The sequence below is a fragment of the Mustela nivalis genome, assembly GCF_964662115.1.
Source record: "Mustela nivalis genome assembly, chromosome: 17".
In the NCBI taxonomy this organism is placed as follows: domain Eukaryota; kingdom Metazoa; phylum Chordata; class Mammalia; order Carnivora; family Mustelidae; genus Mustela; species Mustela nivalis.
Window position 1 is genome coordinate 4,438,197 of NC_139036.1, and position 129,344 is coordinate 4,567,540.

Below are 129,344 nucleotides of genomic sequence, written 5' to 3' on the forward strand. Positions count from 1 at the left end.
TCTGTAAACTAGCCGGGGTCTCCGGGCCGGGAAAGCAGCGGCTGCCGGAAGCGCCCGGGAGTCTCGGCCCGCTCCGCGCTGCCTCTCTGGGCTCCTCCTCCCGCAGCCTGCCCGGTCTCCCACCGCCTCCAACAATTTGCTCCGGGGGAGACCTCCCTCGGCCCCAGCCCCAGGACCTCCCTTCCAGGCCTTGGAGTGTGCTAGCAATTTAGGTTTTGAGGAGCGATGGGTCTGATGTCGTCTGTAATCAAAAGTCATATGGCTCCGCGCAGAAAGTTCTGGTTGTAACAAAAGGAGTAGCGGCTTGTGGCCCGTACGGGGATCGAACCCGCGACCTTGGCGTTATTAGCACCACGCTCTAACCAACTGAGCTAACCGGCCAGCTGCAAGACAAGACACCCTCAAATCTCTACAAATGTTATCAGTAAAGTATAGCTACTTTCCCATACACAAAGCTGCAATCCAAGGGCTTCCCAAATGCAAACTGCAACTGATCCCTAAAGGCCAGGGAAGAATGTGTCTCTAAGAGCTGTGACTCGGCTGTACCTCTCCAGCTAGCGAGAAGCCCCGGGGAAACAAACACACCACCAGCCAAACACATCATCACCCATAAATGCTCCTTCAACTCTTGATTCTGTGGGTTCGGTTCTGGAATTCCTGCTAGTCCGGGTGGGGGGGCGTGTATTGATCCCTTAACTGCCTCAGGCCTGGCCCAGGAGAAGCCCACAGTGCTGATTTGGGCTCCCCAGCACATGTGCCCTGGCTTCCACCCAGGCCCCCACTAGAGCTTGGTGCTTCCCCCCTCTTCCACACCCCAGGGCAGTGGGCTGGACTTGCTGGGGCCCAGCCCTGCTGACACCACCTGGCTATGTTGTCTACCCTGCCCTCCATGCCCCAATTTCCTCCCTTTAAGGCCTAATTCTTGGTATCACTGCCCGACCAGAAGCCCCTCTCCAAACTGAATCTGGCACCAGCAACAAACAGCAAAGTGATGGGCTGGATGCCAGGAGGTCAGGAGGCCTGGGACCCCGAGAGAGGCACAAGCAAGATACATCACCAGAGCTTTATTGCGGGCCAAGAGGCCTGCCACAAACACCCCCAAAGGCAGAACCCAGGTACTTAGGGCCCGTCCCGTTAGGGCCAATACCCTGACCCCAACTACAGAGGGACCATCAACAGCGCCGTCATCTGCCCATCTCAACAATTTCCAGGCAAGCTGGCAACAGAATGGGAAGGACATGTCACAGAAGGGTAGCAGTTTCTGAATTCCGGGACCTGGGGTCCTGGTGCCATCACAGACCAGGTAAGGGCACAATGGCGGGGAGGAGATGGGCTCAGGGCCTCAAGGCTTCCAGCAGGGCCCCATTGCCGTCCAGGTCAGCAGGACAAAGAAAAGGCTCCCAGAGAGCTGGCGTGCTTGGGCTCCTGGATAGAAAGGCAGGACAGTCGAATCTTGGGATTCACACGAGTCAGTAGAGTCTGTTCCCCGCACTGGAACCGCTGTAGCTGAGGTGGCTCTGAGATGGGACGAGAGGAAAGAGATGGCCTGGGCATGTGGTTTGTTTCCCCGACCCACCATTCTCTTCCCCAACTCCAGACAGCCCCCACCGTTCTCCCCGACTCCAGACCTCCTCCCATCGATCAATTGCACATCCACCTTCCTCCTGGGACCCCTCTAGTCACATACCCCCTCCCTCCCATACCTAACGGGATGACCGAGGAGGGTTTCCTCTCAAGCTCAAAAGAAAGCACAACAGGCCGGAGAACAGAGAAGCTGGTACACAGTGTCCGGAGGAAGAGGGTCAAGGGCTCATCCACCTTGGCGGAAGACTAGAAGAAGAAACTGAAGATTAATCAGAATTCTAATTTTTTTTTTCTTCCTAACTCAGATTCTTTTTTTTTTTTTTTCTTTTTAAAGAGATTTTATTTACTTATTTGACAGAGAGAGATCACAAGTAGGCAGAGAGAGAGAGGAGGAAGCAGGCTCCCTGCTGAGCAGAGAGCCCGATGCGGGGCTCGATCCCAGGACCCTGGGATCATGACCTGAGCCGAAGGCAGCGGCTTAACCCACTGAGCCACCCAGGCGCCCCCCTAACTCAGATTCTTAAACTCTCTACCAAACCGCTTAGGAATCTGGGTTTCACAGTCCCACCTCCCAGCCCCGTCTCACCTCAGGCTGGGCTCCAGGACCTGTAAATTGCAAGGCCACCTTCCCAGGCCCTCGGACAGACTCCAGGAGGGAGGTCCACTCACTGGGACACAGACCCAGTACTGTTGCCACATGATGATTCCTACAGGTCACCACGGCTTCGGCAGTCCCATCCTCCACCAGGAGCCTGGGGGAAGGAGGGGCCGCAGAGAAATAGAAACTTCCACGGCAGACCCAGGTGGCCAGATGGTTCCAACATGCCTCCTTCCCCACCACTTCCCAGTTTGACTCATTTGACTTTAACCCATTCACCCTCAAAGACTTACAAAGCCATTCCCACAAGCCAGGAACTATACCAACAACAGGCCAGCAGAGAGACCACATGACAGGGAAATAAAATGGCGCAGCAGGTGCCCACCTTGTGCTCTCACCTGATGCTGGCCTGGCTTATAGATGTCTGTGTGGGGCAAGTGGAGCCCTGACGAGTACACCTTCCCTGGGATAGAGACAGTAGTTGGAAAAACGCTCTGGGTCGCCTCACACCCGTCTGGCCCCCTGCACATTGCTCAGCCTGGGCCCTCCCATACCTGGGGACAGAGACTGGTACAGTGAGCACACACCCACAGGAGCTGAAGGCTGAAGACGGAAACGATATGGCAAGAGGCACTGGCCTGGAAGGGGGGACGGCCACCCTGCAGGAGTTCAGCCAGGAAGATGTGGGGCAGGGGAGCACTAGAGAGAGAGAGAGAAAGGAGTCAAGGATAGCCGACTGTCCTGAAAGCATGCGATGTCTGGCAGTACCGGGCAGGCACAGGGATGTGGATGGGTGTGGGTTCTGTGCTCTCCAGGAAGCCTCATGGCTTCGTTCTGAATCCCGACCTCTGACCATCCGTTATTCCTCAGGGGCCTAGAACATTACATCTTTCTGGGCAAAATAATGAACATCAGGCATTTTCACGTGGGGCAGAGAGAACACTTCCAACTCAACTTGTTCTCCTAGGAGTGGAGAACACCAGTTAAAATGGCAAAAATCCCAAAGCCGGGACCACATGTAGGATGTGGGTGTGAGGGGGATGCCTGGGTGGTTCAGTTGGTTGGACAACTGCTTTCGGCTCAGGTCATGATCCCGGAGTCCCAGGATCAAGTCCTGCATCGGGCTCCCACCTCCACGGGGAATCTGCTTCTCCCTCTGACCTTCTCCTCGGTCATGCTCTCTCCCACTGCCTCTTTCTCAAATAAATAAATAAAATCTTTTTAAAAAAAAAAAAAAAAAAAAAAAAAAAAGGATGTGGGTGTGAGGATGTGAAGTGTGGGGAGGAGGGCCCGGGCCACTGACCTGATTGCGGTCTCGGGGGGGAAACTCAGGACCTGAAGGTAAGTAGTCGGTCGGAAACAACAGTAAATATTGTGGGATCTTCAAGTGCAGGAGGCAGAGTGAAGAGGAGGAAAAAGAAGTCAATTTGAGGCAGGAGCTGTGGCCAGATCACAAGCTTAGACCCCCATCGCCACCTCCTCCCCCGGCAGGCTGTGCCCTGGGCTAAGCAGAGGGAAGAATTAGGGCACGAGCAGCCTGGAGCATCTCGTGAGGGCAGAGAGCACACATGAGAGGCGACACAGCGGCGAAGTCCTTTCAAAGAGGAGGTGTGAAAGCACAGTGGCGGGGTGGGGAAGAGAGCAGCAGAGAGAGGAAGCCAGCCAGCGTCCCGATTCTCACCTGGAAATCTTCTTCTCCAGCTGGCCAAAGTAGGCTCGGGCTCCCGGCAGGAGTCCTAGCGGGGGAGGCAAGTGTGGCTCTTTGATATAGATGTCTAAGTGTGGGCGGCATGGGCAGTCAGCATCCTCCACGGCCACGGTCAGCTTCACAGATGCTCTCGAGGTCCGAGTGCCCCCTGCAGAAGTCCAGGGCAAGGGTCAGGGGCATCTGCCAGGACCCCAGAGTCCCATCACTGAACTTCACACCTTCCCCCAAAGGAGGCATCATTACCAGGCTTTGCCCAGAAAGGGGCCGGAAATGGCTCACACAGGCTCCGTGACAAGATCTCAGCTGAGAAAGACACCAGGCAATCGGAGCTATAGGGTCACAGAAGCACAGTGATAACAGGCGTCAGAAAGCAGAGACTGGAGAGGGATCTAAGGGCAAAAAAAGGAGCTAAAGCATCTGCCAGAACGTCATCTATAACGTCCTAAAAAAAAGCCTTGCCCTGCATTGTCACGCCCTAAAGGACAAGGGCATGTGCCTGGGGGTGCAATCAGTTTAAGTGTCTGACCCTTGACTTTTGGCTCAGGTCGTGATCTCAGATCCTGATCGACCTGCAGTGGGCTCCAGGCTCAGCAGGGAGTCTGCTGGGGATTCTCTTCACCTCTGTCCACACCCGGCAAACCTCCCCCAGCCCCCCGCGTCATGGGCACATGCACACTCTCTCTCTCAAATAAGTAAAATAAATCTTAAGAAGGAAAAAAAAAGCAACAGGCCTTATAGGAAAAACAGAGCCGCAGCAGATCACTGAAAACCTATACCACACCATAAGCAGAGGCCTCACCCGGAGGCACAGGGGACATCACAGCTGCGGCCCAACACAGGTAGCTTTGTATGCTGGCGCTCATGCCCACACCTGCCCATCATGGGTCCTTGGAAACAATCCTTTCTACTAGAGACACGTTTTGTAAAAATCACACACACAGGGGCGCCAGGGCAGCTCAGTGGGTTAAGCCTCTGCCTTCAGCTCAGGTCATGATCCCAGAGTCCTGGGATGGAGTCCCGCATCGGGCTCTCTGCTCAGCAAGGAGCCTGCTTCTCCCTCTCTCTGCCTGCCTCTCTGCCTACTTGTGATATCTCTCTCTCTCTCTCTCTGTCAAATAAATAAACAAAATCTTAAAAAAAAAAAAAAGTAGTTAAAAATCACACGTGCAATCCAATAAGGTTTTTTTTTGTTTTGTTTTGTTTTTTAAAAAAACATAGGGGAAATCTGTGGCGTCTGAGCCTGCACTGGCAGCTGCCCTGAAAAAAAAGAACAGCCGTGCCTGCAGCCAGGAGCCAGCTGCTGCTTGCACTGAAAGGGAAGGCCCTTCTCTATAGATTCCAGCTTTGTCTTTTTTTTTTTTCTCTTTATACTTCCTTTCATTGCTATAGCTTTTCCTTCATTGTGAGAAACCCTGCTCATGATCTTTTCAGAACACTGAGCTGCTAGGGTAAAACTCCGGCATGAAACACAGCTTCCTGGTCACAGGGACGTCACTCCTCTAGGAATGAATCCCAACAAAGACAGAGGCGCCGCGGTGGGGAGCGGACTGCTCACCAAGCCCCATGCCGGCGGGACAGCGCAGCCGCAGAAGCTGGAGAAGCCGGCGGACATTTACTTGCCACTGAGCAGGTCGTCCATCGAGGTCTTAGGCAGGGCCCTGCTGGTGTCCAGCACAGCCGGGACGTCCTGGCCGCTCTCAAGCTCCAGAGTCCACGCCTCCTGCACCGTGAGGCAGGATGCATAGCCGGCCAGCTCCAGGGGACGCTGTGGGATGCAGGATGGCCCGCCCTCCTCAAACAGCAGCGGGGTCTGCGGAGAACAGAAGACAACCCTTCGAGCATGTCCTGCTCCAGGGGCAGGCTCACAGAACACGAAGACCTGATTTTGTTTTCTTCCTGGAGGACGGTGAGGGAAGTGCTTTACATTCAAACGGGCCTTCCATCTGCTCTAAATCTACCCTTCTTCTAGAACACTTAGACAGTAGCCAGGCACTGGCACTCCCTCTCCAGACCCCACGCCACAAAAGCCTTCTGGGGCAGGGTGTGTGAAGGACTGAGTGGGGCACTCACAGGAGGGCCTGGAGCCACGAGTCGGTACACATGACCTGGGTGCAAGAACTCGAACCAGCGGACGGAGGAGCCCCGGAAGATTAAGAGAACCTGGGAGGGAGGGAGGAAAGAGGGAGGCAGGTGCTGGGGGTCCCAGACAGGAGCTGGGGCACATGGCACCGGGGCCTTAGATCCCTGCAGTCCCGGTTTACCTTCTGATCCTTGTTCTCCTCTCCTTTGGGCTCGGGTGGGCCCCACGCAGTCCCCTCCTTCCTCTGGGTGCCCCCAAGCCAGCTCCCCAATACGTGGAAACTGAGGATGGGCTTGGGCACCTCTGGGTTAGCTTCTGGGGGGACACAGAAGTTCCTCTTCACGAGGGCCTCCTTGTGGGACAGCAAGAACAGTCGGCTCTGCTCTACGTGGGGGCCATCCGGGAGGGTGGGCTCTGCCTGAGGTGTGAGGGAGGTGGCCGAGTGCAGCAAAGGTCTGGGCACAGGCAGGATCAAGGCATCGGCCAGGAAGAACTGGATATAAACTCTGTTGGGAGAGACAAGGAGTAGGTTTCTTAGTGATACATGCCCTGGGCCCGATGGGCCCCCACACTCCACCGCCGGCACCAGGCCCTGCCCTTCCCCTCAGAGACTCAGATGCGGCCACGACCCACGGGAGCCAACCTGGCCTGCTGCTTCTGGATGAAGCCCGTCATGTTCAGCTCCTTACAGGAAGGGAAATTGCTTCTGACATTCCTCTCTATGACCAGCTGGAACTTCTCTGTCCGCACCAAGCAGCCTAGAGAGAGAGAATTCTGTTTTGACAAGAGGGATGGGCAATGAAGGAGACCGCCCTGCAGGTCTCACTACCTGTCCCAGGCCTGAGCTGCTCCCCTAACACAACATGAAGGCCCAGACCTGAACCCCACCTCAGCAGGATGATATCTCTAAGGGAGAAACCATCCCAGCCATGCGTCCAATCCTGCCCCTGGCCTCCTAGGCTGAAAGGCTCAGTGACATTCCTTTATAGGAACACTCCTGTCCATAGGGCTCAGCAAGCTCAAACCAAGAAATGTTGTGCTGGCGTGCCCGCCCGCAGCTACAGTGGGAGAAATGAAGGTTGGGAGTTGGCGTTCTGGCTGGAGAAACCCTCGCTCCTTTTCTCTGCCCATACCGGGGTCCCAGACTTGTCCCCAAACTTGCAAATCAACACAGGCTACTTCAGCATTTCAAGAAAATCCTAGCGGGTGCCTCCTCCTCAAACCTCAAACCTCCTGTTCCGAAACCCTCCCCGTCCGCCCCCTTCTCTCCACATCCCAACTCCAAACCTATGAACCGGGAATCAGTGACAGGCTGAGAGTGCTTGGCCAGGATGAGGCAGGGGAGAGAACCGGTTTTGTCCCGAAGTTGCAGACAGCCTTTATGAGATGAAGCCGCCAGGACCCCAATTAAAATCTGCAGGGAGACGAAGGACAAGGTATGGCTACCATGCGCCAGATGCTGTGTTAAACATTAGCTAAAGATACAGTCCCTGACCTGAAAGAACTTATGTTGGAGTGGGAAAGAGGGATATGAAAGGAAGAGCCATGCATTCGCACGTTTAGTGGCAGCGGAGAGAGCATACGAATTGAGCTTAGAACCAGGAGACCATACGGGACCTCACAGGGTACTGTAAGGACTCTGCGTTTTCTCTTACGTACTCTGGAAAGAACCAGAAAAGGATTTTTTAAAGCAAAACAGCTCTGTGAGCCCAGACCTTCCCTGTCTGCTGCAGGAAGAACAGGTGGGGCGAGAAGAGACGGGGTCGTCTAGTTAGAGGCTGTGCAGCCACAGGGACCAGGAAGGATGACGGTAGCGGCACTGAGGGCAGCCAAGAGAGGAGGCCTATGGGCCGCCTGCACCCGACCTACCTGGGCTGGGTGGGAGGTGGCAGGCAGCAGAGTGAGCCAGGACCAGGATACTCGCTGATTGAGCTGGCAGCTGGTCAGATAAGAAGACTCCGGGAGGGGCAGGAGGGTCTTGGGGTCAAAGGCGGCCCAGGCCCTGCACCGGCCCTCGTCTTTCAGGGTGGCCAGAGTAGGGAAAGAACAGGGTGTCTGCAGCCGCATGTACTGTGGGGGACGGAAGAGAAATCAGAGCCTGTGGCTGTGGGTCGCGCAGGGCACGAGCTCTGCCGCCCCTGCTTCCCACACATGCTCGCACCTTCTGCAGCGGACAGTGATGCGGCTCCTCGAGGATCTCCTTGTGCGCGTTCCGACGCATGCTGCCCGGTGGAGATAGGACATCCAGGACAGGAGCCAGGAGCTGCAGTCCCGGACTGGGGTTCCCCGGAGTGGAGTGCTGCAGAAGCTGGTGGTGTCTCAGCATGTGCGGACACAGCCTGGGCCAGGAAGGGAAGCGCTCACGTGTCCCAAAGGGGGACGCCTCTGGCAGGATCCTGTTTCCCCGGCCCCTGGCCCTGCCAGCCCTCGCCTGCCCAGACCCCCGTCCTCCTCACTTGCTGGCCAGCTCCTCCAGCGCCCTGGTGGCCCACAGGTACAGGGGGAGGCCCAGCTGGCGTTCCCATACCAGCTGCTCGAACAGGGAGGTCCCCTGGGCCTGGTAGAAAGACTGAGTCTCGGGCTTCTGACAAGAGAAGCCCCGCAGGAGAATGGCGCCGTGGAGGCAGGGGGCGAGCACTGGCCTTCTGGTCCCTCCGCCCACCGACTGCAGGAGGTGAACATCCTGGAGCTGGAGAAAAGCGGAAAAGGTGGAAAAAGCAGGGGTGAAGCCCTCGGCTCAATGATCGCTGGCAGGGTTCCCTGCAGCCTCCCACTGCCCGGCACTCGGAGAAACAGCATTTCTCCCAACGGGGCATTTCCTTCCAGCCTCCCAGTGCCATCCGCACAATGCACTCCCCCGTGGGAAGCCTTCATCTCCCACAAGCTCCACTCGGCTGTCCTGTGGGCCAGGAGGCTCCTGGCAGGTGAGGCGCCACGACCCATCAAGCTGCCCAAGACCGTCCGGGCCCCACACCTGAGACTCGGCTCCAGCCTCTCCTCCTCTGGGTGGAAGCCCTTCCGGAAAGGAGGTACTCCGGGAGCCCCAGCCTCTCCTCCTTCCTGACCTGAGCCCCCGTCCAAATCGTTGCTGGCACTAAGTATGCAACCCCCACCCTCCGACACACACCTATTCTTTTCCTATTTTTGCTGCGGGAGATCCCACCCTGTTGAGGCTGGTGTGTACCGGGCCACAAAGGTAGGAGAAGCTGCCAAGCGCCTTCGTGTCCCCAGCCCTGACACCTCACGTACCTCCAGGGAGACCCCCGGCCGCACCACCTTCCTCAGGCTGTGGAATTGCTGGTAGGCGAGGCAGAGCGCCAGCTGCCCGTCCACTTCATAGAGGCCGGCCGGCTGGCTCAGCACACCAGTGACCTTTCCCTGCGGAGAGGCCAAAGGTCCAGTTGGTCCCTCTTTCCTTCCTCTCTGGAGACCCGCACTTCCAGTTCCTCCTACCCTATCCACCCCCACCCCCAAACTCTCGGATCTCTCCTTTTTGCTCACCGAGTAGGATAAGAGCGTCGAGTGGCGGACAAGAGCTGGCTCCCCATCCCCGTCCTGGGAGCTGCTGGGCATGGGGGTTGGCGCGGGGTCAGCCTCCAAAAGGGGCCCATCCAGCTCTAGCTCCAGCTCTCGCACACATTCCGGTTTCAGCAGCAGCAGGTGGGAGGAGGGACTGGTGGTCCACACGCGGTAACAGTGTCCACGGATTCTGACTACTCGCAGCGCTGTCAGCACATAGGACCTACCAGGCCAAAGGGCTCGGTGCCACACCAGCTGGGTGGGGATCTGGCTCGTGTGGGGGCAGGCAACACGGCATATGAGACGGTGCCCGTGACACTGCCCCTCTGCCAGAGTCTCTCCCCATCGCGACCTGACCACAACAACCCGCTCCTCAGGAGTTCTGCCTGGCCTCTGCATGCGCTGTCTGACAAGTCATTCCTACCGTTCGGGATCGCCTCCCTCTCACATAAGATAACAAATACCCCCCAGTGCTTCTCTCTGGACTTAACCATCCCTACAACATCCTCCAAAATACAGAAACTTTCCACCCATGACGGCTGGCTTTCGCATTTCTCCATCCTACCGTGTAGCACGCAAATCACTCTCATCTATTAAACCAATACCTACGGGGTATGTAGAGTCGGGAAGGGGACAGACATGAAAGAAATACAACAGGCTGGTCCCTCTCTCCCAGCCTATCTCAGCCCACCGGGGGAACACAGACGCCAACTCACGTAGGGATGCGGAACCACGTATGACCAAGTAAACAAAACCACACACACTGGGCAAGGTTTCGGGGACAGACAGGTCAGGATGGGTGGGAACGAGCAGGTAGACCCAGTGGAGACTGGGGCCCACACAGGGTCCTGAATGGCGTCTGTGGTTGGCCCAAGTTGGGGGCGGGGGGACGATTCCAGCAGAAGCAGCAACATGAAAGTGCTCAGAACTCAGATGAGCAAGGCAGTGAGAACACCGGCTGGGATGGAGACGGGCCACAGGACAGAGACGGGAGAGCCGAGAGGAGGGGGACATCCCAGCAATGAGCTGCTGAAGACTTGATATTATAGGAAAACGAGAACCGTCAAAGTACGGAGACAAAACCAGCCGCAGACAGCAGAGTGTCATACGGACTGCAGAACGTGCTTATTGAGCGATTTCAGCACAAGGGGAAGTAGGACGGTTCCCAGACCTACCCTGTGGGACGTGCTCCTCCCGCAGGCCCCACACAGCACGCTGCCACTCGCAGGGGCTTCAAAGCCCACTGACCCAGGACACTCAAGCCTCATAGATCTCCACTTCTACCCCAGAACCAGGGGTGTCCTTGGCTGCCACCCCTCGTCACCAGTGCTAAGACCTGCCTGACGGTTTCTGCTTGTCTGACTCCAGGGGCCAGCAAACGCACAGCAGTGCTTCTGCTGGTCCCCCGCTGCCCTCTGCTCTCAGACACCATCTTGCCAGGACGGCAAGCATCACAGCCCCTCCTCCTGTATTCAGATGCCCCTTCCCTTCCTCTGTCCGAACGCCAGGATCTGCACGTGGACCCCGAGCCCTACCTGTCTGGCCCCCCTGCACCCCAGGGCCACTACAGCAGGTCGCCAGGGCTCTGTGTCCTCTACTCCTCTTTGAAGACAAGAGCCCTACCTGAGGAGGTCAGACCCATGTCACCCCGCGCCAAGCCCTCTCCGGCGGGGCCCTGGTAACTGCTCAGCAGCCTCTCATCCCCTGCTGCCTGGCATGGCAGTTACCCTGAACCAGGGTCCGGTCCTTCATTTCCAAGAGATGATGATCTCAGCTCCTCCATCACAGAAGACATCCCCTGGGCTCATCTAGGGTGACAGTATGTCTCCAGTATGTCTGCAGCAGCCTACAAACATAGCAAGATCACTTCTCCCCTGAGCCAACTCCACCCTGAGCAGCATTTCACTGGGCTCAAGGAGACATGGAAGGGTCTGATGCAAAGAAAATGCAGAAGCTCCTCTCTAGGCTGGGAGCAGAAATGAGACCAGAAACTGGGGTGGCTCCTAAGCATTTTCAGTTTTAGCGTTTCCAGTTCCTTTACCCACTCATCACTGTCACTCAAGCTTATGATGCAGACAGACACAAGAATTCTCCCAGAGCTAATAAATGTCAGAGATCCCTTTTTGATACGCATATGAGAGCCTTCTTCTCCCTTGTTTTGAATACTTCTGAAACGCTATTCAGATAATGATGAAAGTCATTAGACAACAGCGTAAAAATTAATGATTCTAAAATCGTACCAGTTAATGTAGGAAGAGTGAATATCAAAGTACCAAGTTTTTTAAAAAGTGCATACAGCCAAAAGAGAAAAAAAAGGGCTTGATGGTGCTGAACTGAATAATTTTCTCGGTCATCCTGCTAATGCAGAGGAAAAACAAGTGATTCCAACAGGTTTTACTCATCACCGACAATACGCAAATCGTCTACTCAGATGAAAGGCATGACAGGAAAATGCGTTCCCTCTTTCCTGCGTGGGGGAGTGACTCCCCCAGCAACAGCGCTGTCCCAAGCAACAGGGATCCCGCCCCCGAGCTGGCCTCCTTTCCAATGTGGCCCTGCTCTGACATTCATCTCTCCTGCTAAGAGTCCTGACAGCTCCTCCACATCTCCACGACCCAGCACTGACCCCCGTTCTCACCTGCACAACAATGGACACGTGGCTGCCAGCCAGGGAGCCGTCCCCAAGAGACAGGACAAAGTGAGCTTTCTTCTGACTCCTCACCAGAGCGCTCAATCGAACCAGCTTCCCAGCCAGGTTCGGCTGCACGCCTCTCAGCTTGCCCCTACAGAGGGAAGAAACACAAGAGGGAAAAGGCATTTTTATTTCCTTTTCCCCCACAAATGCTTTCCTTTCTGCTGTAAATAAGCCAGTGGTAATTTAAAATATCCCTAGCCCAAAGCTGTTATCCCAAAGACATCCTTCACACTCTTCCTGACCTCAGATAAGGCAAACTTCCTTTGAAGACTTGCACTCAACACTTGAAGAGGCCCCACCATTCCCTTGACTCTGGTGGGAACACCCCATCCTCCCCACTACTCTCTGGACCTTTCCCTCCCACCTGCCAGTTTTACCGCGCTCCGTCCTCCCTGAGACAGGGGAGGATTACCTGTGTCTGAGCAAGCGGGAAGCAGTCTCTGGGTAGAGAACAGGGAGAGGGGTGGGGGGCCCAGGACTGGTGGTCGAGGGGCACACTGGCACTGGAGCACTCAAGAGCTCCAAGTGTCCTTCCCCGGATGCATTCCACCTGGCAGGAGGGAGGTAACTCCAATTGGGGAACAGGAAGAGACGGCCCAACCAAGACAGGTCCAGATCTATGAGCTAGAAAAGACCAAGAGCAAGGGTTACCCCTGGCCCTAGCATCCCACCCACTCTCCTCCACCTTTCTTCCCTTAGAGACCGAACTGCCTCACTCCCTAGAGACCCTCCTTGTGAGGCTCGGAGACATCTGACCTCTGCCCTTCTACTCACCTCGCAGGTCAGGATACCAGTGTTATCTTTCACATAGACATCTCCTTTCCTGTACTCTTGTTCCAAGTCCCCCGAGAGGTCTGTGAGTGTCCCTAAGAGTAACAGCCGCTCCCGGGGCAGAGGAGTTCCATTTGGTCCAGCCCCTTGGGCCCAAGCCTGGTACGTACTACTGCTCCAGGACAGGTGGCTGCAGCACGGGAGGTTCTGGTGGGTCTTGAGGTCCTGTACTGAGACAAAGCTGCAGAGGGAAGGGAGCAGAGGTCCTACAAAGCTGCATCCAAGCCTAGGACACTACCCCCAACCCCAACGAGTTCCCCCAAAGCCCAAGGAAAGATCAACGGAAATCACAGACTAAGAGGGGAGTTGGACTGATGGGCAAGAACTTTGGGGCTAAGAGCCTAATCTGGGTCCAAGAACTGGGAGTACCTATGGAAGGGAGGAAGAAAATGCTGAGGAGACTCTGAACAAGATGGTGCCACAGAGAGGACCCAGAGAAACAAAAGCGTGTAGCAGGAGGCTGGGGGAATGAGCGTGGGGAGAACACTTGACCATACTCAGCATCCCTGATCTCGGCTCTCAGCTCCACAGAGAATCCCGATGGGCCGCTAGAGCATGTGCCAACGGCTTGACCTCAGTGGCCCCAGCCAGGCTTTCTTCCTAGTCTAGGATATCACAGAACTCGATCGGGGGGCAGGGGGGTGGGAAGCAGCCTGAGGTGGGAGTCCGAATCAAGAGCACCCAAATCTCCAAAGATGCTTGAGATCAGCCATTCCCCAGGCAAGCCTCCCAGCAGGGCTCTCCCTGCCAGTGGCGAGGCGCGACACGGAGAATGTGGTAACTGCGAATTTTCCAAAGCTGCAATAGATTCACATCTATGATTCCTTTACTCCGCACACACTTGCCTTCTCATGTCTTCGGAGCAGAAGGGTAAGGATAAAGGTACGAACTGTCACAACTTACCCTGCTCACTATGCCTGTGAACATCGCCCCCGTGAGAGCACTAACAGCTGGGAGCGCCGTCCCGGGTGGCCCACTCCCCGTCCACATCTGCTTCATGCTTTCCCCAGGGGCTTTGGACGATATAAAAGGCAAAGATGGAGACTAGCACGTGTTGAGTCCCGGCTACGCACACCTTATACTTGGTCTGTTCACGCTCAGTAACGCACTGAAGCTTTACCCAAAACCCCTGTGAACATCACCAATGAGGAAACGTCCAGAGGTCAGGTACATGGTGGTGTGGGTGGCAAAGCCGGGGGGGGGGGGGTCTCACTCAAAAGTCCATGTTCTTTCCCTGTGTTTCTCTACTTCTCTAAAGGCCCAGGACAAAGCCGCTGGAAAGAGCGTTTTCTTTCTCCTACGCACCTTCAGGACAGAAAATAAGGACATGGGTCACTTGTCCCAGATTCTTCAGGGGTCTAGGTCAGGAAACTGAAGCTGAGAACTTGGAATCCTTGCATTTGTCACTGATCTCCAACTTTCAACATGCAGCACACTACCCGGCACACAGCAGGCACTCCACGAGGAAGGGAAACACGGATGAATAAAATCTTTGGACCCATCAAATAACTCCTATTCTAGCCTCGCCCACCCTACTTTAAGCACTACTCACTTCAACACATTGTGCCATCTAGTTTACATTTATCTTGAAGAACAAGAAGTTTATTTAAAAAGATTCCTTTCAGGAACCTTTTCTAACAGTTTCTGACTTACCATTTTCCCACTGTTCTAGTAATGCCAAAATCTTGAGAGATCTGGACCTTTCTTTCTCGGATTAGACTGTGATCACAGAGGCCACTAAGCACATACTCAGGCACCCATGGGAGACAAACCCCGCTGCATGAGGCTTCACGGCAATCACAACCTTCTCGACCACAACTAATCTATAGGTAGCTCTCTGTCCCATGTGGCAGGACGGTTTTTTAACAAGATTTCACTGTGTCTACATAAACAACATATTTAATCCTGATAGGGATGTGGACAACCACTGAGGGAAATGGAGGAAAACCTGCAGCCAGTGAAGTAGAATGAGAAAAGCTACACAGGACAAAAAGACAAAGGCCCCCAGGTAAGTGTGTATGGAGAAATTACTTTGGGATTGAAATATCATTTACTATCCATCAAATAAACACAAAACCCACTTTTGTAACAAGGTAAATAGCAGATCTGGGAATGGTTCAGGACACAGATGCATAACGGCCCCGCGTGTCCTCTGGCACGTCTGCAGTTACAAGGGCACATGCGGACCCAATGAGCCCGCACCTCACTTCAGGACACCGGGTGCTGCCGGAGAAGAGGAGGGAACCACCAACCACATCAGGACAGACCACAGAGGAGACACCACTAAATCTGAAATGTTTTACTTCTAGTAAAAATGAATTGAAGCAAATACGGCAAATGGTAAGGTTTTTACAAGCTGAGCACTGAGTCTGGACTGCGCATTGGGTCAGCGCATGCACTGCTCAATTTAGAGGGCTTTCACGTTCGCAGTGAAGGCAGCAGTGAGTTGGCTGAGTCTGGTGCGGCAGCACTTTGAGTCACCATTGTTGTATAACAGCATCCACGGATGAGCAAAGTACCCAGAATTCTGAAAATGACGTTTTGGATAGTACAGAGTACAATGAAGCTCTCTTTTCAGCAAAGATCCTTTGCCTCTACTGACGGAGAAGGACTGCGGGGCCGAGTGAATGCTGCACAGCCACACGCAGTGTAAGTCCGGGGAAAAGCATCCCAAGCTCGCGAAGGGTTGGGAAATGCCTAATTCAACAAAGCTAAACAAACTTGTGCCTTTTTACTTTTCAGAAGATCAATGGTGACACAGAGACTCCCAGAATGCCAAGTGGCAGGTGGAATGAACGAACTAGAGCTCCCGACAGTAGGGAAGTCTCTACTTCCAGAAAGTCAGGAGGTGAGCCAGACTCTACAGGACTCGGCTCAGGGGTGGGCGCACGTACAATAAAAATACAAAGAAAAGGGGCTAATCCATTTCAATCTCGAGGAAACTACTCCGTGACTCAGCAAGGTCACTGCTAGGTAGGTATTTACCATAAGGGTGCAAAAATAGGGATTCAAAGGGGCACCTGCACCCCAATGTTTACAGCAGTATTATCAACATCAGCCAAACTGCAGAGAGAGAACAGATGCCCACTGACACATGAATGGATAAAGAAGAGGTGGTATATATATATGTGGTGTGTGTGTGTGTGTATGTGGAGGTGGTCATACATACATACACACACACACAGACACAGACACACACACAGGAATACTACTCATCCGTCAAGAAGAATCAAATCTTGCCATTTGCAATGATGTGGATAAAGCTATAGTGTATTAGCCTAAGTGAAATAAGTCAGAGGAAGACAAGTACCATATGATCTCACTCATATGTAGAATTTAAGAAAGAAAACAGATGAATGTAATGGAAGGAAGAAAACAGAGAGAGCCAAATAAACCGTAAGAGACTCTTAGCAATAGAGAACAGGGGCACCTGGGTGGCTCAGTGGGTTAAGCCTCTGGTTTTGGCTCAGGTCATGATCATTCCCGCATCGGGCTCTCTGCTCAGCAGGGAGCATGCTACCCCCTCTTTCTCTGTCTGCCTCTCTGACTACTTGTGATCTCTGTCAAATAAATAAAAAAAAACTTAAAAAAAAAATAGAGAACAAACTGAGGTGGGATGGAGGGGGAGGAGTGGGGGATGGGCTAGACGGGTGATGGGGATTAAGGAAGACACTTGCTATGATGAGCACTGGGTGTTGTATGAAAGTGATGAATCACTGAATTCTGCTCCTGAAACCAACATTGCACGGTGAGTTAACTAACTACAATGTAAATAAATAAATGGAAAGGAAAAATAAATAACTAAATAAAATTAAAATGTTAAGCCAAGGGGCGCCTGGGTGGCTCAGTGGGTTAAGCCTCTGCCTTCAGCTCAGGTCATGATCTCAGGGTCCTGGGATCGAGTCCTGCATTGGGCTCTCTGCTCCACAGGGAGCCTGCTTCTCTGCCTACTTGTGATCTCTGTCTGTCAAATAAATAAATGAAATCTTTAAGAAAAAAAAAAAAAAAAAAAAAAACTTAGGCCAAAACACTAAGTTTTAACTAACTAGAATTAAAATAACAACTTAAGGGTGCTTGGGTGGCTCAGTCGGTTAAGCAATGACTTTTTTTTTTTTTTTAAGATTTTGTTTATTTATTTGTCGGAGAGAGAGAGAGAGAGAGAGAGAGAGAGAGAAAACGCACACAAGTGGGGGAGCAGCAGGCAGAGGTTCGAGAACCAGGCTCCCTGCGGCAGGACTGGATTCCAGGACCCTGGGCCAAAGGCAGACGCTTAACTGACTGAATCACCCAGGTGTCTGAAGCACAGACTCTTGATTTTGGCTCAGGTCATGATCTCAGAGATCAAGCCCCAAACCTCCTGCAAGGCACAGAGACTGCTCAGGTTCTCTCCCCGTCTCCCTCTGCCCCTCTGCCCTCTCTCCCCCTCCCTAAGAAAAGATAATAATAATAAATAAAAATAAAAATTAAAAAAAATACACCCCACATCGGAAACAGTGGTTACTTCTATGAGGTCAACAGGTTCCTTTTCACAGGCATTTTGGAGCCTTGATATGTTAATGAGCCTGTGACTTTCCTAGAAAAGCTTGTAATATCATATCCAATGTGTCTCAAACGTATTTGGCCATACAATCCTTTTCTTACAGTACTTTATCAACACTGCCTTCCTCCAAAAAAAAAATTGCCTTCCTCCCCTTAGAACCTGGCCCCTCGTGCTTCTCATTTTCCCCTGGTTAACTCTAGGTCCTTCTTTAGTCCCAAAGTTAACCCCCTCCCAAACCCCTCATCGCCATACCTGTAGCTGAGGGGCAGGGGAAAGCCCTGGTTCTTTCCCTGGGACAACCAGGTGGTCTTCACACAGTCAATTACCAACTGAGTCAACTGCGCATCGGGCTCACTGCCAGCCGGACACAGGGTCTCCTGGATGAAGGTCCGGGCAGCCTCCAGCCAGCCTTGCTCCTGAGGAAAGGGAATCCAGTTAAAACATCTTCCTAACCACCCTGCCCGCCAGTGAAATTCCGGGAATAAAGTAATAGAAAAAGAAATCCGGAGGACAGATAAATAAACAGTACTGAAGTTTAAAACTTGGAAGAAACCTTAGAAGACTTAGCCCGGTCATTCTTTAGACCACTGTGGTCTTCCCTCTTTCTGTCATAAGTACCCCGTGAGGGGCGCCTGGGTGGCTCAGTCATTGAGCAGCTGCTTTCGGCTCAGGTCATGATCCCAGGGTCCTGGGATTGAGCCCCATGTCGGCTTCCCTGCTCCGCGGGGAGCCTGCTTCTCCCTCTCCCCCTGCTTGTATTCCCTCTCTCACTGTCTCTGTCAAATCGATAAATAAAATCTTAAAAAAACAAAAACAAAAAACAGTAAGTAACCCGTGATAACAAAGTACACCACGGGAGCAGTGCGGGTGCTCCTACACCTTCCTCTAGCAGACCCGTACCGGTACTCAACATGCCCAACTGGAATACATACTGCCCCGCAATTCCCTCTCTGTCCCGGGCGCCATGCTGCTCCTTTCCTGGAGCTCCCACAGCACCCTACACGCACTTCCATAGACAGCCAACGACCATCACATCCAGCACTGTCCTGTCCCATCTTACGTGGGGTGCGCTTCTAGAGCACCCCACGTAAGTGGAAACATCCTTTAAGTTGCTCGTACATAGGACACAATACTACATAGCAATGTGTACACGTAAGCATAAATATGCCAAATTATACACAGTATGTGAAATGACACAGGTAGAGAACAGTCTCTAATCATTCCTTTCCATAGTCCTGTACACACATCTGAGTTCCCATGAGCTAAATCAACGTAAGATGCAATCCCACTGATGTGTTTTGTTCTGTCTTTAGCTGAGACGCAGAATTCCTAAGGAGGACATGAGCCACACTTATATACTGGTCACACATTCTGGACACATAGGCGCCTCGCGACACAGCTAGCTCTAGAGAAGGCAACCAGTTTGGCCTACTTCCAACGATAGACTGATTTATTTTAAAATTCTGACAGGGGCACTGGGGTGGCTCAGTTGGTTAAGCGGCGGACTCTTGGTTTTGGCTCAGGTCCTGATCTCAAGGTTCTGAGATTGAGTCCCCCGAGCCCCAAATAGGCTTCAGACTCTCCTTCCCTCCCCCCACCCCACCTCTGTGATGACAGGTATGCTCTCTCCCTCTCTCTCAAATAAATACATCTTTAAAAGAGATAACAAAATTCTGACACCTTTCAATAGTACTGAGGGGTAAGTCCTTCATCCTTCTTGATCTCCAGTGATAACGCTAAACCATTACAGCTCACTCCCTGTCCCTCCAATGCCCTTCTATTAGCCTTCTGCTCAGTCCTCCACATTTGCTCAATCTTTAGCATCTTTTTTTTTAATTTTTTTTATTTTTTATTTATTTTTTTTAAAAGATTTTATTTATTTATTTGACAGAGAGAGATCACAAGTAGGCAGAGAGGCAGAGAGAGAGAGAGAGAGAGAGAGAGAGGAGGAAGCAGGCACCCTGCTGAGCAGAGAGCCCGATGCGGGACCTGATCCCAGGACCCTGAGATCATGACCTGAGCCGAAGGCAGCGGTTTAACCCACTGAGCCACCCAGGCGCCCTTTTTTTTTTTTAAAGATTTTATTTATTTGGGGCAACTGGGTGGCTCAGTGGGTTAAGCTGTGCCTTCGGCTCAGGTCATGATCTCAGGGTCCTCGGATCAGGTCCCGCATCGGGCTCTCTGCTCAGCAGGGAGCCTGCTTCCCTCTCTCTCTCTGCCTGCCTCTCTGTCTACTTGTGATCTCTCTCTGTCAAATAAATAAAATCTTTTTTAAAAATCTTAAAAAAAAAAGATTTTATTTATTTATTTGACAGAGAGAGAGAGACACCACAAGTAGGCAGAGAGGCAGGCAGAGAGAGGGGGAAGCAGACTCCCCACTGAGCAGAGAGCCCGATGCAGGGGCTCGATCCAGGACTCTGAGATCATGACCTGAGCCCAGGACAGAGGCTTAAACCACTGAGCCACCCCAGGCGCCTCTCCATCTTTAGCATCTTAACAGACTTGTCTTCAGGTTCTCTGTACCTCAGTGTCCTTGTGAACAGCTCTATCACTAAACTTCACCTTCACTCCACCTAGCCAAACGGTCACCCACGGTCACAGTTATCAAAACTGGACTAGGTCAGAGCACTTGGCTGGGTCAGTCCATACAGCACACGACTCTTGGTCTCAGGGTTGTGAGTTTAAGACTCATGTTGGGTGTGGAGACTGCTTAAAGAGAAAATCTTCCCCCCCAAAATTGGACCACGTCTTCATTCAGCACTGCCTCAGTGACGTAATGAGAGCCTCACCCAGACTCTGATTTTGTCTTCTCTCTAGCTCCTGAGGGCCTGTCCACCCCTTGGCACATGGCATACTACTGTTTTACAGTGTGGTACCACTGCCTCAGAATTCATGGATCTCATCTACTGTGTCAGAATCCTGGCAGGAGTGGGGGACCCAGGAGTCTGTATTTTAAAGATTTATTTATTTAGACAGAGAGCATGCGTGCAAGCAGGGGAAGGGGCAGAGGAACAGGGGAGAATCTCAAGCAGACTCCCAGCTGAGCACAGAGCCCAACTCGGGGTTCGATCCCAGGACCCTGAGATCATGACCCGAACTGAAACCAAGAGTGTGATGTTGTTGTTTTTTGTTTTTTGTTTTTTTAAAGATTTTATTTATTTGACAGACAGAGGCCAAAGTAGGCAAGAGAGGCAGGCAGGGAGAGAGAGGAGGAAGCAGGCTCTCCGCAGAGTAGAGAGCCTGATGTGGGGCTCGATCCCATGATCCTGGGATCATGACCTGAGCCGAAAGCAGAGGCTTTAACCCACTAAGCCACCCAGGTGCCCCAAGAGTGTGATGTTTAACTGAGTGAGCCACCCAGGAGCTCCAGGGGTCTGTATTTTATTTAATTTTTTTAAAAAAGATTTTCCGGGTGCCTGAGTGGCTCAGTGGGTAAAAGCCTCTGCCTTCAGCTCAGGTCATGATCCCAGGGTCCTGGGATCGAGCCCCACGTCGGGCTCTCTTCTCCGCGGGGAGCCTGCTTCCTTTCCTCTCTCTCTGCCTGCCTCTATGCCTACCTGTGATCTCTGTCAAATAAAGAAATAAAATCTTTTTTAAAAAAATTTAAAAAAAAAATAAAAAAGATTTTCCATTTATTTATTTGAGAGAGAGAGCACAAGCGGGGGAGGGGGAGCGAGAGAACGAGAAGCAGGTTCCCCACTGAACAGGGAGCCAGATGTGGGGCTTGATCCCAGGACCCCAAGATCATGACTCAAGCCAAAGGCAGATGCTTAACCCACTCAGCCACCCAGACGCCCCAGGAGTCTGTATTTTAAATAAGCTTCCCAGATCACACTGATAAAAACTGAAGTCTGAGAACACTATACACTTTCCCTTCGGTGATGTCTGCCACGGGATGTCCCTACTGGCCATCCACAGGAGCTCCTTTAGTTGAGATCTCTCTCTCTCTCTCTCTTTCTCTCTCGTTATATCCATCTGCCTACCAGATTCTCCGCCTGGCCAACCTACAGGCACCACACATCCCAACACTGACCTTTAAAAACAAAACAAAAACAAAGCAAACCCGCTCCTTCCGACGCTTACTAATCAGCAAACAGCATCCTCAACCCAGTAATTCTACCCTGAAGCTCGAAGTCCTCCTTTAATGCCTTCCTTTCCATACCTAAGTCCTTTAGATTCTACCTCCTTAATATAATTTTTTAACCGTCTTCACTTCTGGAACCTCAGCACTGCTGCCGTGGTCGAGGTCCCCATCCCCTCTCACTGCTTTCCAACCACAGCCTTCTAACCGGTACTTTCTACACTGCTGCCCCAAGGAAACGAAATCTCAAATCTCATCCCATCGCTGTTCTGCTTAAAAGCCCTCAGGAACTCCCCGCTATGCTCAGGTTCCAGTCGCTGTGGAGCGAGATGCACGAAGACCGTCAGCCGCCACCCCTCCATCCCCACCCCGCAACCGAACTTGGATTTTGCAGACACCTGTTCTCTCTCCTGCCTTTGAACATGTTTTCCCTCCGCCTAGAAACCTCTTTCAGCGCTTTTCTGCCTGGCTAAGCCGCACACGCACTTTGGGTCTCAGACGCTGTCCTTGTTTACCGTTATCCCCGTCCCTCCAGCTACGTCAGGGGCCCCACGGTTCGCCATTAGCCCGCCCGCGGCTTCCCACCCGCTGGAAGCCCGGAGAGGGGGCGGAGACGCGTCTAAGCCTCGCGGCGGGCGCCGCAGACACCAACAAATGCGTTCGCCAGACTCGCGACGGTGGAAGGACGAACAGCCTCGCGGGCCACCCCCTCGCCCAGGCGCGGCCAGCGAAGGCAGTGAGGCCGAGAAGCAAGGGGGAGGGAACGGGACCATAAGGAAAAACGGGGACGAGGGTTGGACAAGCGCACTCACGGAGTCAGGAGCCGGAGCCGGGTCAGCCTCCATGATGCGCCCGAGGCGACGCCCTGAGAGAGCCCGCGAACAGCCGCGGCGCCGGGGCTCACGGGAAGGCCGCTCGGTGACGTCATCGGTGGGCGCGGCCGCGGCTGCGCCTCCGGCTCCTCCCACCGGCGTCTTCGGGCCCCCGGTGCGCCGCGGTGTGCGGAGCGGTGTGCGCAGCTACCGCGGCAGCTCCCTACTCCCGCACCTCCGCTTCCTTCCGAGATGACTTCCTGTCTGGCATCCCTGGCACGGGGAGGAGCCGGGGACGCTCGGGAGCCTGAACACAGCCGGCCTGGTTGGTCGCTCCTGAGCATCTTCCCATCTCCCCGATCTTGCCAAGCAGAGAGATGTGACTCCTTCATGCGACCCGAGCACGTCATTCCTGCTTGCGTTCTGGCCTTGACTCCTTGCTGGGATCATCTATTTCCCCACCAGACCCTGAGTACCAAGTAGCGCTCCCCTGTTTATTCTATTTATCTTTGTAGGATGGGACCTAGAACAGAGCGTGTTGCTAAATGTAGATCAGCTAATGACAGCCTCTTGCTCTTTCTAATTCAGTCGACCAGCCAATCGTTCCATGCTTTAGTAGGCAGCGACTCTGTGCCAGGCACTGTTCCAGGCTCTGGAGATACAGCAGTGAACACAGATTAAAAAAAAAAAAAATCCCTGTACTCATGGAGCTTACATCATAGAATACGGAGACTGACAGTTAAGAAGAAGGAGAAGGAGAAGGAAGAAGGAAGAAGGAAGAAAGAAGAAGAGGCTTCTAGGTGGCTCAGTGGGTTAAAGTATCTGCCTTCAGCTCAGGTCATGATCCCCAGGTCCTGGGATCGAGCCCAACAGAGAGCCTGCTTGATCCCCAGGTCCTGGGATCGAGCCCAACAGAGAGCCTGCTTCTCTCTCTCTCTCTGCCTACTTGTGATCGCTGTCAAATAAATAAAATCTATTTAAAAATAAATAAAAATTTTAAAAAGGAAGTGTAGACATTACTAATAAGTACTATTGGAAATGACTAGTAAGTACTATTGGAAAAGAAATAGGGAATGCAGCGGGTAGTGTGTGCCTTTGTATGCAGAAGACCTTACTGTAAAGGTCTTACTTACTGTAAAGGTGATGTTAAAGAATTGGAAGAGATGAAGGATTCAGATAATGGAGATCAAAGAGAAAGGATGGGGGGGGGGGACCACAAGCACTAAGGCGCTATGGTGAAAAGAAATGCAAGGAAATCAGTGTGGTAGGAGGGGAAGACAGGAGATTAAAGGGGTAAAGTGAGGGGGGCCTGGGTGGCTCAGTCAGTTGGGCATCTGCTTTTGGCTTAGGTCATGATCCCAGAGTCCTAGGATGGAGTGGGATCAAGTGGGTTCGAGTGGGATGGAGCCCCACATCAGGCTCCCTGCTGAGGAGGGAGCTTCTCCCTCTGCCCCTCCCCCAACTCGTGCTCTCTCTGAAATAAATAAATAAAAATCTTTTTTAAAAAATCTAAAAAGGTAAAGTGTTGGGGAGATAGGTGAAGAAGACGAAGGGGATTAAAAGATACAAATTTTCAGTTATAAGCCACAGGGATGAAAAGTGGAACATAGGGAATATGGTCAATGATATTGTAATAAATGTGTGACACATGGCAACTACATTATAATGGTGGGCCTTTCATAATGCATGTAATAATAGTCGGTTCACAGCGCTGTTCACTTGAAACTAATACAGTATTATATGTCAACTATACTTCCACGTAAAATATAAAATTTGTTGGGGTGCCTGGGTGGCTCAGTGGGTTAAAGCCTCTGCCTTCAGCTCTGGTCATGATCCCAGGGTCCTGGGATCGAGCCCCACATCGGGTTCTCTGCTCAGCGGGAAGCCTGCTTCCCTTTCTCTCTCTCTGCCTGCCTCTCTGTCTACTTGTGATTTCTGTCAAATAAATAAATAAAATCTTTAAATATATATATAAGATTTGTTTTAAAATAAAATAAGGCAGGGAGCCTGGGTGGCTCAGTGGGTTAAAGCCTCTGCCTTCGGTTCGGGTCATGATCTCAGGGTCCTGGAATTGAGTCCTGCATCTGGCTCTCTGCTCAGCAGGGAGCCTGCTTCCCTTCCTCTTTCTCTGCCTGCCTCTCTGCCTACTTGTGATCTCTGTCTGTCAAATAAATAAATAAAATCTTAAAAATAAAATAAAATAAGGTAGAGCTCCTGGGTGGTTCAGTCGGTTAAGCAGCTGCCTCTGCTTCAGGTCATGATCCCAGGGTCCTGGGATCAAGTCCCACATTGGGTTCCCTGTGCAGTGGGGAGTCTGCTTCCCCTTCTGCCTCTGTGCCTTCTCCCTGCTTGTGTGCACTCTTTCTCTCTCTGACAAATAAATAAATAAAATATTTTTTAAAAGTAAAAATAAGGTAAAGTGGAAGAAGTGCATTTTTTAAAGACTTTATTTATTTATTTGAAAGAGAGAGAGTGAAAGAGCTTGAGAGAGAAGCAGACTCCCCATGAAGCTGGGATCCCAATGCAGGAGTCAATCCCAGGACTCCGAGATCATGATCTGAGCCAAAGGCAGTCACCTAACCAACTAAGCCACCCAGGCAGCCAAGAGGGGCATTTTTTTTTAAAGATTTTATTTATCGGACAGACAGAGATCACAAGTAGGCAGAGAATCTTTTGGGCACCAATCCCAATCAAGGTGTAATAGGCTGGTTCAAATGTCTACTAGGGTAAATTGTAACTCAGTTGGTCACCTAGCATCATTGTGGAGTTTCCTGTGTGTATTACAATCTGATTGACCACCTGTGCGTGGCCAGGCCTGACCGCCTGGCCTTTGCCCTTAAAAGCTAGTCTGTGAAACAGAGAAGGGTCGCCCTCTCTTGTAAGAGGTGCGGCCCGTAACGTTCGGTTAGATTCTTGATGCTTGGCGCGAAATAAAGTTTTGCTTGACCTTCGCTTTGTATCAGTCTCACTCCTTTAATCATGGACCCATTATTGGGGCATAACAGTGAGTTCAAGCCCCATGTTGGTCACAGAGCCTACTTAAAACACAAACACACAGAAAAGAAAGAGAAAGAAAGGAAAAAAGAAAGAAAGAAAGAAAGAAAATGTGAAGGAAATAGGACCAGAGAGCTGAGCAAACTAAGGCTCCTGGAAAGTTCTGGAACGTTCTGGAAGGTAGGTACTGGATGGAGCCAGGGAGTGCCTAAAGGGAATGAAACCAAGATAAGTTTTGCACCCTAGGTGCCTCACTTGCCTTACATTGTCTTGAACCTGAACTGAGGAGGGGAATGAATAAGGAGAGAGATGAAGATAAAGACTTTCACCTTCTACCCTGAATAGTTGTTTGGTGTCTGACTCATTAAAAAAGACCACTCTGCCAAGTACTGTGTTTGCCCTAGCACACCACTCCGGCTTCCTTGCCCTGAGGCTTCAGATTAGGTTTGGCAAATGAGAGACAAAAACCGTTTATGAGGGAACTTGAGGACAGGAGAGAGGACAAAGTGTTCATTTCCTTTCTTCCTGAATACTGTACTTGTGGCCTCCTTTGTCCTGTCAGATGCCTTTCTTTCATGGCTATGATGTAGAAAAGATGTCAGAGTTCAAAGGCGACAGCCAAGAAAGAATTCTTGAAACATCTTTGGTGCAAAAAGCTGATTTTATTAAAACATGGGGACACGTGCCATGGGCAGAAAGAGCTGCACTGGGGTCATGAGGAGTGGCCCATTATAAATTTCAAGTTGGGAGGAGGTTAAGGACAGCGTTTTGGAAGCAAGGTTTCTAAGACCTTGAGGGGTCATGAGACCCTTCATACGTGTATTGGTGGGTCATATGCTCGGGGGATGATTGCCAGCCTGTATCTTGAGGGTAAAGATAAAGGAAGTTTCCAAAGGAATTATTATTTTTTTTACTTTTTTTTTTTTTTTTTTGTAATTTAAGTCCTTGCCTATTTATTTATTTAAGTTTTTAAAAGATTTTTATTTATTTGACAAACAGACCACAAGTAGGCAGAGAGGCGGGCAGAAAGAGAGAGGAGGAGGAGGCAGGCTCCCCGCTGAGCTCTCGATCCCAGACCCTGAGATCAAATCCCCAGCTGAAAGCAGTCGCGGGACCGACTGAGCCACCCCAGCGCCGCTCGGGAGAGATTCCCTAACTGCACCGCCTGGTGGCCCGCTGAGCCTACGCACCCAGGCGCTGGCGCGGTGGCTCGCGGTAGTGGGCGGGGCGCCATCAGGGCCCGCCTCTTCCCGTGGCGCGCTTGGATGACTCACCGCCCGCGCCATACTTCCACGAACTCTGTCCCTGGAAATTTCTCACGTGGGTATTGCTGTCCCGGGCTGTCCATGCTATCTTGCTTGCTGCATCCCTTTCTTTCTCCACCCATCCCGGGCCTGATGCAGGCTGCTTCTGGGTCCGCAGCGGGCCGAGCTGCCTCCAGCTCGGGGCCCTTTCCTGCGACCATGCGCGTGGTCCGTGGACGGGAGTCGGGAGACTCCCCCCCCCACCCCAGTCAAAGTCCGCTCCTCTTACCCGGTTCCCTCCAGCAACAAAACCTGCCGACTGCCTTGCTTATGTCCTGCTAGTCGCTGGGGGTACAGCCGTGATGTAGACAGCCCTGCCCCTGCCTTCTTGGCGCGTGACTAATAGCTCTAATAAGGCAAATCGTTTCTATGGGATAAATCCTGTGGCAGTTACGGTGTAAAGGACAACGGTGACGGGCGTAGCTTTAGAAAGGATGATCAGAATGGGGTGGGGAGCGCTGAGAATTGAATCCAGCATCATTCCCTGAAATGAGGCCTGGCCTGAAAGGGCGGGAGTGGCTCCTGAGGGATGGACATCAAGAGTTCCTTCAGTCACTCTACAAATACTAGTTTTTTTTCACCTTTTTAATTTTATTTATTTATTAGGCCCCCCCCCCCTTTTAGATCCCACCTATTTTTCCAAGCCTTGACAATCCAGTGGTGATGAAACAGCTACAGTCCATGTCCCCGTGGAGATTTTGTTCTAGTGGGGAAGGTAGAGTTTTAAATAAATTAAAATGTCAGGTGCTAAGTAAAGTAACATGTAAGATACTAAGTAAATACAATTCCAGGTACTGCTAAATTACTATATAGGAAATCAAGATAGGGATGTCTGATAGTGGCTTATTCAGAGGAGTGGGTTTAGGAAGTCCTTTCCAAGAAGGTGATTTCACCAGCAATCTACATGAGAAAATGCTAGCCGTGGCAACTGGGTTGCTCTGCCTTGGGCCCAGGTCTTGGTCCAGGGTCCTGGGATTGAGCTCTGCATCATGGGGCCCTCTGTTCAACGGGGATCTTGCTTCTCCTTCTCCCTCTGCTTGTCTCTCTCTCTCTCTGTCAGATAAATAAAATCTTCAAAAAAAAAAAAAAGTGCTAGCTGGGGCGCCTGGGTGTCTCAGTGAGTTAAGCATCACCTTGGGCCCAGGTCCTGGGACGGAGCCCCGAATCAGGTTCTCTGCTCCACAGGGAGCCTCCTTCCCCCACCTCCCTCTGCCTGCCTCTCTGCCTACTTGTGATCTCTCTCTGTCAAATAAATAAATAGAATCTTAAAAAAAAAAAAAAAAAAAAAGTGCTAGCCGTGCAAATAATCTGGATGAGAAAATTGCCTTCCAAAACTGAGGTTGGCAAGTTAGAAAAGAAGCCAGTGTGGTGGGGTGTTGTGGGTGAAAAAGATCGTGGTGTGAAATTGGGTTGGAGAAGTGGGCAGGGGGCCGGGCTAGGTAAGCCAGGGTCCTGAGTTAGAAGCTTGTGTGATGAGTAGCTATGATCTCCCTATGCTGAAGTGTGGCAAATGGTGTGTGGTTGGGGCAGGAGTGGAATTGGGTCCTATTCGGGGGGCCTCGAGTGGTTGATGGTGGTGACCTGAACTAGAGCGATGGTAGCAGAGACGAAAGGATGCGGACAGATTTGGGATATGTTTGAAAATAGATTTGCTGATGAATTGGATATAGAGAGGGCTCAGGAAGAAGAAGCGAGATTGACTGTGTTTGGTGTGAGCAGCTGCTTTGATAGTGCTGATTGAATGGGGAAGACTGGGAGAACAGGCGGTCTGGAGAAAGGAGAAGTCAGATTTTCTGTTTTGGCCCAGACTGCCATCGGTGTTTATGAGACATCGACGTGGAGATGTCACATGAGCATGTTAGTGTACTAGTCTGGAGTGTCAGGGAGAGTCAGGGTTAAATAAGTTACGGAATCTGTTGGCAGATAGCGAATGAGATGAAGTTGCTGTTTTGGGTCAAAAATGGTTGAATCCTGGCAGTTTCATTGGCTCAATCTACCAGGTGGTATTTAAGGCCACAAGTCTGGAAGACACTTCGGAAGAGCATGTAGACAGAAGAGAGTGAAGGGCAGGCCCACGACGGGTGGCTGAGAAGGAGCAGCCAGAAGGCAGAGGCATAGGGGAAGAACGGTGTCATCTGACTCCACCAGCTGGGCCCATCCAGCTCATCGTGTGGGTTTACACTTAGAGACTATTTTTTCCAGAAAGTCCTCCCTAACTCCTCCCTAACAGTGCTAGGCTGGTCGCCGCAGTCTCTCGGCCTTGCCCACACTGGGCTGGAAATGTTTGGGCGTTTGCCTGACCTCCTCAGTAAAACACAAGGTCTGTGAGGGCAGAAGTGGTTTTTGTCTTCTTCACAGCAGTGTTCCTAAGACCTTGCCTGGGGCCCAGCAACGTGCAGGTGCTCAAGGATTGTGTGCCCAGGGCGTACCTGTATTCCCTGTTCCCACATTTTGCAGGATGAAACTGGTTTTCAGAGTACCTCGTCTCTCTGAATGCCCTTTTCCCCCCGCCCCATCCCTAATGCCTCCAAGGCCTCAGCTGTCTTGAAAATCCAAAATCAGTTTGACAGGTGATAGCTGATTACCTTTCAGGGACCTAAGTCATATTCCACAACGGGCACCTCCAGCGATGGCCTTGGTTCTTCACTTCTATGTCCATCCCTCTGGCCATGAGAAGGCAGCTTCCGGACACACTCAGCGAAAGCTCCAAGGGCAGCTACCAGCGCTGCAGGGTGTCAAGACAGAGCTGTGCTACAACGTGAACTGGACAGGTTGGGCCAAGTTTTGGACTTTGGGGAAGAGGTGTGTCCAGCCGGGAAGAAAGTCTCAGGCTATCCCTGTCCTGTCTCCCTGCAGCCAAGTCCCGTCCGAGTGCCGAGGAGATGAAAAAGCTGACATGGCTCTTTGGCTGTCCCTTGTTACCGGGGGACGTTGCTCTGGAATCCTGGCTCCATCCTGACTCTAATGACCTGCTGCTGGAGGTTGGGCCCAGGTGAGTGTCTCAGCCCAGGGTGAATGCCTTTCGTGTTCTCAAGCAAACCTCCCTTCCAAACGCACTGGCCACCCCTTCCACTCCCGTTCCTCTTCCTTCTTCTGCCACCCCTGACAGATCTGTTTTTCCTTCACTCCATCCTACTCCCTGCTTAGAAAGCCGTACATGTGCCTTCCCCATTAGGGAAGATGTCTTTGAAAGACTGAGCCAGCGACCAGGCACGTTCTAGAAGTTGAACAGATTGCATTCTGAGAGGTAGAGATTCAAGCATTTTGGGCTGGAAAGACAGGTCCGGTTTGATTTGAGTGACCTTACAAAGCAGGTTTCTTGGTACCCAGGTTTGAGGCTAGAGGCCATTGGTGAGGGGGACAGAGGTGAGAGGTCAGCGGGACAGGGGTCGGGGGGGGATCCACCTTCTCTGTTGGTGGTCTCAGGTCCTAACCAGCTGGCCCACTCCTCAGGCTGAACTTCTCCACCCCAGCATCCACCAACGTCGTGTCAGTGTGCTGGGCCGCTGGGCTGGGGGCTGTGGATCGTGTGGAGACCACCCGGCGCTACCTGCTTTCGGTGAGGCGTCTGGCTGCCCGTGGTGAGGGGGAGGAGGAGCTGGGCCAGAGATCAAAGAGATGAGGTCTTGAGGCGCCTGGGTGACTCAGTCCGTTAAGCATCTGCCTTCAGCTCAGGTCATGATCCTCGAGTTCTGGGATGGAGTCCCACATCAGGCTCCCTGCTCAGCGGGGAGCCTGCTTCTCCCTCTCCCTTTGCCCCTGCTTGTGTTCCCTCTCTAGCTGGCTCTATCAGATAAGTAAATAAATAAAACCTTAAAAGGAAAAGAGATTAGATCCTGAACTCAGGAGAAAGTGAGAGGAACTCTTGGCCTTAGGTCTGTCCTGTTTGCAGGTTGTTCACTGTCTGAGACTTCCAGGTTGAGGGCTAAATGGGAAGGAAGTCCAGCTTGTGCTCCCCTTGTTAATCTGTGCACCTTACAGGGGCTCGTGTCTGCACAGGACGTGTCTTAGTAATCGGTGCACGGGCACCACGCAGATGAGCCGTGGGCAGCCCTTCGTGACTGGGAAGATCCAGCATGCACCATTCCATCCAGACTTGAGCCTTTCACCTCCAGCCATGTGTATGTGTGTGTTTGCCCCTAGTTCGCCCAACCCCCATCAGCTGAGATGAAGGCCATCGCCCTGGCCACCCTCCATGACCGGATGACGGAACAGCACTTCCCCTGTCCCATCCAGAGTTTCTCCCTTGGGAGCATTTCCACGCCCCTCAACAGCTCTATCAACATCCTCGCTGAGGGCCGGCGTGCCCTCGAGAAGGTCAACCAGGAGCTGGGTGAGCCGGGATGCCTGGGAGGGAGGCGCAGGCGAGGCCGGTCACAGGGGACTGAGCCCTGGGACCTGGTGTCCCGAGTCTGCCAGTCAGCTCTCCCGGGTTGTCTTCTAGGCCTGGCCCTAGACTCCTGGGACCTGGATTTCTACACCAAACGCTTCCAGGAGCTCCAGCGGAACCCCAGCACTGTGGAGGCCTTCGACTTGGCTCAGTCCAATAGGTGGGGCGGGTCGGGGGGCGGATGGGGTCGTTCTGAAGTGTGAGCCCATGGAGATTGGAAGGGAAGAGCACAGGGACTTGCCTTTGTGCTCTCCTCTGGCTCGAGGGTGTCCCCGAGTCTGGTTGAGGACCCGGGCTCCTCCTCCCACCCCTCCTGAGTGTAGTCTACACCCAGATCTCAACTTCAGATTCACTTAGGATCTAAGCAATCCACAGTGAGAGGACATTTGAAGGTTAAGGCTTTTTGGAATCTATTCTGACCTGTTCTTTACTAAAGAGTTCGCCGTTAACTGGTGCTGCTTGCTGAGAATACAGCATGGCGTGAGAAGTGACCCAGCTTTCTCCCTGTCCTTCCCTCCCCACGTCACCCCTGCAGTGAACACAGCCGACACTGGTTCTTCAAGGGGCTGCTCCACATGGACGGGCAGAAGTTGGCACACTCTCTCTTTGAGTCCATCATGAGCACCCAGGCGTCCTCAAACCCCAACAACGTCCTCAAGTTCTGTGACAACAGCAGGTGGGCTGTGCCCTAGGCCAGCGGGGATGGCAAGCACAGGGGAGGGGAGGCTGCGGGAAGGAAGCAAGGTCCACGGCCAATGTGTCCTCAGCGCAATCCAGGGGAAAGAAGTCCAATTCCTACGGCCCGAGGACCCCACACAGCCAAGCCGCTTCCAGCAGCAGCGGGCCCTGAGACACGTCGTCTTCACAGCAGAGACCCACAACTTCCCCACAGGTGAGCCAGGTCCCAGGGATGGGTCAGTGAGATCAGAATGTGGAGCAGAGGGAAGGTCCTCCAGGCTGGGCCTGGGAAAAACAATGAGGGAGGCTGGTTGGCTGGTTGCCCTGATTTTTTTCTTTTCTTTCTTTCTTTTTTTTTTTTTTTTTTAAAGTAGGCTCCATGCCAGCCATGGAGCCCAACTTGGGGCTTGAACTCATCATGCTGAGATCAAGACCTGAGCGGAGATTGGGTCGGACGCTTAACCAGCTGAGCCACCCAGGCACCCCATCCTGATTTTTTTTTTTTTAAGATTTTATTTATTTATTTGACAGAGATCACAAGTAGGCAGAGATGCAGGCTCCCTGCTGAGCAGAGAGCCCGATGCAGGGCTTGATCCCAGGACCCTGGGACCATGACCCGAGCCGAAGGCAGAGGCTTTAACCCACTGAGCCACCCAGGGGCCCCCCATCCTGATTTTTAATGGGGTGGTCAGTGTTGGGGTTTGTCTCTTTGGTACACATACATCTCCCCCATCTCTTTACAGGAGTGGCCCCCTTCAGCGGTGCGACCACGGGCACTGGAGGCCGGATCCGAGACATCCAGTGCACAGGCCGTGGGGCCCACGTGGTGGCTGGCACCGCGGGCTATTGCTTTGGAAACCTGCACATCCCAGGTCCCACCACCGTCCTCACTGCCATCTCTCCCTTGCCCTGGCAGTAGTGGAGCACTTCTGTCTCTTAGGTCCTCCTGGGTGCTTTTTCTTGGGAGGCAGGGCTCTGGAACAGCTAGTCTGTCACCAGCTGTCGCCAGGAGGACTCTAGGCCAGGGGAAACCCAAGTCACCAGGAAGGCTTTGCACAACTGCTAGTTTCTTTATAAACCAGCACTTGCTCAGCAAGGAAACATGATTCTGGGTCAGTCTCGTGACTGCACCTGCCCCCAAAGTCCCAATTTCTTTTTTTTTTTAATGTATTTATTTGAGAAAGAGAAAGAGGGAGAAGCAGGTTCCCCACTGAGCCAGGACTGCAACACGGGGCTTGATCCCAGCACCATGAGATCATGACCTGAGCCAAAGGCAGACGCTTAACCAACGGAGCCACCCTAGTGCCCCCAACATCCCAATTTCTTAGCCTCAAGAACCCTGATCCTGAGACTCAGAGGGAGGGCTGGCATGGGAGCTGGGGAGCAAGGTTGGTGCTGTACTGTAGGCCCTACACCTTCCTGAAACAGGTTCCTAAAATGGGACGTTCTACCCGCATGGGTGGTCTTGGCAGCTTAGTTAGACTCTTTGTGAAGGACTCTGGCCCCTCTGTCTTCTGTCTTAACGGTCCAGCCAACTTTCTGATTTCCTTCCAGGTTATAACCTGCCCTGGGAGGATCCAAGCTTCCAGTATCCTGAGAACTTTGCCAGGCCCCTGGAGATCGCCATTGAGGCCAGTAATGGGGCTTCTGATTACGGCAACAAGTTTGGGGAGCCAGTGCTGGCCGGTAAGGCTGGGGTTATTGAGGGTTACGGACACCGAGTACCAGAGGTGGGGGTGGTGTGTGACCAAGTGGGCGCTGGAGGACACTGGGTGACCACACTCTGTCCTCTCTCCCTGGGGTGTCCACGCTCCAGGCTTCGCCCGCTCCTTGGGCCTCCAGCTCCCCGATGGCCAGCGGCGTGAGTGGATCAAGCCCATCATGTTCAGCGGGGGCATCGGGTCCATGGAAGCTGAACACGTGAGCAAGGAACCCCCAGAGCCAGGTATGAGCCACCACCCTTTCCCTGCAGCGTCAGCCAGCGATGCCCCCAGCACTGCTGGAGGGGAGTTGAGAGGCCACTCCCTGGGTTGGCTTTTCATCTCTTGGCTCCTGGCCCTCTGCCCAGTGCAGGTTTCCAAGGCAGGACAGGGCTTTCTGCCAGGGGGGCGCTGGGTCTATGTTGCCTCTGTGTGCGCCCCGGTTTCCTCCCTTGCGGTGGGGGAGGGGCACCCCTGTTTGTTCAGCGCCTGCCATGCACCAGGGGCCTTTATCTGCCTGCCCAGTTCAGGGGAGCAAACATCCGGTAGGCCCCATCGTGTGCTGCAGTCAAGATAAGAACCAGGTTGCCTTCCTGGAAGAGGTGACCCAGTCATGTGGTTCAGAAAAGGCAGAAAAGGTCACATAGTGAAAAGTGTCCTTCCCTTGACCTCCCAGTTTCCCTCCCCAGAGGTAACCAGCGGTAGCCAGTGACTTGGGCACCTACCAGAGAGATTTCCCTCTATCTAGGAACAGACCTGTATGCAAATTTGTCCCTTTTTAAAAAATAACACAGGCACTTATTGAAATGCAATCTGTGTACCTTGAATTGCACCTTTTTAAAGTGTACAAGGCAGAGGTTTTTTAGAATACACACAAAGCTGTGCCTCGAGCCCCACTAATTCCAGAATGTCATTGTCACCAGCACACCCATTAGCAGTCTCTTCCTCCCTTAGCCCCTGGCGTTGGCCCATCGACTTCTGTCTCTGTGGATTTGCCAGTTCGGGACATTTCACGTGAATGGAATCACACAGGATGTGGCCTTTGGTGTCTGGTGCCTTTCACTGTGCACCGTGTTTTCAAGAACTCTCTGTATGGTAGCATGAACCATATACCGTTATCCCTTTTCAGGGCCAGGCCTCTTCTTTGTCTGTCCTTGTGTCAGATGGTAGACACCTGGGTTCTTCAGCCGGTGTGGGTGGTGCTGCTGTAAACACACGTGTACATGTTTTTCTGGGCCCATATGTTCTCGTGTCTCCAGTCTGTAGAACTACGAGTGGAAATGGGGGCTCCCATGGTAACCGTGTCCGGCTTTTTTTTTTTTAAATTTTTAAGATTTTATTTATTTATTTGACAAACAGAGATCACAAGTAGGCAGAGAGGCAGGCAGAGAGGAGGAAGCAGGCTCCCTGCTGAGCAAGAACCTGATATGGGGCTTGATCCCAAGACCCCGGGATAATGACCTAAGCCAAAGGCAGAGGCTTTAACCCACTGAGCCACCCAGGCGCCCCCCCGTGTCCAGCTTTTTAAAAAACTGCCAGACTCGTCTCCAAACCACTTTGCACTCCCCCTCGGCACCTGCCAGCTGTGTAAGAGGGCTCTGATTTCTCCACATCCTCACCAACTCCTGTTTTCGGTCTCTGATTCTAGCCACCCTGTGGCATGAAGTGGCATCTTGTTGTGGTTGGGGTTTGCATTTCCGTAATGGCTAACGACGTTGAGCATCTTTTCCCCTGCGTTTAGAGATCTTCCTTGGTGTGAAATGTCTGTCTGATTCTTTGTCTTTTGGTGGGGGGGATTCTTTGTTCATTTCAGAACAGGTTTTTTTGTGTGTGTGTGGAGTTCTAAAAGTTCTATGTATTCAGGATGCTAAACAGTTATTAGATAGATACATGACTTGCAAGTATTTTTTCCTACTCTTTTTACTTTTTCGTGATGTCTTACAAAGAAAGCACAGATGTTTTTAGTTTTGGTCAAGTCAGGTTTATCTCTGTCTTTTTTTGCTGCTTATGGTTTTGATGTCAAGGTGAATAAAACCATTGCCTAAGCCAAGGTCATAAAGACTACAGCTGTGTTTTCTTGTCATGTTATTATAACGTTTACATTTAGGTTTCTGATACTTTTTTTTTATTTGTCTTTTCTTGTAAGATTTTTTATTTATTTGAGAGAGAGAGAGCATGAGCGGGGCATAGGGGAGTGGGAGAGGGAGAAGCAGGCTCTCTACTGAGTGGGGAGCCCAATGTAGGACTTGATCCCAGGACCCTGAGATCATGACCTTAATTGAAGGCAGATGGTTAATAGACTGAGCCACCCACATGCTTTTCTGATACATTCTGAGTGAATTTTTTTTAACATGGTGTGAGGTAGGAGTCTAACTTTTCTCTCTTACACATGGATATCCAGTCATCCCAACGCTACTTCTTGAAGACTCTTCATTTGTATCTTGCTGAATGGTCTTGGGACTGTTCAAAAATGAGTTGCCCCAGGGTTCTGGCTGGCTCAGTCCATAGAGCACGCAGCTGTCGATCTTGGGGTTGTGAGTTCAAGCCCCATGTTGGGTGCGGAGCCTACTTAAAAGAAGAACAGAAACAAAAATCAGCTGGCCATAAACGTAAGAGTCCTTTATGGATTCACGGTTCGCAGCCTATAGATCCTTGTGCTAGAACCACACTGTCTGGATTACTACAGCTTTGTAGTAAATGCTAAAAGCCGGCAGTGTGGGTCCTCCAATTTCGTCCTCCTTTTTCACAATTGTTTTGGCTGTTCTAGGTCCTTTATGTTTCCATACAGATTTTAGGATCGGCTGCTCCGTTTCTGTGAGAAAGGCAGCTAGATTATGAGAGGGATTGGGCTGAGTGCAGATCAGTTTGGGGAACACAGCCATCATAAGAGCATTAAACCTTTTCCTCTGTCAACACGAGCTCTGTTTCCCTTCGTTTAGGTCTACTAACCGGTTTCCGGGCATAAGTCTTCCAGCTCTGCTGTTACTTATTTCTGTTCTTTTTTTTCCTGATGCAATTGTAAAGGGGCGCCCATAATTCTGTACCTTGCTCTTTTCACTTAGTAATATATCTTGGAGATCATGTCGTATTGATAAATACACAAAATCGTATGTGATCCTCTTCTGAGGGAGGATAGTGTTTCAGTGTGCAGATATACCGTAATCGATTAATCAGCTCTCTCTTGTGAGCCTTAAATCACAGTTGGCCCTTTGAACAACACGGGTTTGAGCTGGGCACGTCCATTTGTCTGTGAATTTTTTCTTTTTTTTTTTTTTTAAAGATTTTTATTTATTTATTTGACAGAGAGAGATCGCAAGTAGACAGAGAGGCAGGCAGAGAGAGAGAGAAGCAGACTCCCTGCTGAGCAGAGAGCCCAATGCGGGACTCGATCCCAGGACCCTGAGATCATGACCTGAGCCGAAGGCAGCGGCTTAATCCACTGAGCCACCCAGGCACCCCTGTCTGTGAATTTTTTCAATAAATACATGACAGTCCTGTAAATGTATCTTTCTTATAATTTCCTGAATGTTCTCTTTTTTCTAGCTTACTTTATTGTGAGAGTACAGTGTGACATATAGTGTAAGAACACAGCGTCTGTGTAACACACAGAATACGTGTTGTTCATTGGTTTTTATTAGTTTATTACCTTTTTTTTTTTTAGATTTTATTTACTTATTTGACAGAGATCACAAGTAGGCAGAGAGGCAGGCAGAGAGAGAGGGGGAAGCAGGCTCCCTGCTGAGCAGAGAGCCCAATGCAGGATTCGATCCCAGGACCCCGAGATCATGACTGAGCCGAAGGCAGCAGCTTAACCCACTGAGCCACCCAGGTGCCCCAGTTCATTATATTCTGTCATTTATTATTAATCGACCGTCATTAGTAAAGCTTCTGGTCGATAGTAGGTTCTGAGTAGTTGATTTTTGCAGGAGTTGACCGTTCGGTGTGCATATTTTACTGGGTATGTCAGCACCCCCTAACCCCAGTGTTGTTCAGAGATCAACGACATTTCCTGTCGTCGTAACACAGGTGACACGGCAGTGTTTGATTTCGCGCCTGTGTGGGTAAAGCTAGAGCGTGACTTGCACAGCGTGTATTCCCCGAAGAACACAAACGTCTGTCATAGTTATTGCTGTCCCCTCTTAGCCGCTTCTGTCATCCGAACGCTTGTTCACGCCTCCGCTCCTCCTGCTGGATTCCCCCATGTTCTGACTCTGCCTTCCTTCCCCACAGGCATGGATGTGGTGAAGATTGGGGGGCCTGTCTACAGGATCGGAGTTGGGGGTGGAGCCGCATCGTCCGTGCAGGTGAGTGGGACTAGCTCAGGGGCAGAGTCCTGGATGCTGTTGGGCCCTGGGCCTCAGTGGCCTGTGAACTCCCAGAGCCCTCTAGCCCAGTTCTGCCATCTCTTGCCCCAGGTGCAGGGCGACAATGCCAGCGAGCTGGACTTCGGGGCCGTGCAGCGGGGGGACCCAGAGATGGAACAGAAGATGAACCGTGTGATCCGGGCTTGTGTGGAGGCCTCCAGGGGGAACCCCATCTGCAGCCTCCATGATCAGGGCGCTGGCGGCAATGGTGAGGATAGGGACTGGGATGAGGGACCTGGCCTCTTGCCAGGTTCCACTGAGGCTGAGGCATCGAGGGTCTACATGCGTCCGCCCGGCCCTGGGTCCCATTCTCTACCCCCCGTACCTTTAGGAGAGGCTTGGCACTGGGCGGAGCAGGAGCCCGCCACCACAGGATGGTTGTTGGGGGGGGGGGGTGCAGCCACAGTTCTGCAGGGTGCACAGAATTTGGGGCTCCTTTGGAGGCCGGGGCTGACCATGGCTGCCTCACCCCTTCTCCCCAACACCCTCTCACTAGGCAACGTCCTGAAGGAGCTCAGTGACCCCGCCGGGGCTGTCATCTACACCAGCCGCTTCCAGGTGGGCGTCTTGCCCTGAGGTCTGGCCGTCTCCCCTCCCCACCGGCCCCAGCCTTCTTCCCCCCACCCCCCGTGCCCAGACTCCTAGCAAAGATGAGACGGGGCAGTGCCCACTGACCCTTTCCTTTCCTCCTCCCTCCCGGATGCAGCTCGGGGATCCGACCCTGAACGCCCTGGAAATCTGGGGGGCCGAGTACCAGGAGTCGAATGCTCTTCTGCTGAGGCCCCTTGACCGGGACTTTCTCAGTCGTGTCAGCGCCCGGGAACGCTGTCCGGCTTGCTTTGTGGGCACAATCACTGGGGACAGGAGGGTGAGTGGGCCGGGGAAGTCAGTGGTGACTGCAGCGCGTGGGCTCGGAGCTGCCTATGTCCGGGCTGGAGGGAGGGAGAGCCGTCTGGGGGAGAAAAGGAGAGGAGAATGGGAGTCGGTGGGATGCAGACTGGGGGACAGTGTATAGGAGGCAGCCAGGGGCAGGCACTCAATAGGGAAGCAGACAGAGGGTGGAGAGGGCGCTTCTGCCTGGCTTTCTGAAAGCATTCCCTGCTCGGGTTCACGGTCTCCTCCGCTCTGCGCTCTGTGGCCGTAGATAGTGCTGGTGGACGATCGCGAGTGCCCCGTTGGAAGAAATGGCCATGAGGATGGCTCCCCCTTGTCTCCCCCAACCCCTGTGGACCTGGAGCTGGATTGGGTGCTGGGCAAGATGCCTAGGAAGGTACGTGGGGGTGGGAGGGAGGCCGGCTTTCCTCCCTTCTCTGCTCCAGCTCTTCCAATCGCCCTTTGCCCGACACGTGCTTTGTCCCATCTGTGCCCAGCGCTCCCGCAGCTGCTCTCACACCCCTGTCACCTTCTGTGTCGTAGGAGTTCTTCCTCCAGAGGAGTTTCCCTGTGCTGAAGCCCCTGGCCTTGCCCCCGGGTCTCCGTGTGCGCCAGGCTCTGGAGCGCGTTCTGAGGCTGCCTGCCGTGGCCAGCAAGCGCTACCTTACCAACAAGGTCCAGCCTGTGGTCTCTGTCCCCTTCCCACTGCTCCCGCGCCCCTGGCCTTCCCAAGGCTGTGGGGATTCAGTAGGCCCAAGGGAGAAGCAGCCCTGCGGGCCAGCTCTCCTGCTCCCACCGCCTGAGGCCTGTATATCTGTGATGATGCCTGTTCCCCCACCACCCTGGCTTCCCTGGTCCCGGCCCCTTGCCAACTACAGCTGGTTCTGCAGGTGGACCGCTCCGTGGGCGGCCTGGTGGCCCAGCAGCAGTGTGTGGGAGCCCTGCAGACCCCCCTGGCAGATGTGGCTGTCGTGGCCCTGAGTCACCAGGAGCTTGTTGGGGCTGCCACCGCTCTAGGAGAGCAGCCTGTCAAGAGCCTCCTGGACCCCAAGGTGGCTGCCCGCCTGGCCGTGGCCGAAGCCCTTACCAACCTGGTGTTCGCGCTGGTCACCGACCTCCGGGTGAGTCCCGGGGTCGGGGGGTCCGCCGCCACCCTTCGCCTTTGCCTCTGGCCCTTCCTGCTCTGGACCTCCCAGCCATTCCGCCCCTGCCCCAGACTCCCCACCTTGTCTGTGACGCACCTGTGTCCCCCGCTCCCCAGGACGTGAAATGCAGCGGGAACTGGATGTGGGCTGCCAAGCTCCCAGGGGAGGGCGCGGCTCTGGCCGACGCCTGCGAGGCTATGGTGGCAGTGATGGCGGCCTTGGGCGTGGCAGTGGATGGTGGCAAGGACTCTCTCAGCATGGCCGCCCGGGTTGGCTCTGAGACAGTGCGGGCTCCTGGTAGGGACTGGGAGTCATGGGAAAGGGGCAGACCTGTGGAGCTGGGCTGGCATCTCACTTTCTTACTCCTTTTTTCTTCTTTAATTTTTAAAAGATTAACATAAAATCTATTACATGTTTCAGGGGTATGAGTCTGTGATTACCTTTTTTTTTTTTTTTTTTTTTTTAATTAGTGCTAGCGAGAGCCAGGGGAGGGGGCAGAAGGATAAAGGAGAGGGAGAGGGGAAGCAGACTCCCCACTGAGTGTGGGGCCTGCCGGTCACGGGGCTCGATCTCAGTACCCTGAGATCATGACCTGAGCCTAAGCCAAGAGTTGGAGACTCCACCAACTGCACCCTCTCAGGCACCCCCACTCTTGTGCTCCTTGCTCTACAGGATCGCTGGTCATCTCAGCCTACGCTGTCTGTCCAGACATTACAGCCACTGTAACCCCAGACCTCAAGCATCCTGGAGGGGGAGGTATGGGCACTTCCCCATCCTCCCTGCACTGTGCATTCAGAGCTGGGTCCTCTGTTTGGGGTCAGCTTTGGGAGGTCTGGGCCCCTTGTCTTGGTTCTGGGACTGGGGGTCTGTGGGTCTGCCCACATGCCAGGAACCTCAGTACTTGCGAGCCCGGTGGTAGGGGGGCGTTCTGAGCCATCCCGCCCCCTCACCCCTGCCCTGTTTCCGCAGGCCGTCTGCTGTATGTGCCTCTGAGCCCTGGGCAGCACCGGCTGGGGGGCACGGCTCTGGCCCAGTGCTTCTCACAGCTGGGCGAGCAGCCTCCCAACCTGGACGTCCCCGAGAACTTGGCGCATGCCTTTAATGTCACCCAGGGCCTGCTGAGAGGTGAGTGAGGCCTTGGGGCAGAGGGCGCATGTGACTGGCACGTAGCAGGCACTCACTGGAGGAGCAAGTAGCGGGGGCAAGCAGGGTCCATCACCCTGGTCTCCGGTTCTTGGAGCATGCCCACATTCGCACATGGAACCTACCCTCTAGAAGGGGGTTTGGGCCCTGAGGCTGCTAAGCATTTTTCTCCTTCCTCCAGACCGCCTCCTCTGCTCAGGCCATGATGTCAGTGACGGGGGTCTCATCACCTGCCTGCTGGAGATGGCCTTTGCTGGGAATTGTGGGATAGAGGTGGATGTGCCTGCCCCCGGGGTTGACGGTGAGGAGCAGGCGGTTTAGACTTGGGCCTGTGCTACCTGCCCCACTCTGTGGACCCCGCATTCTGTGAAAAAAAATGGAGCGTCCCCAACCCCATTCCCAAGTCCTTGGCTATCTTCTCTGACCACTCAGCCCAGTGACTCACCCATCTGGGACCCCCCCCCGTAGACCCTGAGGCCACATCCTTGGTCCCTCTGTCTCACCCCCTTCTCCCCACTCCCCGCCTCCAGTCCCTCAGCCCAGAGCCACTGCTGGCCATCACCCTCCCGCATCCATGGTGTCCCCCAGTCACCCTTGTGTCCCTACCTTGTTCTCCCAGTGCTGCCTGTGCTCTTCGCCGAGGAGCCAGGCCTGGTGCTGGAGGTGCAGGAGGCAGACCTGGGCCAGGTGCTGGAGCGCTACTGGGCTGCTGGACTCCGCTGCCTGGAGCTGGGCCCCACAGGCGATGCCGGGCCCCACGCCCTGGTGAGGAAGGGCTGGACGGTGCATGGCGGGGAGGCCGTGGCCTCCCTGCACCAGCCCTGGGGGCAGCCTCCTGACTCCTGGCCCTGAGAGATGCGCCCCTCCCTGCAGGTGCGAGTGTCCGTGAATGGGGTGGTGGTCCTGGAGGACACTGTTGGGCAGCTGCGCGCCGTGTGGGAAGAGACGAGTTTCCAGCTGGACCGGCTGCAGGCAGAGCCGCGCTGTGTGGCAGAGGAAGAGCAGGGGCTGCGGGAGCGCACGGGACCCAGTTACTGCCTGCCCCCAACCTTCCCCGAAGCGTCTGTGCCCCACGAGCCCGGTGAGGGAGCCTGTGCCGTCCCGGCTTCCCCGTTCCCCAACCCTCAGCCTCGGGGGCAGAACGGAAGGCCTAGACGCCTTGGCCTGCCCAAGTAAAGGCGTGTGGGGGAACTTTGTGATAGGGAAGGAGGCCTCTGGCCTAGAGACACTCCTCCTCCCCGCCAGGTGGTCCCCTGCCCCGAGTCGCCATCCTGCGAGAGGAGGGCAGTAACGGAGACCGTGAGATGGCAGATGCCTTCCACTTGGCTGGGTTTGAGGTGAGCGGGGTGGCTGGCAGAGCCGGGGCCAGGGCGGGGCCTCGGGCTGTGTCTGCCCATGCTGCCCCTGCCCGTCCTGCCAGGTGTGGGACGTGACCATGCAGGACCTGTGCTCTGGGGCAATCGGCTTGGACACGTTCCGTGGTGTGGCTTTTGTGGGCGGCTTCAGCTACGCGGACGTCCTGGGCTCTGCCAAAGGTAGGTGTCGCGCGTCTGCCTGCTCCCTCCCCCACACATTCCTGCAGGGGTGCCATGGCTCCCTTCTTCCTGACCCAGAGCTGGTCTCTCACCTCCGCAGTGCCAGGGTTGGGGAGTACATCCGTTCCGGATGCCAGCAGCAGGCCCAGGGGTGACTGATGTGAGGCGGGGTGGCAGGGGTGGCACGGGCCCCATCTAAAGGCGTCTATGCCGCGTGCAGATTGTGCTCTCCGAGGGTGGGCCCAGCGTGGCCAGATCTTTCTGGTTTCCAGGAGAAGCCAAGAATCTTGGCTTACTTTTTTTGGGTGGTTACTTTTTTTTTTTTTTTTTTAAGATTTTATTTATTATTTATTTGACAGAGATCACAAGTAGGCAGAGAGGCAGGCAGAGAGAGAGGGGGAAGCAGATTCCTTGCCGAGCAGAGAGCCCGATGTGGGGCTTGATCCCAGGACCCTGGGATCATGACCAGAGCTGAAGGCAGAGGCTTTAACCCATTGAGCCACCCAGGCGCCCCGGGTGGTTACTTTTTAATTTTTTTTTTAAGATTTTATTTATTTGAAAGAGAGTGAGAGAGCAAGGGGAGAACAAGCAGGGGCAGAGGGAGAAGCAGGCTCCCCACTGATGTGGGGCTCGATCCCAGGACCCCGGGATCATGACCTGAGCCAAAGGCAGATCCCTAACCAACTGAGCCGCACAGGCGTCCCTAGAATCCAGATTTTTATATGAAATCTTATTTTTAAATGTTAGGGAGTTAAATAAAGAACGTTGAAAGTGCTCTGCTGGCCAGGCCAAAAAACTTAAGGGCCATCTCTGGGCCACGATTGGCAACATCTAAGCAGATAAACCTGTTTTCTTTGTATATGCCCTATAGAGGGTATGTGCGTGTGTGCATCTCTGTGTGTGTGTACATGTTTGTGTGCGTGCACGTGTGTTGGGGGCTGGGAGGGTCATGGCAGGGACGGAAGAGCAGCCACCCCCCTCCATGCCAGGCCCCACCCTGATATCCCTGTTCCCTCCTAGGGTGGGGGGCTGCTGTGACCTTCCACCCGCTGGCCGGGGCCGAGCTGAGGCGCTTCCGGAAGCGGCCCGACACCTTCAGCCTGGGCGTGTGTAACGGCTGTCAGCTGCTGGCTCTGCTGGGCTGGGTGGGAGGCAGCCCCAGCAAGGAGGCCCAGGAGGCCGAGGAGCCAGGCCCCGACTCATGGCCCACCCCTCCTGGCCTCGTGCTGCGCCACAACCTGTCCGGCCGCTTCGAGTCTCGCTGGGCCAGCGTGCGTGTGGGGTCCGGGCCGGCCCTGATGCTGCGAGGGATGGAGGGCGCCGTGCTGCCCGTGTGGAGCGCTCACGGGGAAGGTCAGCCGCTGGAAGGTGGAGGGAGGGTCGGGGTGGGGGCTGGGGTGGGTGAAGGGCATGAGGGAGTTTGCCCTCCCTTTCGTCTTGCTTCCCCTCCCTGCAGGTTACATGGCATTTTCTTCCCCGGAGCTCCAAGCCCAGATCGAAGCCATGGGCCTGGCGCCACTGCACTGGGCAGACGATGCTGGGCAGCCCACGGAACAGTACCCCATGAACCCCAATGGGTCCCCAGGGGGCGTGGCTGGCGTCTGCTCCCTAGATGGCCGCCACTTGGCTCTCATGCCACACCCTGAGCGCGCTGTGAGGCCATGGCAGTGGGCGTGGCGACCTCCCCCGTTTGACACCCTGACGGCCTCCCCCTGGCTCCAGCTCTTCATCAACGCCCGAAACTGGACCCGGGAAGGGGGCTGCTGAGTGAGCCGGCGGGGGGGGGCTCCCCTGGGCCTGACGGTTTGTGCCTGAGGGTCTCCTGTCCGCAGCCTCAAAATCAGAAGTACTCCACCTTCCCTCCAAATACGTCTCGGGACAGACAAGGGCCAAAATGCCCCCAAAACCTCCACTGGTTTCATTAACCTGTCTGCTTTTGCCTTACGCGGTTGGATCTGTTTGTGGTTCTGCTTGAACAGGGTTGTCCGGGGGCCTGGGAAGCAGCATGTGGTACTGAGGACAGAGCCGCCCTGGGACGTGAGAATAGTCCATTGCCCACCCCCCACCACACTGTACACGCTCTATCCAGCAATCGCTGCGTTGTGCCCCCATCACTCTGGGCTCAGAGGGGTGTTTCATGTGCCCCTTCCTCGTAGCAGGGATTGAGGGGCTGGGGGTATATGACAGCATGCAAGTCAGGACCCACGTGTCCCCATCAGAGAAAGAGCAGAAGCTTTCTGGATTCCCCTTTTTTAAATATAGTACAAGTAGTTTGCCGACGTTTCTCTGAGCGGGTCTCCCGCTATGTCCTCGGGCTACCCTGGTGCGGGCCTCGGAACTCAGTATTTCTTCTCGATGCAGCAGTTTCCTGAAAGAAATGGTCAGCGCCTGCTTCCCTAGAATTAAGCCTTTAGCCAGCCAGCCTACCTTCCTCCGTCTGTCCCTCCCTCTATCCCATTCTCTCCTTCACCTGTCCGTCCTTTCCATTCATTCCTTCTCTCCTCCGTCCATCCATCTGTCCATTTCCTCCTTCCCTCCCTCCCTCTGCTGCTTCCATTCATTCATTCCTTCCTTCATCCCATTAATGTTGGATGATTAGTTACAGCGCCAGGCACTGCCGTTTTACGACCTGATAGAATTTTAAGTAAGAACTGTGGGGGTGTCTGGCAGGTTCAGTCCAAAGAGCATGTGACTTGATTTCAGGACTGGGAGTTCGAGCCCCATGAGATTACATAAGTAAATATACTTGAAAACAACAGCATAGCTCTGTATGGCAGCTGCCGTGAACCAGGCGTGCACTTCGCATTTTGTATGTGTCTAAAGTATTTTTCACAAGAATTCAACAAGGTACTTGATAGGTGTCTCCCCCCACCCTTTTTTTTTTTTTTTTTAACAAAGGAGCCGTTAAGGTGAAAGGTTACATAAATTGCCTAGGGCCACACAGCGTGTCAGGGCAGCACCCCAGGCCCGCTCTCTCCCTCCTGCTACTGCCTGCCATCCTGCAGACCCAGATGCTGGGGCCCTACTGTCCAGTCTCGCTGACAGCCGCCCATGACAGCCTGTGTGTGGAACTTGTACGCAGAGTCCGTTTGTCCCCTAAATACTTCAACATCTTCATTAAAGATATATCCCCAAGAATGAAGACTGGAGTCAGAACCTGGAGGGCATGGGGCCTGGGGGGTGGGTGGCCAGGGGGACTAAGCACAGGTTCCTGGTGGGACAGCCACAAGAGGAGACAGATTGTATCATGGGAATGATGACAATGTTTAATAATCTCTTTGAAGAAAACCTTTTCAGGCCTCTTAAGGCTTCACAAACCTACCCTGGGCAACCAGGTGGGGTGGGGCAGATGAGGGGAGCGCTTAGGGGTGAATTTTGGCATTTGAATATTCCTCCCTGATGCTGGGAAACCATGTATATAATTAAAAAGAAAACGGGGGTGCCTGGGTAGCTGAGTCCGTTGAGTTTTTGGCTCTTGATTTGGGCTCCGGTCATAACTCAGGGTTGCAGGATTGAGCGCCATGAGCCCCATGCTGGGATCTGTGCTAGGTGGGGAGTCTGCTTAGCATTCTCTTCTACTGCCCCTCCCCTGCTCATGCTCGCTCGCTCTCAAAATCTTAAAAAAAAAAAAAAATGGGTGGAAAAGTAGTTCCCACACTGAAAGATGCCTTTAAAAAAATTCTTGGGGTGTCTCGGTTAAGCATCTGCTGGGGTCAGGATTCTGCAGTCCTGGGATTGAGCCCTGCACTGGGCTCCCTGCTCAGCGGGGAGTCTGCTCCTTCCGCCCTCTCCCCCAGTGCTCACTCTGGCTCACTCAGATAAAAATGCTGTCCCTATCCCTTTGCCCCTTGCCCCCACCTCTCTCTCCCAGTCTTAAAACAATAGGCCCCAAGCGACATCACTTAGGCCAAGTCCCCAAAAGGGGGTTTAATACCTAATCTCATTGCATTGTCGCCCTCCCCCCTAAAATGTAGGCTTTTTTTTTTTAAACTTGATTTATCTTAGCATGAACGGGGTGGACAGAGGGAGAGCAAATCGCAAGCAGAGTCCGTGCTCAGCTCGGGCCCCACTTCGGGGCTCCGTCCCATGACCCCGACCGAGATTATGACCTGAGCCGAAACCAAGAATCAAATGCTTAACTACACCACTCGTGTGCCCTCCAAAATGTAGTCTTAACTGTTCAGTTGAGTTTTCTGATGGGTACCAATGAGTCTGCCACATGGGCCTCTCCATCTTCCAAGGGAAGCTGTATTGTGCATTGTGGGGCCCCCTGTTCTCCCCGCTAAAGGAAAGTCACCTTGCCAGGAACAATCATTTTACTAATCACTCGCCCCCATCCTCCTGCCACTTGCCAACTGCTCAGAGCCCCCCTACCCTACCTCAACTGCTAGAGGGTTTGCTGCCTAATTCACAAATCATCCAGAAAGGCCAATTAGATCATCACATGTACTCTGTTGAATTTTTTAACCATGATCTTTTGAACTAGATAATCCCAAATGCAGAATGTCGGGACTGATATCAAGGCTTAGATGTCAAGTTTACTTCGTGCTCGAGGCAAAAAAGGAGGATGTGTGAGGTGACTGTCTGGCTGGCTGTGATCATTGCATGTGTGCATCTGGAGATGGAGAGTTTTCTGCTCCAGGTCACCCTGGCCAAGCAAGACCCACCCTCAACCACAACCAGGACTGAGGCCATGCAGCCTCCCAGCCCTGTGTTGCCGGCCCCAGACCCAGCCTCTGCCTCTGCCCACTCCTTGCAAACACCCCCTAGCAAACCCCCGACAGGCTGCCCGTCCTCATTTTCTTTCTTTTTTTATTTATTTTTAAAATATTTTATTTATTTATTTGACAGAGAGACAGCGATCACAAGTAGGCAGAGAGCCAGGCAAAGAGAGAGGGGGAAGCAGGCTCCCTGCCAAACAGCCCAATGAGGGGCTCGATCCCAGGACCCTGAGATCATGACTTGAGCCGAAGGCAGAGGCTTAACCCTCTGAGCCACCCAGGCACCCCTCATCCTCATTTTCTTCACAGGAAACCAGTGACTCCCAAGAAGCCACTCCACCCCCCATTTTAAGTGGTGGCTTTCAGTCTCAAACTTCACATACCTCCCACAGATTTGGGGTTTGGGTCCTCCAGATTATTCTCCACCCCCTTTGAAGAAAATCTTGCCCCATTTTAGGCTCACAGCATCCTACTAAATCACTTTCACCCCCTATTTGGTATTCTGCTGGCTTTCCAATCATTGCGTATGAGACAGCCAAGTATTCCCCCATATCTGATTCTTCCTCTACAAATATAACCTTCAAGTACTTTAGCAGGGGTTGTGTGTGTTCAAAATAAAGATGATGTCTCCTAGCTGCTTTTAACAGGTGGGGCTATATTCTGACCAACAGGAGAGAAAATGTTTACAACTTCCAAGTGTTCTTAAAGGAAGGGTGGATGCTTCCCTTCAGCTCTTTCTGCTTCCTGCCCTCTGGACTGAAGACGTGATTGCTGGAACTCCAGCACCCATATTGGACCAGGAGATAGATTTTGGAATTGACATCACGTGGTGCAGAGTAACAAGATAGGAGGAGACTGGGTGTCTTGACATAGAAGAGGGCGGGGGAGACAAACTTCCATCGTGTTTAGCCTGGCTTCAGTGTTTTCTATCACTTGGAGCCAAACCTTATCCTATTGTACCCATCCTAACTCCCTCTCATTCTTCACAGGCATTGGTTCCTGGTCGAGTCTTGCTGTCCACCTCAGTCCCTTCCATTGTCCTAGATGCACATCAATGACCACTGAACACTCTAGATCATTCTCCAATGACTTTCTCTATTCTGCCTTGGCCAACCACTTCCCTTGGGTTTCACCATCTCCCACATCTTCTGTACCTCCAAGCTCACTGACCCAGCACCCTACCTGTGACCATAACTTCCCTTCCTTTTAGCTTCTTTCTTCATCTTCAGTACTCCAAGATCTCAAAGTCATCAGGACCTCCCACTCAGTAACACCATCCCCCCAATCCACTTCTTTTTTCCCCATTCGTCTGACTTCGAGGCATAACTTATCTGATGCCCTTTAAGTTGACCAAGTATCTTTCCACATTCCCATGTGACAAAATCCAACCCATCAGCTTTCTCTGAGAAAGCCAGACAACAGGGCCGACTGTCTCCTAAATTCATCCTGACCCACCCATGTGGGGAAACAGAATGGGAATTAGAAATGAGAGGCAGTAAGCGGACACTCTAGTTGAGCAACAGTAATAATTTGCCATGGACGGATAGCAACAGCTCTCCACTTGAGCTCTAAAAAAGTTACTTAAGGGCGTCTGGGTGGCTCAGTTGTTAAGCCTTTGCCTTCAGCTTGGGTCATAATCCCAGGGTCCTGGGATTGAGCCCCAAATCGGGCTCCCTACTCAGTGGGAAGCCTGCTTCTCCCTCTCCCACCTCCCCCATTTGTGTTCCCTCTCTTGCTGTATATCTCTCTCTTTGTCAAATAATTCAATAAAATCTTTGAAAAAAAAAATAGAATTTTAAAAAGCCACCTAGAGGCGCCTGGCTGGCTCAGTCAGTGGAGCATGCAATCCTTGATCTTGGGGATGTGTGTTTGAACCCCACATTGGGTGCAGGGATTACTTTAAAAAAATTGTTTTAAGATTTTATTTATTTGTCAGATAGAGAAGAGAGTAGAAAGCAGGGGGAGCTGCAGACGAAAGGAGGAGCAGAGTCCCCACTGAGCTGGGAGCCTGATGCAGGTCTCGATCCCAGAACCCTGGGATCATGACTCGAGCCAAAGGCAGACGCTCAACTGACTGAGCTACCCAGGTGTCCCAGGATTACTTTTAAAATGTTAAAAACAAAAAGAAAACAAAAAATAAGCCTCTTTTAGGAGCATCTGGGTGGTTTAGTCAGTTGAGCATCCGAATCTTGATTTTTGCTCAGGTCCTGATCTCAGGGCTGTGGGATGGGAGCCTTGTGTCAGGCTCACGCTGAGCATGTGTGGAACCTGCTTGGGATTCTTTCTCCTCCCTCTGCCCTCCCCCTGACCCCCCTACCCTGGACCTCATTCACATTTGCTTTCTCAAAAGACAAAACAAAACTTCCATGGCAACATCTAAAGCTGACCATCGAGTCCTGTCCTTTTTTGGGGTTTCATCAGTCAACAGCTCAATACTGGGAACTCCGCACACCCTTTTCCACCCCAGTCACTGCTGCGAGAGTTCCCCACATCGCAGCCATACACTGAGCTACGTGTCCCTCCAGCGATGGTCTCTTCAGTCCATGAGAGCGGGAACCGCATCTCCACCTTCCCCTAACTCCTCCCACCTAGTGTGGCACCTGTCAGCCTCTAGGAACACAGGAATAAATCCGAATGTTAACATTAGTAAGGACCGATACACTCGGGGATTTTTTGTTTTTATTCTTTAATAGAAGAGTGAACTCAGTCTGGTTTCCGGTGGTTCAGCTTGGCAGCTCCTCTCAAGCATTTTTTCCTTTTACTTCCTTTCTCTAGGGGTTCAAAGTTACAAGCTCTTGTCATCGCATCAAATGAGGGACACTGTGTGTGTGTGTGTGTGTGTGTGTGTGTGTGTGCGCGTGCGCGTGCACACTCAGGTTGGGGTGGAGGGATGCCAGGCCACTAAGTCTTACATTTTTCTTAATTTAGCACCTGCCTGGCAGCCAGCAGGCCCCCCTGGGGGTGGGCAAGCCTATTTCCCTACCTCCTGCTCTAGTCAAGACCCTGGGTAGAGGGGCGCCTAGGTGGCTCGGTGGGTTAAGCCTCTCTGCCTTTCGCTCAGGTCATGATCCCAAGGTCCTGCTCCCACATCGGGCTCTCTGCTCAGCGGGGAGCCTGCTTCCCCCTCTCTCTCTGCCTGCTGCTCTGCCTACTTGTGATCTCTCTCTGTGTGTCAAATAAATAAATAAAATCTTTAAAAACAAACAAACAAACAAAACCCTGGGTGAAAATCAAAGAAATTTCAGCCTGTCCTTGGACACCTGAGGGCAGCACCCAACCAGATGGTGGAAGCCCCCCACCTCCACTCCACCCCCGGCCGCCCCGTGCTGGGTTGGAGTACTGTCTTGGGCTTCAAGGAAGACCTTCCTGTGTGAGCAGCGCACTAGGAGTGCCTCCAGGGAAGGGGTGGGTTGGTGCAGCTTTGGGTGTGACAGAATGGGATAAAGGATGTGAAGCAGGCCTACTGGATCTCTCATTCAGGTAATAAAAAGCTCAAGGGCCTCCTGCTAGGAGGAAGGGAGACTGTCCTATCAAGCCATCTCCATGGAGGGTCATTCAGGGGAGGCTAGGCTGCCGTGGGAGCTCCCCGCAGGGACTGGGGACCCAGCTTTCAGGCTCGGGGAGGGATCCTGGGACTGAGGACTGAGGGAGGAGTCACAGCTTGTTACAGGGAAGAGGGAAGGACAGCTGAGGAAAGCAGAATGGTCCTGGCAAAGCCTCCCGGGCCAGCAACATGGTGACTTAAGGACCTGAATGCAGGTGAGAGTCTGGAACGTTCCCTGAATGGGGGGAGAGAGGACAGGCACAGTGAAAGACCCAGCAAAGCATGTTAGGGAACCTGGACTCCATCCCAAGAGCAATGGGGAATCTCTCTGGGAGGGGTTTATAGAGGGACAGAGACACGACTGCGGCTGCCCCTCCGAACAATTTGTTACTTAAACTGTAACCCTTGGAAGATTTTATAGTTAACCAAGCGTATTCAAAGGACTCGTCTAACTAACACCGGGCACTTCTGGGAAGAGAAAGGAGTGATAACGGAAAAGGGAAGCAGGCGGTTTCGTTCCACCCTGAGCTGACCGGGCGTTCCCAGGTGCTCGGCTTCCCTGAAGCAGGGGGGGTTCCGCCCTGGGCGGGCCGGGTGTTCCCGGCTGCCTGGCTTCGGTGAAGGGGCAGCCTTCCACCCTGAGTGAGCCAGGTATCCCCAGCTGCCCAGCTTCTGTGAAGAAGCAGCGTTCTGCCCTGAGCAAGCTGGCCATCCCCAGCTGCCCAGCTTCACGGTCGTACATCGTCCTTCTCCCCAAAGACCTGTTGCCAGTGTATGTATTTCTTAAGGCCATATCTAAATGTGCTTGGTAACTAGTAAAATCTTCCAAGGGTTACAGTTTAAGTAACAAGTTGTTCCGAGGGGCAGCAGCATCTCCCCCCTTTTGTTTGTGAAGAAGTAGAAAAGTTGATTTTGCAGCTTCTTGATTTTTCAGTCGTTGGAGGGATTTTCGCGTGCTTCTGAGGACTAAGCATAAAAAGATTACAGCAATAAGAAGAATAATCAATCCACCTGTAACACCAAGACCAGTTTGTGTGATCCAAGTAGAAGGGTTTAAATCAGACAGAATATCATTAATTCTTTGAGTAAAACTCACTCCTGGAACAGATTATAATGATGAGTGAGTAATACTTAGAATCGTATCTTGAAGTTGTTTAATATCTAAGGTTAGATTATCAACATAATGGTTAGTAATACGTCACCGAATTTTGCTCCAAGATACTTCTGATTCATTATAGACATGGGGAGTAACACAGAAGAAACATTCCAATCACATAAAGTATGAAGTCTAAGTTTTATATTCTGAAGATCATCTCCTATATATATCATGGCTGTTTCTAAATCAGAGACACATTCATCTAATTTTTGATCTATGAACGTTTGTTGATTCCAGGCCTTGCTAGCATTCTCGTGCCACTTCTGTACAAATTGTGTAATTTGTATAGTTTGATGCAAGGCCATATCTGCAGTGGTCGCTGTAGCAGTAATGGCTATAATTCCTAGAATAGCTGTTGTAAGTAACCCAACAAATCTTTTTGTTCTATGGACCCAGTTCTTCAATACCGTTAAAAGTATATGTACTTCTGGAGAGCTTTCCCAAACACTGTGGGGTTTCACCGGTAGCCAAATGCCTATTCTTCTTCTAGCTATGAGAATGACAGAATTATCTTTATAAACATTCTTATCTACCCAGGTGAACATCTTACAGTTTAGACAGTCTATTTCTCTATTACTATGAATAAAAGTCATTTTTCCAATAACAAAAACATAGGGATCTCTAACACAAGCTCTTACCCATGCATAATTATTAGACTGATGAATGTAAGAGCCATTCCAAACTCTTACGTGACTTAAAGCAGTAGTGACCTTCCATAAATTCTTTTGTCTTTTATGATAATCAACAAAAGGAGATGGCATAGAAAGTCCTTGCCCAAGCCACACCAGAGGTGCATCTCCTGAAGCTAAGGTTTGCGGTAAAATGGGATCATCAAAAACTTGCCATTTTAACTTTCGATGAGGGGAGCAGGGTTCCCCAGTACAATTGGTGACTGCCATCCCCGTAGGGGACCAGTCCCATACAATTCCATAGGAATCATTAATAATAATACTGGGGTGAGAAGCTCTACAATCCTTCCATAAAGGGCGAATTCCCTCATCTGACCACATTTGTGTAGGTTTGCATTTGGGAATAGGGGGTGCTGCGTTATAGCTAGGACCCCAATATTTGTAGGCTTGGAATCCTTTAATGGAGAGTAAATGTAACTGAGCTTTAGCCAAATAATTGTTAGTAGGAAGGTCCACCAACCATCTCTGAATACCAGGGACAAGGAATGATTGATGATACATATTGGCCTATTTTGATATCCAAAAGTAAGATTAATATTTGTGCCCTGCTTGCCCACAGTTGAAACATTGTCCTTTAAATTTTCCTGTGACCAGGGGCGCCTGGGTGGCTCAGTGGGTTGGGCCGCTGCCTTCGGCTTAGGTCATGATCTCAAGGTCCTGGCATCGAGTCCCGCATGGGGCTCTCTGCTCAGCAGGGAGCCTGCTTCCTCCTCTCTTTCTCTCTCTGCCTGCCTCTCTGCCTACTTGTGATCTCTCTCTCTGTCAAATAAATAAATAAAATCTTTAAAAAAAAAATTTCCTATGGTCAGAGCAGCCATTGCTTGAGCTAACAAATCGGCTTTATAGGTCTCTGTTCCTACTTCTTGACATAGCTTAATATAATCTGTCAATGTTCCCTTGCCTTTAAAGGGTGCTAGCAACTTCTTACAATCAGAATTAGCATTCTCATAAGCCAACAGTTGCATAATGGTATCCACAGCCTCAAGATTATTTATCTGTCTTCTGACAGCCTCTCGCAATCTTGCAACAAAATCAGTATAGGGCTCTCTTGGACCCTGTACCACTTTTTGAAAAGAAGAGCACTTATGTCCCTGAGATTCTATTCTCTCCCATGCTCTCAAACAGCAACGCCGGAGCTGCTCAACAGCTTGATCACTCATCAATACCTGGTCTCGAACCTGGACCCATGGTCCGAGACCCATGAGCTGTTCCATGGAAATAGGAATGTTATGAGCTCTATTATAGGCAGCTGCTATTTCTGCTTGATCTTGCCACCATGTTTTGAATTGCAAGAACTCACTTGGAGATAGAACTGTTCTTGCTAGCAATGACCAATCCGTCGGAGTAAGTCTGTGATGCCTTGAATAATTCCTGTTGTAAATGAAGAATTAGCTGCATAGTTTTGTACTGCCTGTTTTAGTTCCTTCAACAATTTGAAGGGAAATTGCTCATGCTTGGCCTCATAGACACCATTAGGATTGTTAGGATCATGTCCTGGAGCGACATGTTCTGTAATAATAACCGGGAAATTAAAATGCAAGACATCTAGGTCTCCCGCTCGCTGTGCTTCAAAGAAGCCTTTCTGAACAGCCGATAGCATGTACTTTTTATCTTTTTCATTAAATGGTGCCTGGTGCCTTCTTATAGAACGGCGGAGCCGATGGCGACAGTGGCATGGGCACTTTTTGTTCTGTTACTGGAGGAGGAGGAGGAGTTTCCTCCTTTCTATATTCCTTATTTTTTTTTTTAAGATTTTATTTATTTATTTGACAGACAGAGATCACAAGCAGGCAGAGAGGCAGGCAGAGAGAGAGAAGCAGGCTTCCTGTGGAGCAGGGAGCCCGACACGGGGCTCGATCCCAGGACCCCGAGATCATGACCCAAGCCAAAGGCAGCAGCCTAAACCACTGAGCCACACAGGTGCCCCTCCTTTCTATATTCCTTTCTGGTGGCCTTAATAGTTTCTTCCTTCTCCTGGATGGCATGTTCAGGTTCCTCTTTTTTAGTTTCTCCTGAACATTCATTATCGCTTTCTGAATCAAGGGTTTGTAAAGTCTCCAAAACGGAGCGAATGAGGGTCCAAGTAGGCAATATAATGACTGGAATTTGCTTTCCTTTCAGATACGAAAGTTTTAATTCGTAACCTACTTTTTTCCATGTTTGTAAATCTAAAGTCCCTAATATAGGGAACCAGGAGCAATGTTCTTCAGTTACCTTTAAAAGCGCCTTAAGTTGGCCCTCGCGGACTTTTCCTCCTCCCGCCTTCAGGAGCCTTCTCAATAAATAAACGTAAGGGCGATAATCGTTTGTGCTCTCTAGATTACCCATACCCTGTGATAATGGCCCACAACTTACCAGCAGGAAAAACGCACGGCTGTGCAAAACTCACGTTGGGGCTTCTTCTCCTGTTTTATTTCTGATCAGATCAGGTCTGGTCTGGCCCCGGTCCCTGTTCGGGCGCCACTTGCCCCTCGGAACAATTTGTTACTTAAACTGTAACCCTTGGAAGATTTTATTAGTTACCAAACACATTTAGATATGGCCTTAAGAAATACATATACTGGCAGCAGGTCTTTGGGAGAAGGATGACGTATGACCGTGAAGTTGGGCAGCCGGGAGCGCCCGGCCCGCCCAGGGCAGAACGCCGCCTGCTTCAGGGAAGCCGAGCACCTGTCAGCCCAGTCAGCTCAGGGTGGCATGAAAACCGCCTGTTTCCCTTTTCTGTTATCGCTCCTTTCCCTTCCCAGAAGTGCCTGTTGTTAGTTAGATGAGTCCTTTGAATGTGCTTGGTTAACTATAAACCTTACCCTCCTTGCTTGCCTGCAAGACGTGACTAACGTTTGACTTTTATCAGTCCTTCTGTTGCCTATTTTCTATCCAATAAAAGTGAGACTGTGGAGTTGCTCGTGGCAGCAGTCCTTTTCGACTCTTGTCCCGTGCTCCCAATCTCTTGAGCAGCTGACTTGTTTGTGCCTAATTCTTCTCTCGTCGCAGACTGGAAGCGGCACACGACCACTCAAGCCGCAGAGGAGGATGTGGGGAGTCCGGTAAGAAAGCACAGCCCTCTCCAGGCAGGAAATCCTGGCCGGACTGGGGCGGTGGAAACATCCATGGGGAGGAATGGAAGGATTCCAGAGACGCTAGCAGAGTTGCCAAGAACGGGATGTGGCGGGAGGAGAAGAGAGCAGAGCCAGTGGTGAAGTTTGGATCACTGGGGAGGGATGATCTCACCAGCTATGATTGGAACACAGGGGATGGCACACATTTGGGAGGTGACCTGTCAGTTTCAGACACGTCGAGTCTAGTCTGAGGGGTTAGTGGGATGCCAGAACGGAGGTATCCAGCAGGCAGACAGGAGAGATCTGGGATGGAGATGACTGGGGAGTCCCGGGTGTGTGTACTGAAAAGGTCATCTAGGAAGGTTCTGCTAATCCGTGTTTAAGGGACTGGCAGAAAAAAACAGGAGGCTGAGGGGCTGGTTTCCCATGGCCTGAGTCACTGGAGTATCCTGGGTCACCCATGGGAAGGAATCCAGGGCAACAGAAGGAGCTAGGGAGCCAGCCCAAGTCCTTCACCACTGAGTCCTGGCTTAGCTGACCTCCTTTTCACCCCGAGGCAAACTCTTCTGGCCCCCAGATCCTTTTCCCACAGAGTGCATGCAGCCCTCCCCACTCCCAAAACTTCCCCTGTGGCTGGTTACAAGGAAATGACCTTAGCCAAATAAACAGATAAAAAGAACAAAGGTTTATGTGGCACTTTGGGGGCTGGGACCCCATGGACTCCCAAGGGCACCTTCTATGAGAATGTAGTGTACCTCCTTCCCTGTGAGGGTCCCCCAGATTCCGAAGAGCTGTGACTAGGGGACCTCTCCCCACTCCCACTTCCCTCAGATGCAAGCCAGGCCACCGGGGGGGTGTCTGCCACGGTGCACCCCCTCTCCCAGTTCCCCGCATCCAGTCATCGTCGTCCTCCCGTTTCTGGAATACATGATGTGAGGTTCAGGGGATCAAGATCCGTGGAGAGGTCAAAAGTGAGGGTTTCTCCAGGACCGAGCTGGGAGAACACAGAACTCATTCTGAGGCTGTGCGCCCTTTGCCAACTCTAGGCAAAGAGAAGGTCCTCGGGAAGGGACGTCACCGAGCATGGTCACAGAGCGTGATTATCTCTGGGTCACTGACTTGGGCAATCCTAGGCCCAGGAGGAGGGAGGGCAGGAACAGCGACGCTGGACTCCACCACTGGGAGGTGGCAGGAGGGAAGAACCCCGTCTGGTGACTTAGGGTCGAGGACAGAGGCTCGCTCTCCTCTCTGCCCCACCCACAACCAACCCCTTCCCCACCCTAGTTGGTCATCCTCGTTGCCTTTGTTCTTGACCCGGCTTCCATCGGGGACACCACGCTTCACGCTTTCCGGATCACCCAGATTATGGCTTCTTCATTGCTTTTCTGGCTCCATCTCTTCCTCTGCTGTCTCGTTCAGCTTTGCCCAGACCCTCGTCCCCTTGAACATGGGATATCACAGATGACTACTTCTGTTGTCCCCTAACTGGTCTAACATCGACTGGAGGAACATTGGACACCATGAGTTCCTGGCTGTTTTCCACAAGACCACCCTCACTGCAGATGCCAGGTGTAAATCTCACGGGTCCACAAGTCACCCACGTTTCTGGCCAAGTGGCTCTAAATTCTAGGGTCCCTGCCATGCCCAGACATTCAGTAAGTCACCGGGACAACTCGCAGAACTCAGGAAAGTGCCGGACTTGGCATTGCTGTTTCACTGTAAGGACAGGCAAAGGTAAGTTCTGGAAGGTCCTAGAAGCAGAACTTCCAAGCCCCGTCCCCCAGGAGACAGGGTGTGTCACCTCCAGGCACATGAGTGTGTTTACAATCCAAGAAGCTCCCCTAAGCCTCAATGCTCAGCATTTTTATTGGGGCTTGGGGTTTTATTGGATTGATATCTAGTGGCTCGAAGCACCAACGCTCTCAGTCACACAGTTGGTCTCTACGGTGTGGCTGACCCCCATCCGGATTCCTCCCTTTGCATCAACAATCAGTCATCTCATTACTGTAAACTATCGGGGCCCACCAAGAATAACAAAGAACTCCTGTCACTTGGAAAATCCCAAGGATTCCGTTTTCTTCCTAAGAACCAGGAACGAGGGCCAGTCAAATTCTTCCTGGTGCAACATCTCTTGACTGGTCTTGACGGGTAAGTAACCTCTTGTCTTTAAAGCAATACCCACTCAAGAAATATTTAGAGGTAGCCCCCTGCTTCTCTCCTGCACAACTGAGGGAGAAGCTAAACGTGAATGATGGGTACAGTCCCTGACCTCCTGGTGCTCAGAATCCATTGGAGATTAGAGCATTACAACACAGTGGGGAGCCTGCGGTGGGGACAGGAAGGCTGAGCCACGGGCACCCTCAGAAGGAGCAGTCGACCGTGGCAGTGAGTTAGCCAGGGAAGAGGGGGAGAAAGTTCTAGGTGGATGGCATAGGTGTCAAAGCTGAGAGGCACAAAGGAAGAGGACCCGGTCAAGGGGCTGAAGGAAGTTCAGAGTACTTGGCATCTAGAGCACGAGGGGAGAATGGGGAGATACAGGGCTGGAAAGTTCTGTGGGGGGTGCTGGGTGACGGCTACAGGCTCAACCCCAGTACAAGGACACGCTGTGTTTTCCTCAAACACCGTATTCATGATGTCAGGCCTTTGTTTAGAAACCTACTGTGTGGTTACCCCTGAGCTTCTCCTGTGGCTTGGTGCTGGGCCAGGGCTCATAATTCATAGCTGGGTTTCTTAAGCTCCAATCAATCAGTTTGGATGGGAAATGGTTGCACTTTTTTTCCAGTGACCTCTTGTTTGAAATTTTGGGTCTCCTGTAAGCGCGATTGTAGATCCGAGAGCCCAGCAGAATGAGGAGTAACAGAGCGTCTGTGTTATGCGTTATACCCACCATACCTGCTGCTAGACCTTGCTAACAGAATAACAAAGAAGCACATTTTTATTCAAACAAAAATCTGGAGTTTTAATTTTGATTATTTAAATATATTCATTTCCTGGGGCGCCTGGTGGGGCTCAGTAGATTAAGTCTCTGGCTCCGGCTCCAGTCATGATCCTGGGGTCCTGGGATCGAGTCCTGTATTGGGCTCCCTGCTCAGTGGGAAGCCCGCTTTCCTCCCTCCCTCTGCTGCTCCCCCTGCTTGTGCGCTCTCACTCACTCTCAAATAAACAAAAACTTGTTTTTGTGGGTCTCGCCAAGCTGCCAAGGGGATGCTTGGGAGAAAAAAAGGTTCAGAACCTCTGCTTAATAGAAACATGTGTTGCCCCAAATTGATGCTTGAGTTCAGGTGTACGGAGCTGTCTGACACCCTGGTGCCCTCAGGGTGCTCTGGGACACCTGTCCCCAGAGAAACCAGCAATGTCAATTGCAGGCAGGGCATCAGATAAGGGAGTGTCCTTCAGATAAGGGGACAGAATCCCATCAGTTGTAGGTCTAGTTTAACCAGTGAGCTAAGACAGGGACAAATCCTCACCCCCCCCCCCCGAGAAAAATGGCTTGGGCCACCTCAGTTTATTGAGATTTGTCTCATCATCCTAGCCACAGCCAGCGGGAGTGGGGGAGGCCTGGCAAGATGCCAGGCAGGACAGCTGTCCAAACAGGTCCTTGGATTCTGTCTCTTGGGAGTTGGAATTTGAAGATACAAGAGAGTCAGCAGTTGGGAGGAACCAGAGAAGTGACAGACACCAAGACAGAAGTGAGGATGAGAGGGAGAGAAGTGAAGTCCAAGTGAGAATTTGCCAGGTTAGGGCAGCTGCCTTCCCCACTCTCCCAGAGGAGGTCTGGCCCTGTGCCTGAATCACTTCGTGGAGATCAGCTTCTTAACACTTAAAAGAGCTCAAGGACTATGGTGCGCCAGGAGTCCCAGGCTGCACAAGGCTCATCCAAGAGCATGGCTCCTGGCATGCCAGAGACCCCAAATCAGGAAGTGCCCTAATCCTGTGCGCCCTGCTCCTGGCTCAGGAGGCTCCCATCCCTCGTGCCCAGTGCCAGGGCCATGTTAATGTCTTCGTCCTTGAAGGTCACTTTCCAAGAGTTCCCTATCTGCTTGACTGCTCACAAGGCAGCTAGAGCTGGTACTGGCCTGGGGGGCTGGGGTGGGGGTGGGAGTGCTCAGCAGGCAGGAATGGGGAAGGAGGGGCAGAGGTGTGCCACTCCACATCTCATCCCAGATCCCAGAGAGGCAGTGTATAGCCGACTTCTCTATTCTAGCTCCTTTGGTTTCCATTGTCTGGGCTCCTTCTCTCCCTCTAGTACCTGCAACACTCCCTCTCTAGAATTCCTCGAGGATCAAACTTAGTCCGCTCTCCTTGCCCAGAAACACAGCTACATCCCAACAACGTTTTAGAGATGAGTACATAAGGACCAGAGAAGTCTGAGGCTGGCAGTAAGAAGGGAACGGCCCAAGCTCTTTAGGATGCTTTGTAAAAACCCTGCACAAAATCTCTCGAGCAGCACCGCTCACGGGTCCCACTGGACCCCAACTGCGTCCTTGCCCAGCCGATACACTTGCATTTCCCCAAACACCACCTTTCCGGATGTTCTCCTGCCTAGTACACTCCTAGGATGCCCTGGTAAGTTTTGGGCCAAACTTTACAACTCAGTGTACTCATCGGTTCCCGGTGAGGCAGGGATCCTGCCCTAATCGCCCTTGTACCCCCGGCTTTGGTATGGGGCCGAAAATTAGGTGCCCCCTGGCCCCAGTGTCCTGAAATTACTAGGGTCCGTAAGTAGAGTCAGCACTTGGAACCCCGTGGGTGGGGTTTATTCAACCGTTCAACAATACATAAAGGGTCTATTATGTCCTGAACGCGGCCGGGTGCCAGGGATCAAACATGAATGGAAATATGAGTGGGGAGGATGTAACCGAGCTGAAACTTGAAGAAATTCTAAAATTCTATGAAAGAGCAACAACAGAGGGTTTAATCCGTGTTTTCCTCCAGGTGCGTGTGGGGGCGGCCCCCCTCGCCACCCCCAGCCCCCGCTGCGTTCTCAAGGCAAGATTTGAGGAGGATTAAAAACCTAATCCCCGGGTTGGGCCTGGCCTGAAGGAAGGCGAGAGGCCTGAATCCTAACCCGGCCCCACACCTGGCCCCAGTGTTCCCCGAACTCCCTGCATCCGGGAATTAGCGGTCTGGTTTGCAGCTGGCTGCCATCAAGACGCCCCAAGGGGGAGCTGCGAGACCCTCAAAGGATTCTCCCCGGACTCGGGAGAGCCCACCTGGACCCCACCTCGCGCGAGCAAGGGCCCCCAAGGAGGGTCTCAGGCGACAGTCTAAGATACGACCCCTTTAAAGAGAAAAGACTGGGGGGCGCGACCCAGCGAGCACGACGGCGTCACAAACCCCACGCGTGAGCTGTGAGCTCCCAGCCGACCCCCAAGTCCCGCCCCGCGCCCCCGGGAGAGCCAGGCTTCCGGGCCCCGCCCCGCTGTGCCCCGCCCCCACGGCGCAGGCGCCGATTGGCCAGCGCGGCTGCAGGGCGGGGCCCATCCTTAAAGGGGCGGGAGCTAAGGGGACCCGAGGCGGCGGCGGTGATGCCGCGTGGCCGCGCGTGGGTTGCTTCTACATCTCTCTAATGCCCGCCCCTGGTCCCAAACCCATGGAGCCCGCGCGAGACTACCCGCTGTTCGGGGGCGCCTTCTCCGCCGCTCTCCCTCCCGGGGCCCTTGACGTAAGGTGAGAAGGCGTGGGCGCCGCTGGCCCGCCGGGTGGGATGCGGGCAGAGGCGGGCGGGGCTCAGCCGGGGTACGCCTCGCCTCCCTCCAGCGACCTCCGACCGGTCCCGGACAACCAGGAAGTTTTCTGCCACCGCGTGACGGACCAGAGCCTGATCGTGGAACTTCTGGAGCTGCAGGCCCACGTGCAGGGAGAGGAGGCTGCGCGGTGAGGGAGGCGGTGGCCCGCGCGGCGGGCCAATGGGAGGGCCGGAGCCGAGGAGGTGGGCGGGGCCTGCGACTGCACGGTAAATCAGGGCAATGAGAACTCCAAGGGCATCACCTTATCACCGGAAGTGAGCGGAGCTCAAGGGACTCAAAAGATGCTGGAGGGAGAGGGGAGTTGGGGGGTGTGAGACGGCCCTCCCTGACCCTCATCCCCGTACTCTAGGTACCACTTTGAGGACGTGGGCGGGGTGCAGGGGGCTAGGTCTGTGCAGGTGGACAGTGTGCAGCCCCTCCTTTTGGAGAACCTGGCTCTGAGGAGCTGCTGTCAAGAAGCCTGGGTCCTGTCTGGCAAGCAGCAGGTAGCTAAAGAAAACCACCAGGTGAGGGCAGGGGAGTGTGAGATTCCCAGACGGGTGAAGGGAGTGGCCCTGGGCAGGGATAGTCAGGTAAGCATCTCCACTCTGATCGCTTTAGGTAGCAAAGGATGTGACAGTGCACCAGGCTTTGCTGCGGCTGCCCCAGTACCAAACTGATCTCCTGCTCACCTTCAATGATCCCCCGTAAGGAGGACAGGAAGGATGCGTGGCTCATGACTGGGTCCCCAGGAGGATATGCTGGGAGGGGCAGAGCCGGGAGACTGGCTGGTGGGGTCCTCCAAGTAAGAGGGAGAGGGCCAGAGGTTTGGGGTCACAGATACCCAGGTCCTCCGGGGCACAGGAAGTGGGAACTTCCCTACCCGCGGCCTGGATGATGTTCTCTCTCCCTCTGTTCCCCCACCCCCAAGCCCTGACCATAGGTTATCTCTTGGTCCTGAAAATCTGTCACTTCCGCCCTGGAGCCTGGGTGACTTCGAACAGCTGGTGACCGGTCTGACCCTTCACGACCCCAACATCTTTGGTCCCCAATAAAGATGCTGAAACACTGCGTGAAGTTGCTCTAGTACACGGGGACCTCATTCTTCAAGGGAAACAAGGGGTTGGACACATACCCCTAATTCCTTCCCTGTGCATAAACATGAGACACCTGTCTGCAGAAATAAACTGGCTTTATAATCAAGATAAGATCTCTGTGCCTTTGCATCTAACAAGACACCTAGGTCCCCTCAGTTCCCTTTGGTCTTGTAGTGGGGAGTTAAAGAAGTTTGTGCATAGGATCAGAATGGACCCAAGGCTGTCCAAACAAAAGGAGGGAAAACTTTGGAGTGACTGGTTCAGCCCTGAGGAAGGGGGGGAGGGGTGTGACATGTCCAGGAGGAAAGGGAGGGAAGGTTTAAAGGGACACCAAAGGAAAGGAGGGAGACTGTCCCTTGTAGTGATTCAACCCTGAGAAAATCAGATGGGGAGTGGAGTTGGCTGTTCCCCTTGGAGGGACGAAGGGTCACCTGGTCAGAAGTTGGCCAGGACACAGGACTGGAGGCAGAAGTGTCCAAGGAGTGCTGATTTGGTGGTGTGTGCAAGAGTGCCTGGTGTCATTTGGTGTACGTGTTGTAGAGGGTGCGTAACTGGTCCCAGAAGAAGAGGGAAAGGACAGTGTGGGGGCCAAGGCGGAAGTAGGAGGCACCTATACCCTTGTACATGCCAAAGAAGCCCTCTGTCCGAGCGGTCTGTAGAAGGGCATCCAGTATCCCCCGGTACATCAGGCCCTGAGAGCAGGTTGAGAGGGGGGGAGAGCACAGGGAAGGCATTTGTCAGAGCCCACCAGGGGCCTCCTCTCAGCGGGCTGCATTCTAGGCTGTCCCCTCCTGCACCCACCATTCGCTTTCACCCACCACCTGCCCTGGCCTGCCCAACCGGCCGGCCGGCCCTCCAGAACATTCCCTTACCTTGCCCTGGGCATCAGTGGGCTGGTTGTAGAGCCTCGTGCTGACCACATCAAAGGGTGTCATGGCCAGGACCACGGCGATGCCACTCACCATGGCAGCCACCAGAGCCACCTTCCAGCTCTGGGGCGGAAATATCTAAGGGTGAAGGGGGGAGAGGTGTGTCAGCTCATCCCTGGACCCCTCGGAAAGGACAGGCCCTGCCCTGGGGAGAGTAGAGAGCGGGTAACTCAGGGAGTTTCCATGCGGCTGGTTAGAAGACTGTGAAGGAGGAAGGGCAGGATGCTGGAGGACTCAGATCCACCATCTGGGAGGGAGTGACAAGAGAACTGTGGGGAGGGTGTAAAGTCAGTGACCCCCAAGGCTTCCTGCCGTTCCTTGACATTGACCATGAGCACGGTCCCCTCTGGGGTCCCCTTCAGCATGTCCACCCCTTGCCCGAAGTCCAAGGGAGGCCCCGCCCTCTCCCCCCCCAGGGTAGTACCTCCCACTGAGTGATGAGGTCCTTGGTGGACGAGAAGGTGCACAGCTGGGTGGAGGAACCGATGATAACTCGGGGCAGGCCGCCCAGGGCCCCGCGCCACAACCCCACCAGCCCATGTTTCTGGCCAATCTCGCTTAGCGCCTGAAACATGCCCTGGTAGGGGGAAGACCATGGGGGCAGGCTTCAGTCCCCCCAGCATCAGGGGCCGCCACCTCACACTGCCAACGATGGGTCCTCCACAGACACCCGGAGTCGGGACAACCGGTTCCATGTGGACTTAGAATCGGAATGGGTATACTACCCGCCATTGTTCCCTTTCTCCCTGCTCCAGAAGAGGGGCAGGGTGTATGGGGGGGGATGGTGGGGCTGGGTTGGGAGTTGTAGGGGGCAGGCAGGGAGCTGGGGAGGGGAGGCAGTGCGGAGGATGGGAAAGAATGGGCAGGGACTCCAGCAGGGTTGGAGAACCCTCACCCGATGCTTATACTGGTGACCCACGGCAATTTCTGAGGCCGCCTGTGCCTGTAGATGTGTCTTCACCTGGGAACAAAAGAATATCACAGCCTGTGGCCCATGGGCTAGCCTCCCACCTCAAAGACCCAAAGGCTTGACCCCATAATACTTCTGCTAGGGTGTTCAGCATGGAATATCCTTTTAATCTGATAATTATTGTTGTTCCCATTAACACACTGGTCATGAGACTCTGTGTCCCTTGGCTCCAGTCCCAGGGGATGGATCTCCTAGCACTGCGAGACACCCCCCACCCCCTCTCCATCCTCCTTCCCTTGGGGGTTGGGTGGGGGATGGAGAGGTTAGAGAATGGCAACATTTCCTAAGATTGTTCTCGTTTAGGCAACTCTTGGGTGTCTGGCCTCTCACAACGGCTCCTATTCCCAGACTGGATCTCCAGCCACCCCCGTGGACCAGGCTCCGCCATCTGACCCTCAGGCATGTTGCAAAGGGTATCTGTCAGCCAAACCCCGGGGAGGCATGTGGAGGCTGACTCTGGGGGTCACTGTCCCTGAATGTCCCACACAGGGAGTGAGACCACACTGCAGGTCTTACAGAACTGCCTGCCTCCCAGTTTCTTCCAGGAGGAGCACTAAACAGGACCTCCTCCTAGCAACAAGTAACTGTGTGACTTTAAGCTAGTCACTTCCCATCTCTGGCCCTCAGGCTATTGACCCTTCACCTATTCCAGAAGACTCAAAGGAGGAGACTGTGGGATTCTAATTTTGTGGTGCCCAGACTTTCCCTGAACCCTACATCGCTGATGTACATGACTCGAATTCCTCATCCACCCCAACACAAACCCGCTCCCAATCTCAGGATCGGGTCCTGAAGGCCCAGGCCCCGCCCTACACCATGGTCTGCTGGAAGGCCCCAGGCAAGACCCTTCCTCTCACCATGTAGATGGGGCTCCCCAAGTAGGCTCCCATGACCCCAGCCAGGGCCCCAGCTGCGGCGCTGCGGGGACGGCTGAGGGCTCCTTCCGCCGTGTGCAGGTAGCCCCCAGCCTCAGCCAGCCCGTAGGTGCCCAAGCGGATGCCATTCATCAGGAACTGGTATAAGAGAGCAGGGGCCAGTCCCTTCTGCAGCGCAGCCGGGCCATCCACCTTGCCGATGGTGATGAAGGCATGGAAGACGTTTCGGTAGTGCCGCTGGTAGGTGCCGGGGGCCCGCAGTTCCCCCTGCAACTGCATCCTGGTCTTTACCACTTCCAGGGGGTTGGTGAACAAGCAGGCCCCGCAGGCCGCCAGGCCACTCATCAAAAAGTCCATGGTGGGGTAGCAGTAACAGGAAGTGGCCCAGGAGTAAGAAAGTGAAAAACAAGCTTCAGAAACGGGGGGTGGGGTGGGAGGGTGGGGTGTAAGCAGAACTCAGGGGCAGGACTCCGTGTCAGCAGTCCTCACCGCTGCAGGAGATAGCCATTGAGAAGGTCAGGGTCAGAGGTCAAGAGGTCAAGGGTAGCTAGAATTTGGAGTGGGGAGCTGGCAGAGAGAGGAGGAAAAGGAGTTTAGGAGAGTCTGGTGAGGTTATGACGGGGCTCCGTGGGTCACGGGACCTGAGGTCAAGGAAGGGCAAGAAGCCAGGAGGATGGCAGGTGGATGCCGGGGATGCTCGGCTCCGGGAGGGCCCTGGAGCAGGAGAGGGCAGCGGGGATTCGGGAGGTGGGAGCCGGGAGGAAGGAAAAAGGAAAGCAGCAGGTTACGGAGGAAGACGATCCGGGAGAAGATCGGCGGCGTCTGTATCGGGAAGGAAGTCGGAACTCCGGCCCAGGAGCAGCGTCCCCAGGCAGCTGCCCAGCGAACCCGCAGCAGCTAGCTCGGCCCCGCGCAGCCTGCGGAGGCCGGACCGCCACACTCCAGCCACCCGAGGGCGGCGCCCAATGGGAAGCCGAGGCAGCCGGAGCCCGCAGCGCCAGCCAATCAGCGCCGAGCCGGCTCCTCGGCCAATGGGAGGTGCTCTCGGCGACCCGGCCCCCGGACTCCGCGGGGCGGGGGCGGTTGGGATTAACCCTCCGCGCGCGGCGCCGCAGATTCGGGGCTCCGGAGCGGCGCCCCGGGAGCGGAGCACGTATCTCTCGCCGGGAGGGGAGCTTGGGCGCGGGGCTGCAGGGCGGGCGTGGAGGCCGAGCGCGGAGGCAGCCGCTCCCTACGGGGTCGGGGAGGGAGCTGGGTTGGCGCGGCTCCGGGGCGGGCGGAGGGCGCCCCTCCCTTCACCTCCAGCGCGGGTTCGCTGCGGACGGGGACTGCGAAACGGCAGATCCGCTCCCCCGCGGGCTCTGGCGCCAGGAGAGCCCGGGAGCTGGGGTTCCGCCCGCAGGTGCGGAGGGGACACACCTGCTGGACCGGACGGATCTCCCGAGGCTGAGGGCGGGATTCGTAGGTCCCAGCGCCGGGGTGTGGCTGGCTGCGGGCCCCGAAGGACGACGTGGGAGTTTAGCCGCGGCCCCGAGCTCTTGATCCTCGCGGCAATCCAGAGAAGAGCGGGCGGGGAGAGGCAGGGGGGTGGATCCCGGGGCTTAGCTTTACACGGTCAGCTAGCGGTGGGAGAGCGCCTGGGTCTTTGCTCATCAGTCTGCTAACGGTTAATTACGGGAGACCTGAGAAAAGAGACTGGGGAAGCTAGCAACCTCGGGAAGGGGTTGAAGGAGAAAGAAGGTTTGGAGAAAGAAAGCAGGATGGGGAATGTCAGCTGGGGCGGGTGCGGGGAGGTGGGGAGGAGGAGACAGGCTCCCTGCCTGCGTGTGAGGCAGTCTCCAGATTTAGACTCACAGCACAGCGGCTTTGGAGCTCCAGTGTGTAACTCGCTTACCAGCAGGATGACCTTAGAGAAGTTACTTAACATTTCAGGGCTTCCTTTGGCAATGGGAATGCTAATTATCTATTGCACTTACCTGAGTGAAAAGTGTTGGACTCCTACCAAGTGTCCAGTTATCAGGGTTCCAGAAAAGTCGAGAGCTGCCGACCCCTGTGCCCTCCTGGATCCTGTTCTCACTGCTGGGAATGCCCTTCCCCCTTCTTTTGGTGATTCCCAAGTCATTCCTCACCTAGAGCTGTATCTCTCCTGACCCTTGAAGCTTTCTAAGGTTTTCCATGTTCCTTTGCTCCTCAAGCAGTAAATTAGCAATTGTTTACTCTCTAGCTCCTTTCACTACCCTGGGAGTTCTTGGCTGCCCCACCGGGAGTGTGTCTGAGCCATCTCTCTGTCGCCCTCCTCCACCTCCCTCTCATTGAGCCTTAGGGAGGCAGGAGGGCTGGAGGGTGAAGTAGAGCAGACAGTGGGTTTTTCCCCCAGGGTTCTCAAGACGGGCTCTGAAAGAGTACCCTGAAAATTTCCAGTGGATGCTCCCAGATTTCTCCACCTGGCGGATGGGATGAGAATTAATCAGTACTTTAATCATTTTAATCCTAGAATTTACATCAATTCTCAAAGTGGGGTCCCTGGAGCAGCACCAGCAGCACCTGGGGTGGGAGGAGGGAATGCAAATTGTCTAGTCCTGCCCCAGACTTCCTTCATCAGAAGGTAAACAGGAGGTGAAAGATAGACTGAACAAACCCTCTAGGTTATTATGGTGTGTGCGTAGGCTTTGGAACCATTGGAAGAGCACAAATTGGGGGGAGAGGGGGAAGCAGACTTCCCACTGAGCTGGGAGCCCTACTCAAGGCTCCATCCCAGGACCCTGGGATCTTGAATAGAAATCAAAGGTCAGCCACTTAACGGATGGAGTTACCTAGGTGCCCCTGGCTTAAGCCGTTTATCTTTAATATCTAGATGCCCTAGAAATAGACTACTTTAAAAACATGATTTTTTAAAAAAGATTTTATTTATTTATTTGACAGACTGAGAAGCAGTCAGAGAGGAGGAAGCAGGCTCCCTGCTGAGCAGAGAGCCTGATGAGGATATGGGGCTGGATCCCAGGACGCTGGGATCATGACCTGAGCCGAAGGCAGAGTCACTGAGCCACCCAGGCGCCCCTAAAAACATGATTTTAAAGATTTATTTATTTGGGGGAGGGGTTAAGCTGAGATCATGACCGGAGCCAAAACCAAAAGTCAGACTTGTAGCCGACTCAGGCCACCCAGGCCCCTACCCTGTTCTTTGAAAGGAGGTGACTATGCTCGGCCCACACTTAGGAGTGGAGAGTTAGACTCTGCCCCCTTGAGGGAGAAGTATCTGCACAACTTACTCGGAATTCTTTTTCTTTTTCTTTTTTAAAAGATTTTATTTATTTATTTGACAGAGAGAGAGAGATCACAAGTAGGCAGAGCGGCAGGTGGCGGGTAGTGTGGGAGGAGCAGGCCAGAAGGGCTCAATCCCAGGATCCTGAGATCAAGGCTTTAACCCATTGAACCACCCAGGCGCCCCCTTATTTGGAATTCTTCATGGGAAGTTTGTCACCCTCATTTATTTGTTTATTCACCTATGGATTTCTATCAGTATGGACTGAACAGATTTTTATTTTATACTTTGGGTTGTAAATCAGTATACTTTATTTTGTTGCCCCAAGTGTTCCAACTTTAGCCCTGGGAGCTCTTTTACTTGCTTTCTGTATTTCTTTGACACGTCGCCATCAGAAAAAAAATTTTTTACTTAAAACATTTTTGTGAAACATTTCTCTATTTTCTGACCCAATATGATGCTCCCGGATGTCTTGTATATTCCCTGTCCCAGTGCTAGAATCAGCCATTTTTCCAAGAAGCTCTAGTTCCTTCTATTGGAGAATGTATAAAAACCAATGTCTGGGCCCCACCCTGGTTGTAGAGATTGCTTTAAACGCATGTCTAAAAAGGAAAGAAAGGAAAAGACCAAAATCTGGGCACTGAATGTGCTTGTTGCCATTGGGGTATCCTGGGAGGGCAAGTAAATGTTAGCGTATAGTAAGCCGTGTATATATTTCTGTGTGTATCAATCTGTATCTCCTTTAAGCTGAATGTGAGTTCATACAACACTCCAGCCCTAATCCATTGCTACAGGGATCATTGTAACCTCCTCTCCGGTGCTTCTCTGCAAACTCACTCCAAGAGTGAGCAGCCTGACTCACCCCCCCCCCCCGGCCGCCCCGCCACCTCTCTTTTTAAAGATTTTATTTATTTATTTGACAGACAGAGATCACAAGTAGGCAGAGAGGCAGGCAGGGGGGCGGGGGAAGCAGGCTCCCCGCTGAGCAGAGAGTCTGATGCTGGGGCTCCATCCCAGGACCCTGGGATCATGACCTGAGCTGAAGGCAGAGGCTTTAACCCACTGAACCACCCAGGCGCACCCCCCCTCTTCTTTTTTAAAGAGTTTATTTTAAAGATTTATTATTTATTTAAAATTTATTTATTTGACAGATAGACACAGCAAGAGTGGGAACACAAGCAGGGGGAGTGGGAGAGGGAGAAGCAGGCTTCCCGCTGATGCAGGGCTCAATCCCAGGACTCTGGGGTCACCACTAGAGCCCAAGGCAGATACTTAACGACTGAGCCACCCAGGCACCCCAACCTGACTCCTTTCTTATCACCATCCGTTTACTTAATTGCTCAGTTCCAGTGTACATGTGCAGGACTTGTCAGAACTGTGAACCCACAGCTCCACGGTACAAGGCAGTTTCCTTCTGCCTGTCATCACAGAGACTCCACTCATTTCTGAAGTGACTGGGTCAGCACCTCCCCCGCCCACCTGCCCACCCTGTAAGTTGTAGCACACACTTGTCCTACAGTTAGGTTCAGTTACATTCTGCATTCCTCCCTGGGAGCCCCTGGCTTCCTAAGGGATTTTTTAAAAGTATTTTTCTTTTTAAGATTGATTTATTTGAGAGAGAGAACACAGGGTGGGAGGAGCAGAGGGAGAGGGAGAGACAGTCCTTATCAGGCTCCATGCTTAGTGGACATGGGGCTCGATCTCAGGACCCTGAGACCACAACCTGGGCCGAAACCAAGAGTCAGACGCTCAACCGACTATGTCACCCAGACACCCCTATTTGTGTCTGTTCTTTTGCTAATGCCATTTCATCTTGGTTACTGTCAACTGTTAATCACGTTCTTCTGAGTACAAATGTCCCGAAACAGATCTGAGAGGAAGGGAGAAAACTCAAAGGTGGCCCCAGGTGCCTGAGAGAAGGGGAGGGGGGAGGAAGCTAGGGTGGAGGGCACTGGGCTGTGCCTCTGCTGGGGTGGACCGGATGCTGATGGGTTCATTTTGGCAGCCAGGTCCGGGGCCTGAAGGGCTGAGGCTCCCCCTGGTGACTGTGGGACAGGATTCTCTGTCCTCACTGAGAACAGAACCTGTGTGGATTCCCAGAACTGACAGTCCTTTCCTCACTGCCCCCTTCTGATTCATCTCACCCGGGGGAGTCTGGACTCCCAGAAGATTCTACTGGAGGTCAAGGTCTTGGCCCCCTCAGAGATCAGTCAGAATCAACATTTCTTTCATTGTCAGCTTTTCTCCCCTCATAAGGGGCTGTTTTTTGGGTTACAAGTGACAGACAACCAACACAAATGAGCTTGCAGAATGGGAATTTACTGATCCACCTAACTGAGAAGGGGAAACACAGCTACGATTTCAGGCCAGTGGCATCAGGGACTCCAGTCGGTGTCTCTCTGCCTTTCCCTTGTGTTGGTGTTGTTCTCAGGCCACCTCACTAATGGCCCCCAGCAGCTCGAGCCCTGTGTCCACCCCCAGCCTCGCAGCCCTAGTGGAAAGACAGTGCTTTGCTCGCCAGAGCTGCATCATGAATCAACCCCAAATTGAGTGGCTTGAGACACAAGCCATTTCACTGCTCATGAATCTGTGGATCAAGAATTGAAGCAAAAAAAAAAAAAAAAAAAAAAAAGAATTTGGCAGGGCTTAGCATGGATGCCCTTGGGTGGCATCAGATGGGCTTGTCACGTGTCCTAAGACCTTCCTAGTCGGTGTCTGGGGCATGCTGGTTCTCTGAGTGGCTTCTCCCTCTGCGTGCCCTCCCAGTGGAGTCTAGCCCACATTTCTGCACCCCATGGCTGGCTCCCAAGAGGACAAAGCAGAAGCTACCAGTCCTCTTCAGGCCCCAAACGGGCAGAGCGTGGGTTCATCCCCAAGTCTCTAGATCAAAGCAAGTCACGGCGGGGCCAGCCCAGATTGACTTGGAGGGAAAACCTAGTCTTCCTCTTGATGAGAGGGGTGGCAGTCACACTGCAAGAGGATATTTGGGATGGGAGGGATTGAGGAAGCTGTCTTTGGAAATGAGCTATCCGCGGGACTTGAGTCCCTTCTTCAATGAAGGAGCCTGGATCCTGCGTGGGTTAGGATTTGGCCCTGCTGGTGTTCCACGTTCAGCCCCGGAACCCAACTCAGCAGCTAGGGGAGGCAGAATGTGTTGACTGGCTGCTTCTGCACCATGTGCCACTCCAAGGATGGGCAATCTGGGCAAGAAGGATGGGAGCGGGAAGCAGGTGGGGGGAACAGTTCCCCAAAGGAAAACCAGGTACCAGAAGGGGGAGACCGGGCATGGCACCAATTAAAATTATTGCTGTCCACTTCCTTCATCCCCGCTCAACCTTCAGTGTGTGTTCCGTCCCATCTGGTTGCCTACCATGTGGCCTCTCCTTCCTTCAGCATCCTATTCCTCTTGCCATTTTGAAAAGCTAAGATTCCCTTTAAAAAAAAAAAAAAGATTTTATTTATTTGAGAGAGGGAGAGACAGAGCACAAGCAGGGGGAAGGGGCGAGATGGATGGAGAGAACATTAAGCGGCTCTCCACACTCAGTGGGGAGCCTGACGCAGGGCTCCATCCCAGGACCCTGGGATCATGACCTGAGCGGAAGGCAGAGGCTTTAACCCAGGTGCCCCTAAGCTTCCCCTTCACTGTTCTCTGGATAGTTCCATTTCCTCTTCACTATGTCTATGCTTCCGTGGTCTCCGCAGATGTCCTGGCCAAGCCCTACCTGATTTTCAAGGAACACTCGAGTCTGCCTGATGTGGAGGTAAAGAACTGGGAGATGAGACCTGAGGGCTCCTGTGTCCTTCCAGAAAATAATCTTCAAGCAGAATCAAAACCAATCACATTGAAACTCCTTGATTACTTTGTTAGTCATATTTCAAATTGAAGAGGCGCCTGGGTGGCTCAGTGGGTTAAAGCCTCTGCCTTCCGCTCAGGTCATGATCCCAGGGTCCTTGGATTGAGCCCCGTGTTGAGCCCCGTGTCGAGCCCCGCGTCGGGCTCTCTGCTCATCGGGGAGCCTGCTTCCCTTCCTCTCTCTCTGCCTGCCTCTCTGCCTACTTGTGATCTCTCTGTCAAATAAATAAATAAAATCTTTTAAAATATTATATTTCAAATTGAAAGCATTATGGACAAAAAAAAAAAAAAAAAGAAAGAAAAGAAAAGGAAAAGTCCATTCCAGCGTTCATCGTAATGGCAAAACCTGAATGCTACCTACGTGGCTTGCACACAGAAATGGGTTATCATTGATTCTTTCAGCAATAAGAGACAGAAACCCAGCTCACTAACCTAACCACAAAAGGGAATTCAGTGGCTCAGGAAATGGGGCCTTCCAAGGGACCCTCTTGAGTTGTCAGGCCCCCTCCAACTCTTGGCTCTGCTTTCCTTGGGTATAGGACTCATTTTCTCCCACTATTGACTGGTTTCCTCCATCACAGGGGAGTGGTGGGTGGTGGAAGGGAGGCCAAGTCTGATCGCTTTGGACTTACATTGTTCCTGCTTTGTGACCTTGGAGGAAAAAGAAAGCAGCTCTTTCCCAGGGGCCCGGAGAAGGAGGCTGTCTTGGCTGGGGTGACTTATGCATTCCTGGGCCAGTCACTATGGCCAGAGGAATGGGAACCCGTCACTGACCAAACCTGGGTCAGATGGCCACGAGGAGGCTCTTGTGGTTGGTTGGAACCAGATGGAGTGGGGAGGGTTGCGGGGGGAGGCGACGAATTTCCTAGAAGGTTGTTATTACTCTTACCAAGACGGTAAACCCTAGTTGATGGGATATTATAGTCCAGGAAAAGGTGTAGTGACAAAGACCATGTAGCAACATGATCACTGGTCATTAAGCAATGCTAAGAGAAGGAGGCAGAATACAGACTTGAAACCATGCGGGGCCCTTTGGAATGCAGTATCAAAGAAAGCCTTCACCTGGCGGGGGCGGTGGGAGACTGTATGACTGCATTCAAAACGCTCACTCCCTTTGCAAAAGCACTTGTACAACACAATATGTGTGTGCGAAAGAAAATAATTTGGCGTCTATCGCATGATCGGATTTTCAGAGCTCAGTTTCCTTTTGGAAGGAGACGGGGCAGATGTACAAAGAAACAGACGGTGATTTTTATAGCTCTGCAAAGTCTCATGGTCTGGGTCTTTGTGGTTGCTTTGAGCAGTGAGCCCGGTAGAAACTCTCTGTCGGGAATGTTAGAACATTCGGAGCATTGTTTCAAGGAACTTCCATTCCCCCCAAACACACTGTCCTGCCTCTGGGAATGGGGAACATGTCTCACCAACAGTCAAGCCGATGAGAAGACTCTAGGTGGGTCTGTCGGGACAGAGAGAGAGAGGAAGGTCAGAGCCCAGGGTGGTCCAGGTCACTCCGGTCCTCTGCTGCCTACGTTCCCACTCACACTGCCTGGCATGGTTTATGGGACGCCAGATGCCACTCATGTTTGCAGCTAATAACCTTCACTTTGGGGATACCTTTTTTTTTTTTTTTTTTAAGATTTTATTTATTTATTTGACAGCGAGAGATCACAAGTAGGCAGAGAGGCAAGCAGTGAGAGAGAGGAGAAAACAGGCTCCCCACTGAGCAGAGAGCCCGATGCGGGGCTCGATCCCAAGACCCTGAGTTCATGACCTGAGCTGAAGACAGAGGCTTAACCCACTGAGCCCCCCAGGTGTCCCGGATACCTTGTTTTTGTTTATTTTTTTTTGAAAAAAATATTTTAAAGTTATCTCTACACCGAGTTGGGACTTGAAGTCACGACCCCAAGTTCAAGAGTCACACGTGCTATGGACTGAGCCAGCCAAGCGCCCCTTGGGTTATCTTTTTTAATGTTATTTTTTAGAAAAGATTATTTATTTGAGAGAGATAGCACAAGCAGGGGTGAAGATCAGAGGGAGAGAGAGAAGCATGCGTCCCACTGAGCAGGGAGCCTGATGCAGGGCTCGATCCCATGACCCTGGGATTAAGACCTGAGCTGAAGACAAATGCTTAACCAACTGACTGACCCACCCAAGTGCCCTTAATGTTATTTTTATAAGTAGCAAAATGAATAAGATATTCCTATTTCTAAACAAAACAGGATTCGTTTAGCTACATATGTCTATCTAGCTTTCTTGAGTGGGTCTGTGAGGTAATCTTGGAGAGATGTCCTCTTTTGGAAAGCCCAAAAGGACCTAGGGGTGAGGGCTGGGAGGTTGGATTTCTGGTCCGTGTGTGTGTGTGTGTGTGATGGAAAACCAGTGGGATCAACAGAGTTGTGGAAATGGTCTGTAGGGAAGGTGAATCAGGGGACTAGTGGGCTATTGGGGAGGGGGGAAATTCAATTCAATTTGGTTTAATTTCTAAAATATTAAACACCTATTATATGCCTGACCCTGTTCCAGAATTTTAGGATACATCAGGGAACAAAACATAAAGATTCTGCCACCAGGAAGCTTAGTTTTTAACATGAAAACATAATTAACTATGAACATAATCTATCAATTTAATGGTAAACGCTGTGGTTTTTTTTTTTTTTGTTTTGTTTTGTTTTTTTAGATTTATATACTCAGGGGTGCCTGGATGGCTCAGTTGGTTAAGCCTCTGCCTTCAGCTCAGGTCATGATCTGGGGGTCCTTATGATGTGGGAAACAAAGGCAGAAGAATGATCAAATTTCCTTACTACCTACAGCCCATTGACTGGTCCTTGAAACAACCAGAGTGACTTTCCTCTAGGGACTCAAGGGCCTCAGTGTTAACACTTTGCTGAGGGCAAGCGGCAATCCTAGCCTGAGTCCCCCACCCCCCCCCCTTCCTGTAAGTCTACTTTAACCTATAAAAATTCCTTTGGAAACTTCCTTTATCTCTAACCACCCTCTCCAGATACATTTTGGCAATCATCCCCCAAGCTTCTAACCCACAGATTTACCTCTGAAGGGTCTCATGACTCAGGTTTGATTAAACAGTAATAAATGACCTTTTCCCAACAACAGCTAGCCCCCTCAAGGTCCTGGAAACCTTGCTTCCAAAATTTCTTAGACACTTACACTCTCCCTAGCCACCTCTTGACTTGGAAGTATATAATGGGCCATGGCTAATGACCCCAGTCAGCTCTTCCTGCCCACGGAACCTGTCCCTGTGCTTTAATAAAATCACCTTTTTGCACCAAAGACATCTCAAGAATTCTTTCTTGGCCGTGCGCTTTGAATCCTAATATCTTTCCTACATCACTTGGATGGAGCACCAGGTCATAGGCTCCCTGCTCAGTGGGGAGCCTGCTTCTCCCTCTTCCTCTGCCCCTGGCCACCCCACTTCCCCTGCAAGCAGAGGCAGGGTGAAGGGTAGATCCTGTAGTGCCTGGTCGATCACTGAGAAAAATTTGCCTTTCACTTGGAAGGGAACATTTCTATCCCAGTTTTCTGGCTTTTCTTTGCAGAGTCTTGTTTGGGGGTGTGTGTGCACGCATGGATCTAGATCTAGAAAGAGACGCACCTGGGCGTGGGCTGAGGGCCCAGGATTTCAAAACTGCCCTTGTATCTTCCTCCCTGTCACCTGTAGCCAGGCTTGGGTGTGGCTCCTGCCACCCCCTCAGCTGCTTTTACAGCGCACCCCCTGCCCTCTGGACTCAGCTCCCTAAGCACAGAGCAAACTGGAGGTGAGAGGGGCCCCTGCCCACCCAGCCCCAGCGGTGCTGACTGTCCAGTGCTCGTGGACACCAAAGCCTCCCACTGGGAGAGGCAGAGTCAGCGCCTGGGACCCAGAGAGAGGCAGACTGAGAACAGGGGGCAGGCAGGGGTCCCAGCAAATGTCTGGCACCCACCTGGAGGAGATGGTCTCAGCTCTCCTCTAGCTCCTGGGCCCTCTCCCGCTGCTTCCCTGCCCGCCCCCCCCATACACACATGCACACACGCCTGACACAATGGCCGGGTGGGGCTGAGGAACTGGCTTCCTCTGTGGAGATCTCAATCTGGGCCTTCGGTTCCCGCCCCAGAAACACAGGAACAGACATTCAGAGACTGGGCCCCACACTCCTCGCTCCAAGGGGTTGGCAGGACCCGCTGAAAGTAGAAACTGCTTCCAGAAAGATAAAGGTAAGTTCAGGGGGCACTATCGCAGAGCTGGTAGGGGGCAGAATCCTGGATGGGGGTGCCTTGGTGTGAATAATGGCTTGGCACACCCCGAGAGACAGGTTAGCAGTTAAAGGGACAGGCTAGGGGTGCTTGGGTGGCTAAGTGGGTTAAAGCTCTGCCTTTGGCTCAGGTCATGATCCCAGGGTCCTGGGATCAAGCCCCACATCAGGCTCTCTGCTCAGCAGGGAACCTGCTTCCTCCTCTCTCTCTCTGTCTGCCTCTCCACCTACTTGTGATCTCTGTCTGTTAAATAAATAAAATCTTAAAAAAAAAAAAAAGGGACAGGCTATGGTGTGAGGTGCGAGACAGAGGGTCAGACAGTAGTGGAGGGACTCACACACCGTCTGTGTGTGAGTGGCTGACAGAGAAGTTTAGACCCTGGGCCCTTCTGCCATCCCAGCCTTGTGCTACTGCTACCCCGTCCTCACCACAGCCCCTGGGAGACCCCCGTCTACACAGCAGGGCAAACCGAATGGTTGGTACAGCAGAGACCACCCTCTGGGCTTGAGGTTCAGCCTTTCCCGGGACCCTCGGGATCCTGGGTCTCTCGCATCTTCCAGACCCTAGTGTGCGCATGTAGAGTGCCGTGTGGTTTGGGGGGGGGGGGTTGTCCGGTTGGGAGGAGGATCCGATTCCTGTTTCCTGCCCCTACTCACTCAGCCCTCGGAGGTGACAGAGGGGACAGGACTGAAGGGTGAGTGCGTGGGGCCTGAGTACCTGGGTGCTGCGAGAGGCCCGAGTGGGAGGCGGGAAAGGAAGTAAACGCAGGTACCTGGGGGTGGGGAGGGATCCCGGAGAGGGCCAAGGCTGGGGAGGAGCTGGAGGGCTAGTGAGGCCACTGGCCAGGCCACCTAAGGAACTTCCTGCCTGAACACAGAGGCCATTGAGCTGTAAGACTCCAGTCTCCGGCCCACAGCCGCCACCCGGCATCATTTCTCCCGAACCCAGCCTGGGTCTTGGAGGGCTCTGACTCTCCTGCCCACTCCTCTCCGGAGTTTGGGGGCACCGCCCTGACACCCCCCCCCCCCCCGCCCCCCGCAGCCTGCTGAGGATTGCTGCCGCCTGCACGCAGGAGGAGGTGAAGCCCAGATGCGGGTATCCCAGCCCCACTGGTCCTCACCTTCTGTCTGGTCTCCTGCCCACCCACCGGGCCTCCTGGCAGGACCCAGGCTGCCTCCGGGGCCTCTCAGGCCAGACTGGAGGGGGTAGGTCGGGGTGGGGGCAGACAGGGATGAGGACGGGGCAGGACAGACCATGCCCAGGGCCTCCTGGTCTCTTGGGGTCAGAGGCTCCAGGAATCTTCAGGGCAGGAAAAGGAGACTAAAAATAATCCGGAAAGGGAGAGTCCGGAGAGAGGAACTGGGAAATGGGGGGCGGAGGGCGGGCTGGGGCAGGGAAATAGTGATGCATCCCTCACGGCCAGGGCTCGCGCGGGCGCGCCTGCGCACACGGCGGCCCAGGCGCCCCCCACCCCGCCCTCCCCAACAGACGGTGCCGAGGATAGGCGCCCCGGCACCCCCCACCTTGCCCCCACACACGCCCAGCAGCCTCCGCTCGCTGGCGCCTGTCTGCTCAGAGCGGTGCGCTCTCAGCGTGTCTCACCGCAGCCGTGTAAATGGCACACGAGCGCGCGCGCACACACACAGCACACGCGATCACACACGCGCGCACACGTGCACACACACAGAGCTCGGCAGCTAGATGCATCTGGCCACAGCGCAAGCCCAGCGTCCCTTACATTTCCAGTTCTCCTGTACTCCCCTCCCACCCGCCGCCGGCCCCCGCTGGGTCTCTAACTGGCCTGACTGTCTCCTCTGGCCTGACTCTGGCAGCAGAAGCCAGAAAACAGAAATGCAGGCGGGGAGGCAAGGAGAGGTGAGCGGTGAAGGCAGGAGACAGCGAGAAGAGAAGGAAGCCGAGGGCAGGCGCCAGCCTGACATCCAGCCTGACATCCTGCCCTTTTTGTTGGTTCACAGTTTCTGCTCGGAGGCCTCAGTCTACCCTCGGGCTGGGGGCACTAAGGGTCTCTTTCTCCCTCTCTCTTCCTCAGGGGATGACTCCAGCAGAGCACCCCACTCTTTTGAAGAGCCCAGAGGGAGATGTCAGCCCAGTCTCTTCCTGCAGCAACACCCCCTACCCAGAAGCCCCCTCGGATCATCCGCCCCCGCCCCCCTTCTCGACCCAGGGCTGCCCAGTCCCCAGGGGACCACCACAACGGCTCATCTACCCAAGAACCTGCCCTCACCTCCAATGATGCACCAACCCCAGTGGGCACACCCATCCACTGGGACCCCCCTGCCTCCTCCCTCAAGCCCCCTGCCCTCCTGCCTCCATCAGCTTCTAAAGCCAGCCTTGACTCCCAGACTTCCCCAGACTCGCCTTCTAGCACACCCAGTCCCGTATCCAGGCGCTCTGTCACCCCAGAACCTGCTCCCCGGTCTCCAATCCCACCCCCCAAACCCTCCGGTTCACACACTCTGCCCCTTCTCCCCACGCCTGGGGTCCCCGCCCAGGGCGGCTCTGCCTCAGCCCCAGGCACTGTGCGGAGACTGGCTGGCAAGTTTGAATGGGGGACTGAAAGCAGGGTCCAGGCTGCAGAGGCACTAGAGTCGGGCCCCCAAGGGGCAGCAAATGTGAACGGGGAGAGAGAGGCTCCACAGGGCAACCTTGCTGGGAGTGGATCCCAGGAGAACGGCACTCCGGGTAAGTGTGTCATGGGGCCCCGGGTGGGCTCCTTCTAGCCCATCTTCTTTTCAGAGGCTACGATCTTAAAAATGGATTTCATGTTTGGAAAATCTGGTTTGCATATTTGCTGGGGTCTGAAGACAGGCGGGTGGAGGAGAGAGAGACTTGAGGCTAGACCCCCGTGTCCCCCTGCCAGACGGGTTCAGGGGAGGGAGGGGGCCTGGGCAGCATGGGGCCAGGCCCCAAGGGCCTCCATCTTAGGACCCCGTGTCTCCCACAGATGCTGGCCTGGCCTGCCCTCCTTGCTGCCCGTGTGTCTGTCACATAGGCCGGCCTGGCCTCGAGCTCCGCTGGGTGCCTGTGGGGAGCTATGAGGATGGCCCCAGGGCTTTCTGCCGTGCCTCCCCACTGAGGGCCTCCCGCTCTCGCCCCAGCCCTCCAAGCATCGGTCTCCCCCCAGTGGTCCTTACGTCATACCGCTCCACAGCTGAGCACAAACTCCTCCCGCCCCTCAAAGCCCCCAAACCAACTTGGGTCAGGCAGGACACCACCGTCTCTGGGGACCCGCCCCAGCCAGATCTTGATCCGCCCTCGGAAGATGGAATCCATACAGGTACTGGGCCTGGGAGAGAGGGCTTCTGGGCTGGGAAGGGAAGGGGCTGAAGTAGAGAGGTCTAAAAGCCTCCAGACTGCCACCCTCAACAGGCCCTGGGGGCTTTGGTTCCTCTGCCACTAAGTGTCTTTGCTGGGTCTGGACTCAAGGGTCCTGGGCTGGGGACATGGAGGTCTGTTCTCTTCACTGTGGGCAATCTCTCTCCAGAGGACAATCCTGATGAAACTCCTCAGAACACACCTCCAGCAACAACGGAGGGCAGGTACCAAACCCCTGCACACTTACTCCCTACCCCAGAGCTCAACCCCCACCCTGCCCCAATATGGGGCGAAGCACAACTCGGGCTCAGGAGACAAGCAACTCTGTCCCTTGCCGTGTGACCTGAGACAAGTCACTTCGACTTTCCGGGTCTCAGGGTCCTCATCTGTGGGCGGGGGTAAGCCAACCAGCGACCTCACCAGGGTGCTGAGGGTGGTCTTGGGGGTCCGTTTGACGGTCCCCCACCTCCAGTCTCCCTCTGCAGCCACCGTCCACAAATCTGTCTGGCACCGGGAACATCTCTTGTGTGTCCTTTGGGATTGTCATTCATTTTAGATTCAGGACCCCCAGCTGGCATGAATTCTCCTGGGCGGGTTGCTCGGTTGCATGGGACAGAGCAGGGGGGTGCGAGCTTGGGTTGATCACATGGAGTGTCCCTGAGGCACAAACAGGGTATCTCAGACAATGGTTCATCCTGAAACAGCTGAGAGAGAGGCTTTACACTAGCGTGTGAATAGCAACTACCCCCCATCCCCAGGGGTGTCCCAGTGGGGGCTCTGAGGCACTCCATCCCTTTCTCTCCACAGAGACAAGGAGGGATTGGAGGAGCTGAAGGAACAGAACTGGGAGCTGCCCCTGCAGGATGGTGAGGGCCTCCAGATGTGGGGGTCCCTGCTGTGACCAGCAAGCTGCAGGGGAAGGGTCCTGGGTGCTGGCTTTTCCTGATGTGCTCTGTATGCTCTGCAGAGCCCCTATACCAGAACTATCGAGCAGCTGTGCTGTCTGAGGAGCTCTGGGGGGTCAGCGAGGATGGGTGTCCCTCCCCCACAACCCCCGGCGAAGGTCCCACCTTTGCACGGCCCCCTGGACCTCGCAACACACTGTGGCAGGAGCTTCCAGCCGTCCGAGCCAGCGGCCTCCTGGACACGCTGAGTGCCCAAGAGAGGCGCATGCAGGAGGTGGGCATGCCTGGGCTCGGGCAGCGCTGGCGCAGGGGATGGGGGGGTGGGACCTGGGAGCTGGGCTTTGCACTACGGTCCAGCTCTGCCTCCTCAGAGCCTGTTCGAGGTGGTGACATCGGAGGCCTCCTACCTGCGCTCGCTGCGGCTGCTGACAGACACCTTCGTGCTGAGCCAGGCTCTCCGGGACACGCTCACCCCCCGGGACCACCACACCCTCTTCTCCAACGTGCAGCGTGTCCAGGGAGTCAGCGAGCGGTCAGTGGGGTCCTGTTCCTGCAGCCACAGCAGGCCTCGGGCGGCTGAGCACTCCCTTAGCTTTCTGCTTGTCCCAGGTCTTCCCTTCCTCACGCCCGCTTAGTGCCCAGCTCTTGTGCAAACTCAGGTAGACTTGGCTCTCTGCCCCCTCCCCTTCAGGTTTCTAGGGACACTCCTGTCCCGTGTGCGCTCTTCCCCCCACATCAGCGACCTTTGTGACGTGGTGCACGACCATGCCGTGGGTCCCTTCTCTGTGTACGTGGATTACGTGCGGAACCAGCAATACCAGGAGGAGACCTACAGCCGCCTTATGTGAGCGTGCGGGAGGTGGAAAGCGGGGCCATGCATGCGTGAGAGAGGAAGCTGGGAAGCCGGGTTCGGGGCCAGGGCCTGGAGGTGTCCTGCTTTTGCAGGGACACGAACGTGCGCTTCTCCGCGGAGCTGAGGCGCCTGCAGAGCCTCCCGAAATGCGAGCGGCTGCCCTTGCCATCCTTCCTGCTGCTGCCTTTCCAGCGTATAACCAGGCTCCGTATGCTGCTGCAGGTGCCTGGGGAAGGGGGTAGGGGCGGGGATTGGGGGAAGGGAGGATGGGAGGGGGCCAGGGGAAGAGGTCCTCTGCTCCTCTGCCCCTCTACCCCCCGCACTGGCCCCCTTGGGGAATTCTCCCCGGGATTCTCAATCCAGGACACACCAAGCCTTCCCTGGAGGTAAACAGATGTCTCCGGGAGCCATCTGGGTGCAGCTGAAAAGAGCCCCTGGCTAGAGACGCGAGTTCTAGACCTAGCTCTGCTGAGAACTGGCTGAGGGACCTTCGACAGGTCCCTTCCTTTCTCTGGGTTTCAAGAGGAATATGGGGGGTGGTCTTTGGGCTCTCCCACCGCATGCCTTTTCGATGGCAGAGATGTCACTCCCAAAGAGGCAAAAATTAGTTCTTCGGGGGGAAAATCTTTGCCATGCCAATGTTGGTGGTACTCCCAAGGGCTCGTAAATAGACACGCAGTGTATCTGGGGTATTAATATGTCATGATGGGTGGGACACTTAGGGAAAAGCTGTCTAAAAGGCTTCCCCGTGGAGAGAGAGGCAGAGTGGGGAGTGGGGGTGGGATCAGATTGAGAAAGACTTTTCCTGGCAAAGTAGAAACTTCTCCCTAAACCAGGTGATGCAATGGGGGTGCCTTGGTGTGAGGAGTCCCCATCTAGATTATCGGCATTTTCATATCCTGTTCAGCTTTGTGTATCCCCAGTGTAGACAACCTAATAATTGTAACACTAGTCATAGCAGTTACAGGGCTACAGAGTGCTCCGTCCTCGACATGGTTCTAAGTGCTCTGTACCTGTTTACCCTTACCAACAACTGTGGGTAGGAACTGTTATTGACCCCACTTCGTAGATGGGAAAACTGAGGTACGGAAAATAATTGAGAGAGGCAACGTGTGAATCTGGGCACTCTTAGTCACTCTGCTACATTGTTGGCGCTAAGAGTTGTGGTTGATAATGATTAAAACAGTAGCAACCCTCTCTTTTGTATTTCCCATGTACCCAGGACTATGCCGAACCCTTTATGTCTCCTTACCTCACTGAATCCTCACAACAGGGCTATTGGTGGTATGCTAGGTGTGTTTTCTCCCCATTTGACAGATGGGGAAAACTGAGGCTCGGGGAGGTAACCTGAGGTGCTCAGGGTTGTGCAGGCAGTGAGAGGTGAGGTCTCTTGGCCTGATCAAGGTTGGTTCCCCAACACGTGAACCCAGATTAAGCATTTTGTCAAGCCAGGTGGGTTCCTATTAACTGAAGCTCCGCCTTGTCCCCAGAATATTCTGCGCCAGACAGAGGAGGGGTCCAGTCGCCAGGAGAATGCTCAGAAAGCCCTGAGTGCTGTCAGCAAGGTAGGCAGCAGGGATGCTGGGGTTGGGAGGGGACAGGGACAGGGGCGGGCAGAGGGTGGGTGGGAGAAGAGGTAGGGGTGCGTGGGGGTGGGTGACACGACTCCCCTAACCCCAGATCATTGAGCGTTGCAGCGCTGAGGTGGGGCGCATGAAGCAGACGGAGGAGCTGATCCGTCTCACCCAGAGGCTGCGCTTTCACAAAGTCAAGGTCGGTCCCTGCCCTGGTTCCCACCTTCCCTTTCCCGATCCCCACCCCCAGTGCTGCAACAAGCCCCGTGCTCTCACAGGCCCTGCCCTTGGTGTCCTGGTCCCGGCGCCTGGAGCTGCAGGGGGAGCTGACCGAGCTCGGCTGCCGGAGGGGCGGAGTGCTGTTCACCTCGCGCCCTCGCTTCACCCCCCTGTGCCTGCTGCTTTTCAGTGACCTGCTGCTTATCACTCAGCCCAAGAGGTGGGTCCCAGGGAGGGAGGGCGCCTGGGCTGGGGGAGGGAGGAGGGGTCCGGCAGGATCCCTGTCCTCCCTCTCAACCGCCTCTCCTCCCCAACCCACCCCCTCCACCGGGCAGCGGGCAGCGGCTACAAGTTCTGGACTATGCCCATCGCTCCCTGGTCCAGGCCCAGCAGGTTCCAGACCCATCCGGACCCCCCACATTCCGCCTCTCCCTTCTCAGCAACCACCAGGGCCGCCCCACCCACCGGCTCCTGCAAGCTTCATCCTTGTGAGTTGTGTTTCCTTCAGAAAACACCCTGCGAACCCTCACTAGGCTTCTCAGAGCCCACCACCCTCCTCCTCCTCTGTCTCCCTCTTCTGCAGCCCTTGTCTGTCCCCAAGAAGGACCTCTTGGTTCAAATGTGACTCCTCCCTCTGTCTCCACCAGATCAGACATGCAGCGCTGGCTGGGAGCCTTCCCAACCCCGGGCCCCCTACCCTGCTCCCCGGATACTGTATATGAGGACTGTGGTGAGTGTCCCCCAGAGGGGAGGAGGGAAGGAAATGTGAGGCTTCAGGGGAAGATGGGGGAGAAGCTAAAAAGAGTCTCTATCCCACTATGTGTCACTCGCCCCCAACCAGACTGTTCCCAGGAACTGTGTTCAGAGCCTTCTGCAGCGGCCAGAACAGAGGGACGAAGGCTGGAGTCTAGGGCTCCCCCCAAGCACCCACACAAGAGCCCCGAAGGTGAGAAATTCTTGTAGTTATTATTCGTTCAGTGAATTTTTATTAAGCACCTCCTGGGTGCTGCTTGCTGTCCCAGGCCCTGAGATTCTTGCCCTGCTGGAATGCACGTTCCAGTGGAGGAGAAACAACAAAGAATTAACAAGATATACAAGTAAATGATACTGGCGCGCCTGACCGGAATATCCGACTCTTGATCTCGGGGTCATGAGTTCGAGCCCCACTTTGGGTATAGAGATTACAATGCTACAGTGTGTCTGACAGTTATAAGTACTGTGGTAAAACACAAGTGGAACAGAGTCAAGGAGGTCAGGAGTCCCAGGGTTGGGTAGGATTACGATTTAAAATTGGGAGGTCAAGGAGCACCTGGGTGGCTCAGTCATTAAGTGTCTGCTTTTGGCTCAGGTCATGATCCCAGAGTCCTGGGAATGAGCCCTGCGTCAGGCTCCCTGCTCAGCGGGAAGCCTGCTTCTCCCTCTCCCACTTCCCCTGCTGTGTTCCCTCTCTCACTGTGTCTCTCTCTTGTCAAATGAATAAATAATATCTTAAAAAAAATAATAATAAAATAAAGTCGGGAGGTCGAGATGTCCCTCCATGAGGAGGCATATGTGAGCAGTGACTTGATAGAGGTGAAGAACTTAGGCACATGGTATCTGGGGGAAGAGTGTCGGGGAGCCCAGACAGGAGTCAGTGCAAAGGCCCTGTGGCCAGTGCATTTGAGCAACAGTAAGGAGGCCAGTGTGCTAGAGGGAGTGAGAAAAAGGGAAGAGGGGCAGATGAGGTCACAGAGGTTTTGGGGACCGGACCATGCGGATCCTCTTAGATTCCCCTGAGAAGTCCTGCTCTTCCTCTGAGTGAGATGAGCGGCCATTGCAGGGCTGAACAGGAGGGACTCCCATCCTCTGTTGCTGCTGTGGCCTCCGCCTCTAATGTCATTTCTCGTGATGCTCCAGGCTTCTTCACTAATCCCTGCACTCACTGGGACCCTTGGGCATTAGACCCCATGGGACCTCCTCCTTTCCTTCCCGACCTCTTCCCTCCCTTGGTTCTACTTGGGCCCGTGTCTCTCTTTCCACAGGCTGGCTGAAGGGGTTTCCGGGGGCCTTCCCTGCCCAGTTGGTGTGTGAAGTCACAGGGGAACACGAGAGGAGGAAGCACCTTCGGCAGCACCAGAGGCTCCTCGAGGCTGTTGGGCCCTCTTCGGGCTCCACCAGTGCCTCCCCACCCTAATGCAGGATGGGCGGCGGTGGTGCACAGGCTGGGACAGCTGGCAGCTGGGCGCGGAGAGGACAAAGCTCATCCATCCATCGGATTCGCTGTCAGTGGAAACGCTACCTCTATTGGCAACCAATAGGGACCGAGCTTCGGGAGAAGGCAGCCAATAAAAACAAGGCCGTTGGAGCCTACCGGCGAAGGATGGCTTGAGTGGGTGGCCAATGGAGACAGAGGCCTGGTGCAGAGCAGCCAATGGGTCCTGAGCTGGTTGAGCCGCTGGTCAATGAGTATCCCTGCTCCGCTCACAGCCAAGGAAGACTAATAAACTAAGTCAATAAAGTTTTTAAAAAGGGCTGCGCTGGAAATGAAGGCCCGGGATAAAATAGCCAACAGCAGTGAGCAGGGACGTCCAGCCACGGAAGGTGGTCCGGGCCCCAGAGACCTGTGCTGCCCCTGCTTGGTTCTATAGCAATGACTGTCCTGCCCTTTGAGTGTGGGAAGCGCTTCATTCCATTCCTGGGGGGCCTCCTGTGCCCTCTGAAGCCACTTCCTCTCTTCTAGAAGAATCCAGAGTGAGTGTCTCAGAGAATCGGCGCGTGTGTCCCTGTGTCTCTGTAGGTGTCAGGGGAGGTGTCCTAGTGAAGGCGGTGTGTGGGGGGTCCCGCCTCCTCCCTGGGGACTGAGCGCTCTATTTCTCCCCTTACCCCCTGCTTTTCCTGTTATTTTCTCCAAGAAGACAGGAGGTCTGGGCTCCCCCGGACGTGATGTGCTGGGTGTGGCTTGGCAGCCAGAGGCCAGAGTGGGGTAGGAGAAGCCTGAGCTCTGGGCCAGTGGTCCACGGCAGCTGGAGGGTGATGCTGGGGCTCAGCCACACAGCCTGGTAGAGGAGCCCGAGGGACTGAAGACGGCCAGTAGCCGCGGCCTGAAGCCCCCGGAGGCTTCCTTGCCCCAACCTTGGCCTCCAACCTGAACCGTAACCAGCCATCCATCCAGCTCAGCTTCGGGCTTTACAATGGCTCTGGGTCCCAGATTTTGGGGGAAAAAACAGGAGCTGTGGATTGTGGGCCACCCGGGGAGCCTCTCCAGCTTTCCTGCCTTCATCCTGGACCTCTCATGGAAACTCTGAGCTCACCAGTGGCGAGGGAACAAAGAGCCAGTGTGGCGTCCCAGCCCTACCCCAGCATCTCATTCCAGGGGAGAAAGTGCCCCGGGAGATGCCAGAGGAGGTGAGGGATGGAGACAGAGCAGAGCCCACAGTTGCTGGTGACTCGGCCTGGCACCAGGCCTTCCCTGAACTGGGCCGTCACACTGTCCCTTCAGCTCACGTATGGCAGCTGGCCCAGGACGGCAACTGCCCCCCAACTGCAGGAGGGGCAAGGACTCTGGGAGGCTGGGAGGGAGAAGGGGACTGCCCTTTGGCCACCCAGGACTTTGCACAGTGCTTGGCTTATGAGAAACCCTCAATAAATGTTGGTGGGCCTGTACTGGGGGAGAGCGTGTGCTTAAAGGAAAAATAGTCTCCAAATTTGGCTTTGTAAGGGGGTGAGGCTGCTTGCAACAACATTCTTTGAGAGCTGTGGTCAGTTAGGCTGGGAGTGGGCCTTGGAGACCAGGAGCATGGCCCGAGTATGTTGGCCCACTCCTAGTTTCTGAGGAATCTAGGGATCTAGGTTGTGGTAGTCTGCAGAGGGAGGCAGGAATAGAGGGCTGGTGTGGGCTGGGGAGGAGCACAGGGCCAGGCCAGATATGGCTGGGGCTCCAGCAGGGGAAAAGCTGCAAGCGAGAAGGACAGAAAGGACAGTAAGTCAGCAGCAAATGTCCTTTACGGACCAGCCAAGCATCTCTGTTCAATGCAATTCAATTCGCCACGTGTTTATTCAGTGCCTTCTAGAACATAGTGATGTGGAGATGAAAAAAACAAGGGTTTTGCCCTCTAGGAGCCTACATTCTGGGAATGACAAGAAGGAAGCAGCCCTGGGAGCTTTCTAGGGGTGGCCACAGGGGGCCTGAAGTCCAGGAAAAGGAGGTAGTGGTCATGGAGGGAGCTGGTGCACATGCTCCTTTAAGTTTTCTGGTTGGGGAGCCCCTCCCCACTCTCTACTCTCCTTCCTTCTTCCTCTGAGATACTGAACCAGACAGGCAGACATGCAGAGGCTGACCCAAAGCTACACAGGTACCCTCTATACACTCCCTCCCAGCTTCCCCCATTCCTGTCCCTACAGATGTCTCCATTCTCCGGTTCAGATGTCCTGATACTGGGATAATGGGGAGATGGGGAGAGGACAAGAGTTGTTCTGGGGACACAAGGCACATAAAATGCAGCCACATGTCCCTAAAGGGACAGAAAAGGCAGGGAGGGAATGGGTTGGCATGTTTCTGTTACCTTGGAGGCCTCTTTATGTTGGGGCGGCGGTGACCTGGGTGTGTCTGTGCAGTCCTGGAGGGGTCTGCCTTCTGCGGGCCTGTGGGGGGGGGCAGGGCACTCAGCATCAACCATAGGGGGAAGGGGTGCGGGCAGGAATGAGGGCCACCGTGCACGCAGAGTGGATGAGGGAAGGAATGGGACCGGGTAAGGAAGACAGAGGAGGCGGAATAGCGGGGAGGCGGTAGAGGTGGTACTTGGGGGCGATGGGTCACACGTTCCATCCTGCATTCCTCCCCTCTCCCTCCCACACACCCCAGGCGTCCATCAGCCTCTCCTTCTTTGTGCAGCTAATTCCTGCCCCTCTGGGTGCTTTGGGCAACTTTCTTGGAGGTGTGGTAGGAGGGTCCAGGGGAGAAGGCCCCTCTCAGGGCTGCCCAGTCTGCCACTCCAGGCATGGCGGAGGGGGTAGCGGGGACACATGTTGCATTACCCCATTCCTTCACATTCTGCCATGCTGGTGGGATGGAAGAAACAAATATTGTCAAAGACTTAGGAAAGGTGCAGGAGGGGACAGAGTGGGGAAGCTGGGCCCTTGTTGGGAGTCTCTCTCCGTGAGTCAATAAGCCCTTTCTCCACCCACAGCCCTGCCCCTCATGTCTGTGGCCTTTGTGTTTGGCGAGTGGATGATCAATGATCATAAAGATGGGACAGGGCACTGAAGGGTCTTTGCACGGGCCCTTTTATGGCTCTGGGTCAACGCCGTCGTGGCGGAGGGGGGTTCAGCCACGACCACAAGCAGCAGGTGGATGAGAAGAGCTGTCACCCCCTCCTCACAGCCTGCTCCCTAGCTCTCCCCCACTGAGCCCTCCCACCTCCCTGAGATCCTTTCCAGAGCCCTTCAGCCTGGCTCTCTGTCCAACCCTGAAAGCTGCTCTCTCTCTCCCTTCCCTCTTTCCTCACAGGGCTCCCTCTCTCTTCAGGCACAGGGGTATGTGATGGTGATGGTTCCTGCTGTCAGGTTTAGCCAGGTCACCAGGGAGGCACTCCCATCGAGGCAAAAGGTAGTGTCCTCCGAGAGCTCCTCCGCCTGCCCGGCGAACCCCTGACCTCGGTCCCCAGAACGCCCAATCCAAACTGCAGACTCCCCACCACGCGGCCCCAGAGCGCGTCTGGCCAGGCCTAGGGAGCGCAGAGGGGCAGAACTCCGCTTTCGACTGAGCGCTGAAGGCAGGCACCCCGGGGGGCACGGCGTGGCCCCGACCCTTTGGGCTCGGAGCTCACGGGTTAGCCCCGCCCCCAGTCATGGCCCCGCCCCTCCGCGTCCGGCTCCGCCCCACTCTCCGTGCGGACCTGCACCTCCGGTGCTGGGAAGGCTGGCTTCCCGCCTCCGGGCCTGAGGGGTCCTCCCGCCGGGCTCCGGGTTCGGGGCATCTGCCCTCGCGCATGGCAGGGCCTGGGAGGCGGCCCGCCCCCGCCGAGGAGCCCCTGAGAGGTTGAGGCGCAAACTGCGGGCGCGTGCGGGTCACCTGATCCCCGGGCTCCTGGGCGGTCCCCAGCGACCGCCCGGCTCTCGCCCCTGCCCTATGTCCATCTCCCAGTGTGGTTCTGGGGCCTGCAAGAAGCTCACCTGTCAGCTCCTCCTCCATCCCGATCGAGCTCTTGGGCGTGGCTCTCTGTCCCGCTCTTCTTTCTGCGAAGAACCAGCATCGGTCTTGATGGGAATTATGCCACCCGCCCACCGGAGAGCGCAGAAGTCACTTTTTTTTTTTTTTTTTTTTAAGATTTTATTTATTTATTTGTCAGAGAGAGAGAGAGGGAGAGAGAGCGAGCACAGGCAGATAGAATGGCAGGCAGAGGCAGAGGGAGAAGCAGGCTCCCTGCTGAGCAAGGGGCCCGATGTGGGACTCGATCCCAGGACGCTGGGACCATGACCTGAGCCGAAGGCAGCTGCTTAACCAACTGAGCCACCCAGGCCTCCCAGAAGTCACTTTTTTGCTATTTGTAAAATATAGTATTTTTTCTGCTCTTTAAAAATATATACATATATATTACATAATATAGACGTATATATCACATACTATATATATTACATAATATATATCACATTTTCATACATTTCATACATTTTTCATTTTTGTTTATTTATATTTTTATTTCATTTTAGGGGGCACCTGGGTGGCTCAGTGGGTTAACGCCTCTGCCTTTGGCTCAGGTCAAGATCTCAGGGTCCTGGAATCGAGTCCCGCATGCGGCTCTCTGCTGGGCAGGGAGCCTGCCTCTCTGCCCGCCTCTCTGTCTACTTGTGATCCCTGTCTGTCAAATAAATAAATAAAATCTTTCAAAAATATTTTCATTTTAGTAAACATACAGCGTTAATTTCAGGCGTACAATATAGTGATTCAAAAATTCTATACATAATTAGGGTATATTTTTAGGGTACAATTTACATTCAGAGAAATTCACCCCTTTCAGTGTAAAAGTCAGAGATTTTTGGCAAACATAACTAGTCATGGAGCCACCATCGCAACTGAGAAACGAAGGACTTCCTTCCATCACCCTGGTGAATTCCCCTGTGCCCTTTGTGGCGAACCTCTTCCTCAATTCCAGCCTCTGGCAACCCCTGATCGGTTGGTTTTCTGTCTCCTGTAGTTTTGCCTTCCCTGTAATGTCATGTAAATGGAATCATAGGGCAGGTAGACTTTCAAGTTTGTAGTCTTTCACTTAGCTTAGTGTATTTGGGGTTCATCCAGGTACGTCATTACTTTTCACTGTTGAGTAATATTGTGTTGTATGGATATATCAATTTTAGTGGGGGGGCATTTGGGTTGTTTCTAATTTTTTAAAAAAGATTTTCTTTATTTGAGAGAGAGCTTGTGAGCAGGAGCAGGGGGAGAAGGGAGGGGGAGGAGGGAGATATGAGGGAGAGGGGGAAAGGGAGGGGGAGAGGGAGGAAGAGGAGGAAAGTGAGAGAATTCCAAGCAGACTCCCCACTGAGCCTGGAACCCCAGGCGGGGCTCAAACCCAGGACTCTAGGGTCACAATCTGAGCAGATGCTTAACTGAGCCACCTAGGAGCCCCTTCATACGGTTTTAATCTCTGATTCTCTCATAGCTAATAATTCTGCTTTTTTTTTTTTTTTACTTTATTTATTTAATTGAGAGAGAGAGAGAGACAGAGACAACCAGCAGGAGGGGAGCAGCAGGCAGAGGGAGAAGCAGGCTCCCTGCCGAGCAAGGAGCTTGATCCAGGGACCCAGGGATCATGACCTGAGTGTAGGCAGACGCTCAACTGACTGAGCCACACAGGCCCCGGGATTATTGTTTTATAAGGGACGTCAGGGGCCCACACCACCAGTGGGACAGTGGCCACTTTCCTTTTTGGAAAGCTTCCAGTCTTGTACGCCATTCTGGCTTCCACTCTGTTCATGTGTCAGCAAGTTATCATTATTTTTATTTTTTATTTTTTTAAGTAATATCTACACCCGCGGGCATTGGGGTGTCTCAGTCGCTTAAGCGTCTGTCTTTGGCTCAGGTCATGATCCTGGGGTCCTGGGATGAGCCCCTGTGGGACTCCCTGCTCAGTAGGGAGCCCACTTCTCTGTCTACCTCTGCCCCCCTTCCCCATCCCTCATGAATGAATAAATAAAATCTTTTAAAAAATAAGTAATCTCTATATCCAATGTGGGGCTTAATCTCACAACCCTGAAACCAAGAGTCGAGAGCTCCACTGACTGAGCCAGCCAGGCGCCCCCATTATCATTACTTTTTGAGTGCTTGGCTTCCTTTCTTTTGGGGAACTGTCCCTCTCCAAGTCCATGTGGCTCTTGGTGGGCTGTTGGTCAGGGCATCTGCCTTCCCATCTCAGAGGTGGGCAGGTGACACAGTTGAGGCCATGCGGACTCTGAGATGTGGAATCCTGATCAGAAATAGACAAGGGTAGAGGGGGTTTAGTGGGGAATTCTATGGGGAAGCAGTAAGCAGGGGAGGGGGGCAGCTCCTGCTGAGGATTCTCCTGTGCTCCCCTGGCTCCTGCTAGCCTGGACTGGACATCCGGCTTCCTGTTTGAGTCTAGGTTCGTTCACTACTGGCCCAAGACATTCCTTTTCGCCTAACTTAGCCTGGGTCGGTGCTTGCAACCAGAGAGCCCCCACTGATACACAGTCATGTCATTGGCTGGAATGCTGCTGCTTGTGCCTCTAACCTTGTGCTTAAAAGGCAGCCCCTCCGAATGGATGTTGGGGTGGTTGTCTTGGGGGGAGTGGCACCTTTATGTGATATTGAACAAAGCACTTCTTCCTCCCATTCAGTGGAGCCCCCTTGGAGGGCCCTCAATTATTGAGCAGAATGCAGACTGGACTTCAGTTCTCACTCACCCCCCACCCCACCCCCAGCTGTGTGCTCTTGTGCAGTGCACATCCTGCACATCCTTCTGTGGAGACCCTGTTGCCAGGTCCCCCCACCCTTCCCTTCATTTCTCTTCTCCTCCTTCCACCTGCCAGTTTACCTCTTCTAAGTGTTTACTTGGACAACATCAAGGCTGATAACAGCTATGTTTACTTTTGTAGCCATAGTTCAGTCTTCCGTGCTTTGTCCATCTGTTGATTCTAAAAGTTGAAACTCAATTAACAGTGTTTACCTTATATATTGTGACTACATAAATAGCTTTCATTGCAGACCTAGTAATCACTAAGATTGCATTTCTTTCTTAGACTATTTTTAATTACCTTTTGAAAAACAGGACCTGGTACATTCACGGGATCATATGAATTACACGTTCGTTATAAGAGATAATTATATAATGAATATCTGTGCACCTATCCTAACTCAGGAACCAATAACCTATTACCAATAACATGTATGTACCAGGGCCATCCTCCTGGTCCCATTCCCTTGCCTCCCCTGTGAAATAAAATAACCACTATTCTATGCTTTGCATTTATCATTCTGCTGATTTTTATTTTGAGTCTTGTTTACATTTTTATTTATTTTAAGTAATCTCCACACCTAATATGGGGCTTGAACTCACAACCCCAAGATCATGAGTTGCACGCCTTTCTGACTGAGCCAGCCAGGTGCCCCTCTGCTGATTTTTAAAAACTTACCATGCCATCATAGTAGTATGTGTGCTTAAATAGTGTTTTGTTTTGCTGTATTTGTTTACAAGCTCTATAAAAATGGTATCGTGTTTACAGCGTAGTCTTTTGGGAGTTAATGTTTTTCGGGAGATACTATATTTCCAAAATTCTCCTGTGTTGTTTTGTGTTACCGTTAGAACTGCTTGTTAGGATGAGAAACCCTTAGAAATTCCAGGAAAATGAAAACAGATCCAAGGAAGGAAACGAAATCCTGAGGATCACCAGCTCTGCTCAGCCTCCTGACCTGGATGCCCCTGACCATGGCCGAGGGTTCTAAGGATGGCGTTTGTCCTTGGCAGGGCCAGATCACGTGCAGACTTGGCACGGAGAGGTCTCTGCTCTGGTGATTGAAGGAGTAAGACAGACAACTTGAGGTGTGAGAGTCGCGTCTCAATCGTGTGGACCAGAGGAGAAGAGGAGGTTGGTCTGGGGAGGAGGAGAAGGACGCTCAGGGATGAGCAGGCACAGAGCCAGACTCTGTCTCCAGAATTCCCGTGTTGGCAAGCTAACCCCAAGGTGATGCTTTTAGGAACTGGGGCCTTTAGGCGAGGGTGATTAGGGGCTTTTGGGAGTCTGTCCTCACAAATGGAATCAGTGTCTTATAAAAAAGATCCCACAGGGCTTCTTGGTCCCACATGAGCGTGACAGGAAGAAGTCCGAGACCTCCAGCGGGCCCTCACTGGCCCAGGCTGGCATGATGAACTTGGACTTTCAGCCTCTGAAAATGTGAGGACTACATTTCTGTTGCTTACAAGCTACCCTGTGTGTGGTGTTTTGTCGTGGCCGCTGCACGGACTAAGAAACCGAAGAAAGAGCTCTCACAGGGTTTGAATTCCTAATTCCAACTGTAACTTGGGTCTAGTGAGCACATGACCTTGGGATTCACGATGAACTCCCCTTTTTGCTTAGGCTAATTTGGGTTCTCTTGCCATTTCTGTCTCTCTCTCTCAAATATATAAATAAAACCTTTTAAAAAATTAATAATGTAACAGTCACCACTCTCACTTTCTGGGAATTTACTATGAAGCAATGAATGCTTACTGTTTCTTTACCTCATTCGATATTCAAACCAAGTGTGAGACAAGTCTCATTGTCCCAGTGCTACAGATCAGTAAACTGAGGCACATAGAAGCTAGAGGGTACATGCGAGTTCACAAGCCTGTACTCTTCTCTCTGCCTGTTGGACCCCAAAGCCTGTGTTCTTAAACACACATATCACTGCCTCCACAGCGTAAACCAGCTCTGGTGGGATTCAAACTCACATCCCAAATCCAAAAGCCTTTTTTCTTGGGAGAGTTCCCAGGGTCTCTCTTCTCCCAGAAGCCACCATGATCAGGTGACTCATTTCTATTTTCTTAACTTAACTTAAACTCTATTTTCTTAACTCAACTTAACTATTTTCTTAACTTAAAAAGGAAGTTAGAGGGGTGCCTGGGGTGGCTCAGTGGGTTAAGCAGCTGCCTTCGGCTCAGGTCATGATCTCAGGGTCCTGGGATCGAGACCCGCATCGGGCTCTCTGCTCAGCAGGGAGCCTACTTCCCTCTCTCTCTCTGCCTGCCTCTCTGCCTACTTGTGATCTCTGTCTGTCAAATAAATAAATAAAATCTTTAAAAAAAAAAAAAAAGGAAGTTAGGAAAAAAAAATATCTCAGCTTGTGGAGCTCCTGACTGACTTAGTGAGTGGGGAATGCAACGCTTGATCTCGGTCTTATAGGTTCGAGCCCCACGGTTGGTGTAGAGATTACTGGGGGAAAAAAAAATCTTAAAAAAAAGAAAGATCTTAGATTGTGCGATGCCCGCCCACTCCTTCTTAACCTATGTCCCTCCCCTTCTAGTACTGAGGGGAAAAAGAAGGGAAGAAAGTACAGAGAAGAGGGAGGGGAATGGCAAGGGTTCACCAGAAACAAATGGGTGTGGGAGGGAGGGGAAGAGGATGGGGGAGGCAGTGAGAGGGTGCCCCCCCCCACTTTGGAAGACACTTCCAAAGAACAATGGAGGGAGGCTATTTCCCTGAGGACAAGCGCCTTCTCCCTCCTGCTCTGCCAGCATTTGTGGGTAGGGTCAGAGCAAAGCACACAGGAAGAGGAGGGGACACCCTCAGAAACCATAACTCTTAGGAGTGGGGCTTTCCCATGGGCCCCTCCCCCACTTGACGAACCCCCCCCCCCTTCAAGAATATTCCATGGCAGTTAGGAGCCCTGTCTTACTGAATGGTTTGTGCTTTCCCTGCCCCCAGGCCTCGTGGTGCAAAGAGCTCTGCTGCATAAAAATATTTACAAGATGAGGGACAACTGAGTCCAACAAGGGAGAGGGGGAATGGGGTGGAGGGGAGAGGGGGAGACAGAGGGTGCGCAAGATGGGGGCAGGGGACTTTAGGGATGAGTTCCCTGCATCTGGAAAAGAAAGGGATGAACACTGGAAACTTGGAAGGGAAGGGGGGTGCTGAGAAACAGGAGTGGGTGGAGGAGAGTAGGGAACAAGAAGCCGGGGGACAGAACTCATTCTCTGAGCCCAGTGGGAGCAGGCAGGGGCTCAAGGATAAGCGCTCAGAGCCCCGGAGGGTCTCTGTGTTGCCCCTGCAGTGGAGAATTACCCACAGCTCCCGCTGGATAGCGCAGGTGCTGGCCTCGGAGCTCAGCCTGGTTGCCTTCGCCCTGCTGCTGGTCATGGTGTTCTCCAAAAAATGGCTGGACCCCTCTAGAAGCCGCTTCTACCAGCGCTGGCCCACCAACGTCAGTGCCAGAATCTACACGGCCACCCACGTCATGTCCATGGGGCTCCTGGAGATCTGCAGATCCAACGGCTGTTTCCACTCAGAAAACTGGAAAGGTGAGACCCTCCCCAGCCCCATCCCACCCCCAGGGCTCCAGTCTGCCTTGGTCACTGTGGGTCACCCCATGCCCTTGTCCCCTCCTTCTGGTCATCCACAGTGATCTGACCCGCAAGATGGCTTCACAGGTGGAGAACACCAAGGATCGGTCTTCCTGTCCCCATCCATCCTGGCCACATCACTTTGCCTGACTCAAATCACTGCTTTAGGGAAGGTTCTGAGCCTCATCTGGGGCTATCACCATGTTGCAAGGGGCATAGACTCTCAGTGCCGGTGCATCACTCCTTAATCACACAACTCTCCCTGTTATATGGGGAGAAGAGCTCCAGGGAGGTGGGAATTGCCTTCCTCCGGCTTGTGTACCCCGAGGGTCCAGCTTTGGGAGGAGTTCTCAGGATGCTGTCCCTCCCCGGCCCTGGCCCCAGCCTCTTCTGTCTCAGGCCCTGCTTGTTCCTTCCTTCCCAGCCTCTCGTCGCCCTTCACTGCCAGTTCCCATACTTAGAACACCACGTCTCCCTTCACTGTTCCATGTCGCTTTCAGAAAGCATGATAGTGGTGTGCCTGGGTGGCTGAGTGGGTTAAAGCCTCTGCCTTCGGCTCAGGTCATGATCCCAGGGTCCTGGGATGGAGCCCCGCATTGGGCTCTCTGCTCAGCAGGGAGCCTGCTTCCCCCACCCCCCGCCTGATTCTCTGCCCACTTGTGATCTCTCTCTGTCAAATAAATAAATAAAATCTTAAAAAAAAAAAAAAGAATCCTGGCTTATTTAAGGAGGGAAAATGATATTTCATTGTTATCTCACATGTACATTTCTGAAGCACTTGGGTGGCTCAGTTGGCTAAACCTCTGACTCTTGATTTCGGCTCAGATCCTGATCTCAGAGGGTCATGAGCTCAAGCCCTGCATGGGGCCATGTGCTCCATGAGGAGTCTGCTGGGGTTTCTCTCTCTAACCCTCTACCCTTTCCCCAGCAAATACTCTCTCTCTCTAAAATAAATACATAAATCTTTTTAAAAAAATGCATATTTTGGGGTGCCTGGGTGGCTCAGTGGGTTAAGCCACTGCCTTCGGCTCAGGTCGTTATCTCAGGGTCCTGGGATCAAGCCCCAGGTCAGGCTCTCTGCCCAGCGGGGAGTCTGCGTCCCCCTCTCTCTCTGCCTGCCTCTCTGCCTGCTTGTGATCTCAATCTCTCTCTCTGTCAAATAAATAAATAAAACCTTTTTTTAAAATATGCCTTTCTTGGGACACCTGGGTGCCTCAGTCTGTTAAGCCTCTGCCTTCGGCTCAGGTCATGATCCCGGGGTCCTGGGATAGAGTCTTGCATTGAGTTCCTTGCTCGGCAGGGAGCTTGCTTCTCTCTCTGCCTCTGCCTGCTTGAGCTCTCTCTCTCTCTCTGAATAAATAAATAAATAATAAATAAAATATTTTTTTTAATGTGCATTTCTTTTTTTTTTTTTAAGATTTTATTTATTTATTTGACGGACAGAGATTATAAGTAGGCAGAGAGGCAGGCAGAGAGAGAGGAGGAAGCAGGCTTCCTGCTGAGCAGAGAGCCCCGATGCGGGGCTCGATGCCAGGACCCTGAGGTCATGACCTGAGCCGAAGGCAGAGGCTTTAACCCACTGAGCCACCCAGGCGCCCCCAAATGTGCATTTCTTTAGTTAACCTTTTCTCATGTCATTCAATTATATATTTTTTCCCTTTGTGAATCTTATGTTCATCCTGTTTCTCATTTTCTCCAGATAATTACAAGCTGTGGACCAATCACCCAGTCTTCGGGGCGGCCGTGATAACTTTCTGCCTGACGCTGGTGCTGGGCTTTCTCTTTACCATCTGGTTGCACCTGCCGTACATACCCGGTCTTCAAAGACTGCCCTGCTTCAGCTGGGTTGGGACTATCATGAGCTTCTTTGAAGGTACCCCATGGCTCTGGAAATGGTCATTGGTTTCTCCCCAGACACATCTTCCGGGTCCTTCTCCATTTTTCTTTCTTTGAGGGTAGGGCAGGGGTTTGGCCAAACAGAACTGATCATTCTTGAGAACTGAGCTCTGCCATTTCCTAGTCCCCGGAGAGGTGGGGTTGGAGGGGTGGATGGTGGTTTGTGGGTGCATCCCAGCAGGTGAAGGAAAATCCCTGTGGGTCCTCAGGTAAGAATAAGCTCTCTCCGGTTCCTGTCTCCTAGTTTTCCTTATTTTCTTCACCATGATGTTGTTTCCTATTAACCTCTGGATCTTTGAGTTGAAGAAGAATTTATCAGTCCCCATTGGCTGGAGCTATTTCATAGGCTGGCTGGTGTTTGTCCTCTATGTCACCTGTGGTGAGTGGCCCGAGGGCCCCAGGAAGAGAAGACATGGGTGGCTGGGACAGAGGAAGTGTACAGGGAGGCAGTTGGTGGGGGCAGGCTGGTAATTCCCAGGGACAATTTCTTAGAGATTGCCTTTTCCTTTGGCCTCACCTCGCTGGCCACATTCTTCCAGTTCTCCAAATTTCCTCTCCCCCATCCCTTTGTGATTTCCCAGCGGCCCTGTGCTACTTCAACCATAAACATTTCTGGAGGGTGATTTTGAACCGTCCCCCTGGCACCGTGCACTGTAGCAACTTTTCCAGCCCCAAACAAAACTTGAAAATGAAGCCGGTTGTCTCACACAGCTCGGGCAACCAGCGGGACGTCCGGGTTCCTGAGCAAAAGGAGGCATCTCCGTAAACTTGTCGGAAATCCTGGCGCCACGTTCTGCCCATTCATCCAAATCCCTGTCCTCATCCTTTTCTCACAACCTTGGGGTGGGTGGCGTGGCAGGGCTTGGCCTCCCATCACTGCCAGGAGTTAGAGAGGGAGGATAGTACTTCTCCTCCTGGTGCCTATTTGCTTATAGCTTGGGTAAAGTGGAATAAATGGTCTCTTATTATCATGTCTGGCCGTTTTTGAGGTAAGACAACAACTTGAAGGAGAGGAAGGGAGAAAGAACAACTTTGTTTCCCAATCGTTCCTGCCTAGGAGCCTTTTGGCACCCTGGGTTCCCAGAATTGCCCAATTTCTCCCGTAGCGCACTTGGACACAGGTGAAACTCCTCTCAGGAGCTAAGCCTCTTTCAACTTTGTCCCCACCGTTCCCACATGTTTAGTGGGTCGAGGGGAGTGACCAGGAGGGAGAGATCATTTGTGAACTAGTTGTTTTATTCAGAGTGAACAATTCAAGAGCAAACTGGCCCAAAGAGGCAGGTCATCTGGGGGTGTGGCTGTGAAGTGTGCACGGGGCAGCCATCCCACCTTCTGTGTCCAGATCAGGTGACGGAGAAGTCCTAGAGCCCTGTGCCTGGGTACCACCATCTCTGCCTTCACCTCCATCACAACTTCACCTGGACCACTACCTCCACCACCACTTCACCTCCACCATCCTTACCTGGTTGCTACCGCTCCCCTCCTAAGCCTCCCTTGTTCTCCACCCTGTAACAGCAGGACAAAAACATGAAATGAAGGAAAACATTAGAGCTAGGCTCTAAGCTCAAGACACAGACTGCACCTTTGGGTTATAACCTGAGTCTCATGAACAGGTGCATCACCCACTGTTGGCAGCACTGGTGATGACTATTGGGATTCAGACATCCTGCCCAGAAAGGCTGGCCTCCGAAGAGAGCAGCCGTAACTGATCTTTGTCATCGCTCTACACATGCCAGTCAGCTAGAGGAGGGAAAGGACAAATAATGAGTGGACTGGATATGTTGAAACTACATTATTAGGTTGAACCACACGATACTGCTGTTTTAGCAGTTAAATGCCAGCAGCTTCACAGAGTTCAACCTAATCTATATGAACAATTTCTCTTTGGTTTTGGGGCTCCTTTAAAATTATTATTTTTATCAGACCTGATAAGCATTAGTAGGATTCCTAACTTGGCTCCAAGCAAACATTATGAGCAAAGAATCAGATACAATGGTTTAAAATTTGGGCAGAACAGGCATTCCGCAAATCCCTACTCATGGTCCCCCTTATGCTCCTTCTCCCTGGTAGCAAGGATCTATCGAGGGGCTTATTGAATTAATCATCCTTGGGGAAGGGACATCAAACAGAGGGATGTCATGACCTCAGATATCTATCTATCTATCTATCTATCTATCTAGATATATCTATTTATATAGATCGATATATAGATATATGTAGATATATATTTGGAGAAAGGGAATTTGTAATTTGGAAGAAGTCATAAACTCAAATGCCTACAGAGGCTAGGCAGGTAGCATAAATAAATAAAGGGGGCTAAACTTCCAGTCTATAGTTTCTCTCTTTTGATAAAGACTTAGTATATTATCTATTGCTAGATAACAAATCATCCCAAACTTAAAATAATAAACATTACATTATCTCATATAGTTTCTGGGATCAGGAATCCTGGAAGAGCTTAGCTGAATGGTTCTTGCTCAGGGTCTCTCATGAGGTCATAGTCAAGATGTCAGCTGGGGCTAGAGTCATCTGAAGGCTTGACTGGGGCTGGAGGACCTACTTCCATTGCTATGACTGTTGGCAGTTCCTTGCCACAAAGGCCTCTTCATGGGCTGTTAGGTTGTTGAAGATAATGCCCTCCACCCCCCAAAGTGAGCGATCTATGAGTAAGGAAGGAGGAAGAGGTGGAGGAAGAGGAGAAGCACCAGTGTCCTTTATGATGTAGTCTTGGAAGAAATACATTTACTTTCACCACATTCTACTTGTCGGAAACCAGTCATTAAGTTCACCCCACACTCAAGAGGAAGGGAATTAAGTTTCACCTCTGAAGGGGAAACGTATCAAGAATCTGTAGATTACATTAAAACCACCATATTCAACCTTCTGGTCACAAATTATTTACATTCCTCCCCTTGCAACACACATATACCTCTCTCAAGGCCCTGAAAATCCACATCCCAGCAGAGCATCAATCAGCTGAAAGTTCAAAATTCTACTGTGTTGTGAGGAACTAACTAAGTCCTCATGGGGTCTTTAAGGATTTCTCCAATAAGACTGTGGAATATGCACTCAGAGAGGTGTATGGAAGTGAAGGATTCATTACATCCATGGGTCCTAGAAGAAGGAGGCATGATATTCCATATGGAGGCCACATAGAAGGGGTGCCCAGAGAGTAGGCTCAACCATGCAGATGGGGAGCTGAAAGAGTGAGGACCCATAGCCAAGTGTCTTTATTTGGGTCAGGGTGGAGCACACAGGCAAATGTATGAGGGAGTTTTATTAGTACATTTAAAGGTTACTAGGTTATAGTCAGGGGAGGGCAAGAAAGGGAGCTTGTGGCAGGATCCAGCCTCATCACACTGGTGCACCTGCTTGCATGCCCACAGGAAGGACCCTGCGAAAAGGTGTTCAACTGCAAGCCAGGTAAGAGAGGTTTCAGAAGAAACCAAACCTATTACACTTGATCTTGGACTTCTAGCCTCGAACTGTGAGAAAATAAATTTCTCTTGCTTGAACTGCCTAGTCTATGGTACATTGTTACGGCAGCCTTAGCAAACTCATATATCACCTAAATTAGGTCCAGATGCAAGATGAGACTTTGTATGTAATGCCTGAAGCACAGTTGTTCTCACTTTGAATGTCTGTGAACTATAGAGACACGACGTGACCATCTCCCCACATATCCAGAAAACACAGCGGGACAGTCAAGGGATCATCATTACAGACGTTACTGCTTAAAAAGGGCCACAGTGATGTATAATGAACACTGAGTAATGTAGAGAATTGTCAAATCATTATGTTGAACACTTGAAACTGATATAACACTGTATGTTAATTACAATTCAATAACAAGGCTGGGGTGGGGGGGGAATGAGAGGCACACAGGGGTCACTGGTCCATAGCAGTTTTGGAATCCAGCTGGGAAGATGTTGAAATTTCCTTGATTCAGTCCTGGTGCACCTGAGTGACTCAGTCATTAAGCGTCTGCCTTGGGCTCAGGTTATGATCCCAGGGTCCTGGTATGGAGCCCCACATTGGGCTCCCTGCTTGGTGAGAAGCCTGCTTCTTCCTCTCCCATTCCCAATGCTTGTGTTCCCTCTCTTGCTGTCTTTCTTTGTCAAATTAAAAAAAAATTCAGTCCTATTTCTGTCCAGAACCTGTTTCCATGGTTGTTGTTGTTGTTTTAGATATAATGCATATGTGATAAAATTTACCATTTTAGGGGTGCTTGGGTGGCTCAATGGGTTAAAGCCTCTGCCTTCAGCTCAGGTCATGTTCCTAGGGTCCTAGGATCGAGCCTCACATCGGGCTCTCTGCTTAGTAAGGAGCTTGCTTCCTCCTCTCTCTCTTCCTGCCTCTCTGCCTACTTGTGATCTCTGTCTGTCAAATAGATAAATAAAATCTTTTTTAAAAATTACCATTTTAAAGTACATAATTCAGATGTTCTGGTATATGCACAATGTGCAATCATCACCACTGTCCAATTTCAGAACACTTCACTTCTCTAATTATTCCCCATCCCCCATTGCCTTCAGCCCTTGGAAACTACTAGTTCACTTTCTTTCTATGCATTTGATTTTTTTGGACATTTCATATAAATGGCATCATATGAATACAGTTTTTTGTGCCTGGGTTCTTTTCTTAGCATCATGTTTTCAAGGTTCATTCCTGTTGTAAAACGTATCAGTACTGAATAGTATCTCATTGTATGGATATGTCATATTTTAAAAATCCATTGGCGGGGCGCCTAGGTGGCTCAGTGGGTTAAGCCGCTGCCTTCGGCTCAGGTCATGATCTCAGAGTCCTGGGATCGAGTCCCGCATCGGGCTCTCTGCTCAGCCCTCAGCAGGGAGCCTGCTTCCTCCTCTCTCTCTCTGCCTGCCTCTCTGCCTACTTGTGATCTCTCTCTGTCAAATAAATAAAATCTTTAAAAAAAAAATAAAAAATCCATTGGTAAGTGCATGGACATTGGGGTTGCATCCACCCTTGGGCCATTATGAATAATGCTGTTGGGAAGATTTCTTTCTTTCTTTCTTTTTTTAAAATATTTTATTTATTTATTTGACAGACAGAGATCACAAGTAGGCAGAGAGGCAGGCAGAGAGAGAGAGGAGAAAGCAGGCCCCGGGCAGTGCAGAGAGCCCAATGTGGGGGCTCGATCCCAAGACCCCGGGATCATGACCTAAGCCGAAGGCAGAGGCTTTAATCCACTGAGCCACCCGGGCGCCCCTGTTGTAAAGATTTCTGTCTGAGTTTTCATACATACGTTTTCAATTCTCCAGGGTGTATAACTAGGCATGGACTCACTGGATCACATGGTAGCTCTATGTTAAACTTCTTGGGGGAACTGCCAGGTTGTCTCTCCAAGCAGCTGTACCACTTTCCCTTCCCACCAGTAACATGTACGTGTTCCAAGCTCTCTACATCCTGGCCAACACTTTTATTATTTATCTTTTGGATTCTTGCCATTTTAGTCAAGGGCAAGTGGTATTTCATTGTGGTTTTGATTTGAATTTTCCTAACACATTTCCCCAAGACGTGTCTCCTGTGCCTTTCAGCCATTTGTATGTTCTCCAGAGCTCCACCTGTGAGGCATTGGGCACTACCTTCTGAATCACGCTTCCTTTCCACAAAAGGCAGCCTGTATTTGTAGCTGTATAATTTTCTCAGCCTACATTCTGCTGGTAGAATTTTGGGGTCCAAAGCCCTCTCTTTTCTTTTTGTATTGTCTCTATCATTTGCAGACTGCCATAGACCACATGTATGTCAACTTTATTCTGTGAGACACTCTGTAGCCTCTTGAGATTTTTACTGAGATTGACTCCATTGGACAAACATGGCTTCCGGGCGAAGATTAAGGGACAAAATGCGGGCGCTGCAGCTTAGCATCCCTCATGAATTTGCAGTCAAAGTATTGGCAAAGTATTGGTGACTCCCTTCTAGGAGACTCACCCATATAGGACTGTTTGCTGGAGGTCTAAATGTCTTGCCATGTGGACCCAAGGAATGCTTAAGAGTTCTCATGACATAGCAAGTGGAACGTTCAAGAGCAAAAAATCTACAAGAAAGAGGAGAGAGCTGCAATCTTTAATGATGTAGTGTCAAAAGTCATACATCATCACTTCCACTGCATTCTGTTTGTTTGAAGAGAGTCACTAAGTCCCAGCCCAAACTCAAGAAGAGATGAATTAAGCCCTTCTTGAAGGGGCAGTATTAAAGGATTTGTGGACATCATACCATTAAACTTATAACAGGACAGCATGATTGGAAATGACAAGGCACTATTTCAGCCCATGTACATTACTGCCTATTTGCCGGGTCACCTAGATGGCTTGGGGCAGCCCCCAGACCTGAAATTCTTCCAATTCCTGCCAAATTCTCCTTCCACCTCTCCAGTTCCTGAGCCAAGGTTCTGTTCAACTCCGTGGTGATAGACAGGGCCCTCCCACTGTCAAAGTTGGAGGCTTGGAGGTAGTAGGAGACCAGCACAGGTATCAGCCCATCCTCAGGAGTCTTGTCTCACTCAGCCTTGTAGGTTCTAGTTTAGTTCTTGAGCTCACTTTCACATCTTTCCTTCCCGACTGCCTACTCCGACAACTTCAGGTTCCAGAATTAGGCACAGAAACATCAGTCTTACATAGCGTATTTAACTGACTTCTCACCTGCAAAAAATAAATCCCTTAGTGGTTCTGCTTCTTTGGTTGAACCTTGACCAGTAACCAGTAACACCAGTAATACCAGTAACACCATCTGGGCCTGCTATTCAGTCCATCCTCTGAGTTTTCATTTCAGTTATTGCATTTTTCAGTTCTAAAATTTCCATTTAGTCATTCTACATATTTTCTATTTCTTTGCAGAGACATATTTTTTCATTTGTTTCAGGCATGTTTCTAATTGCTTGTTGAAGCATTTTTGTGACTCTCCTTAAAATCCTTATTGGAAAATCCCAATCCCAAGGGCTGTGTCATCTCAGTGTTGTCATCTGCTGGGTATCTTTTCTCATTCAACTTGAGATTTCCGGGTATGCTGCAGGATTTTGTATTGTATCCTGGACATTTTTAAAAATTACATCATAAGACTCTGGATAGTATTTAAATCTGTTTTCGCAGTCCCTCTCTGACATTGTGCCATGGAGAAAAGGAGTGTTTCCTTGCTAGAGTGTGGTGGGAGTAAAGGTCCTGGTTCTCCACTCCTGCCTATTTTAGACAGGGAGAAGGGTACTTCATTACCGTTGGTCAAAGGTGAGATTTCAGGTTCCCCACTACGCTTCCCTAGGTGGGAGGGGGAAGGGTGCCTTGATATTGCTCTACAGGTGACTTCTATTGGGGGTGAGGTGGGGGCCTTTTTTTGTTTGTTTTGTTTTTAACCACTGGATGAAAGTTCCAGCTTCCCACTCAGCCTCCTCTGACAGAGGAGAAGATCCATGTCATTACCAGGGGGGTGGGGTGGAAGTCCAGGATGCCCATGTGGTCTCTGTTCTTACTGTGTGTATGGGGGTGGGGGGTTGTTACCACCTGGCCAAAATGTACATCTCGGTTGCCCAGTACATCTCGGTTGCCCACTAGGTCTTGTCTGTTACCACCTCTGCTGGAGGGGGGGAAGGGAGGGTAAAAGATCCTGTTAAGGGTGGAAGTCCAGGCTCCCCTATTCAACCTCTGCTGGAGAATGGCAAAAGAGCCATGGTTTTCTCCATGGCGTTTGACTGGAATAAGGCAGGCATTTTCTACAAGTTTTCTTTCTTGCTAGGTTGCCTCTTTCCTGATCCTTTGGCTAAAGAGAGCAGACTGTCTCTCTCTCTTTCTCTCTCTTTCGGCTTGCTCCCATTGGCATTTCCAAGTCGCTGGCTTGGCCACCACTCAGTCTGTGATACTCTGGGGCAAAAAGAAAACCTGGCAAGCTCACTGTAGTGTTGTTCTTAGGATCCAAGATCCCTAGCAAGACTGTCTTGACTCCATCCATCAGAACCTTCTTGTATTTGTTTTATATTTAATGATCAGGGTTTAAGCTGCATAAGAAATCTGTCTATTCCAGCCCGATCTGGGCCAGAAGTTCAGCTATTTTCCCCCCTTTTACTACTTACTTTTTCTAGCCTCTTAAAATAGAAGCTTAGATGATTGATTTTACATCCTTTTTAAAAATTTGAGTTAAAAATATAAATTTCTTATAAGAATTAGTTAATAAATTCTCTTTAAGTACTGCTTTCCCTGCATCCCACAAATTTTGGTATATTGCGTTTATATTACAAAATGTTTTCTAATTTCCCTTGTGATTTTTTTTCCCTTTGTCCCATGGGTTATTTAGAAGTGTGTTGTTTGATGTTCAAATACTGGGACATGTTCTCAAGGTCTTACTATTGATTTCTAATTTAATATCATCTTGGTCAAATAATACACTTTGTATGGTAATAATCTTTTAAAATTTGTTGAGACTTGCTTTATGGCCCAGCATATGGTCTATTTTGATGAATGTTCATGTGCACTTAGAAAGAATGTGTATCCTGCAGTTGCTGGGTACAGTGTTGTTTAAGTATCAATTAAAAAAGCTAGTTTTAATTAATAAGTTATATAATGAATAGTTATTAATAAATAACTAATAAGTACATAATCATTTATTTGAGAGAGAGCACGAACAGAGGGCTCCCCACTGAGCAAGGAGCCCCATGTGGGACTGGATTCCAGGACCCTGGGATCATGACCTGAGCTGAAGGCAGCTGCTTAACTGACTGAGCCACCCAGGTGCTCTGTTTTGGTGTCAGTTAAGCCAAGTTGGTTGATGGTGTTTAAATCAGTATCTGTACTGCTTTTCAGGGGTGGGAGGTGACTTGTTCTATTAATTTTTGAGAAGGGTGTTAATATCTCTAGATTTATTATTATTAATTTGTTATTATTGTACATTTACTTGCTTCTCCCTTTGGTTCAATTTTTGCCTTAAGCATTTTGAAGCTCTGTTGTTATGTATATATTCATTTAAAAACTTTTTAAAATTTAGATTCAGTTCAGTTCAATATAGTGTATTATTTAGTTTCAAAGGTAGAATTGTGTGTGTACATACACACGTAAAAAAGGTATTTTATTTATTTATTTGATAGAGAGCGACCACAAGCAGGGGGAGTGGGAGAGGGAGAAGCAGGCTCCCCACTGAGCAAGGAGCCCCAAGTGGGGCTGGATCCCATGACCCCAGAATCAGGACCTGAGTTGAAGACAGACACTTAACCCACTGAGGCACCCAGGTGCCCCTATACACATTTCAAAAAAAAGATTTTATTTATTGGAGAGAGAGGGAAGGAAAGAGGGCAAGCAGGGGGAGGAGCAGAAGGGCAAGGGAGAGGGACAAGCAGACTCCAAGCTGAGTGCAGAGCCTTACCTGGGCTCAGGGGCCTCAGATCATGACCCCAAGATCACAACCTGAGCCGAAATCAAGAGTCAGATGCTAAACTAGCCGCACCAGCCAAGCACCACAAGAATTCCAATTTTCTAGAGGCTGAGTAAGATTCCCTTGAATGGGTATATTTCATTTTGCTTATCCACCCATCCATTGATGGACCCGTGGGCTGTTTCCACCCGTTGTCTACTGTGAATACTGTTGCTGCGAATCAATTTCCTATATGTGACTTTAAGCCAAAGAGTCTGCTGGCTTCAGTAGTAGCCATTTATTTTCCTACAGTGGCCATTAATGCTACTCCCCCCAAATCTCTAGCTCTTCGCCTTCTGGGGATACGCTAAAATGGCGCCCTCTGGCTCCCCTGTGATTGGTTGGGGTCATGTGACTCGATCCGGCCAATAGCTTGCCAGACACACTTCTACTTCCGGTTCAGAGCCTTTAACTGCCTGTGCGAGCTTCTTTAGCGTTCTTATTGCCGCTGTTTCAGTCAAGATGGTGGCTTCTCTGTCTCCTTGGACCCCAGAATGAGGAGACGCAGAGCTGTCTCCGCGCAGCGCTGTGGACTGAATTGTGTCATCCCCTCCCCAAATTCATACACTGAAGCCCTAACCCCAGTGGCTGTACCTGGAGGTGGGGCTTTGGGAAGTAATTAAAGCTAAATGAGGTCACGGGAGTGGTGCGCTGAGCAGGTAGGATTAAAGTCTTCAAAAGGAGAGATGGCGGAGAACTCCTCCCTGGCTCTGCCGCTGCTGCGCACGCGCACCAAGGAAGAAAGGCCTCGTGGGGGCGGAACCAGGAGGCAGCCGCCTGCCGACCCGGAAGAGAGCTCCCGCCGGAGACCCGGCTGCCCGGCACCTTGACTTTGGACGTCCAGCCTCCAGCGCTGAATAAATGCGGGTCTGTCGTGTGAGCCCCCAGCCTGTGGAATTTCGTTATGGGACCCGTGTAGACTACAGTATGTGGTGTGAAAGAGAGTTTAGCGTGGTCGTTACCGGATTGGCGGATTTTAAGATTTTCGGGTCTCCGGCCCCTTAGCAGAGCAGAGACTGTCCTGATCGTACAACCCCTTTGGCTGAAAGGGAAAGAGAAAGGTACAGTGACAGGACGCCTAAGTGGCCGAGTTGGTTAAGTTGGTGCAGCGTCTGCCTTGAGCTCCGGTGGTGATCCCGGGGTCCTGGGATCGACGCCTCCATCGGGCTCCCTGCTTGGTGGGGAGTCTGCTTCCCCCTCTGCCTGCCCCTGACCCTGCTTGTGGGTGCACGCTCTCTCCCTCTCTCTCGGTCAGATAAAATCTTTTAGAGAAAGACAGAGACGGTGAAGCTGAAGTCACTCCCTTTACGGAGACCCTCGCAAACCCACGGAGCTGGGGCTTCCTAACGCGGTTCAGATGACGATCAGATGGCAAGGCTTGAAGAAGCTGCGTAAGGGACACCAATTCATGTATGACGTCAGAATAACTAAGGAAATGTTAAAAAAAGGAAAGAAAGAGAGAGAGAGAGAAAGAAAAGAAAAGAAAAAAGAAAAGAAAAGAAAAGAGGTTTTATTTTTAAGTAATCTCTGTGCTCAAGGTGGAGGTTGAACTCGCGACCCCTGAGATCAGGAGTTGGGGCTCCAGGGACTGAGCCAGCCAGGCACCCTGCAAGATAAACTTTTACAATAATCGTGACAGAAAAATAATGGAAAGATTTTAGCACACAAGTATATACATCTTGCTTTGGGGCCCTTTTCCCTCGATATAGGTTAGGATTTACAGTCTTTGTATCTTTTATCTAATGTCTTAATACTCTGCAGCTTTGTTATTTTCTACATTGACTCACTGCAGGGGCTCCTGGTTGGATCAGTCCTTGAGTGTGCGACGTTCGGTCTCATGGTCGTGAGTGTAGAGTGTACCTTGGGTGTAGAGATTACTTTAAAAGAAAAATAAATGGAGGGCACTTGGGTCGCTTAGTTCGTTAAATGTCTGCCTTTGGCTCAGGTCATGATCTCAGGGTCCTGGGATTGAGTCCCTCATCAGGCTCCCTGCTCGGTGGGGAGCCTGTTTCTTCTTCTCCGTCTCTGCTCCTCCCCCTGCTTCTGCTTTCTCTCTCTCTGTCAAATAATAAAATCTTTGAAAAAATCTTTAAAAAAATAGAAAAATAAAGATTCATCTATTTGAGAGAGAGAGAGGGAGTGCACATGCACGGGGGAAGGGACATAGGGAGAGAATCTCAAGCAGGCTCCCTGGTGAGTGCAGAGCCCGACACGGGGCTCGATGCTGCAACTCTGAGATCACCACCTGGGCGAGACCGAGGGTTGGATGATTAAACAACTGAACCACCCAGGGTCCCCTAAAAATTTTTTTCTAGACATTTCTGACTTATAGAAAAGTTGGAAGGACAGTATAATCATTCCTTTATAGTCTTCACCCAGATTTCCCCAAATGTTACCATGACTACATTTGCTTTTTCTCCCCTGGCCTCTCTCTCTCCCTCTCTCCCTGCCCCCCCATACCCCCCACACTTTTTTCTTCCTCTACTACCATTTGAGAATAAATTACAGACTCAGTGCCCCTTTACCCTCAGATACTCCCATGTGTATTTCCTAAAAACTCCTACATAATCGTAGCACAGCTCTCAAGATCAGGACATTACCACTGACGGAACAACACTGCAGTCTGCAGGCAATGTTCAGATTTGCCAACTGTCCCAGCAGTGTCCATTACAACAAAAGAAAGTTTGGGATCATGCCCTGCATTGCCATGTCTTTTAGCCCACTTTTCCTGGGGCAGTTCCTTAGTCTTTCTTTTATTTCCTTCAGTCTTTGTCTTTCCCAGCTTTGATCTTTTTGAAGAGCACAGGCCAGCTGTTTGTAGGATGGCCCTCAATCTGGGTTTATCTCTCATTTCATTGTAATTAGACCCACGTAATGCATTTTGGGTATAAATGTCGCAGAAGCATTGGGTCGGACAAATGCTGGAGGTGTTCATTTGATCGCTGGGTTAAGATGACGTTTGGTCGGGTTTTCTGCGGACGATCCCACCTTCAAGAAGTCCTCTGATACACAGTAGGCGGGATGGGGCATGTTCAAGGGTGAGCCCGCAGACCCTCTTTCAGCACTCCGCTCAGTGGCCTTCGTGCGGGGCCTTCACAGAGCCCCTGATACGGCTGAGAAGGCTCTGCCGTGTCCCTGTATCAGCATGTGGTATGCTACCATGATCCCTGGCTTGGTGGTGCCTCCACAGGCCAGCACACCTGGCACACAGCAGGTGTCTGTAGGCATTGAATGGATGGAAGTGAGGGGCAGAGGACTGGGGGTGTGGAGGCTCTCTTCCGGGTACAGAAAGTGTCTGCAGTAGGGGAGGCAGCCGTCAGGTGTCTAGCCTGGCCCAACCCTAGTTCAGGTAGAGGGCTCTGCGACTGGGTTGTTACTGGTGATCTGGGTTACTCTTGGAAGGAAGATCCTGGTGGGGGTCCCTGCAACGTAAGGGGGGCATTTCCAGGATTCCTGCCTCACGGAAAGGCAGAAAGAAAGGTGCTCTCCTTTTTTTTTTTTTAAAGATTTTATTTATTTATTTGACAGAGAGAGAGATTACAAGTAGGCAGAGAGGCAGGCAGAGAGAGAGAGGAGAAAGCAGGCTCCCTGCTGAGCAGAGAGCCCGATGTGGGGCTCGATCCCAGGACCCTGAGATCATGACCTGAGCTGAAGGCAGAGGCTTCAACCCACTGAGCCACCCAGGCGCCCCAAAGGTGCTCTCCTTCAGGGCACAGCACACTCTGGGCTCGAGGTAGAGTGGAGAGGGGAGAAAAGCAAACATCTGGTTGCTGAATGACTCACCAAAGTTAGGAGGGACCCATCTGTGCAAAACGCCAAGAGGCAAGGCTCCTCAGAGCTCATCAGCTGCTAACGCACATGGTCCTGTCAAGGGAAATGCCTAGAAGAGCCTAGAAGAAGAGAAGAGATCTGAAGCCAAAGTTCCAGGTGTGGAGAAGCTGGTCTGAGCGAGGAGCTGGTCAACAAAAAGGATGTTACAGTTGACCTTAAACAGAACAGTGGATTCTACGAAAGAGACTCAGGGAAGCAAAAGGCAAAATATTAGGACTACTTGTGAATTGGGAGAAGGTAAAATCTAATTAGATCCAAATGAAAAAAATCTTTAATCAATTATAAATAGAAGAAGTAGACATGAAAGAAGCAAGCTTCTGAAAGGCAAAGTCTCATACTAAAACGGAAGGCCGATTTGCTCAGGAAACTCTTATTTCCTGCCCACTTTGTTTGCTTGGAAAACACAGGAGAGCAGACCATCTGGGGTAATTAATTCTGGGGTAAAAATGTCAGAACCTGGGTAAACAAAGATTAGCGCCAAGATAAAAACAATAAAAGGAACCAGGAACTAAAAGAGAAACCACATTTCAATACATTCAAAGGGATAGGATTCTGGACAAAATTCAGAAGAAGATTCCAGGGACAAACAGATTCTGCCATTGGTTAACTTTTGGAACAAGAGTCCTGGGAAGGACTCTTTCTCTTTCATATTTAAAAGTATCTCAGGTTTTAAATTGATTTCTGTAAAATGTCCACAATCAAGTGGGAAGATTTGTTTTTTTTTTTAAAGATTTTATTTGTTTATTTATTTGACAGAGAGAGAGAGAGAGAGAGAGAGAGATCACAAGCAGCAGAGAGGCAGAGAGAGGGATGGGGAAGCAGGCTCCCCGCTGAGCAGAGAGCCCCTGAGATCATGACCAGAGCCGAAGGCAGACACCCAACCAACTGAGCCACCAGGCGCCCCAAGTGGGAAGATTTGTAAATAACATTTAAAAACAAAATCAAAACCTCCCCCTTCAAATACTACAACCCAAAGCTATGGGACTGGAAAAGGTTAAGGTAACTGGGCAGAGGTAATTGACCTGCATAGCGATAGAACTTGGCCTTGGCAAGCCGTGCTTTAATGGTCTGTTGCCCTCATGTCCAAAAAGCTTGCAACATAATTGGGAAGCAAGTGTGTAAGTCAGGTCCTCAGGCACTTTCCCTCGCTTCTCTCAGTGTTAAGGGCACTCCGATGCTTGGCTTCACAAAACCGCTGGGAACAGCATCTCACAAATATCAGAAGAAAGTGTCCCTCTTCTCCGAGAGCTGCAGAAAAGCAGGTTTTATCCCTAGTTCTGATAGGGGCGCCTGGGTGGTTCAGCGGGTTAAAGCCTCTGCCTTCGGCTCAGGTCATGATCCCAGGACCCTGGGATGGAGCCCCGCATCCAGCCCCACATCTGGCTCTCTGCTCAGCAGGGAGCCTGCTTCCCTTCCTTTCTCTCTGCCTGCCTCTCTGTCTACTTGTAATATCTGTCAAATAAATAAATAAAATCTTTAAAACAAAACAAAAAGCTAGTTCTGATAAAGTGGCAGATGGAGAACAAAGCATCTATCTCTGGATCTCCCATCTTTTGTCACCTTCTCGGAGGCGGGGACATGAGCCCTGATGGGGAGCTTCGGCATGGTGGTCTGGGGAGAGGCAGGAAGCGTGAAAGTGGGAGAGGACAGTTTCCATATGACATAGAGAGCAGGAAGAACACTCATCTGGGCCGGTTCAGCCATCTGTTCTGGGTTGAGGGAACCAAGTCTTGGCAAGTATAAGCGACTCTAGCAGGACCTAGACTGGCTGGTGGTCTCTCTCCCTACCGCAAGGGCAGTGGAACCGAAGCTGCTCTTGTGCCTGAGTCGGGACCACACTGTGTGCCAGCTTACACATCAAGTTGGGCCATCAGGTTTAAGCCATTTTCCCATGAGCAATGGGCACCCCTAGAAATTCATGAGCAAGAGGGGTGGTTGTAAGAGCTGACCTCGGACTTGGAAAGACTTGGGTCTGAGTCTTGGGCTAGATGCCCTTTCTGAGCAACATTTCCTCTTCTGCCTCATTGTTCAATTCAACGATGGGGTCCTTATTAGAAGGGGACCCTTGGACACAGAGACAGACAGACACACAGATGCAAAGGTGTCATCTGCAAGCCCAGGGACACCTGAAGCTACCAGAAACTAGGAGAGGCACGGAAGTCTCCCCAGTGCCCTGGCAAGGAGCCAAACCTGTGGACACCTTGATCTCAGACTTCTGGCTTCCAGAACTGTGACACGATACATTTCTGTTATGTCAGCCCCCCCAGTTCATTGTGGGGTGGCAGCTGTGGGAAATGAGTACAGCGGTCTTGAAAATAACCTAGTAATCACTGTAGCTCCTTATCTGTAAGGTTTGTCCAGTCAAGACAGGATCACTAGGCTCGTGTCTCTTCTCCCACCTGCACAGTGGAGAACATTAAGATTCCCAAATAACTTGAGTCTGTTTTGTGAAACGAACAGCCTCGGGGTTCTTCGAACACAACGCAGGAACACGCAGACACATGAAGCATTACCTGTTTCTTTTCCTTCTGTTAGCCTCTGCTCGCTCACTGTTGGCTCCTCTTTTCATTATTCATTTGTAAGCAAACTTTTAAAATATGAGTATGTTTTAGGTGTTGCAAGTATTTTCTCCCAATGTCACTTACCTTTGTTCACTTTTTTTTTTTAAAGATTTTATTTATTATTTATTTGACAGAGAAAGATCACAAGTAGGTAGAGAGGCAGGCAGAGAGAGAGAGAGAGAGGAGGAGGAAGCAGGCTCCCTGCTGAGCAGAGAGCCCGATGCGGGACTCGATCCCAGGACCCTGAGATCATGACCTGAGCCAAAGGCAGCGGCTTAACCCACTGAGCCACCCAGGCGCCCATTGTTCACTTTTTAAACCAGGATTTTCCATAGATGTTTGAGATTTTTATGAAGAGCAAGTGTACTAGCTTTTTCTTTTACAGCTTTTGAATTTCCTGTAGTGCTTAGGAAGGTTTTCTCCATTCCAAGATCACGACAGTCCCGCATTTCCCCCAACACTTTTGTAGTTTATTTTCCTGTTTTGGAATCAGACTTCATGTGTTCCCTCCTTAAACACATTAACGGAGTAATGCCACCCCTCTCACTGATGTGGAATGCCACTTTCTTTCTTTTTTTTTTTTTTCTTTTAAGATTTATTTATTTATTTGTCAGACAGAGATCACAAGTAGTCAGAGAAGCAGGCAGAGAGAAAAGGGGAAGCAGGCTCCCTGCTGAGCCGAGAGCCAGATGTGGGGCTCTATCCCAGGACCTGGGATCATGACCTGAGCCGAAGGCAGAGGCTTCAACCCACTGAGTCACCCAGGCGCCCCTGTAATGCCACTTTTATAAAAAATTCTTAAAGCAAACAGAGGTCGGTTTCTGGCCTTGGTTCATATTCTGACTTCATGTGCCTTTCTCCAGCAACGGCCACAGAAATGCACCTGGCCATATTCTGCGGGGGCCTGACAGTGGCCACCTGGAGGACTGGAGGACACATGCGCAGACTGCCCCCTGGGGGCTGCCACCGAGCTCCATTCAGCTGTGATGCAAAGATGCAGGCCTGGTGTGGCTAGATCTTCCAACTTTTCCAGAGATGTATGTGAAACCTGGTTTTCTAGAGTGATGGTGGTGATAGTTTTCAGTTTCGCACACGAACTACATTTGCACGCTGCAAGCAGCTGGTGGGACCCTGGAAGCTTCTGTTCCAGATGCTGAAATGCAGAGTAAGGCCATAGCAGGTCTCAGTGTACACCTCTAACTCTTCTCCCACCACCAGCATTAAGAAGGAAAAGGGGAAGGAAGAGTGGAGATGCAGCAGCTCGGGAGACCTGGGTTCTCTGCAGCCCCTCCCTGGGACAGGCGGGGATGCTGTGCCTCATCTCACCTCTCCCCTGCCTGGGTCCACAGTGCGGTTCCTGGTTTGCCTGGCAACCACGAGGCAGTAGGTCAGCAAGAGCGTTGGTAACATGAGTGGAGCTGGGCCTCCCAGACCCTGCCAGGGTGAGTGACAAAGGAGCAGTGCAGAGTGAGGTCCCTGCCAAGGATGGAACAGGATCCCCTCCCTCCCCCGGAACAAGCTGGAAGGTGCTGTCACCTCCTTTCTAATAATAATCATGTAGCCTCCCGGTACCACTGTTTAACCAGCAGAGGAAGGGCAGAGGCCTCCAGCTTTCAGGTGGGGGATGGGCTCCACTGGTAGCAAGGATAACTAACTCAGCGTTTAGACAAAGCCCTTCCCACATTTTCTCTCTGGTTCTCACAACACCCTGTGAGGCAGGCAGTGTTGCCCCTTCTGTGAGTAGGGGTAGGTACTGCCCCTTACAGAGGAGGGAACTGGCTCAGGGAGTGATCAGAATGGGCTTGAATGGCTCCAGGATACGAAGGAAGAGTGCACGGGGGAATAAAGTCCAGATCCCTCTCCTTCCCGTGGTCACCTCTGCAGAACTATTCGTTCCCACGACAGATCCTCCCAGAACATCTCCAGTGGGCTAGGCTTTTGTCTCGGCCATAGGAACACAGCAGAACCCAGATCCAAGGCATTGTCCTTCTCCTTGTCCAGGTCAGCTCTCCTTACCCTGAACCATGACTCAGACTGGCCCTTGCTCTAGTCTCCTCTGGCCAGAGCAGGGACATCTGGCCCATGTTTGCCCTTTGCTCCAGAGTCCCTGGCGACTGGTCACTTCCTGGAATGTACTGACCTGTTCCAGAAAGACATGCTTTGCTATTCTTAAGGCAGAGACAACTGGCAGACTCAGACTGAAACCCTAGCCATGTCTTAATTCTGGCCAACTTTTAAAGTACGTTCCAGGCAGGTCACACCGTTCCCTGCACATGCTGTTCTGAGAGGTGGGACGGCACCTATGGTATTTCTTGAAGCAGGAAATAGAGAGCAGGTGCTGAGGTGGCCACTCCCCAGGGTGTGCTGGGTCAACATCTTCTCTCTTGACTTGTCCTTCATCTCCATCTTTTCCTCTGTGCCCTGTCTTTTCGGATATTGTCTGAAGAGCAGGATTTGGCAGAAGGAATGCGTACTAGAAATAGGGAGGGCACCCCCACCAGCTTCACTGGTAAGACCCCATCAGTTCACATCCTGCAGGCAAACACACTCGGTAGTTGGTAGAACTCTGTCCCCCAGAAAGTTATGCCCAGGGCCAAACCCCCAGTACCTGAGACTCTGACCACATTTGGGGAAAGTGTCTTTGTAAATATAATTTAGGGGAGGCTCTCGAGATGAGATCACCCTCAAATGGGGTGGGCCTTAAACCCAATTACATGGATTTGGTATCCAATGGGTCCTTCTAAGAGAAGGAAAAGGAGAACACATATGGAGACCCACAGGAAGATGGGGCAGAGACTGGCCTTGTACAAGCCAAGGATTGCAAGCAGCCATCAGAGAAAGGCCAGAGGCACGGAATGGATTCTCCTTCAGGGCCTCCAGGAGAGGCAGACTCTGCTGACACCCCGATTCTGAACTTCTGGCCCCAGAAGGACGAGAGAGTAAATTCCTGCTGTTCTAGGCTGCCAAGACTGCGGTCCTTTGTCATGGTGGCCCCAGGTCACAGACCTCACCAGGTTTGCCCCTTCAAGCAAGGACTTCCATGGACAATTTGACTGATGGGAAGGTCTACCCTTCGAGCTCCTTTCCCCAGGGAATTTGGTGGTAGTTCCCCAAGGGCCATATGGCGCCCACTCGGCAGGTGCCTGGTCACCAGCAAAAGAGACGTGGGGCCCCCTGTGAGGTGCTGGGCTCTGCTGCTTCTGGAGCTGTGGGATCGAGATCCTCGTCCACATCAGATCTGTCTGCTGCGACCTCAGTCCTTTCTTCCTGCCCCCTCCAAAGGCTACTCTCTAGTTGTTCTTCAGCAATTTCCAGCTCCTCCTCTGTTTGTAAGATGGCCACAGTTTCCCGGGGTAAGTGCGAAGAGTACAGCCCGAGTTTGGCCTTAAAACCAAACATTGCCTCATATGGACTTCGCTGCAGGGACACGTCAAACATCTGATTCCTCGCCATCTGTACGAATCTCAGGCCTTCGGCCCAGCAACGTGAGCGGTTACTCTGCATCCAGGCCCTTACCATGTTCTTGACATCGTGGCTGACTTGCTCCAGGGAGCCTGGGCCCTGGCCAGGGCGCTGATTACCACAGGCAACCTTTAGGTCTGGCCATACCTTACTGAGCTCATGCACAACCTGGTTTGTGAACTCCACACCACTGCCAGAGTCTAACACGCGAGGTGTACCAAGAATCGTGAAGATGTCCAAGAGGACAATGACTACCTCATGGGCCCGCTTTGCTTTCAATGGCCGTAAAATAATAAACTTGGTTAAGTGGTCCTGGTAATACAAGATAAACTTGAACTCACCGTCGGCATTTGACTGCATGTCCAGGACCTCAACTTGGCACCTGGAGTCAGTGTCCTTCGAAGGCATGGGCTTGGGGGCAAGACCTCTCTTGGGTACCGGGTTCTTCTGGTAGCACTGTTTACAGAGCGTCAGGTACAAGACGATGACTTCTTTGGTGACATTCCCGTACTTTCCTTGTAGCTCCTTGAGCATGCGTGTCCGCCCGCCGTGTCCAATGTTGAGATGTGTATCATGGAGAATGTCAAACAACTCTTCCTTATGCACGTAATACCGAATTCGGTCGCGTTCTCCGTGTGTCGCCTCGATCAGTTTCTCTGTGCCTTGCACAGAGATCACGTCGTATTTTGCCGCACGGCGGTAGTCGCGCGAGGACTTCTTCCCCTTTTCCTTAGCTTCTTTGACTTCCTTTATCGTTTGAAAGTACTTTTCTTTGGAAAATACCTTACTGTTGTAACTTTTGCTTTCAACTAACTTGGTCACACTTGCAAGAAACTTTTCTCTCATGTGATGTATCTCCGTTTCCGTGTCACTTGTAGTGGACACATGAGGAGGGGCGTTTCCAGGTTTCTGGGGCATCGTGGACAACTGTAAGAAGGAGCCTAAGACAGGGAGAGAAAAAACAGAGTTAAAATCTCCGATATTCCCTCTGGGAGACTTTCCCTGCCAGTTCCTCATTCTTCATCTGATTTTTGAAGACCACCACAGAAAAGGAAGATCACAGAGGAATAAAGTTACTAAGATATATATAGAAATATGTAGTAATTTTAGACTTTAGGCAAACAGAGTGAATGAAACTATTCGCTCATAAAGTGAAACCTAGTTAACTGGTCTTTATTTATTACATGAGTAGGAGAGAGGATACATGGAAATGCTTCAGGCAGTAGACGGACACTCTCCCTCAGTAACTTTTAAAATAATATAAATAAATGGGAGAATGTTGCTGGAAGGCACCATGATAACCGCAAACTTGAACCTGAAGTTAGCACCAGGAAGGGGCTTTTTTTTTTTTTTTAAAAGATTTTATTTATTTATTTGACAGAGATCACAAGTAGGCAGAGGCAGAGAGAGAGAGAGAGGAGGAGGAGGCAGGCTCCCTGCCAAGCAGAGACCCCGATGCGGGGCTCGATCCCAGGACCCTGGGATCATGACCTGAGCCGAAGGCAGAGGCTTTAGCCCACTGAGCCACCCAGGAGCCCCAGGAAGGGGCTTTTTTAGCTTTCCCACAATCAATGTAATCAATTTCTTGGGACCGAAGAGTCTGTCTGCATTTTAGGAGAATGAAGGAGAAAGTGCTGGGAAATTTTTGAATGACAGTTTCCCCCTGGTGACGGCACACAGGAGTAGTGAGTGAAGACTGAGTCCTTACCCTGAGGGACCACGTTCTCATAACCGTCCAGCATCGTGTCCATGCAGCAGGCCTTCCCAGAGGCTCTCAAACACTGGCCATATTTGGCATATCCTCAGATGTTGCTACTGCTTGAAATGACACCAGCTGGTGCCACAGAGACCATTCTCGGGGCCTGGGCTAAGGAGTGGCTGCAGCAGGACTGGGGGAGACAGTAGAGGGTACCAGGAATGAAGGCATGCCAGCATCAGTGACTCGGAGTGTGATCATGTGACTGTTACAAGGAAGGCAGAATAAGTAATAAATGGTCTCCTATCCAACCAGAGGAGTCCAGCTTTGTGGGTGAGGAAACAAGTTCTGCCCTCCTGGGAGGTCTGCAGGCTTAGACTAGTTTTGATTCTGCCTGAACTGAGGCCCACATATTTCCAGAACAAAGCAGAAAATCTAAATGAACTTGGGCATTCCAAGACTGGAGACCCCTTCCAGTACGGGCTTGACGGCTCTGACTAGAGGCGGCAGGGTCTGTCTGTTTCCAGAAATGGAAAAACTCCAACTATGTGCAGAGAGGTCTGTCAGGGGCTCGTTATGCCAAAAAGAGGTACTCCGGTTGGTACACCCCACCAAGATGGGAGAATTCCTCAGGGAGAGAACTTGAGAGTCAACTGAGACTCCTTAGAACCACTCCGGGTTGTAGGATGGCGATGAGGCCAGGGGAAGAGTTCACGTGATGAAAACAGGAGTAATGGCAATAGGGGGGAAAACAAAATCCATGGGATGCCACCATCGGAGGGAGAGCCGAGAGGCAGGGCAGAACCCTGGAAAGCAGAGAAAGTTGAAAAGGCTTCAAAGCTCTGAGCAACAGTCTTAGTTAAGCTGAGGTCTGGAAGATTCTCCACTAAAAAGGCTTCAAACTCTCGTGTTCAGCATCACTGGCTGACCACAGAACATTCCTGATTCTAAGACTCTGCTGACTGTAAAACTGCTGACTTTCTGATGACTTTTTTTTGAGGGGGAAAAAACAGAGGACCTACGTTAAATGAACACATCCAGATTAATATATGTGGAAAACATACATTTCAGTGTTGAAGAAATAGAATGTTTGCAAATGTTGTTTAAGTGTGAGCTCAAGATCCTCAGTGTAAATGGACATTTTAAAGGCTCAGAGGGGGTACTTGGGTGGCTCAGTTGATGAAGCATCTGACTCTTGGTTTTGAACTCAGGTGGTGATCTCAGGGTCCATCACGTGGGTCTCCACAGCAGAGTCTGTTTGAGATTCTTTACGTTTGCCCCTCTCCCTGCTCACAAGTGCCCACTGTCTCTCAAATAAATCTTTTTTTAAAAATAAAGTCTCTAAGAAGTTCTGCAGTACATAAACCAGTTTGTTTCATCTACTAGTCACACTTCTTTATTTATAAGAATTTATTTATTTGACAGGGAGAGCACAGCAGGGGGAGCTGCAGAGGGAGAAGCAGGCTTCCCACTGAGCAGGGAACCCAACGTGGGGCTCTATCCCAGGACCCTGGGATCATAACCAGAGCTGAAGGCAGATGCTTAATGGAGTGAGCCACCCAGGCGCCCCTACCAGTCACATTTAATCATTTAATCACGTTTAAAAGGAATATGTTATCACCCCACAGCCAAAGGTCCTCAGAAGAGACCACGAGATATTCAGCAGGATCCAGGAAAGCACTTTCCAGACTCGTCCCTGAAACCAGCAGCTCTAATTGAGTGGCTGCCCTGGCTGCTATTTGAGGCCCTTCAGGGGACTGCAAGGGAAGCAAAAGCTTCAAATTCATCCTATAAAAGAATGAAGACAGGTTGGAAATAATTTATAGCAAAAAGATTCAAAATTTCAGCCTTTAATCTGAGATACGGTCCTCACAATATGCTAGGAAACGCTACAGTGTGCTAACGGGCCTATTTTGGTTAGTCCATCAGTGTTTGTTTTTTGAGAAATGAGAACGATTTACCTATAGGTACAGATGGGATTTCATAGAGGAATCTTGGCTGCCCTTCTTGGAAAAAGGGATGATCTGGCCATCCTGGGAACTTGGCTGCCTGGCAACAACTGGCCGCAGGTCGGGTTAGAAGAGCCCGCACTCTCCTGCTTCCCAGCGTCTCTAAGCGCTCTACAAATGTGTCCAACTTATCTGCCCCTCCCTGCGGTCGTCTCGGTTTTCAGCACCTGTTCCACAGCAGCAGGAAAGTACCGTGTCGAGCTTCCTGACGCGGTCTGTGACGGCGGGGTAACTACGGATACATGACCTTGGTTAGGGAAAGCTGGAGCCATCTCCCGTCCTCACCCACCTGTGAGTCTTTGCTTCGGTGTCCCAGACCTGGAAGGCCCTTTCGTTGGTCTTGTGAACTCAGCCGCCTTCCTGATGGGTCCAGCGACTCCAGCCGATTGCCACCTCTCCGTCCTCTGGACAGCCCGGTCTCTGGAGCACTTGATCTTGTGTTCGTCGCCGACTGGTTCGGGCGTACACAACCTCGCAGGTAGGTGCTGATCCCTCTACCGGGCGGTATTGCTTCAGACGGCCAAGGATCCGGCGAGACAAAAGATGCTCAGAGGACCATAGGCAGACGCTTCCCGTGCAGGTGCAAGGGCGAGGCCGGCAAGGGGAGGGCTGAGGGGTGTGTCCCAGCCCCGGGCGGAGTTACTGGGCTTCAGCTCCCTCAGCCACAACAAGGGGACGTATTGGTTTCCTGATGCAGACGCGGGGATAACGCAGGTGAAGCACTTAGCAGAGCCTCCCCGCATCCCCTGACAGACGTCCCGCCCGCTCCTGGAGACCCGCTGCGGGCGCCACCTCCCCTGCGTGCCTGGCCTTCCTCCCTGTACTCCCTCCCGGCTTGGCCCCCTCCGCCCCGCCTCCCAGGCTCGTCTGCACCCCTCCCCGCCCCGCCCACCGATCGCTGCCCCCGACTCCTGACTCCTGCGAGGACGGCGAGTTCGGGGATGAACAAATGAGCGAGGCCGGGAGACGCGGGGAGGATCAACCGCCAAACCCAGGCCGGAGGCCTGGGCTGTGATGGGGACGGGCTGGGGGTCCGTCCTCCCCTCCCCCGCCGCCCGCACCGGAAGCTGCTCCGCGCTGGCCGGAAGCCCCGCCCCCGCCGGGCATCTTTTTAACTTCCCGGAGGGACGGGGCCCGCTAGGGGTTTTCGCCGCCTGTTGTTCCGCGGTCCCTGGGGCTGGGGGTACCTGCGGCCGGCCCACGCGTGACCTTGGCAGAGCGAGCCGCTGACCCCGTCCCTTACGCTGTTGCAAAGCCCGTGGTCTGGAAGTGAGGAAAGTGAGCTGCATCCCTCATTCTGCATCTAGAAGCTTCATGGGAAAGGAGTGAGGCCGGAGGCGCCTCTTCAGAGCCCCGGGAACCCATTTCAGAGGAACGTTTACTTCGAACTGCAACGTAAGCATTTGCGCTCTGAGGTTTTGGCGCCACTGGCACCAGCGCCCGCGAGATTACGGTAAAGGATGAGCACAGCTGGGGGCAGTGGCTTCTCACTTGTACTCAAGCCCCAGCACGTGGGCAGTGTCACTTACATGCAGCACGCCACAAGCACACCTACATAGTCGTCACCCAGCAGCAGGGAGATAGCAGGTTCGGCCGTAGCCCACAGGTCTCTTTATCTGAGCTTTCCTCAGTGAGCCATGATGCCCCCCCAATTACCGCCTGCTCTAATAAGGGAGACACCCCCACTATGTTAGCGGAATCTCATTACTCTCGGTGACTAAAGAGTTGGTGCTCAAATGGGAAAACCCCCTCTACCTAGATAGTATTTTTCTTTAGCACAGTCCAGGCTCAGGATGGGGGACCTGCCTCCAGTAGCAAATGCCCCCCGACTTCCCGGAAAACCCACCGGCTGGCAGGGGGGTGTTATCCCCAAGCTCCACACAGAAAGCAAAGGCTCTTCATTTTAACAGTTTTTATTTCAAGTCACAAAGAAGACTACTCCTGCATCTTCTCAATTGTTTCTTCCTTGTATTTGCCCTTTTCCTTTCCTACTTGGCGAGATTTGGCTTTCCGTTCCAGGATCTTTTTGCGGTCTTTGTCCAGTTTTAGTCTAGTGATAACCACCTGCAAAGCAAAAAAACACTTCTAGAGTTACCAGCTTCACAAGCTAATCAAGTCATACACATTGTTGTTTTTACCGTAACTTGAGAATCAAGTTGGAGTATAAATGTAGTTTCACAAAACCAGAGTATAGATTCTTCTTGAGACAAATCTAATAGTTAAAGGTCTCCAGGTGATGGTAAATTTAGGTCTTGTGAAGGAAGGCGAGGAACAGGGGCAAAGAGCACTGAACCAGGTTTGGGAACACAGCAAAACCACCAAAAAGAAATCTCTGCCATCACAGAGCCTGTACTTTGGTATGGGGAGTGAGAAAACAAAAGGCGTGGATACATGTCAGACTCTGATATACAGAAAAACAGGCAATATGGGGGAGACTAAGGACTGCTGGTGAGCAGGGGCTAAATCCTATAGGGTGATCAAATAAGGCCCTACAGTTAGGCTACACTCAGACACCTGAAACCTTGAGCACATTATGGTGAGAGACATCAGACAGACCAATACTGTATGATGGCAGGGATAGGTACTATTGTAAAAAGTCACAAGATTAAAATGGTCAGCCAGGGATGGCAGACAGGACACATGTTAAGGTATAAACTTACAAACTGGGGCGCCTGGGTGGCTCAGTGGGTAAAGCCTCTGCCTTCGGCGCAGGTTGTGATCTCAGGGTCCTGGGATCGAGCAATGCATTGGGCTCTCTGCTCAGTGGGGAGCCTGCTTCCCCCGCCTCCCTCTCTGCCTACTTGTGATCTCACTTTGTGTGTCAAATAAATAAATAATCTTAAAAAAAAAAAAAGAAGCAACTTACAGACTTTTAAGTTCTACAGATATGATCAGCAGTAGTGATATATACACAATATTGCATCACAATCACTAATCTTGCTGAAAGACTACAACTTTGTTACTCCCACTACTAAAATGAGCAACTGGGAGGACAAAGCTGCTGTGTTGGTGGCAAACCATGGACAGAATCACAAGTCTGAACACATTAGGTTTGATGTTACCCATCAGAAATTCAAGCTAAAATGCAAAACAGCCAACTGGGTGTTGAGGTCCGGGCCAGAGTCCTCTGCCTTTAGAGGTCTGAAGTCCTTAGACTGAAATAAAGAGATGAAGACAATCACCGAGCCACAGTGAAGGAAACTTACATCCTACACTGTGCTACCTGGAAAAGACCAAGAAGCTATCACTGGGCTGGTGACCTGGATAGTAGCCGATCTACTGGTGGGACAGACACAGGACTGGTGAAGGCCAGAGAACAGCAAAGTCCTTGCTCTCAAGAGACACATACTAAAGGAATTAGAGGGAAGCATCACCACGCTGGTAATCCACTAGAGGTAGTGAAGAGAGGCAAAGAAAACACAGGAAAACACTAATAGTGAATTCCAAGTGAAAGAGATGCAGGAGTATTGCCACACCAATCCTTCCAACTTTCCTGTAGTTTGGAAACAGATTTATGGCAGCATCATAAGATCTTTTAAAAACCAGAAGCGAGAAATTACAATATCCGAGAATTCACATCCAAGTTCCAGACAGGTACCTGCATGGGAAACAGACCAGATTTTCTATGCTGGCTCAGACACTACCACTATCCAGGAGATCTTAGCTTGTGGGCTTCGTTTTTTTCCCCCATTTGTAAATGGCTTAATACTTTACAGGGTTGTAGAACTGACATCCTGTTTACCTGGCGTTACTTACTTTTTAAGATTTATTTATTTATTTTAGAGGGAGTGGGGAGAGAGCGAGCAGGAGTGAGACAGTGCATTAGTGGGAGGGGCACAGGGACAGGGAATCTCAAGCAAGCTCTACGCTGAGTGGAGAGCCCCACTTGGGGGCCTCAATCCCAGGACACTGAGGTCACAACCTGAGCCAAAACCAAAAAGTTGGACACTTAACTGACTGAATCCCCCAGGTGCTCCTGCTTACTTAGCCTTAATACTGAGAATGAACAGGGCATCAGCTCCATTTAATAGAAAAATTACCCTATTTCCTAGATTTTAAGATTTGTTCACCATAGCTTTTGAGGAGAAGATAGATTAAATATACATCATGACCGGTCAAGATGCCTTGATCTCATAAAAAATTTCAGCCCGATTTCTAGAACTCCATTCAAATACTGTGTTGGCTTTTAAGACTGGTTTCTAGAACCTCTAAAATCAAGGATTCTAGTTCTCTGGGAGGGCCCTGCGAACAAGCAACCACATTTGCCAACACCTCCTGTAAATTCCTTCTCTTCTCTCGGGCACTCTCAGAAACACCTACCTTGCTAGGGTGAATGCCCACATGGACGGTTGTGCCATTCGCCTTCTCTCGCTGCACTCGTTCAATGTAGATGACGTATTTCTTCCTGTAGACCTGGACGACCTTGCCAATCTGCTGACCTTTGTAGTGTCCTCGCACAACCTAAATGTTATGTTCAAAAATAACAGAAATATTAAGATTAACCTTTGGGCGCCATCTGGGTGGTTCAGTTGGTTAAGCCTCTGCCTTTGGCTCAGGTCATGATCTCAGGGTCCTGGGATCGAGCCCCACATCAGGCTCTCCGCTCAGCTCCCTGCTCCTCCTGCCCCCTGACCTGCCTCTCTGCCTACTTGTGAGCTCTGTCAAATAAATAAACAAAATCTTAAAAAAAAAAAAAACAAAAACAAAAACAAAAAAAACAACAAAAAACAAACAAACAACAACAACAAAAAAACCCAAAAAAACACACCTTGGGATCTAGGAAAGCTACAGATCATGGAAACGTCACTAACTCGACCAGATCTGAGACCTTTCAATTTTCAAAGACAGGACGGCTAGCGGAAACGTGCCAATAATTCTCTCTGGCTTGAAGCTGCAAATATAAATCCAGTGATGGACAGCACATCCATCAACTGGTGGTCCACAAGCAGCCACGAGCTTGGTGAAAGGTTAAAACACGACCCCACTTTGGCTTTAGTAGCAGGTGGACAACAAGGAACTTTACTCCGCATGGAAGGAGGCAAGAGGCCACAAGACTAAATTTACAACCCATTAACGTGTCCAACCCAGTGTCAGGGCAGGCAGCAGCAAGGATGTGTGGGAACCAATTCTTTCCCAAAGTCCAGTTTCCCACCCCCGAGTCCCAGTGATGCTCAGTCACTCTGGAAGCAACCCAAAGTGCTTCTGCACAGATGTTTCTTTCCAGCTGCAGATTTTCTCACATTAAGAGACCTTGAGGGGTGCCTGAGTGGCTCAGTGGGTTAAGGCCTCTGCTTTTGGCTTGGGTCATGATCCTGGCGTCCTGGATGGAGGCCAGTATTGGGCTCTCCGCTGAGCAGGGAACCTGCTTCCCCCTCTCTGCCTACTTGCGATCTCTGTCCATCAAATAAATAAATAAGATCTTTAAAAAAAATCTTGAAAGCCAAGACCACGTCCTGAAAGCACCGACAAATCCCGCACTAGTACAGTGGCAACCAACGGTAGGTGTCAACCCACATGGCCATCTGGAGACTGGCCTTTTACCTAAACGCCCGCTAACCCCATCAATACTGGCGACAGGCACACGCTGCTCTAGAGCCGGGCCTCGATCCTGTCATCCCCAGCTGCAGGTTACAGCTAAGAAAACACAGAAATTTTCACTTGAATCGACCTGACAAGGTGTCCACCGGCAAACATAAAACCACCACGTAAAACTACGGTCCAGGGAGGGCTCCCCTATCTGGGCTTTAACTCGGACAGAGCCCGAACTGGTCCTCAGACGCATCTCTGCTGACCAACCGCACCGAAAAAAAGCGCCTCACAAAGTAGTGCGTTGGTTCGGAACCACCTCCCTTCTTCCGGTTACCTGGCCCAGATTCTGGTGCTTGGGACGACTGACACGGTTTCCCGTTTGACTTTACGGCTTCCTCCTGCCCTCCTGCTCCGGGAACCGCGTCTCAGGCGCATCGCAGCCCGAGCGCAATCCCTCGCCCGAGCGCAATCCCTCTCCCGGGCCCGGCGTGCGGGCTCCGCGGAGACCCCCGCGCGCTCCAGACCTGCACTTCGTCATCCTTCCGGATGGGCATGGACCGCACGTTGTACTTCTGCCTCAGCTCCTTGGAAAGAGGGGAGGACATGATCTTCCTGCGAATGTGGGACGGCGCATTGAAGTGCCGCTTCCGGTTCTTGCTCCGGTCGGAAGTCACGAAGGGATTGAACTTCATCTCGGCTGAAGAGGAAAGTCAGAAGCCGCGTCAGCCCTTAAGGGACCACGGTCGAGTCCACTTTCCACACCGGTAACGGTACCACTGCCAGCTGGGCAGGTCAGAAAGCCCCGGGAACGATTCTAGTCTACCGCGGGATTTTCTGTATTTGTTGATGGGATAAAGAATTCCCGAGAGCCCGGGGTCTCCGTCCCTTAGGCATCCGCCTTCGGCTCAGGTCATATCCCAGGGTCCTGGGATGGAGGCCCGCGGACCGCTCCCTGCTCAGCGGGGAGTCTGCTTCTCCCTCTGCTAATAAAGTCTAAAATAATAACGATAGTAATTCCCCAACAGTAACACACCTGCTTCAGCTCACACCCTCCAACTCCTGCATCACCGGGTAGTCAAGACGGGACTCGCACCCCTGATGCGTGAAGGCAACGGAGACCCACAACTCACTCCCTTAACATCACACTCTGCAGAGACCGACCACCGTCCACTCACTACAGACCCGGGCGCGAGCGCGTTTAGCTCCCCACAAAACCCATCGGCTCCTCCGTCCCCAAGCCTGGGCAGGACTGCGCATCTCGGGTCCAAAAAGCCTTCCCCTGGGCGAGCGCGGCCTGCCAAGTTCCCTGGCTTTACCAGGTAACTATTTCCAGACCATCTCTAAGGAACTACACTTAGTAGACTTGTCTCCATCCCCAGAGAACGCTTCCCCTCCATGAGCCGATATGCGGGGTTCCCAAACCCCCCTCTCCTCCGCCATTCCCAAGCTCGGCGGCCCTCAGGCTTGCGGGAATACAGATGGAGGCCATCCCGGCCCCTTTCCCTGGGTGCTATTCATCCGCCGGGAGAGTATCGGACCCCCGGGGTCAAAAGACATCGCGCCCGCCAACGGATGGCCGTGGATTTTCTCGCGCTTGCACGGCCAAAACTCACCCACAGGAGCCTCAGCGATGGCCGCAGAAGGGAAGAGATCCACACGTTACTTCCGGTTCTGTAAGTTGCCGAGAGATCTCGCGAGACCGATCATCTCTTGGCGCGAGAGAGGCGCGGGATTTGAACGGGAGAAGGAAACTGGGAAAGAAACTGATGACTAGTGCATCCCGGCGGCTTGGAGGGGAACTGCAGGAAACGGCAAAACCGCCTTCTCCAGGACCTGGTGCCTCCCTTGGGAAGTCTGGGTTCTGCAGGTGGGTGCTCCGGAAAGGGTCGTTCCTGGGCGGGTGGTGGCGGGGGCTGCTCAGGGTGTGGCTGTTCCGGTGCGTGGTGAAGAAGCCGGCGCCTCCTTCGCCGGGAAAGGGCAGGTTTTACTAGCGGCCGCCAGGTGGCGCTGGGCCTGCGTTCCCCCGTCACACCGGTTCCGCGCGTGCGCGGATCTTTGGAAGCGCTCCACCGCCGGGCCCCGCAGCGGCCGCCAGCCCTGCTGGGGCTGGGACCCGAGATCGTCCCCGCCCCGCGCCAGGAGGTCTGCACCTGCGTGTCTGACGAGCTCGCGAGTGATGCCCGGGTCCGGATCCGAGACCATACTCGGAGGGAGGCCTTGCAAGCAGAGAGCTGCGTCCCTTTCCGATCGTTACTGCCCGCTGCCTTGCGGTCCGGGGTCTGATGGAAGCGGGGGCGCGGGCCGGGGTCGCCCGCAAACGGACGCGGGGGCAGGCTGCGGGGCAGGGCGGGGAGTGCGGGAGGGCGGTGAGCTCCCGCGGCTTGCCTGGCCGCGCACCTGGTGGGGGATCGGTTTCTGTCGGATAAATAATGCCTTGTCCTTGACGGAGTCATGCGGGATCCTGGAGGCAAAGACACGCACGTCGTTGTAATTCATAAGACTGAGGCAGAGAGAGAATCTTATGCAGGCTCCATGCTGAGCCCATTGCTCGGCGGGATCTCATCATCATCCTGAGATCACGACCCGAGCTGAAACCAAGTGGTAGCCACTAAACCGACCGGGCCCCCCCAGGCGCCCCGCCCTTTGTGCTTCTGTGTGGCAGGAATAGCAGGAATAGCAGAGAGCTTTGGGGTCAGGGAACACTTCTGGGGTGAGATCACCCTTGGCTGAGTTTGGAAGAATGTTAAAATTAGCTCCATGAGGCAGTGGGAATCGCTGGAGGGAGGGCTTGGAGATGGGAAACAGCTTGACGTAGTGTCTCCAGGAGCC

At 52.2% G+C, this 129,344-nt stretch overlaps 8 protein-coding genes across 28 annotated transcripts; 4 read left to right on the plus strand and 4 right to left on the minus strand.

Annotated features, from left to right (window-relative positions):
* Positions 1-1,049: 1,049 nt before the first annotated feature.
* On the minus strand, positions 1,050-23,326 carry CTC1 (CST telomere replication complex component 1). Of its 11 annotated transcripts, none has more exons than XR_014305035.1 (23): positions 22,449-22,558; positions 17,808-17,971; positions 12,959-13,196; positions 12,597-12,808; positions 12,128-12,272; positions 9,472-9,756; positions 9,220-9,348; positions 8,427-8,659; positions 8,132-8,309; positions 7,840-8,040; positions 7,258-7,384; positions 6,614-6,728; positions 6,152-6,476; positions 5,961-6,050; positions 5,507-5,700; positions 4,134-4,219; positions 3,864-4,038; positions 3,486-3,563; positions 2,737-2,881; positions 2,568-2,645; positions 2,171-2,336; positions 1,704-1,830; positions 1,050-1,517 (listed from the first exon to the last, which is right to left on the minus strand). XR_014305035.1 is itself a non-coding variant. In XM_082708164.1 (23 exons), exons 1-23 carry the CDS (start codon positions 22,479-22,481, stop codon positions 1,378-1,380), a joined length of 3,651 nt encoding a protein of 1,216 aa, XP_082564290.1. In that variant the 5' UTR covers positions 22,482-22,574; the 3' UTR covers positions 1,050-1,377. The 11 variants fall into 11 exon arrangements, 4 of the variants coding, with proteins under 4 accessions (XP_082564290.1, XP_082564288.1, XP_082564291.1 ...); XM_082708164.1 differs by having other exon boundaries at positions 2,581-2,645; positions 22,449-22,574; XR_014305031.1 differs by lacking the exon at positions 17,808-17,971 and having other exon boundaries at positions 2,581-2,645; positions 5,511-5,700; positions 22,449-23,326.
* A 3,360-nt stretch (positions 23,327-26,686) lies between these two features.
* On the plus strand, positions 26,687-45,712 carry PFAS (phosphoribosylformylglycinamidine synthase). Of its 2 annotated transcripts, none has more exons than XM_082708166.1 (28): positions 26,687-26,762; positions 29,339-29,517; positions 29,603-29,738; positions 30,173-30,305; positions 30,890-31,079; positions 31,191-31,296; positions 31,672-31,812; positions 31,904-32,028; positions 32,558-32,686; positions 33,369-33,500; positions 33,631-33,759; positions 37,745-37,818; positions 37,930-38,086; positions 38,375-38,436; positions 38,585-38,746; positions 39,023-39,148; positions 39,295-39,426; positions 39,642-39,872; positions 40,013-40,193; positions 40,569-40,652; positions 40,866-41,021; positions 41,221-41,340; positions 41,659-41,804; positions 41,913-42,120; positions 42,285-42,376; positions 42,460-42,574; positions 43,595-43,927; positions 44,031-45,712. In XM_082708166.1, the coding sequence occupies exons 5-28, from the start codon at positions 30,914-30,916 to the stop codon at positions 44,339-44,341; spliced, it is 3,618 nt and encodes a 1,205-aa protein (XP_082564292.1). In that variant the 5' UTR covers positions 26,687-26,762; positions 29,339-29,517; positions 29,603-29,738; positions 30,173-30,305; positions 30,890-30,913; the 3' UTR covers positions 44,342-45,712. The 2 variants fall into 2 exon arrangements, with proteins under 2 accessions (XP_082564292.1, XP_082564293.1); XM_082708167.1 differs by having other exon boundaries at positions 26,690-26,762; positions 30,200-30,305.
* A 15,474-nt stretch (positions 45,713-61,186) lies between these two features.
* On the plus strand, positions 61,187-62,675 carry RANGRF (RAN guanine nucleotide release factor). Of its 4 annotated transcripts, none has more exons than XM_082708378.1 (5): positions 61,187-61,413; positions 61,504-61,620; positions 61,843-61,999; positions 62,094-62,179; positions 62,404-62,675. In XM_082708378.1, exons 1-5 carry the CDS (start codon positions 61,313-61,315, stop codon positions 62,525-62,527), a joined length of 585 nt encoding a protein of 194 aa, XP_082564504.1. In that variant the 5' UTR covers positions 61,187-61,312; the 3' UTR covers positions 62,528-62,675. The 4 variants fall into 4 exon arrangements, with proteins under 4 accessions (XP_082564504.1, XP_082564505.1, XP_082564506.1 ...); XM_082708379.1 differs by having other exon boundaries at positions 61,221-61,413; positions 62,416-62,675; XM_082708380.1 differs by having other exon boundaries at positions 61,221-61,413; positions 61,843-61,978.
* SLC25A35 (solute carrier family 25 member 35) lies at positions 62,648-66,574 on the minus strand. 2 transcript variants are annotated; one of them, XM_082708376.1, is made up of 5 exons: positions 65,326-66,574; positions 64,394-64,459; positions 63,923-64,075; positions 63,442-63,576; positions 62,648-63,261 (listed from the first exon to the last, which is right to left on the minus strand). In XM_082708376.1, exons 1-5 carry the CDS (start codon positions 65,698-65,700, stop codon positions 63,088-63,090), a joined length of 903 nt encoding a protein of 300 aa, XP_082564502.1. In that variant the 5' UTR covers positions 65,701-66,574; the 3' UTR covers positions 62,648-63,087. The 2 variants fall into 2 exon arrangements, with proteins under 2 accessions (XP_082564502.1, XP_082564503.1); XM_082708377.1 differs by lacking the exon at positions 63,923-64,075 and having other exon boundaries at positions 65,326-66,286.
* Positions 66,575-76,578: 10,004 nt separating this feature from the next.
* ARHGEF15 (Rho guanine nucleotide exchange factor 15) lies at positions 76,579-87,235 on the plus strand. 2 transcript variants are annotated; one of them, XM_082707576.1, is made up of 16 exons: positions 76,579-76,667; positions 78,757-79,409; positions 79,672-80,004; positions 80,212-80,266; positions 80,850-80,908; positions 81,010-81,221; positions 81,319-81,479; positions 81,639-81,791; positions 81,893-82,022; positions 83,291-83,365; positions 83,481-83,573; positions 83,653-83,813; positions 83,929-84,081; positions 84,241-84,323; positions 84,435-84,539; positions 85,615-87,235. In XM_082707576.1, the coding sequence occupies exons 2-16, from the start codon at positions 78,806-78,808 to the stop codon at positions 85,764-85,766; spliced, it is 2,529 nt and encodes an 842-aa protein (XP_082563702.1). In that variant the 5' UTR covers positions 76,579-76,667; positions 78,757-78,805; the 3' UTR covers positions 85,767-87,235. The 2 variants fall into 2 exon arrangements, with proteins under 2 accessions (XP_082563702.1, XP_082563703.1); XM_082707577.1 differs by having other exon boundaries at positions 83,978-84,081; positions 85,615-86,103.
* Positions 87,236-95,438: 8,203 nt separating this feature from the next.
* On the plus strand, positions 95,439-98,872 carry ODF4 (outer dense fiber of sperm tails 4). Of its 2 annotated transcripts, XM_082708183.1 has the most exons (5): positions 95,439-95,462; positions 95,832-96,078; positions 97,820-97,993; positions 98,261-98,395; positions 98,598-98,872. In XM_082708183.1, the coding sequence occupies exons 1-5, from the start codon at positions 95,460-95,462 to the stop codon at positions 98,780-98,782; spliced, it is 744 nt and encodes a 247-aa protein (XP_082564309.1). In that variant the 5' UTR covers positions 95,439-95,459; the 3' UTR covers positions 98,783-98,872. The 2 variants fall into 2 exon arrangements, with proteins under 2 accessions (XP_082564309.1, XP_082564308.1); XM_082708182.1 differs by lacking the exon at positions 95,439-95,462 and having other exon boundaries at positions 95,533-96,078.
* A 15,041-nt stretch (positions 98,873-113,913) lies between these two features.
* Positions 113,914-122,064, minus strand: KRBA2 (KRAB-A domain containing 2). Of its 3 annotated transcripts, none has more exons than XM_082708170.1 (3): positions 121,276-122,013; positions 118,990-119,783; positions 113,914-118,222 (listed from the first exon to the last, which is right to left on the minus strand). In XM_082708170.1, the coding sequence occupies exons 2-3, from the start codon at positions 119,030-119,032 to the stop codon at positions 116,967-116,969; spliced, it is 1,299 nt and encodes a 432-aa protein (XP_082564296.1). In that variant the 5' UTR covers positions 119,033-119,783; positions 121,276-122,013; the 3' UTR covers positions 113,914-116,966. The 3 variants fall into 3 exon arrangements, with proteins under 3 accessions (XP_082564296.1, XP_082564298.1, XP_082564297.1); XM_082708172.1 differs by lacking the exon at positions 121,276-122,013 and having other exon boundaries at positions 113,914-114,972; positions 117,623-118,222; positions 118,990-119,147; XM_082708171.1 differs by lacking the exon at positions 118,990-119,783 and having other exon boundaries at positions 121,276-122,064.
* An 819-nt stretch (positions 122,065-122,883) lies between these two features.
* RPL26 (ribosomal protein L26) lies at positions 122,884-128,504 on the minus strand. 2 transcript variants are annotated; one of them, XM_082708187.1, is made up of 4 exons: positions 128,129-128,504; positions 127,040-127,212; positions 125,307-125,447; positions 122,884-123,050 (listed from the first exon to the last, which is right to left on the minus strand). In XM_082708187.1, the coding sequence occupies exons 2-4, from the start codon at positions 127,205-127,207 to the stop codon at positions 122,922-122,924; spliced, it is 438 nt and encodes a 145-aa protein (XP_082564313.1). In that variant the 5' UTR covers positions 127,208-127,212; positions 128,129-128,504; the 3' UTR covers positions 122,884-122,921. The 2 variants fall into 2 exon arrangements, with proteins under 2 accessions (XP_082564313.1, XP_082564312.1); XM_082708186.1 differs by having other exon boundaries at positions 127,938-128,165.
* Between the last annotated feature and the right edge of the window lie 840 nt (positions 128,505-129,344).

What these genes read in the sequence shown, in the direction of transcription:
- CTC1 (XM_082708162.1), bottom strand. Translation starts at nt 22,858, where the DNA reads ATGACGTGCTCGGGTCGCATGAAGGAGTCACATCTCTCTGCTTGGCAA. An exon ending in GACGACCTGCTCAGTGGCAA is followed by an intron (nt 4,220 to 5,506) that starts GTAAATGTCCGC and finishes GTGACCCTATAG; the next exon opens with CTCCGATTGCCTGGTGTCTT. An exon ending in CCCTTTCTGGGCAAAGCCTG is followed by an intron (nt 4,039 to 4,133) that starts GTAATGATGCCT and finishes GGACTTCTGCAG; the next exon opens with GGGGCACTCGGACCTCGAGA.
- PFAS (XM_082708167.1), top strand. Translation starts at nt 29,376, where the DNA reads ATGGCCTTGGTTCTTCACTTCTATGTCCATCCCTCTGGCCATGAGAAG. An exon ending in AGCGCTACCTTACCAACAAG is followed by an intron (nt 39,427 to 39,641) that starts GTCCAGCCTGTG and finishes CTGGTTCTGCAG; the next exon opens with GTGGACCGCTCCGTGGGCGG. An exon ending in TGAGACAGTGCGGGCTCCTG is followed by an intron (nt 40,194 to 40,568) that starts GTAGGGACTGGG and finishes CTTGCTCTACAG; the next exon opens with GATCGCTGGTCATCTCAGCC.
- RANGRF (XM_082708378.1), top strand. Translation starts at nt 61,313, where the DNA reads ATGCCCGCCCCTGGTCCCAAACCCATGGAGCCCGCGCGAGACTACCCG. An exon ending in CCCGGGGCCCTTGACGTAAG is followed by an intron (nt 61,414 to 61,503) that starts GTGAGAAGGCGT and finishes GCCTCCCTCCAG; the next exon opens with CGACCTCCGACCGGTCCCGG. An exon ending in CAGGGAGAGGAGGCTGCGCG is followed by an intron (nt 61,621 to 61,842) that starts GTGAGGGAGGCG and finishes CCCGTACTCTAG; the next exon opens with GTACCACTTTGAGGACGTGG.
- SLC25A35 (XM_082708376.1), bottom strand. Translation starts at nt 65,700, where the DNA reads ATGGACTTTTTGATGAGTGGCCTGGCGGCCTGCGGGGCCTGCTTGTTC. An exon ending in TGGGGAGCCCCATCTACATG is followed by an intron (nt 64,460 to 65,325) that starts GTGAGAGGAAGG and finishes TTTTGTTCCCAG; the next exon opens with GTGAAGACACATCTACAGGC. An exon ending in CCACTGATGCCCAGGGCAAG is followed by an intron (nt 63,262 to 63,441) that starts GTAAGGGAATGT and finishes ACCTGCTCTCAG; the next exon opens with GGCCTGATGTACCGGGGGAT.
- ARHGEF15 (XM_082707576.1), top strand. Translation starts at nt 78,806, where the DNA reads ATGTCAGCCCAGTCTCTTCCTGCAGCAACACCCCCTACCCAGAAGCCC. An exon ending in GGAAGATGGAATCCATACAG is followed by an intron (nt 80,005 to 80,211) that starts GTACTGGGCCTG and finishes ATCTCTCTCCAG; the next exon opens with AGGACAATCCTGATGAAACT. An exon ending in AAGAGAGGCGCATGCAGGAG is followed by an intron (nt 81,222 to 81,318) that starts GTGGGCATGCCT and finishes CTGCCTCCTCAG; the next exon opens with AGCCTGTTCGAGGTGGTGAC.
- ODF4 (XM_082708182.1), top strand. Translation starts at nt 95,628, where the DNA reads ATGAGTTCCCTGCATCTGGAAAAGAAAGGGATGAACACTGGAAACTTG. An exon ending in CCACTCAGAAAACTGGAAAG is followed by an intron (nt 96,079 to 97,819) that starts GTGAGACCCTCC and finishes CATTTTCTCCAG; the next exon opens with ATAATTACAAGCTGTGGACC. An exon ending in TGTCCTCTATGTCACCTGTG is followed by an intron (nt 98,396 to 98,597) that starts GTGAGTGGCCCG and finishes GTGATTTCCCAG; the next exon opens with CGGCCCTGTGCTACTTCAAC.
- KRBA2 (XM_082708170.1), bottom strand. Translation starts at nt 119,032, where the DNA reads ATGGACACGATGCTGGACGGTTATGAGAACGTGGTCCCTCAGG. An exon ending in TGAGAACGTGGTCCCTCAGG is followed by an intron (nt 118,223 to 118,989) that starts GTAAGGACTCAG and finishes TCCCTGTCTTAG; the next exon opens with GCTCCTTCTTACAGTTGTCC.
- RPL26 (XM_082708186.1), bottom strand. Translation starts at nt 128,004, where the DNA reads ATGGCCTCCATCTGTATTCCCGCAAGCCTGAGGGCCGCCGAGCTTGGG. An exon ending in GAATGGCGGAGGAGAGGGGG is followed by an intron (nt 127,213 to 127,937) that starts GTTTGGGAACCC and finishes TTTCCTCTTCAG; the next exon opens with CCGAGATGAAGTTCAATCCC. An exon ending in GGAAGGATGACGAAGTGCAG is followed by an intron (nt 125,448 to 127,039) that starts GTCTGGAGCGCG and finishes CATAACATTTAG; the next exon opens with GTTGTGCGAGGACACTACAA.